The 140512-nt window shown below is 51.6% G+C and overlaps 4 protein-coding genes and 1 pseudogene across 4 annotated transcripts; all 5 read right to left on the reverse strand.

The window, feature by feature from the left end:
• Window positions 1–8069: 8069 nt before the first annotated feature.
• Window positions 8070–32173, reverse strand: POLA2 (DNA polymerase alpha 2, accessory subunit). The gene is made up of 18 exons (XM_060176094.1): window positions 31999–32173; window positions 31508–31632; window positions 30241–30338; window positions 28267–28324; window positions 24609–24715; window positions 22440–22633; window positions 21642–21730; window positions 19558–19713; window positions 19130–19192; window positions 18648–18696; window positions 18111–18235; window positions 17695–17733; window positions 15848–15921; window positions 12860–12968; window positions 12646–12752; window positions 11624–11683; window positions 11390–11516; window positions 8070–10659 (listed from the first exon to the last, which is right to left on the reverse strand). The coding sequence occupies exons 1-18, from the start codon at window positions 32075–32077 to the stop codon at window positions 10513–10515; spliced, it is 1806 nt and encodes a 601-aa protein (XP_060032077.1). The 5' UTR covers window positions 32078–32173; the 3' UTR covers window positions 8070–10512.
• Window positions 32174–47547: 15374 nt separating this feature from the next.
• Window positions 47548–70490, reverse strand: LOC103109513 (solute carrier family 22 member 20). Its single transcript, XM_007518595.2, has 10 exons — window positions 70102–70490; window positions 69901–70004; window positions 67984–68138; window positions 66653–66821; window positions 65815–65938; window positions 65571–65686; window positions 60258–60472; window positions 55933–56041; window positions 55601–55804; window positions 47548–47708 (listed from the first exon to the last, which is right to left on the reverse strand). Exons 1-10 carry the CDS (start codon window positions 70477–70479, stop codon window positions 47612–47614), a joined length of 1671 nt encoding a protein of 556 aa, XP_007518657.1. The 5' UTR covers window positions 70480–70490; the 3' UTR covers window positions 47548–47611.
• A 2480-nt stretch (window positions 70491–72970) lies between these two features.
• On the reverse strand, window positions 72971–103473 carry CAPN1 (calpain 1). Its single transcript, XM_007518593.3, has 22 exons — window positions 102724–103473; window positions 101809–102076; window positions 101575–101644; window positions 101199–101317; window positions 99995–100128; window positions 99551–99719; window positions 97963–98046; window positions 97568–97653; window positions 97222–97296; window positions 96987–97147; window positions 80798–80976; window positions 79169–79180; window positions 78604–78815; window positions 78469–78508; window positions 77962–78027; window positions 77827–77884; window positions 76916–76980; window positions 75849–75917; window positions 75689–75767; window positions 75220–75336; window positions 73867–73925; window positions 72971–73616 (listed from the first exon to the last, which is right to left on the reverse strand). Exons 2-22 carry the CDS (start codon window positions 102073–102075, stop codon window positions 73590–73592), a joined length of 2148 nt encoding a protein of 715 aa, XP_007518655.2. The 5' UTR covers window position 102076; window positions 102724–103473; the 3' UTR covers window positions 72971–73589.
• A 10857-nt stretch (window positions 103474–114330) lies between these two features.
• Window positions 114331–114955, reverse strand: LOC103109511 (alpha-ketoglutarate dehydrogenase component 4-like; annotated as a pseudogene).
• A 10984-nt stretch (window positions 114956–125939) lies between these two features.
• On the reverse strand, window positions 125940–131459 carry SPDYC (speedy/RINGO cell cycle regulator family member C). Its single transcript, XM_016186203.2, has 8 exons — window positions 131019–131459; window positions 130748–130822; window positions 129724–129913; window positions 129443–129501; window positions 126925–127010; window positions 126655–126826; window positions 126239–126578; window positions 125940–126118 (listed from the first exon to the last, which is right to left on the reverse strand). The coding sequence occupies exons 2-8, from the start codon at window positions 130757–130759 to the stop codon at window positions 126090–126092; spliced, it is 888 nt and encodes a 295-aa protein (XP_016041689.2). The 5' UTR covers window positions 130760–130822; window positions 131019–131459; the 3' UTR covers window positions 125940–126089.
• Window positions 131460–140512: the final 9053 nt, after the last annotated feature.

Raw genomic sequence — 140512 nt, forward strand, 5'->3', positions numbered from 1 at the left:
TCCTTCCTTCCTTCCTTCCTTCCTTCCTTCTCCTTTCCCTTCCCTTCCCTTCCCTTCCCTTCCCTTCCTTTCTTTCTTCCTAATGCAACGCTAGGGGATAAACTCAGGGCCTCCCTCACACACGATCAGTACTGCAGAACAGCCTCTATGGCTCATGCCTGGGTAGGAGAACCTTAGCCAGATGCTAAGATCCTGAGGTCTGAAGCTTTTCAGGGTTGAGAGAAAATACCTCCAGTCACTTCATAATTAATCTGAAGAGTCTGGAGAGACAGTACCTAGACACCTGGAGATGGAAGAACATCAGGTGTGTCCTGATCCGAACTCTGGGCAGAATATTCACTGATAAAAAGCACACCACATCAAAAGGAACATGAAGATCAAAGATGCTTTCAGGAGGTGGGGGGTAGATAACATAATGGTAATGCAAATAGACTCCAAAGTCCCAGGTTCAGTCTCCCATACCACCATAAGCCAGAGCTGAGCAGCGCTCTGGTACAGAGGGAAAAAAAAATGCTTTTAGGTGCAAGGACCAGCATAAGGATCCCAGTTCCAGCCCTGGCTCCCCACCTGCAGGGGAGTCGCTTCACAGCCAGTGAAGCAGGTCTGCAGGTGTCTATCTTTCCCCCTCTCTGTCTTCTTCCCCTCCTTTCTCCATTTCTGTCTGTCCTATCCAACAATGATGACAACAATAATAATAACTACAATAAAACAACAAGGGCAACAAAAGGGAATACATAAATAAATATTTAAAAAATCCTTTCTTAAAAAATGCTTTTAGGTAAAAACAATCCAATCAAAGCACAAATGGCTTTCAAGGTGTGAGAGACATCAAAAATGTGTTAGACTGGGGAGTCAGGCGGTAGCGTAACAGGTTAAGCACATGTGGTGCAAAGCGCAAGGACGGGCATAAGGATCCCGGTTCGAGCCCCCGGCTCCCCACCTGCAGTGGAGTCGCTTCACAGGCGGTGAAGCAGGTCTGCAGGTGTCTGTCTGTCTCTCCTCCTCTCTGTCTTCCCCTCCTCTCTCCATTTCTCTCTGTCCTATCCAACAAGGACATCAATAACAACAATAGAACAAGGGCAGCAAAAGGGGATAAATAAATATTTTAAAAAATTTTAAATAAAAAAAAGAATGTGTTAGACCTTGATGACAATGGTTTTTGTCTGAATGTCATTAGTCAGGTGCAATGTTCTGAGGCCTCAAGAAATATTCAGGTCACTCTACTGTGCACAAACACCAAGCCCTGCAGGGAAGGAGCCAGAGGTCCAGAGGTGGGAGTAACAGAGATGCATTTCACATAATCTCCAGGCCTGTGGCTGCCATTCTAACTCTCTGACACTCTTCATCCTTCTGCTTGAAGGGGGAGGGAGCTGTGACAAGGAGCCTGGAGCCTGACTCACTGGGCACCTGTGGACAATCAGCCAGGTGTGTTTTGTAAACATGGAGACTTTAGGGGAAATCAACAGAATTTCTAACAACAAATAAGAAGAGATATGGGATCAGAAAACTACAACAGACCTCCCCAGGCCAACTGCTCCTTCCTTCCTTCCTTCCTTCCTTCCTTCCTTCCTTCCTTCCTTCCTTTTCTACCAATGATACCACTCGGTCTTAGTACCTGCACAATAAATCCTTCACTCCCAATGGCCATTTTTCCTTTTCTTTTCTTTTCTTTTTTTTTTGCCTCCAGGGTTATCGCTGGGGCTCAGTGCCTGCCTTATGAATGCACTGTTCCTGGAGGCCGGTCTCTTTTCCCATTGTTGTTGTTGGATAGGACAAAGAAACTGAGGAGGGGAAGACAGACAGAGGGATAGAAAGACACCTGAAGGTGGTGGTGCAGTGGGTTAAGCGCACGTGGTGCAAAGTGCAAGGACCCGCGTAAGGATCCCGGTTCAAGCCCCCGGCTCCCCACCTGCAGGGGAGTCGCTTCACAGGCGGTGAAGCAGGTCTGCAGGTGTCTTTCTCCCCACCCCCGTCTTCCCCTCCTCTCTCCATTTCTCTCTGTCCTATCCAACAACAACGACATCACTAACAATAATAATAATAATAACTAAAACAGTAAAACAAGGGCAACAAAAGGGAATACATAAATAAATATTTTTTAAAAAGCAAGACACCTACAGACCTGCTTCACTGCTTGTGAATCGACCCCCTGCCAGTGGGGAGCCGGGGACCTGAACCAGGATCCTTGAGCCAGTCCTTGAGCTTCACACTGTGTGCCCTTAACTGGTACACTACTGCTCACCCCTTCCCTTTTTTTTTTTTTTTCTTAGTTTTTATTTGGTAGGACAGATAGAAATTGAGAGGGGAGGAGAAGACTGGAGGGAGAGAGACAGAGAGACACCTGCAGACTTGCTTCACGAATGTGTAGCTTCCCCCCTGCAGATGGGGACCAGGGGCTCGAACCTAGGTCCTCACACATGGTAATGTGTGCTTAACTGGGAGGCCAACTGCATGGCCCCCAACTATTTCGCATTTTATTTTGTTTTATCAGAGACAGAGGGCTGGATTTGAACCTGGGTCATACACACGGCAAAGCAGTGCGCTCTCTAAGTGAACTATTTTGCCAACATATATTGCATATATATATATGTATATATATATATATATATATATATTAAAGATTTTATTTATTCATGAGAAATGATAGGAGAGAGAAAGAACCAGACATCCCTCTGATACATGTGCTGCCGGGAATTGAACTCGGGACCTCATGCTTGAGAGTCCAGTGCCTTAGCCACTGTGCCACCTCCCAGACCACTGTATTATTTAAAAATATATTTTATTTGCTTTATTTTAATGAGAGAGATATAGAGAAAAAGACACAAAGAAAGAGACCAGAACACAAGCTCACCTCTGGTTTAAAGTGGTGCTGGGGACTTTGAAGCCTCAGGCATAAAAGTATTTTTTTAAATTTTTTTTTCTTTTTCTTTATTTATTTTCCCTTTTCTTGCCCTTGTTTTTTTTTTAATGTTGTTGTAGTTATTGATGTAGTCATTGTTAGATAGGACAGAGACGAATGGAGAGAGGAGGAGAGCAACTCCCCTGCAGGTGGGGAGCCGGGGGCTCGAACCCCTACCCTGGTCTTTGCACTTTGTGCCATGTGCCCTTAACCTGCTGCGATACCACCCAACTCCTGGCATAGAAGTCTTTTGCAGAACCATTACAGCACGTATTATTTCACACACACACACACACACACACACACACACACACACACACACACACACACACACACTCGCTGTCACCCCAGCACGGCTCCACCATTTATGACCCGCCCCCAATACTGTCCCTGGTGCTCTTGTGTGGAGCTGGGTCAAGTATGTGCTTCTGGCCCCCACCCCCACCTTCCTCCCCCAGCCTGTACCCCCAGCTTCTCAGTCTGAAGGCTCAGCCAGGCCTGGGCTGTCCTCACTGGGAGGACCAGGACACAGCACCCACGAGGGCGGCCTCTCCCCAGCTCTGAGAGATGAGCCTGCTGGGGTCCGTGCCCCCACCCCCCTCAGCCTCACAGCTGCTCCCCCCAACAGGGACTTGTAATCAGCTCACAGGGACTGACTCAGCCCTTCCTTCCTGTCCTGGTGCTTCTTCCTGGAAACTGCCCTCATCACATCCCTCCCCCAGGGCCCTGGGGATGGAGTGGGAAGCCCCTCCTCCCAGGGTGGCTGGGGAGGGTGTGGGGGTCAGTAGGTGGACCCCCGGGGCTGGAACCAGCTCTTCACAGCCCCACCACCTGGAGAAAGAGGGTCTCAGGGGCCTGGGGGTGCAGATCTGGGAGCAGCAGGGCACAGGGAAGGTGGTGGACCTCTCTGTGTGTGGGGGGAATGGGGGGTGGCAGTAGGTTAGAGGAGGTCTCCTCCGGAGGGCTCCAGCTCCTGTTCTGGGCTTCAGGCTGCAGGTTTGGGAGAGCACCATTTGCCTCTCCGGAGCCTCCTCCTCCAGCCCCTCCACGCCGCCGCCGCCCTGGGATCAGCCTGCCTGGGATCAGCCTGCCTGGCCCCAGCCAACCCAGGGTAGATATTTCCTTCATTGTTTCTGGTTTCCTTCCTCCTCTGAGCTCTTGCCAACTCCAGCTCCGCCCTCCTACTTTCCTTGGCCTGGGGGCTGACCCAAGGTTGGCAGGAGCTGCCTGCTTGTCTCCCACAGACCTGGGAGCCTGGAGGCAAGGCCTGGCCCAGGGACTTTTCTCCAGGGCTGGATTTTGGCTCCAGACCCAGGGCCCTGGGGGTTTCCAGGGTGGTGACAGCCCTGGGAACTCAGAGTCATCCTGGCCCAGCCCTGCAGGGCACACCCTTCAGCTTGAAAACTTAATACAGGGCGGGGCGGGGGCATGCACCAGGTTGAGCACAGGTTACATTGTGCAAGGACCTGAGTTCAAGTCCCCAGTTTCCACCTGCTGGGGGAAGCTTTGCAAGTGGTGAAGCAGGTCTGCAGATGTCTGTCTTTCTCTCCCCCCTCTGTCTACCCCTCTCCTCTCCATTTCTCTCTGTCCTATGTAACAAGGACGACATTAATAACTACAGCAACAAACAACCAGGGCAACAAAAGGGAAAATAAATAAAAGAACAGAAAGAAAGAACATACACGCAGACACATTCTGATGCATGTGGCTCAAAAGTCAGGAGTCACAGAGGTGAATGTCTCCCTTTCACCCAGTTCCTGGGTGCCCCCCACCCTCATGAGTTCCTAGGTGACACATAAATCTCTCCAGACTGAGTGCAGTCAGCCCCTGCCCCTCGGGATTGACACACAGGGCAATGTTTACACAGAGGACCCTGGAGTCCTGCAGGCCTGGTGGGGTGGGTGGGGGCGGCTCTTCGGGCCTTGGCCATGTCAGAGGCCAAGTATCTTACGGGCTTTTCCGGTTAGGATTGATCACGTTACAGCTTGGGGGCCCTGGAGCCAGGCTGGCCTCGGTGTCCCTCAGGCTTGGAGGGGTTTCAACCCCGGGCTGGCCACAGCTCCCTGAAGCGTGTCAGCTGGGGTACACCCACAGGCTTTGTCCCCAACTGCAGGGGTCGCCTATTCCTTCTTCCCATGATGGGCTTGGCTGGCCATCTGTGGACAAGGTTAAGGGCCGTGGCTATTTGCGTTTTTTTTTTTTTTTTTGGGGGGGAGGTGAATTGATGTCTATGGCCCCCAGCTTGTCTGGGGAGGGGGCCCAGGAGGAGAGTGACGGGTGGGGCACTCTGGCGGCATGGGTCAGAGAAGAGAGAGAAACACTTAAGTTGGCCCTGAGTAGGACCGAAGAAATGCAAGAGTTGGGGTTTAGCGACAAATTTGGGCTCAGGGGTCTGGAGACCTCTTGCCTCTGGGGCGGTGGTGGAGGGGCTGGAGGGCCGATCTGTGGCTTTCCCTCCTCTCCAGGGTGATGGGACTCAGCACAAGATAGCTCGGACCCCAGGAAGACTGGGACCCCAGGAAGACTGGGACCCCGGGAAGATTGGGAGGAGTGGGCAGAAGAGCTAGCTGGGCTGACCCTGCCCTGTCTGGGGGGTCAGTGAGGTCACGGCAGCAGCTGTCCCTGAGCTGCCCAGGGCCCAAAGCAGGGCAGCTGCAGGCTCTCAGCTATCAGCAGGCTCTGGGCAGAGGAGTCTGGGGGAAGGAGGGGAGGAGGGGGAAAGAGGGGCATTTCTAGGCCAGACAGGCCTAGCCCCAGCACCACCTGGGAGCACCATGATGACACTGGAGCAGCTCTGTGGATGGCAGAGTAGTGCTGTGCTGTTTCCCCCTTTCTCCAAAATAAAAGAAGTGGGGCATGCAAAATAGTCCGGCTGGATGTGGGACACCCAAATAGTTCTGCTGGGCAGCGTGTTGCAGTGTCTTTCACTCTCTAAAATGAAACAACAAAATGAACCAGTGATTGGGGAAATGGCTCCACTGGTAGTCCAGCCAGGTTCCTGGTTCAGTCCTCAGCAGAGCATGTACTAGGGTAGTTCTCTGGCTTCTCTCCTATGAGATTCTCTCTCTCTCTCTCACATTAGGAAGTAGAGGGGGAGTGGGGGCAGATAGCATCATGGTTCTGCAGAGACTCTCATGCCTGAGGCACCAAAGTCCCAGGTCCAATCACCCGCACCACCATAAACCAGAGCTGAGCAGTGCTCTGGTAAATTAAAAAAAGAGGGGGCCAGGTGGTGATGCACCTGGTTAAATGCACACATTACAGTGCACCCAGGTTCAAGCCTCCAGTCCCCACCTGTAGGGGAAAAATCTTCACAAGCGGAGCAGCAGGGCTGCAGGAGTCTCTCTCCCTCTCTATCTCCCCCGCCCCTCCCAACTTCTGTCTCTAATAAAGAACATTTGAAAAATAAGATGACTGGGAGTCAGGTGGTAGCGCAGCGGGTTAGGCGCACGTGGCGCAAAGCGCAAGGACCGGCATAAGGATCCCAGTTCGAGCCCCGGCTCCCCACCTGCAGGGGAGTCGCTTCACAGGCTGCAAAGCAGGTCTGCAGGTGTCTGTCTCTCTCCCCCCCCCATTTCTCTGTCCTATTCAACAACGACGACATCAATAACAACAACAACAAAACAAGGGCAACAAAAGGGAAAATAAATAAATATACAAAAATAAGAAGACATGGAGCTGGGTGGGTCACATGCGTAGAACTCTCCAGGTGAGCTCTCGTCTGTCTCAAAAAAAAATCTGTTTTAGATACTTTTGGTTTGTGGGGGGTTGGAGGTACATGGCTGGAGGGCCAGAGTATACCTCTCGCATCTGTGACGCTGGAGAGCAGACTCAGGACCTCACGCTGGAGAACCCGCAGTTTCTTTGCCTCCAGGGTTACTGCTGGGGCTCAGTGCCTGCACTGCTCCTGGCAGTCATCTTTGCCCTATTGTTGCTGTTGTTGGATAGGACAGAGAGAAACGGAGAGAGGCGGGGAAGACAGAGTCAGACACCTGCTTCACCGCATCGACGCCCCTGCAGGTGGGGAGCTGGGACCCTTGTGCTGTGCGTGCGATTAACTGGGTGTGCCACTGCCCCCGCCCCCAGAACCCAAGGCTTTATCCGCTGGCTGCGCCACCACCTGGGTTGCCCTAAGATAAATATTTATTTTATTGCCACCAGGGCTATGGCTGGAGCTCAGCGGCAGCACTAGGAATCCACCGCCCCTGGAGGCCTTTTGTTTTTCTGTTTGTTTTCTTTTCTTTCAAGAGGACAGAGAAATTGAGAGGGGAGGGCGAGATAGACACCTGCAGACCCTGCAGGTGGGGAGTGAGGGCTCAAACCTGGGCCCTCACGCTTATCCTTGCACGCGGTACCAGGTGGGCTTCACCCAGAGCACCACCTCCCAGCCCCGGGCAATCTTTTAGACAAACAGCAAAGGCCAAGAAGTGGGAAACACAGGGTGAGCTGGCCTGGGTGGAGTGTGTTCCAGCCAAGCGCAGAATTTGGGACTCTGGGGGAGACTGGGTGTGTGTGGGGGATGGTGCTGGGAACCCAGTGCAAACCAGTGCAGAGGGACTTGGGTTTGCAGTGGGGGTGCTGGGGGGACACCGAGGACAGAGATGAGGCTGTTCATGTCTCACTGGCACCCCTCTCCCCATTATTTGGGTAATAAACTCAAAACAAAATAATCTGGAATTAAGTGGTGTTTGCACATTGTAAGTTAACTAAGATCCATGGAACTACACACATTATTAAAGATCTTTTTAAATATTTATTCATTCCCTTTTGTTGCCCTTGTTGTTTTACTGTAGTTATTCTTATTGTTGTCATTGTTGGATAGGACAGACAGAAATGGAGAGGAGGTGAAGACAGAGACGGGGAGAGAGAAAGACATCTGCAGACCTGCTTCACCATTTGTGAAGCAACTCCCCTGTAGGTGGGGAGCCGGGATCGTGCCACCTGTGCTTAACCTGCTGTGCTACTACCTGAATCCCGCCCCCCCACCCTTTAAAAAAAAAAAGACTGTATGTATTTATTAATGAGAAAGATAGGAGAAGGAACCAGACATGACTCTGGTACATGTGCTGTCAGGAATTGAACTCGGCACCTCATGCTTGAGAGTACAATGCTTTATCCACTGCACCACCTCCTGGACCACTATCTTTTTTTAAACTGGTCAAACTTAAAAAAAAATTATCTTTATTTATTTATTGGATAGAGACAGCCGGAAATTGAGAGGAGGGGAGATAGACAGGTAGAGAGACACCTGCAGCACTGCTTCACCACTCGCAAAGCTTTCCCCCTGCAGGTGGGGACTATGGGCTCGAACCGGGGTCCTTGTGCACTGTAATATGTGTGCTCAACCAGGTGCACCACCACCTGGGCCTCAAACTTTTTTTTTTATAAATGAGAGAGATAGGAGGGAAAGAGAACCAGAGAATTACTCTGGTACATGTGCTGCTGGGGATCAAACTCTGGACCTCATGCTTAGAGTCTAATGCTTTACCCACTGTGCCACCTTCCAGACCACCCATCTGTTTCTTTATGAGAAAGACATTCAGAGAACCAGAATATCTTTCTGGCATGTGAGACATCAGGGATGGAACTTGGAGCTCCATGCCCGTGAGTCCAACGCCTCGCCCACTGTACTGCCTCCCCAGCACAGGCTAGATGGCGAAGTCGTACGTCGTAGCTCAATAACCCTGCTTCTAGGGCTGGTTGGGAGGTAGCTCACCTGGCAGAGCACACGCCTTCATGCCAGAGGGCCTGGGATTGAGTCCCTGGCACCCACCGGGGAAGCTTCATGAACAGGGAAGCTGTGCTGTCACATGGTGACCCAGGGCAGGGGACAGGAAATTCCAAGCAGGGAGGTGTCAAAGGACACTAGGAGGCCGGAGGCCTCTCCCAGCACCCCTCCTTTTTTTTTTTTTTTTTGATAAATATCTGTGTGAGAGAACCAGAGCATCACACTGGCACTTGGTGCCAGGGACCGACTTCGGGGCTGCATGCCTCTTCCTACTAGTTCCAGCACTCTGGGGTCTGCGGCCCTTCCCAGGCCGGCCTGAGGCTGGGGTCCTGGAGGCTGCTGCAGCTGAGGACAGGCTGGTGACACCGAGGAGTGGAAGGGGACCCCACTGAGCCTTCAGCTTCGTCCTGGGGCTGGAGTCTCAAGGGCATGCGGCCAGACCAGGAGTCATGGAGATGCTACCAAGGGTGGCAGGAGGGTCCCAGGGTTCTGGGCCCAGACCAGATGGTTGACACTTCAAGAAACTGTGACCCCACTGAAGAGGGGTTAGGGACTGGCAGCTGGCAGCCTGGGAGCCGACTTCCATCCCAGAGCAGAGGGGCAGTTTGTGGCAGACTGTGCTTCGGGGCTCATGTCCCACCTCCTTTCTGTTGGGTTCCAGGTGCCTGCCCGTCTCCTGGGTGCTCCCATTTCCACGCTGCGAGTTCCTTGATTTGCACCTGGGTAACAGGCTTCAGGTTCTGTTCAAGGCCAGGGCGCCAGCTCTTCCCCCACCCTTGGTTGTCCCTGCCGAGTGGGGAGCGGGAGAGAACCACCCCCCACCCAAGGCCTCTGCAGCAAAACCTTGGGAGGCAGCAGCTCCCCGGCGATAGGGCTTAGGGCCTGGGAGTTATCAAGGCCACCCTGGGCTAATCTCCGGGCACGGCTTCCTCAGGCGGAGCCCCCCCCCCCCTCAGCTGACAGCTGGCGATGGTGGAAGCAGGAGCGGGGCTCAGAAACTGGGCCAACTGTATCCAGTTGTGGAAGCAGGGCACAAAGTTCCCAAAGTCACAAGTGGAGGGGACCAGCTCTGGAAGAGAGCTTTCCTGTAAACCGGCGAGACATGGGGCTAGGCACCTCGTCTTATGTGTGTAGGATCCTGGGTTCAATTCCTGGCACTATGTGGCTTTTTTTGGGGCACTGTATTTTAAGATAACAAAATTAACCAAAACAAGAACCACCAAAATCAAACTCCAAAGAGATCGTCGTAACAGCAAGAGTGGTGCTGTGGCCTCTTGAAAACAAGACAAAAGCATCAGCACCTGAATGGAGAACCAGCCATCTCAGGCTCGACCCACCCCGCTGTCCCCAAGCTCAGTGACAGCCCCCCCCCATTCCAGGACACTTGTGGGGGTGTGTCAAGGACCTGGGAGGCCTGGCTTTGTCCAAAGGCCTCAGCACTCGGGGGAGCAGCACAGAGCAGCCAGTGCTGGCCCAGGAACGGGCCACCTTCTCCAGGTGGGGGTCAGGTCGGGCCTCACAGGGAGGAGGGAGAATGCAGCCGGCTGCTTGCTGAGGCCCCGCAGAGGCCATGGGGGCCACACGGTCACCCTCGTCACACCCGCATTTCCTGGATGCAGGTCAAGGCAAGGCCAGCTTAGTCCATTCCCCAGAACAGGGAAGTCACTGAGATTAGATTTTAATTTTCCTAAAAGTTGTTTCCGTGTCTGGCTCATGTGGAAAGTCACCCGGTCAGGTCACCTTTGCCGAGGCCGCGCCCACAGCTGGGCCCCCGGAGCCTGTGTCCACAGGGAAATGAAGCCTGGGTCCGAGCCGGCGTCCCCATTATCCTGCCGCTGCCGCTGCCTCCTCTTCCAGTCAGACCGGACTGCGAGAGGCCTGGGGCTCAGATCCTGACCACCTGGGCCGCCACGCACGGGCTGCGCCTGCTGGCCGAGGCCGCCTGCCTGCGCAGGGACAAGCGCCCGAAGGTGCCGCCCACCTGCCCTTTGGTGAGGCGTCCGGGGTTCACGCAGACACAGCCCAGCACGTCCTGGGGAGGCAGAGGGGAGGCGGTGGGTCCGGTGCGGCAGACGCGGGCCACCTCGGGGCTGCACCCAAGGGTGTTTCAGGAGGCGATCCCACATGGCCTTGGCCAGGCGCTGCTGGGGAGACAGCCAGCTAGCTCATGGGAGAGGTGTCTGTCTGCGTGGGCACCTGTGTGGTCAGGGAGGAAGCCCCGACACTGTGTTTCTCATGCCCCCTGTCCTCTGCCTCAGAAAAAGAAAAATCCCAGAGCAGTGAATCTGCGCGGTGGTGAACCCGGTCGGATGCACATGTTACGATGTGCTCGAGCCCCTAGTCCACCCGAAGGGGGAGCTTCATGAGCAGTGAAGCAAGTCTGTAGGTGTCTGTCTCCCCATCCCTCTTGATTTCTGGCTGCCTCTATCAAATAAATAAAGAGTAAAAATTAAAAAAAAAAAAAAGGATGGCAGTAACCCTCCCTGCCCCCACCCCGAGGCCTCGGACAAGGCTGAGCCGAGCCACCGGCTGCTCTCCACGGGGCATAGTCCGCCCTTGCAGGATGGGGTGGCGGTGGTGACCCCCCTAGGATGGGTGGGTGAGGGAGACCAGGTGCCTTCCAAGAGCCCAGAGGTCAGAAGGGGACCGGCCGGTGCATGTGGGAAGAGCTACGGTCACGGTCGTCGCCGGCGGCCCTCTCCGGTCACACGGGCATCGAGGGGAAGCGACACATCATTCCTGCCCCCGGAGCTCACACCCACCTTCACAAAGTACTTGAGCTCCGAGGGGACCACGAGCACGTCGGGGGTGACAGGCAGCTGAGCGTAGGCGTAGAAGTGCTCGTAGTCGATGGCCACGTCCTCCTGCGGCGGGTACAGCGGGTAGTAGCTGCGGACAGAGAGCGTCAGCGGCCACCCGTACACCCCCGCCACCTCCTCTTCCCATGTTGGGGGACGGTGGTGTCAGGTCTGAATTTGGGGGAGGCCCCCGCTCACCTCCTCTGGGTCAGGATGTGCTTGAGGATACGGCTGAACCTGTCAGAGGGTCCTGAGGAGCTGCGGAGAGAGGGGACAGGCCTGGCTGGGGAGGGTGAGCGCTACCTGGTAGCCTGGGGTGACCCGGGGAAGCTCCAAGCACCCCTCCACCACGTCCCAATCTGTCCCCATGTGGGGCGATCAGGGAAGGGGACACACGCATTGGCCCAGGGTGAACGCTAGGCCAGTCAGCAACATCATACAAGCACGCCGGCCACGTTCTTCCCAGACCTCCCCAGCCCCTGCCTGGGACCCAGGAAGCCAAGCCCACACCCCACTGGGGCCCGGCTGCCCGTGGTTCTCGGGCAGGGACAGACAATGCGGTGCAGAGACAGGATCTCTCAGATCTCTTGGAGTTCAGAGATGCACCCAGCCAGGACCCCCCCCCCCCCCCCCCGCAGAGGCTTGAGTCCACAGCTTCTGGGCTGCTTTCCACTCAGAGACAGAGAGACATCACAGCCCTGGAGCTTTGCCCAGGGTGCCAGCACCTCCCACATTGTGCTGGGAATCAGCCTCCAGCTACACACGTGGCAGGTGTGCACTCTACCGGGTGAGCCTCCCTTTGGGGACAGAGAGGTGAGAACAGCCGAGGCACCTGGGGCGAGGTGTCCTTTTAAACAAGACTTCCTGACTGACTGCACGGCAGGGACCAGAGCTCGAACCTGGGACCCCAGCTTTGCAAAGCCTGCATTCTGCCCATGGGCCACCTTCCTGGCACCTGAAGCGCCATTTTACGGCGCTGCCTGGTTAGGTGGGGCCAGGAGAGAACTCACTCGGCTACAGAATGCACACCCGGCTGTGAGGGAGGCTCTAAGCTTGAGCCCGGGCATGGTGGGTGGCACTGGAGGGGTGCTGTGCTCTCCCTATCTAAAATAAACCATGAAGACACGGGGGGGGGGGGGCAGCTTTGAGGCAGTCTAGCACACGCACGCCCCTGGAAGCTTTATTCAGCAGCCCGAGTGGCCATCGTGGACACCCCTCACCTGCTGATCTCCTCGGCACCCATGTGGAACAGCAGGTCGGTGGATGTAAGGCCAAACACGACGCCGTTGACCATGAGGCTGCAGGGCTCGGACACGAACTGCACGCGCTGAGAGAGGTGACACCATCTGGCTGGGAGGCTGCTTCTCTGGGGGAGGGGGAGGGGACGGGAAGGGGGGCAGGCGGGTGGGGAGAATTCGGGGAGATGGGCCCTACCTTCCTGTCCTCGGGGGGCAGCTCAGGGCAGGAGAAGGGCGGCTGCGGGTAGGTGGGCTCGTGGTGCACGTCTCGCAGGGACGGGATGAAGACGAGGTTGGAGCCAGAGCTGCAGCGTGAGGAGCAGGAGGGTGAGAATCGGGGTGCAGTCAGGACAGCCGGGGGTGCTGCCCAGGCTGGCTGAGTCCAGAGCCAGACGGTGCACACAGGCTTGGGAGCCACTGGAAGGAAGGGGCCTTGGGCAGAGGACTCTGCAGTGTCCGTCCACAGGACACGGTCTGTTTCCTGGGGACCCTGCACAGAGCCAGGGCTTCGTGTCCTCTGGTCCTGGGCTGTCTTTTCATTCAGAGACAGACAGACCCCAGCACTGCCAAAACACTTTCCTGCGATCTCTCTCTCTCTCTGGCCTGGAGACATCACATGAGGGGTCCCAGGTCTGATCCCCGGCATCACCAAGAGTCAGAGTTGAACAATGCCAAAGAAAGAGGAGGGGAGGAGAGATCTAGAGGAGCTAGACGGACGAGGATGTGAGCAGAGGACCAGAACCTCGGAGTCTGGCCCCTACCAGCGTGGGAAAACACACGGCTCCTGGGACCCTTTCCTCAGGGGCAGGCCAGGGGGCCTCCACATTCCGATCAACCTGGAGCCTCCCAACACTCGGGGCACCAGTGGGGCAGAGCAGGACAGCGTCTATTCCCAGCCCTGCCTGGGGACACAGTGCCCTGCTATTTCCCGGTGAGATCCACCAGCAGATCGAAGGATGACGTCACGGAGCCAGTAAGGGCAGAGGCGACAGCTGCTCCCGGTGACAGAGGAGGCCCTCAGGGGGACGGCCGGGGAGGAGAAACCCTGAGCTCCAGGGCTTAATGGTCTGCCCACTCTAGTCTCACAGAAAGAGGCGGGGAAACCCACCACCTTGGCTTCCTCGCTGGCCTAAGCAGACGGCCCATCACAAACCTAAACTAAGAGGCAGCATCTCCCCTCAAGCGGTTCCGACCCCTTGACAGGGGCGGGGCGGTGGCACACCTGGTAGAGCGCACATATCCTAGCACTAAAGGGCCCGGGTTCAATCCTGCCCCCCACCTGCTATATAAGCAATGAAGCAGAGTCACAGGTGTCTATCTCCCCCCACCTCCGATTCCCCTGTCTCTAACCAAAAACAAAGTATTTAAAAAAATGCCTCCACAAGGGACCCGGGAGGTGTCACAATGGCTAGAGTGTTGGGATTATCAAGCACGAGGTTCTGGGCGTCAGGAGTGGCGCTCTTTTCTCACCCTCTTCTGGGTTGAGCTGGGCCCAGTGCCGGCGTGAGGAATCCAGAGCTCCCAACAGCCTTCCATCTTTTGTATTTGATAGGACAGAGAGAAATTGAGAGGGAGGAGGAGATAGAGAGGGAGAAAGACACCTGCAGCCCTGCTTCACCGCTTGTGATGTGACCCCCCTGTAGGTGGGGAGCCGGGGCTTGAACTCACTAGAGTCCCTGTGCGTGGAAATGTGCGTGCTTAACCAGGCGTGCTATACTGCCTGGCCTCTGAGAGTGATGTTCTGGTTCTGATTCTCATTAATAAAGAAGTAAATCGAAAGAAAAAAAAAAAAAGAAAAAGAAAGAAAAGAATTCCACACTGGCTCCCACTTCCAGCTCCCAGTCAGCGGTCAGTGACTCTTAGAAAAGCGAGAGTTAAGGAGGAAACAGCCCCCTTCTCTGCTCGTGGTCATCCGCAGGGAGGCCCCGGCAGAGAATTCCAGCTATGCTGAGCAATTGCACAACCGACTACGTCATGGAGGGAGGGCCCCAGGCCGCGCCCTCAAGCGGGACTCAGGGGGCTCTCATAACCCCGCACCTTGGCAGAATAAGGCACCCTCCTCCCACGAGGTGGGGCTTATCCCGGCCTGGTGGGGTAGGGCTGCCCAGCTGCGGATCAAAGTGCCAGGCGGTGCCGGCCCCGAGGACACCAACAAAGCCCGGCTTGTTCTCTGTGGCACCGTTGTCCACACCATGTGTGGACAGATGCCGAAAACAAGCCTGCCCCAGACCCGAAAGGGGGAGCTCCCAGCTGACACAGACTGGGGCACAACCCCCTCCCCCATGAGGCGCTGAAACAGGGACACAGGCCAGTTCCTATTTTGGGGGGCTGATCCCCAAGGAGACCCGGCCACTCTCCAGACCCAATGGTCTTGCTCAGGGGTGACCAGCTGGGAGGCCAGAAGGTGGGTAGGCCCAGCAGGCTGGCACTGGGGTGACCTGGTGGGAGGGTGGTCCCCACGCTGCAAGCCACCACTGCAGGGACCCACTAATGGATTCTGGATCCTGGACACAGAAGACTCTAGATCTTGTCTGAAAAGCCACCCTTGTCACAGATGTGCTTTGGGAAGCGTCACCTCAGGAGGGCATTGGGCATGTAGCTCCCCGCGGGCCCACACCTCACCAGGTCGCCCGCCCCCAGACCCTAGGAGCAAGGGCAGGAAGGAAGCAGGTCAGCTTCCCGAGGGACTTTCTACCCAGGGCTCAGGAGTTCCTGGAATCGACTCTGATTGCTCAGATGAGAGCTGCACCCGGCCTCCTAGTTCCTGGCCTGCTTGGTGGCAGCGATTCAAGATCCCCACCCGAGCGAGTCATTGGCGGGGCCCTTAAAATGGGGGGTGGGTGGATTGGAGGGGGAACTTGGGTTCCCCCCAATCTCTCCCACAACGGAATGCTTGGGGCCCTCGGGGACCCGCTGTGTAAGCCGTCCCACACGGCTCAGATTCCCACGGAGCGAGCCTGGGGCAGAGGGAGCCGAGGAGGAAGCGGAGGAGGAGCCGGATGTCAGCGAGTCCCCCCCCAGAGACGCCCTCAGAGTGGGTGTCCCTGCACGCGATGTCCGAGTCCTGTCTGATCTAAGGAGAGCCCCTAGCACGACCCCTGGCCGGCTCTAGCTCCTTAAGATCAGTGGTAGAAGTGCCAGCACCAGGAAGCAGCACAGGCCCTGCCCAGCAGCGAGTCCCGACCTTTGCGTCCCTTCGATGATCGTCCGGAGACACTGCTTGAAGACATCTTCGAACGGGCTTGTCAAGAGACAGCTCTGTGAGGACAGGAAGCAGGCAGGGTGGGGTCAGGTGCTGGGCAGCAGACCCCTAGGTGTGCCGGCTGAGTCCAGTGAGGGCAGGAGGCACAGGGTGTGAGGCCCGAAGACGAGCCAAGCTGCCTTGTTTCTCTCATCAGTGAGCAAATAAATGAATAAACCTTAAAAAGCTCCACCTTGTGGTCCGGGAGGTGGTGCAGCGGATAAGGCAATGGACTCTCAAGCACGAGGTACTGGGTTCAATCCCTGGCAGCACATGTACCAGAGTGATGTCTGGTTCTTTCTCTATCTCCTTCTATCTTTCTCATGAATAAAGAAATGAAATCTTGGGAGTCGGGCGGTAGCACAGCGGGTTAAGCGCACGTGGCACAAAGTGCAAGGGCCGGCATAAGGAGTCCAGTTCGAGCCCCTGGCTCCCCACCTGTACGGAAGTCGCTTCACAAGTGGTGAAGCAGGTCTGCAGGTGTCTGTCTTTCTCTCCCCGTCTTCTCCTCCTCTCTCCATTTCTCTCTGTCCTGTCCTGTTTGGATAGGATGACATCAATAACAACAACAATATTAACTACAACAATAAAACAAGGGCAACAAAAGGGAATAAATAAATATTATAAAATAAAAAGTTCCACCCTGTTCTCTGGAAAGTAAGTTGAAAGGTGGAGTGTTCTGGAATCTTTTTTTGGCAACACTAGGGTCTCATGCGTTTGTGATTTCAGAGAGAGAGAGAGAGAGAGAGGGAGAGAGAGGCTGAAACACAGAAGCCTCTTCTCCTAGGCCCACTGTGCTGTGTGGAGCACAGGGGGCTTGAACCTGGGTCACGTGTATGGAAAAGGCAGGTGCCCTTCCACGTGAGCTATCACTCTGGTCCCTAGAGTTTTTTTTTTTTTTTTTTTTTTTAAATTAATGTCTGCCAGGAGCGGCAGATTAAAAAAAAAAATTTTTATTTATTCCCATTTGTTGCCCTTATTGTTTTATTGTAGTTATTATTGTTGTTGTTGATGTCGTCATTGTTGGGTAGAATAGAGAGAAATGGAAAGAGGAAAGGGAGACAAAGACGGGGAGAGAAAGACAGACACCTGCAGACCTGCTTCACTGCCTGTGAAGCGACTCCCCTGCAGGTGGGGGAGCCGGGGGCTTGAACCGGGATCCTTACGCCGGTCCTTGCACTTTGCGCCACGTGCGTTTAATCCGCTGTGCTACTGCCCGACTCCCCCTAGAGTTGTTTCTTCTCCCTCTCTTTCAATATTTATTTTTGAAATATTTTATTATATATTTAATTTTTTTTAATTATCTTTACAACTAGATGCATTACCACCTGACCCCCATTTATCTACTTGGGGGTGGGTGGTGGTTAGAGAGAGAAAAGCCAGCACAGCATCTCTCTGGAACAGGCGATGCCAGGGACTGAACTTGGAACCTTACGCTCACACTTGAGAGTTGAGCACTTCATCACAGAACTGCCTCTGCTCACTCCAGGGTCTTTGCTGGGGAAGGTAACACCCCTAGTCGGGAGGTGGCAGCCTTGGCTATGGAGATGCCCCGCTCGGGGCGCCGTGCTCTGGTGTCAGAGGACAGCGGGACAAGGCCAGGAGCTGAGGGCAGCCACAGGGAAGCCTCCTGCATCTGCACTGGCCCTTGTCGAGTGTCACCAACAGAAGGGCCCCAGGACTCACACATGCACACATCACAGGGCACACTGGAGAACAGTGCCGGGGACACCGTCTGCTGGGATGATCCCGCCAGTAGCAAAAGGGCCCCTGGGGCAGGACGCACTCACCTCCACCTGCTCGTGCTTCGCATCCAGGAATGGTCCAAACTGCCAGCCGGTGGGCGGGAGAGAGGGGCCAGGGGAGGGGTCAGAACCTCATGAGTCTGGGGCAGCCTGCCCATACCCTCTGCTAGTGGCTCTGTCCCTCCCCACCACCGTGGAGCCTGGGAAGTCAGCAGATGGGCGGGGACATTGGCGCCATGTCGGCGCAGGAGATGGGAGCCCTGGATGACAGGAGGCCGTGGGGCTCATACCCGTGGCCGCCACCGAGCTCTGAGGAGACTCGTGCACGAGGTGGAAGGGCGAAGAGTGGCCACAGCCTGTGCCGCCTGCCTAGACGCAGACAAGAGCCACCAGCGATCGCAGTGCAGGGGGCTGTGGGGTGGGGACAGGCCTTCTCCAGGGCTGCCCCCAGAGCTGCCTACCAGGATGCAGACGTCTGGCCGGTCACGGTTGATGACGGCGATCAGGTCCAGCAGGGGGTCGTAGGTGATGCTGTCAGACGTGGTGAATGGCCCACAGGCCAGAAGGACCATGGTCTGCTCTGAACCTGAGGGAAGGAAGGGTGGTTGGAAGATACGGGGGAGCCCGGGGCACCTCTCCGGGCAGAGCACGTGCTGCACACAAAGGGCTCTGGGTCCAATCACGTGTGCCACAGAGCAGCCCCATGGATGAAGGAGCAGTGACGCGCCTCTCCCTTTCCCCGACACACAACGTGACCAGAATGGCCACTTGCTGGTGCTGTGCACAAGGCCTGGGTTCACGCCCTGGTGCTGCATTCAGCCCGCCGGTCAGCAAGCAAGACACAGAGGTCGAGGACAGAAAGAACAAGCTGGGGAAGTGAGTAGAGAGAAGGGGTTCAGGGCCCAGGGGAGACTGGCCCCTGCCAAGAATGAGCTCAAGCAATGTTCCCGTGGGCCAGTCCCAGACACAACACAGCGAGCGAGCAGACCCAAACTCACCTCCATCCTCCTCTTCCTCAGAGGGCTGGTAGAAAGGAAGCAGCAGGCCCTTCAGGAGAGGAGAGGGGAGGAGAGGAGAGCTCAGCCTGGGGCTCCGGCTGGCGGTGCCTTCCCTGAGCAGGGGGGTGGATGCGGGAGGGGGTGGGAAGGGCTGAGACGAGAAGTCCTGCTCCGAGGGGCTGAAGGCTCACAGAATGGACGTAGGACCTTTTTTCGGATGGCCACTAGGCCTTCGCCACTCCAGGTCAACTTTCAGACAGAGACAGAGAGACAGAGGGAGATATCACAGCACTGAAGCTGGCAGGTGCGCTACCCAGGTGAGCTATCTCGCTGGCCTTTTCCAGAACATTCTGCCAGACCCTGGCCTGGGCGGAGGGTGAGAAAGTACACAACAGCCCGTCCAGGGGACCGGTGCCTAGGAGACTCTGAGCTGCCGGCGGGGGCCACAGCGAACCCGGGGGAGGGCGGGGGCTCCGTGGCACCTCGTAGAGTTTGGTGGCGACAAACTTTCTGCCCGTGGTGTTGGTCCCCTCCATAAGCACAATCTGAAAGAGAATGCACAGAGCAGGTGGTCAAATGGGAGGTCAGGACACGCTGCTTCAAAGTCATGAAGAGTCTGTCCAGCTGCTCCCTCACTGCAAACTCGAGGGCATTTTTCTGGAAAACCCAGTCAAGGAGGCTGCGATAGTAACAGCAATCACACTCCACGCGGGTGATTTTATTTCCATGACGATCCGATGCGGTAAGGCCCACCCATGCCATTTTTCAAGGCGGGATGCCGGCTCGGGGACCGGTTACGCCCCTCGCGGGTGGGGCTGGGACTTGACCCTGGGCGCCCAGCTCAGGGCCTCGCTCTGGCCACGCTGCAGGGTGTCGGAGGAGGTGGGACCCGAGGAGGCGTCCGCCTCACCTGCCCGGGAAACAGCGAATATTCCTCGAGCTCGGAGAGGTCCACCGGGATCTGCGCGCCCGAGGAGTGCTCCCGGTCCCCCTCCAGGATCACAGACTTGCTGTTGAGCTTCCCGTTGCTGTCACAGCCGATCTGGCCCAGCAGAGTGACCGGCTCCTGCAGGAGGGAGATGACAGTGCTGTGACCACACCTCTGACGCCTTGGCTGAAAGAGTTCTTTTTCAGGAGTCGGGCGGTAGCGCAGCGGGTTAAGCGCACGTGTTGCAAAGTGCAAGGACCATCATACGGATCCCGGTTCCAGCTCCGGGTTCCCCACCTGCAGGGGAGTCGCTTCACAGGCGGTGAAGCAGATCTACAGGTGTCTGTCTTTCTCTCCCCGTCTGTCTTCCCCTCCTCTCTCCATTTCTCTCTGTCCTATCCAACAACGATGACATCAGTAACAACAACAATAATTACAACAACAATGAAAAACAAGGGCAACAAAAGGGAAAGTAAATATGAAAAAAAAAAAAGATTGACAACATTTCCTTTCTACTCAGCAGAGCTACCTCCGGGGCCCTGGAAGAACTCAACTCTCAAAAGAGTGGCCAGTCGGGGGTCGGGTGGTGGCACAGTGGGTTAGGCACATGTGGCGCAAAGCGCAGGGACCGGCGTGAGGATCCCGGTTCAAGCCCCCAGCTCCCCACCTGCAGGGGAGTCGCTTCACAGGCAGTGAGGCAGGTCTGCAGGTGTCTGTCTGTCTTTCTCTCCCCCTCTGTCTTCCCCTCCTCTCTCCATTTCTCTCTGTCCTAGCCAACAGCGAAGAGTATCAACAATGGCAATGATAATAGCCACAACGGGGCTACAACAGCAAGGGCAACAAAAAGGGGGAGAGGGTGGCCTCCTGGAGCGGTGGATTCATGGTGCTGGCACCGAGCCCAGCAATAACCCTGGAGGAAAAAAAGGGGGAAAAAAAAAAGAGTGGCTAGTCCGCCCACTCAGCCACCACTCCAGGGATTTGAACCTCGATGGTGAAGGTGGACTTGCCCCGCCCCCACCCATCTTCGGAGCATAGTAACTGCCAGGGACTCTCGTAGACTGTTTCCCAGATACCAGGAATACCCTGAAGGCTCACATGTGTCAGCTCATCTAATCTCTGCCACCACCCACCACCTACCACTGATGGCTAAAAAGAATGAGAACAAAAACAAGGGTAATAAAAGGGAATAAATAAATAAGTAAATAAATATTAAAAAAAGAAAAAGTGAGACTCGCTAGTCTGGGTCAAATAGCGGGAGAAGCCCGGGTTTCCCAGAAGTCATCTCCTCAGCCGCACGCCACACACAGTCCTCAGCAGAGGCATCTTCACTGGACTGAGCGAAGCTCTTCCTGCCCCCTCCCCGGGGCAAAACCAGGAGGTCCCCCTAACCTTTCCCCACAAGATGCTGCACACAGCCTCCAGGCCACTACTTCCTCCCCAATCCTCTGAAGTCACGTGGTCTCATACAGCTCCCCCAAACGGCTATTCTGCTCTGGGTGCAGACGCATGACAGAATGCTTGTTTTTATATTTATTTCCCCCTTTGTTGCCTTTTCCCCCTCTTATTGTTGTTGTAGTTATTATAGTTGTTGTTACTGATGTCGTTGTTGTTGGACAGGACAGAGAGAAATGGAGAGAGGAGGGGAAGACAGAGAGGGGGAGAGAAAGACAGACACCTGCAGACCTGCTTCACCACCTGTGAAGTGACTCCCCTGCAGGTGGGGAGCCGGGGACTGGAACTGGGATCCCTACGCCGATCCTTGCACTTCGCGCCACATGCGCTGAACCCGCTGCGCTACCACCCGACTCCCAGAATTCTTTTTTCTTTTAATATGTTAGTCATTTATTTACTTGACAGAAACAGAGAAATTGAGTGGAAAGGAAGGGGGAAACAGAGGGCAAGAGAAAGACAGACACTGAAAGGAAACGTGAAACCGTGCAGGCATAAGGTCCAGTGACAGTAAGTAAGTAAAGGAAAGAGGAAGCAGGCTGCCTGATCCTCACCTTTTCCTCTGAGGTAAAAAGCCCAGAATTAACTAGCAAGAAGCAGCGGGCAGGCCGGCTCACCTGTGCTGGGGCCAGGACAGGGGCGAAGGCCTCGATCCTGTAGTGCTCCTTCAGTTCGCTGCCAAGCTCCTCTATCCTGCAGGTCAAGACTGAAACCCAGAGGGGAGAAGCTAAGACTCGCCGTTGCCAGGGGAGGAAGCACAGCCCGCCACCCGTGCTCAGTCAGCCTGAAGTGGGGGCAGTGGTGTCCTGGGACACACCGGCTACAGCCCCAGCCCCCTCCCTTCCCTTTGGCTGGGAGGGTACCATCCCAGGATCGCCGGGGAGCCCCCTCTCACTGGGAGGCCATCAGTGAGGGGCCAGGGAGGCAGGTCCAGCCCAGAGGACCTTCCGGCCTTCACGAGAAGCCGAGCTGGTTTACCAACTAGTAGTTTGAGAGGCTGCACCTGAGAAACAGCCACGAGCTTGTCTACGGAGCCACGCGCTGTGGCCTGGCCTGATGACACCGTGTCCCCATGTGTCACCACACTGATACACTATGGGCACCAGGTGGCCTGGCGGAAGAGCACGGGGCTAGCAAACACGAGGCATGTGCTAGAGAGATGCGCTGGCTCTCTTATGATTAGTCAAACAGGCTGGGTAGACAGCATAGTGGTTACGCAGAGAGACTCGCTTGCCCGAGGCTCCAAAGACCCAGGTTCGATCCCCCAAACCCTGTCAGCTGTAGCTGAGCAGAGCTCTGGGAAACACACACGCGCGCGCACACACACACACACACACACACACACACCCCACCCTAGGAGCCCTTCCTCTAGCTGGTTCTTTGCTCTCCTGCTTTTCAAAGGGGAACACGATCACCTTCTCGAATGTCTGGGAGCTTCTGAAACATGGACTTGTAGCTCCCGGTCAGCGGCTCTGGGCAGCCCAGCACCTTCACACTGACGTTGCCAGCGCCCCGGCTTCCGGACCAAGACACTCCCTGGGCTGAGCCGAAGGACACGACCACTTCCCCTCGGTTATTTCTTGAGGCGTATTTCTGAGACGGGGTGGCACTGAAGGGAAGCGAAACAGGTTGCTTTGTGTTGCCCAGAGGGAGGGGAGTTGGAGGAGGCCTTCTTCCGACAGCGGGAACTGGAGAGACCCCGGGCTGGCCTCACATGTTATAAATCCATTCGGTGTGATGGGGCTGGACAGACCAGAGCCTGGAGGAATCTCAGGAATGAGGGCTGAGAAGTTTGGAACAGCTTGGAAACAGAGATGCGTTTTAAAAGGTCACCCTTCCGAGGGCTTAGAAACTAAGCAAAGTGAAAGAATTTTTGCAAACAAACCCCAAGTCAAACAACCCCAGGCTCCGAGCTGATTAAAGTTGGTTTAAAAACGCAGGCTTTGTCGTGTCATTTGTCAGAGCTTTCTTAGCATGAATTAGAACAGCTTCAGATCCTGGAACCGGGGGGAGCCAAAACTCTGAGTGTGACAGGGCCCAACACTACTGGAGACAGAAACAACAGAACCACTGAAAGGCAATGTGTTAACTTTCCCTGGAGCCAGAGGCGCTGGTTCAGTCAGTGAATCAGCGCTCCCTCTCAGGGCTCCGATTTCCACCCCTTCTGGCAGGACCACAGCTCCCAGGACGCCATGGTGCTGATCTGCTCAGATGAGACAACATCCTGGCCCGTGGCTGACAGAGCCACGTCCAAGGCACAGAAACTAGTTTCTCCAGGCTCCACTTGGCTGCCACCCCCTAGCCCGACTGCTGAAGATGAGCGCAATTATTATTTCTCTCGGTGCCGCCTCCACCCGGGTGATTCCAAAGTTAAAGTTTGTAAACTCCTGAGCCCACTTCCGACGCCAGCAGGCCTAGCCCGCATTCGAAATGCCTCTGCTACAGCCCGGGGCCCCTCGAGGTCTGCTGACGAGAGCCACAGGCCTCTTGTTAGTGACCAGGGTGTTTGCTGTTTTCATTTCATTTCTTTCTTTGGCGGGATTTTAGTCTTGCAAGATTACACTGCTCCCAAGGGGGGAAAAAATTTTTTTTTGGACAGGAAAAAGGTGGAGGAAGACAGGAGGAGAGACACCACTGCACTGTTCCATTGCTCATGAAGCTTCCTCTTTGCAGGCGCTCCCTTGTGGCAGCCGGGGCCTTGAACCCGGGGCCTCATGCATATTAAAGTGTGTGCTCTATGAGGCAAGTCATCTCCCAGTCCCTGGGGTTGTAGGTTTCAGAGGAATGGCTTATGGGGAAGGCTTGCTTCTGAGAAGCCCCCCAAAGGAGCCGCGGGCTACCCTGAGCCACACTGTCCCTCCCTCGGGACCAGTGACTGCAGTGCTCCTATCAACTCCCCGCAGTGAGAGAGGCTCCTGGCAATCAGCGTGTCCCCAAAGGGTTCACACCACCCTGACTTCTGGGGACCCCTCGCATGTCCCCCCCCCCCGGGCTCAGCAGGGGCCCCCTGTCCCTCTGTGGAACTCTCCACATTAGCTATATTATTTGCAGCTTTCAACAGGCCGCGAGTGGCCTCTGTGGCTTTTCAGGGAGAGGTGGCAGTGGGGACAGAGCAGCTCAGATTCACGGGGACAACAAAGCCAGAGCTCAGAAACTAGTCGTAACCTGAGCGAGGGACAGCAGGTTACGCAACGCTGTCAACAAGGATCTCTGCTTTTCTTGTTGAAGAAAAGAACTACTTTCGATAAGAGACAGCCAACAGCACTCAGACCAACTGAGCAGGCGCGGCCCCGGCCCCCAGCACCCAGCACCCGAATGGACCGGCTGTCTGCCACAGGAGCCATGGCAACCCATCTGGGAGCCAGCCCCAGAAAAATGGGTGGGAAGCGAGTCTCCTTAATCTCTGCGAGAAGCGGTAATTTTCCACCCGCGAGAAGGCACTGAGCGAGGGCTGTCGGGACACTGCACCCAGGACCCGTGCACCCTCCCACCCACCGGGCATCAGTCAGGCTGCAGGTGGCAAGGGCAGGGCAGGCTGGTGGGGCACCAGGAGCCAGGGGGCGGGGTGGAGGGTGGGGTCGTACCTGGGCGAGAAGCTGGATGGTGAGAGGAGCTGGTGGGGACTGCGAGTGGAGACTCTCCTCTTTGTTAGGGGGGTCTCGGGGGTGGTGACAGCACGCTTCTGAGAGCCCTGGACACAAAAGGGGGAGACAAAAGCCTGGCTGAGCCCAAGTAGCTCATCAAGCCGTCGAGGGTTGGGAGAAAAGGAGGGGGGGCCAGGGAGGCGGCGGCGGCTGCCTCTGTTCCAGGTCCCCCGACTTTCTCTCCCCGCACATTCTCGTGGGAAACGTGACAGTCAGTACAGCTCTCGGCCCATTTAAAAAAATATTTATTTATTCCCTTTTGTTGCCCTTGTTGTTTTTTATTGTTGTCATTATTATTGATGTCATTGTTGTTGGATAGGACAGAGAGAAATGGAGAGGGGAAGACAGAGAGGGGGAGAGAAAGACAGACACCTGCAGACCTGCTTCACCGCCTGTGAAGCGACTCCCCTGCAGGTGGGGAGCCAGGGGCTCGAACTGGGATCCTTACGCCGGTCCTTGCGCTTTGCGCCACATGCGCTTAACCTGCTGTGCTACTGCCCAACTCCCCCTCGGCCCATTTTTAACTTTCTTCCTAGAACCTCGAGTTTATTTAGTAAGAGAGAACCCCAGTTCAGCACAGGTGGTGCTGGAGACTGAAGCCATGTTGGTCTGTGCTCTGCCCACTGAACCGCCTCGCTGGCTACTGCCCCCGTGTGGAAGGCACCTGAGGGTGATGAAGCAGAAAGGAGCCCGACCAGAGCGCCCCTGTATTCAAACTGTGTCCCACCTCTTGGCTTTGGGGTAGACGGCTCTGACCCACTTGGGAAACATGGGGTAGAGGTCACTGTTCTTTTTTTTAATTATCTTTATTTATTGGGTAGCAACAGCCAGAAACCTAGAGGGAAGGGGGAGATAGAGAGAGAGACAGACAGACACCTGCAGCACTGCTTCACTACTCTCAAAGCTTTTCTTCTCTGCAGGTGGGGACCCAGGGCTTGAACCCGGGTCCCTGTGCATTGTAATGTGTGTTCAACCTGGTGCGCCACCACCCAGTCCTGCTACTGCTTAAATTTTTTTTTTTTTTGCCTCCAGGGTTATCTCTGGGGCTCAGTACCTGCACTATGAATCCACCGCTCCTGGAAGCCATTTTCCCCATTTTGTTGCTCTTGTTGTTGTTGTTATTGTTGTCAAGCTGTTGTTGGATAGGACAGAGAGAGTTTGAGAGAGGAGGGGAAGACAGAGAGGAGGAAAGACAGACACCTGCAGACCTGCTTCACCGCTTGCAAAGCAACCCCCTGCAGGTGGGGAGCTGGGGGCTCGAACTGGGATCCTTACGCCGGCCCTTGCACTTTGTGCCATTGTGCTTAATCCACTGCGCTACCGCCCAGCCCCCTGCCACTGTTTATTTAGGCAAAGTCTGTCACACTAAAAAAAAAAAAAATTGCAACCAGCGTTATTGCTGAGACTTGGTGCTGGCACTACCAACACCCTGTGCCCAGTGGCCATTTTTTTCTATTTTGTTTGGTAGGACAGAGAGCAACTGACGGGAAAGGGAGACAGAGAAAGATAGATACCTGGAGACCTGCTTCACTGCTCATGAATCATGCCTCTCCCTGCAGATGGGAAGCAGGGGCTCGAACCCAGGCCCTTGCGCATGGGGGGGGGGTGCGTTTAACTGGACGCACCACCACCTGAGCCCCCACCACACGCTTCCTTCCTTTTTTCATTTCTCCATTTACAGGAGAGAGAGAGGAAAGTACAGCACTGTTCCGCCACCCTTGGAGCTCCCCTGGTGCCACCTGTGATGCCTACACACAGGGCAGGGCTTGAACCCGGGGCCTCACAGGTGGCAGGGGGTGTGCCCGGCCAGCTGAGTACAGGGGGAGCGGTTGCAGGCAGGAGGCAGTCAGCCACCCGGCAGCAAACAGCTTACTGTCGGCTGACGGTCTCGGCCCATAAAGGAGCGTCCAGAGACGCCCAGAAGAGGGCGCCACGCAGACTCAGAGCCCACGGCTCCCCGAGTCTAGGGTCACTGCTGGGCACAGCAGAGGCAGGAAGCCTTGGCGAAGGCAGAGGCGGGCAGAGGCGGACAGAGGCGGACAGGGGGCCGAGGTCCTGCCACCTTCCCTCCTCTGTCCTTGGGCTCCTCCTGGCTGCCTGCCACAGTCCTGCACCAGCACTGGAAGATAGCTCCATGTGCAAGGCCCTGGGTTCGAGCCCCAGCACTACAAGAAGCACCATGGAACAGAGGGATGTCCCGCCGACGTGGGACGGTGTGGCGGCATTTCTTCATCTCCACGAAGTGAGCAAGCTGAATCAGTAACAGGCAGTGTCCGAGAGGAGAAAGCGCCCTGACCTCTCACACCTAGAGAGTCTGTCCATCTCTCAAGTCTCAGACATGAGACTTCACTTGACTGACTCCCGTCAAGACATCCTACTTGGTACTTCCATGGTAGGGACAGGCTACTGCCCACTGGTCACCTGGCCCCTGGAAAGGTCTAGACTACAGAGTAAACTGAGTCAAGTAGCACTTGACTCTGGCATCAGTGCTGAGAGCTGGCAGCCCAGGGGTCCAGCCGGTGCTAAGAGGCCTAAGATGGAGACCAGAGCAGTACAGGCGTGGGTCAGATCAACCCGGTGGGGTCCCGCCTGGTACTGCAATTGCAGGAGAACCCAGACCCCAAAAGGAGGGTGGATAAGGGTTCAGGGAGGTCTCCAGGGCCCCTTTCACTGAGTTGGGGAGAGCACTGTATTGGGGGGAGGTCAAGTGGGAGGCGTAATCTCTCAGGAACGTGTCACCAGCTCTTTCAGGTGAGCGGTGCTGGGCGGCTCTGCAGCCATCTGGCCCTCGGCAGGCACACCGAGGCCGCTTCACACAGTGCAATTCACCGAGAAAAAGAGGTCGCGTCTGCGATTATGACCTCCCCACATTAATTCTGCATGGGGAGTGACCACTATTGCAAAGGGGGGAAATAACTCTGCTGGTAGGGCACCGGACTTGCACATCGGAGGCCTCCAGTTTGATTCCCGGTGTTCCACGGCCTGGAGAGTTGCCTGGTTTGGTCTTTAAGCCTTCAGGGGTGAGGCTCTTATCCATTAGCCTGTAGGGCAGACTGCACCCTGACCGTTCAGTCCCAGCACAGAGTAACGGCTCAGGAAGTGATACGTGGGTGCTGACCACAGGCAAGCGGCCTGCAGGGTGGAGAGAAAGCCAGTCCCATGGTGAGCTTGGCCTCCTGACTAAGGCCTTGAGGGCAGGGCAGGACACCACACCACACCACACCACACCACACCACACCACACCACACCACACCCACACAGGTCTAACAGCAGAACTCAACTGCCCGCTCAGTCACAGTACCTCCACTTGACACACAGCTACAATCAACCACTAGTCAGTATGGCGGCCTGGAGGTGGCCCAGTGGCTGAAGCAACAGACTGGCAAGGAGGAGGCTCAGAACTCAACCCTCAGCATCGCAGGCATCACAGTGATCCTGAGTCTCTCTCACTAGTGGATCGTAAATGCTGCGCTCACAACACTGCTGTGTTATCTGCAGATCCGGTAAGAGCAGAGTGACTTCACGCTCCTGGGAAGGGATATCGCACAAAAGCACCCATGTGACGGCCGGGGAGAGGCGGGAGTGGGACCAGGCTCACCTTCGAGGGTGTGGTGTAGGCGTTCAAGAGGTTCTCCTCTTCTTCTTCCACTTCGATTCTGCAAACACTGGTTCAGAAACATGATCTGCATATGTGGTCTCAGGTTCCATCCCCAGCACCGCTTATGCTGAGCTCTGGTCTCTTACGAACTCATAGGTCAGATGAGACCAGCCTGGGCTGGAGAGCTAGCTCACAGGGTAGGGGGCCTGCAGTCAGGCACCCACACCAGGTCTGTGCACCAGCATGAGAGACCATGTGCTGGGGTCTGTTTCCCAGCGTTCTGAAGCAGTGGGACTGTGTGTGCCTGAGGGTCTGACTCCACAAAAATAGATCTCTTAAATTAAACGACTCTCCGGGGGCCACGTGGTGGCACAGCGGGTTAAGCACAAGGACCGGCATAAAGATTCCGGTTCGAGCCCTCAGCTTCCCACCTGCGGGGGGGGGGGGGGGGGGGTGTCACGTCACAGGCAGTGAAGTAGGTATGCAAGTGTCTGTCTTTCTCTCCCTCCCCCATCTCTCTTGACTTCTCTGTCCTATCCAACAACAACAACAATAACAACAAGGGTGACAAAGGCAACAAAAATGGGAAAAAATGGCCTCCAGAAGCAGTGGATTCATAGTGCAGGCGCTGGGCCCCAGCGATAACCCTGGAGGCAAAAATAAATAAATCAGTAAGTAAATGACTCTCCATGACCAAGGAGGCAGCTTGAAGGGTAGAGTGCAGGCCTTGCACGCTTGAGGCCCCAGGTGTTGAGGTTTCTTCTCTCAGAACATTTAGCTCACCTAGGAGGCTGCCTGCTTTACCACATGCGAGGCCCAGGTTCGAGCCCCTGACACACCGTGACATGAGAACAGCACTGCACCAGGGGAGCAGGACTCCACGCTGTGAGGTCTCTCCCTCTTTTTATCTGAAGAAACTCAGCCCAGAGCAGTGCTTTTCACTACAGAATGTGAAAAATTTGCAAATCAGAATGGCTTGGGAGGTGGAGTGGCAAAGAGCATTCCAGGCACCACAGGTGCCAGAATGATGCTCTTTCCTCGCCTACTTTCACAGAGCAAACAAAACTGGAGACTGCTCCCAGAATGATGCTCTTTCCTCGCTCACATTCACAAAGCAAACAAAACAACTAGAGACTGTTCCCAGCCGCAGCGAGGAAGCTGCATGAGCTGTAAAGCAGAGCTGCAGGGTCTCTCTTTCTCACCCTCTCACTCCCCTCTTGATTTCTTTCTCTCTCTTTAAAAAATATTTTTCTTTTTTTTAAACTTTATTCCCTTTTGTTGCCCTTGTTGTTTTATTGTTGTAGTTATTGTTGTTGTTATTGATGTCGTTGTTGGATAGGACAAAGAGAAATGGAGAGAGGAGGGGAAGACAGAGAGGGGGAAAGAGAAAGACAGACACCTGCTGACCTGCTTCACCAAATGTGAAGAATGTGAAGCGACCCCTCCCTGCAGGTGGGGAGCTGGGGGCTCGAACTAGGATCCGTAGGCCGGTTCTTAAGCTTTGAGTCACATGCGCTCAACCCACTGCGCTATCGCCCGACACCCCATTTTCTCCATTCTTATTGCCCTTGTTGTTATTACTGTTGGATAGGACCTGTGGACGTGCTTCACTGCTTGTGAAGTGACCCCTTGCAGGTGGGGAGCCGGGGGCTCGAACCAGGATCCTTATGCCGGTCCTTGTGCTTTGTGCCACGTGCGCTTAACGTGGTGCACTATCGCTTGGCCCCCATTATTTTATTTTTAATCAGAGCACTAATCAGCTCTGGCTTATGGTCGTGCAGGGGGACTGAACCTGGGACTTTGGAGCCTCAGGCATTGTCGGTTTGCATAACCATTAAACTATCTACCCCCTTACCCATACAAGCCTTTAACTCTAAGGCACCAAGCCACCTGCTGCGCCCTTCGTCATTCTGTAAATTATACCCACAGTTGCAAGTATGTTAAATTCAGCTGACCCCCAGCAGAAAAGGATACAGCTCCTGGATGGAGACAATGTCTCTGGCTCCTGCGTGCCCGCCATCCCTGCTGGCACCGTGCCCAGCCTTGGTTCTCGATGTTCTTTTGCTCAGCAACTGAGGGAGGAAAGATGAGGAGTCTATCATTTCAGAGTGGGGAAGAGGAAGGAACACCAGACATGTGAATGGAGGTACAGCATTTCTCAAAGGAAGAATTAAGTAAAGAAGCGGCCAGGGCAGTAATGCAATGGCTAGAGTGTGGGACTTGTGAGCATGAGGTCCTGAGTTTGATTCCCTGCATCGCATGTGCCAGAGACATTCTTTTTCTATTTTAAAAAAATATTTATTTATTTATTTCCTTTCATTGCCCTTGTTTTATTGTTGTAGTTATTATTAATGTCGTTGTTGTTAGGACAGAGAGAAATGGAGAGAGGAGGGGAAGACAGAGAGGGCGAGAGAAAGATAGACACCTGCAGACCTGCTTCACCACCTGCGAAGCAACTCCCCTGCAGGTGGGGAGCCGGGGGCTCGAACTGGGATCCTTACACCGGTCCTTGCGATTCAAGCCATGTGCGCTTACCCTGCTGCGCTACCACCCGACTCCCTTCTTTTTCTATTTTTAAAAATAATATTTATTTATTGGATCGAGACAGTCAAAAATTGAGAAGGGAGGAGGTGGAGACAGAGAGACACCTGCAGCACTGCTTCACCCTTGAAAAGCTTCCCCCCTGCAGGTGGGGACTGCGGCTTGAACCTGGGTTCTTGTGCACTGTGACATGTGCACTCAACCAGGGCGCCACCACCCCAGAGAAACATTCTGGTCCTCTCTCACTGTTAGTGAATAAATAAAAATCTCTGAAAAAAAAAAAAAAACCCTGAATAAAGAGGATGCAGAATGAACTGAAAACCAAAGACTCACCTTGTGATTGTTTTTTTTTCTTCTTCTTAGATTTTATTTATTGAATCATGAGAAATGATAGGAGAGAAAGAACCAGGCATCACTCTGGTACGTGTGCTGCCGGGGGATTGAACTCAGGACCTCATGTTTGAGAGTCCAATGCCTTATCCACTGTGCCACCTCCCGGACCACGTGATTGTTTCTTTACAACAAAACAACCCCCCCCCCCCCGTGAGCCCCAGTTTTTTGTAGCTGCATTCACACCCACACCCTTTCCAGGGTCACAGACAGTAAGGGCGATGAGGAACCACGACAGAGGCGCAGGCTCGGCCACGCCCACTCTCGCTGAGGCCTGGCACCTGGGTCCCCGCGCCTGCTTTGCTCTTACCTCGTACTCAAAGGAGCCCAGGATCTCGGCGGTCAGGGACACCTTCTGTTTGCTGGTGCAGAAGGCCACCAGCTCGCTCACCAGCCCCTCCTCGTCCTGCCCGGACAGCGCGCACAGCTCCACCACTGATGGGGGTCAAGGCAGGAAGGCGGGTGTGGCCGGGGGTGCAGCAGGCCCGCCCTCCCGGAGCACGTCCGGCCCGACTGACAGCAGAGACCCCGACCGGGGCCTCCGTGTCCGTCCGTCCGTCCATCTGTAAACGTCCAGCAGCTTCCCAGTGCTCAGCCCGGACTGCAGGGAGCTGTCCCCGGGGGTCGGACCCACTCCACTGCCCACACCTGGAGGTGCCGAGGGTGCACCCCCATCCCAGCCGGGCTCAGCCCCAGGCCCACCTCCCCGAAGCCGACTGCAGGTCGCGATTGCGACCCCGGTTTGGGGCGGGGGACCCCGCCGGCACCCCAAAGCCACCCGCCGGGGGGCGCGGGACTCACGCTTCTCACTCAGGGCTTCCTCGCAGTCCAGCCCGAAGATCTGCAGCTCCTCCAGCAGGCGCTCGGCGGACACGGCCATGGTGGCCTGGAGGCCGCCCAGAATCCCGGCAGCGGTCCCAGGTCCGGAGCGGTGGGAACCCAGAGCCGGGACCCGCGAAAATCCCGCCAAAGGGCGGTGGGGGCGTGCGCATGCGCCAGGCGCGACCCCGCCCCCTCCACGCCCCACCCCCTTGGCGCCGCTTCCGCCTCCCGAGTCTCAGCGCGCGTACGCGCCTACCGGGGCGCATGCGCACACCTGCGGGCAGGTTCGCGGGCGCGCGCCCGCCCCAGCGCGGCTGCGCAGTGGCTTTTTGTCGGGCGGACCGGGAGCTCGGTCTCCGGGTTGACCCCGGGGGCGGGTGTCTCCGCGTCGCCCGGACGCCACCTTTTGGCCGTGAGTCTTGGTCCGCATGCGCACGCGTGTCCAACATGTCAGCGTCCAGCGTTAACTTTCCCTCCCCTTGTCCCCTCTGCACCCGGGGCGCTCGCCTTCTTCAATGGGTGGCCTCCCAGGGACCCTTGCGGTCGTGGTCACCGAATGGGGGGCGCCCAGGGACGCTGGCGGGTGTCATGGTCACCGCCGTGCTTGGTCTGCTTTGGGGGTCCGGCGCACTTAGCTGGTAGAAGTGACTGAGCCCAGGCTACCCCCCGCAAGGACCCGGGTTCAGGTCCCCACCCCCCCTGCAGGGGGAAGCTTCCTGAGCCGTGGAGCAGTGCTGCGGTGTTTCCCCTCCTCTCTCCCCTTTCCCTCTTGGTTTCTGCCTCTATGCAATACAAATAACACAATTAAAAAATATCTATTCCCTTTTGTTGCCCTTGTTTTATTGTAGTTATTGTTGTTGTTACTGATGTCGTCGTTGTTGGAGAGGACAGAGAGAAATGGAGAGAGGAGGGCAAGACAGAGAGGGGGAGAGAAAGACAGACACCTGCAGACCTGCTTCACCGCCTGGGAAGCGACTCCCCTGCAGGTGGGGAGCCGGGGGCTCGAACCGGGATCCTTAGGCCGGTCCTTGCGCTTTGCGCCACCTGCGCTTAACCCGCTGCGCTACCGCCCGACTCCCGACAGATCTTTTTAGTCTAATAACACATTAATGCAAACCTAAATTGCTTCCATGTCTTGGCTATTGTGGATAATGCTGCTGATGTGTCCTATTTTCATTTCCTTGTAATATAGTTTAAGCACTGGGGTTACCGCAGTCCGGGAGATGGCGCTTTATCTGGTGCTGGGACTCAAACTTGGTGTTTATAAGTGCTAAGATGTCAGCTTCCCCTTTTGGTTTTAACCAAAGCAGTGACTTCTGAAACTGCAAAAAGGCCAGGCGGGGGGGGGGGGGGGGGGGGCAGGCGGTAGCGCCCCAGGTTAAGCACACATAGTTTGAAGTGCAAGAAGCAGCACAAGGATCTGGGTTCGAGCCCCCGGCTCCCCATCTGCAGGGGGTCGCTTCACAGGTGGTGAAGCAGGTCTGCAGGTATCTGTCTTTCTCTCCCCCTCTCTGTCTTCCCCTCCTCTCTCCATTTCTCTTTATCCTATCCAGCAACAACGACATCAATAACAACAACAATAATAACTATAACAATAAAAACAAGGGCAACAAAAGGGAATAAATAAATAACTAAATAAAAAATAATAAAAAACGATTTCTTTTAAACTTTTATTATATTTGTTTATTTATTTATTTATTTATTGGATAGAGATAGTCAGAAATCAAGAGGGAAGGGGTGATAGAGAGGGAGAGAGACAAAATGATACCTGCCGCCCTGCTTCACCACTTGCAAAGCTTTCCCCCTGCAGGTGGGGACCGAGGTTCAAACCTGGGTCCTTGTGCACTGTAACATGCGCACTCTACCAGGTGCGCCACCACCCGGCCCCTTTCTCTCCCTCTCTGTCACCCCCTTCCCTCTTGATTTATGGCTGTCTATATCCAATAAATAATGATAATAAAAGTAAATAAGTCTTTTTAAAAAATCGAACACAAAATGGGCCACCTTCGCAGTTTTCCCGTGCTGGGTCCTTGGCTGTTTTTGCCCTGGTTTTCCTGCCTGGGGTTTGTGCTGCATGCAGGGTGCTGCCAGCAGGTGGCAGCAGTGTGGCGTGCCCTGGGGACAGAGGCCCTTGGGCTTGTCATGGAAACTCGTCCCTGACCACTGTGGTCAGACGGTGTCACTCTGCTGCCTGGGTCCATGGGGAGAAGGTGAGGTCCTTCCAGAAACAGTGAATCCTGGTAGCCGAGGGGCCCCTAGACAGGATACCAGTAGTGGCGACCCCACACTCTCACCCTGTGTGCGCTTCCTCTCCCTTATTACTTTTTTTTTTTTTTTTTTTGCCTCCAGGGTTATTGCTGGGGCTGTGTCTGCACCACGAAGCCACTGCTCCTGGAGGCCATTTTTTCCCTTTTGTTGCCCTTGTAGTTTATCGTTATTGTGTTTGTTATTGTTGTTATTGATGTCATTGTTGTTGGATAGGACAGAGAGAAATGGAGAGAGGAGGGGAAGACAGAGACGGGGAGAGAAAGACAGACACCTGCAGACCCGCTTCACCGCCTGTGAAGCGACTCCCCTGCAGATGGGGAGCCGGGGGCTCAAACCGGGATATTTAAGCCGGTCGTTGCACTTCATGCCATGTACGCTTAACCTGCTGCGCTACCGCGTGACCCCACTTTTTTTTTGCCTCCAGGGTTATTGCTGGGGCACCACAAATCCACTGCTCCTGGAGTCTATTTTATTCCCTTTTTTTGCCCTTGTTTTATTGTTGTTGTGGTTATTATTGTTGTTATTGATCCTTATGCCGGTGCCTTGCACTTTGTGCCACCACGTGCACTTAACCTGCTGCGCTACTGCCCGACCCCCCCCTTTTTTTGTTAAATAGGACCCGGAGTCTCATAGACTCCCTGCCCCACACGTGCTGCTCCTGTTGTGGTCGGGCCATCTGTCACTGTGGTGCCCACAGTCAATGTGGTGTCAGCCCCACCCCTGTCTAGAGTGGGAGCCCCCGGCTTTGCTCGTCTTTGTTCTCCTGGTCCATCTGCCCAGGGCCTTTCGTGACGGGTGGTTCTCAGCTGGAGGACTCGGGCTCCCCCTCACCCAGCTGCCTCCAGTTTATGGTTCATCTCTCCTGACCTCCCAGGGCATCCAACCTCCCCTTTGCCTCCCTCTCTCTCCCACTCCCTACCCCCTCCCTCTCACAGACAGACAGACACACACACACACACACACACACACACACACACACACACACACACCTACCTTGAATTGCATGGCCACTCCTGGCCGCTCTGCATGCTGTCAGATCTACTCCAGAAAGGCTGGATGGTGACCAGAGCTGTTTGTGATCTGAACCCAGCCTGCCTGAGTAAAATCATTTCACAGGGGGCCAAGGAGGCTTTCCTATCGTGGAGACTGAGAGAAAAAATGGCTTAAATGCCTGAGGTCCACGGCCCCGGGCTCAGCCCCTGCCACCATCAACAGCCAGAGATGAAGGTGTTCTGGTAAAAAAAACAACAAACTATATACTGTACATTGAGCTTTTCTTGGTGGCCAGATGGTGGCGCCCCTGGTACGCACACACATCATCACGCACAAGGACCAGGGTTTGCACCCAGGCTCCCCACCTGCAGGGGACCCTTCACAAACAGTAAAGCAGGTCTGCAGGTGACTGTCTTTCTCTCTCCCTTTCTCCCTCCCCGTCTCTTCTCAGTTTCTCTCTGTCCTATCCAACAACAGCATCAACAATGACAACAACAAATGGGAAAAAATAGCCTCCAGGAGCAGTGGATTTGTAGTGCAGGCACCGAGCCCCATTAATAACCCTGAAGGCAAAAAAAAAATACAATAGCAACAAAAACCACAGTGATAGGGGAGCTGAGTGGTGGCATGGGGGGTGAGCGCACACATCACAGTGTACAGGGGCACGGGTTCAAGTCCCCAGTGCTCCTACGGCGGAGTGGGGGTGGGGGGGAGAGTGTTATGAGTGGTGAAGCAGTGCTACAGGTTTCTCTCCCTTTTTATCTCTCCTTTCCCTCATAACTTCTCTTTTCCAGTCAAGCAAGCAATCAAATTAAGAAACAAAACAAAACAAAACACAATGATGTAAGCTGTCTTTTTAAAAGTTTATTTATATTTTTATTTATTTCCTTTTGTTGCCCTTGTTGTTTTATTGTTGTAGTTATTATTGTTGTTATTGTTGGATAGGACAGAGAGAAATGGAGAGAGGAGGGGAAGACAGAGAGGGGGAGAGAAAGATAAGACACCTGCAGACCTGCTTCACCACTTATGAAGCGAGTCCCCTGCAGGTGGGGAGCTCAGGCTCAAACTGGGATCCTTGCGCGAGTCCTTGTGCTTAACCCGCTGCGCTATCGCCTGACTCCCTTAAGCTGTCTTTCTAAAACCAAGGCTGGGCCCTGATTTGGTCTGTTCCTCTCATCCGCTTGCTGGTCGCTGATTGGTACCCACATCTTATCTGTTAGATAGAATGAGAAGTGCTGGATGACTTGGCCTTTCAGACACTTAAACTTCTGTTTCAGCTGCTCATAGAGAAGTCTGCCAGTTCTCAGTTTTCACACGATTACATAAAGTCAGGCAAAAGTTTAGGAAGAGAGTAACTGTCAGCATTGTGGCGAAACCAAGTTACAACACAGAAACCTTTGTTTTGTGTCCTCAGAGTCTCTCTCATTAATCATATTTCTGCAGCAAACCAGAAGCTGTCCCCAAATGCCTTCACCCCAAGACCCCCGGTTGATGCTGGCCTCTGGGGCTGTTGAATTTTCTTCTGTTTTCCCCTACCCACATTCCTAACTTTTTCTGTCTCCTGTTCATAGAAAAATATCTTCCAGGGGAAAGGCCTGGCTCTCTGCAGGCAGGACTAGCTCTATAGTTCGGATGGTCTAGCGCGAAATGAAAAGGCACAGCTCTGGACTCCAAGATGGCGGAGAATTTCAAGATGGGGCAGCAGAGCATTAAGTCAAAAGTGGAAGCTTCTGCTTAGCTCCAAGAAGTCGGTTGCGATCGCACTTATTCCTGACTTATGGCAGAGGGTGCAGGCCGGGATTGTCCTAGATCAACTGTCTGCATGATGGGTCCCTGTCGCAATCCTCAGTGAGGTTTGTGGCCTGGGAGAGGAGGGATGAGCTTGGGCCAGTCCCGACTGGCTTCCCTTGTGGGGTGGGGCTGGATATGGGCTGGGCTATGGCAGCTGACCTTGAGGGAGCTCTGCTGCAGACAGAAGTGACTCAGGGATCTGAGAACCCAGGGAATTCTGCCTGAAGAGAGAGCAATAACAGCTTTATCTGAGTCTTTTTATTTTATTTTAATTTTTTATATTTATTTTCCTTTTTTGTTGCCCTTGTTTTTCATTGTTGTTGTAATTATTATTGTTGTTATTGATGTCGTCGTTGTTGGATAGGACAGAGAGAAATGGAGAGAGGAGGGGAAGACAGAGAGGGGGAGAGAAAGACAGACACCTGCAGACCTGGTCCACCGTCCATGAAGCGACTGCCCTGCAGTTGGGGAGCCGCCATCCCTTGCGCTTTGCGCCACATGCACTTAACCCTCTGTACTACTGCCCGTCTCCCCTGAGTCTTTTTCTTTATTCATTTGCATGGTCATCATTTCTTGCACAGAATGTTGGAAAGTTCCACCTAGAAGTAGCAGGAAACTACTCAGTAAAGTTCCATTCTTCGTGGATTTCCTACTGGTTAAGAGAAATCTGCATTCATCAGGAGAGGCGTCCCCTCACATAGGAGGGACTTCCTGCCCAGGGCCTCTCCAACATCTGGATTCCCCATGCTCACAAGCAGCTGGAGGGGAGTAGGCAGCACAGGGACATGGAAATGCCCCTGATCTGTGCTGCCCGGGGCAGTAACTGCTGATCCCATGTGTCACGGAACATCAGGAATGTGATTGTTTCACCAAGGAAGAGTTTTTTGTCCTTGCCTGAGCACTACTCAGCTGTAGCTGTTGGCAGTGCTGGGATGGAAGCTGAGACCTCTTGCACAAAGGTCCTGTGTGCTACCACTGTGCATCTCTCCAGTCCTGGAATTTTAGCCTTGTTCGATGCTAGTTTCCAGAAGGTGGGAAGGAGTCGTGGCAGGTGAAGGCGGGATCTGGCGATGTACAGGGGTCTGGGCTTGACTCCTGGGCTGTGTGACCTGGAGCAGTGCTCCAGCATTGGCTTGTGTAAGTGCATATGTGTCCAGGTGAGCTGCTTCCCAGCCCCTCACCCCTCACCTTCTCTCTCTTTTTAAATATTTTTTTAAATTTATTTATGAGAAAGATAAGAGGAGAGAGAGAAAGAATCAGACATCACTCACTACATGTGCTGCGGGAGATTAAACTCAGGACCTCATGCTTGAGTCCAGTGCCCTATCCACTGTGCCATCTCCTGGACCACCTCACTTTCTCAATTTATCTCTGTTTCATCAAATGAAATGAATAAATATTTAAAGATAAATAAGAGATTTATGAGAGGGAGGAGGAAAGAAAGGTTGACTTTAGCAGGTCCAGAGATGATAGCTCATCCAGCAGAGTGGACAAGTCAAGTCAGTTTTTAAAATTTTTAAAAATTTTTTATTGTTGTTATTGATGTCGTCATTGTTGGATAGGACAGAGAGAAATGGAGAGAGGGGGAAGACTCTGGGGGGGGGAGAGAAAGACAGACACCTGCAGACCTGCTTCACCGCCTGTGAAGCGACTCCCCTGCAGGTGGGGTCAAGTCAGTTTTTATCTCCTCCCTTCCTTCCTTCCTTCCTTCCTTCCTTCCTTCCTTCCTTCCTTCCTTTCTTTCCTTCCTTCTTTATTTCTGCCACCAGGCCTTCAATGGGGCTTTGCACATATATAAGATGAGATTTCACTGTTCCTGATGATCTTTCTCTCTCTCTCTCTTTTCAAAGGAAAGAGAGAGAGAGAGATCTCCCCAGACAATAACTGTATCCATCTGCATATTAGATATTGGGCACAAGCAAAAACTAGTAGGGTCATGGACCCCTTGAAATATACCTAAAACAGACCTACTAGCTTTTTACAAAACAGAGGCCCCAAATTTTCATCTACAATATTCTTGCCTTTAGGTTCATTGCCGGGGACCAGCTCTGGCGAAAGTTACTCCAGGTCCTCTGAAGGGAAGGGGAGTTGGCGATGAGGAAATGAGAGATTGCTTTAGGTGCAGGAGAGAAGCACCTCTGCCCCGTCTGCAGAGGTTTAACTTAAACACTTTGTGCCTGGATATAGTTGCCATCATGTAAGATTGTTTTCATTAAGATCAAAGATACATGCCAGGAAATTGTGAGGATGTGATAGAGCCTGGCAGGGCTTGACCTGAGGAGTGTGTCTATCCTGTCAGTCTCTCTCTCTACCGAGAGGTTGAGCAAGGAGGGACAGGAGTAACCCCAAAGGTTTGCCCCGTCTTATCAGACTCCCTGCCTCACAAAGCAACTTGCGTTCCTGATACTAAGGCCATTAGATAAAAAGAAAGGGGGAGATGTCGAGAAATTGTGAGGATGTGGTTGAGCTTGGCAGGGCTTGACTTGAGGGGACATCCATCCTCTCATCTTATCAGACTTAATATCTACATAATCATCGTTTTGCCTGAAAGATCCCCTCCCAGTCCATTCCTTGGATCTATCTTCTTTCTACCCTCAAGACCCTCCCTGCCTGCAGGGTATTATTAATCCCACCAGTTAAACCCTCACAACAGTTGCTAAGGAAGTTCCAACTTTTCCAGCCCTTTTGCCTTTCTCTGCCCCTTTCCTAGCCATTTCTGTTTCCAACTTGCCACTTCTGGGTCCAACCTTTAAAGGCCTTGGCTTTCTGATCAATAAAAAATTGAATTGTCTCGCCACCATGAGTCTGTTCCTGAGTCAAACCCCTTGTGTCGCTGAGTGAGTAGAAGACCAGGCTGGCTCCGGTCAAGTTCTCTCCAACCCAGAGAGTACGTGCCTGGGAAGAGGCACCCCCATGCTAGCCCAGCAGATACAGATGACATCATGCAGGATTGTTTTCATTAACACCGAGAATAACCTTAGGGAGTTGGGCGGCAGCACAGCGGGTTAAGCGCATGTGGCATGAAGCGCAAGGACCGCACAAGGATCCTGGGTTGAGCCCCCGGCTCCCCACCTGCAAGGGTGTCACTTCACAGGCTGTGAAGCAGGTCTGCAGGTGTCTGTCTTTCTCTTCCCCTCTCTGTCTTACCCTCCTCTCTCCATTTCTCTCTGTCCTGTCTAACAATGATAACAACAATAATAACTACAATAATAATAAAAAACAAGGGCAACAAAAGGGAAAATAAATTAAAAAAAAATAAAAAAATAACTTTAAACAACATTATTATTATTATAGGTATGTTTTCCTTAGAAAGTTCCCTAGGTCTGGGGTATCCTGATCACCCCTTGAAAGTTTCTTGGGTCTGGGGTAGTCTAAATCTACCCTTGAAAGTTTCCTTGGTCTGAAGTAGTCTAAATTTTCCCTCGAAAGTTCTCTTGAAATGACCATCTGTGTTTCGACCATCTCCCTGTTATGACCTTCTGTGTGAATAAACATTTCTCCCTGGAGCTAAATCTCATAGCTTTTCTTCTTACCCCATTCTTGGGTGGGTCTAAACCAAGTCTTTTGTAATATCTAGTAAGCTGTCTAGCTAAAGAAATCCTCTGCTGTAAAGTAAGCACACACCATGGGGGCTCTCTTCCGGCTGACCTTTGTATGTAAGAAAGTTTACTAACTTCTACCCATGTGCCCTAACGTTAGCTATTAACTACACAACCTTTGTATGCATCATAGATACCTGTAAGTGGAAGCAGGGGGTCTGTGGGTGAGGGTCAGCAATAAAGCCTCTCCGTATTTAGATGGAGACCACAGTCTGCCACTCGTGCTACAAGCCACCCATGGTTCTGGCTTTTGGTCTGAGTCCAGCTGACTGAGAAGCTGTAGTGGTGATAAGTAGCTCCTTTTCTGAAAGCCTCCCAATGAGTACAGCAGCTTCTGCTCCTGGGCCATTTTTGGTCTTGTCACACCCACTGCCATGATTGTTGTCACTATGTGCTTCCCCTGGGGCTCTCTCTTTCATAGTCCCAGGCATATTTGTGCATACCCAATATCACCAACGAGTCTTTAAATGATCAATGTAAGGAAAAATAGCTTCAGTGTAGTCTCAGGACTCCCTGCTCTGCAGTTAGCCCTGGCCCGCGGGAGCTGTGCCATCCAGCAGGCCTGACCACACCTCTGCCATGTCTGTTGTCCTCAGGTAATATCTGTGGCTTTCCAATATTGCCAGTGTCTTTAATTTATCAATGTAGTTGGAAACAAGAGGTTGAATAGCTTCAGTTTAGTCCAGGACTTTCCACTTTGCAGTCAGTCCTGGCCCGCGGAGGCTGTGCCATCTAGCAGGCCTGACATTGCCTCTGGAGTTCATGACTCATCGACAACGTACTCTGCTTTCTAGCTTAGCTCTTTTCAGCCAACAGGTTCCACATGCTACCATGATACCAACCTGACTTCCCTGGGTAGACGACCCCACCAACGTGTCCTGAAGCCCCATTTCCCCAGAGCCTCACCCCACTGGGGAAAGAGAGAGACAGGCTGGGAGTATGGATCGACCTGCCAACATCCATGTTCAGTGTGGAAGCAGTTACAGAAGCCAGACCTTCCACCTTCTGCATCCCATAATGTCCCTGGGTCCATACTCCCAGAGGGATGGAGAATGGGAAGCTGGGGGCCGGGTGGTAGTGCAGCGGGTTAAGCGCACATGGTTAGGTGCACATGGCGTGAAGCACATGGACTAATGGTTTGAGCCCCCAGCTCCCCACCTGCAGGGGGGGGCCACTTCACAGGCGGTGAAGCAGGTCTGCAGGTGTCTGTCTTTCTCTCCCCCTCTCTGTCTTCCCCTCCTCTCTCCATTTCTCTCTGTCGTATCCAATAACAAAAATAACAATAGTAATAACAACATGGGCAACCAAAATGGGGGAAATAGCCTCCAGGAGCAGTGGATTCGAGCAGGCATCGAGCCCCAGCGAAAACCCTAGAGGCAAAAGAGAGAGAAAGAGAGAGAGAGAGAGAGGAGCTATCACAGCTTGTTTCACCATTTACGAAGCTTCCCCTTTGCATGGTGCTCCGATGTGTTGGCAAGGGTCTTGAACCTGGGTCCCTGTCCACTCTGCTGGATGAGCTATCTGCTGGCCTGCTGAAGTCAACCTTTCTTTTCTTTTCTTCTCTTTTCTTTTCTTTTCTTTTCTTTTCTTTTCTTTTCTTTTCTTTTCTTTTCTTTTCTTTTCTTTCTTTCCTCCTCCTCCTCCTTCTTCATAAATCTTACTTATTTTTTAAATATTTATTCATTTCATTTGATAAGACAGAGAAATTGGGAGGAGAGGGGAGGGAGTTAAAGAGGGATAGAGAGGCATCTGCAGGCTTGCTTCACTACTCTGGAAGCTTCCTCCCCATACAGCTGGGGACAGGGGGCTTGAACCAGGGTCCTTGTATATAGTAACCTGTGAGTTCCACTGGGGCGCCATCACCCTAAAGTTGACCCTTCAATGGCATCTGCTCTCTGGTAGCACAACAGGTGTGTTGCTGTCACAGATGTCACTCTCGGGCTCAGGATGGAGGTGTGCTGTCCCCGTCCTCCCACAGCCAGGCACCTGGTCACTCTGTCCAGGGGTCAAGGAACACGCAACCCCGAACATCAGGGAGCTGCTTTCAGAGCTTAACTGTTAGGCAGAGCTTTCTTCACACTGCAGCTCATGTGCCTTTAGCTGATGCTATTTTTTCTTCCTCCCTCCCTCCCTCCCTCCCTCCCTTCCTTCCTTCCTTCCTTCCTTCCTTCCTTCCTTCCCTTTCTTTCTTTTTTCTTCTTCTTCTTCTTCTTTTTACCAGAGCACTACTCAGCTCTGGCTTTTGATGTGTGTGTGTGCAGAACCATTAAGCTGTCTCCCCTGCCAGAGGAATTAGTTTATGCTATCTCCCTTGCCCCAGCTGAGAGCTATGGATGTACTAGAGAGCTGGAGAACCAGGGCATCACTGTGACACTCTCGGTATTAGGGATCAAACTCTGGGATCTCGGGCCTGCGAGTCTGGTGCTCTACCCAGAAGCCCCTGGTCACCTCCACAGCAAGGCCCAGTGATATGAGAACCTCTAAAACTCCAGGAAGACTGTCATCCAAGGCTCTTGAAAAAGAACACACAGGCTGATCAGCACCTGGGCTTGCAGGGGAAGCGGTCTGAAGGCTTTCTGCCAACACCATCAATGTATCAGAAGGATCCTAGGGAACCAAACCCACCCATCCAAAAAGATCTGTGTCCACTGATGTTCACAGCAGCACAGTCTGCAATAGCCAAAACCTGGAAGCAAAAACCCGCTGCCCCCAAATAGATGAGTGGCTGAGCAAGTTGTGATCTGTATACACAATGGAATACTACTCACCTCCCCTTGGATGGAGCTTGAAGGAATATTGATCAGTGAGATCAGCCAGAAAGAGAAGGATGGATATGGGATGATTCCACTCAGGCAGAAGTTGAGAAATAAGAGCAGAAGGGGAAACGCAGATCAGAACTTGGACTGGGTTTGGTGTGTTGCACCAAGGTAAAGGGCTCAGGATGTGTGTGTGGGGGTGTTCAGGTTCTGAAACACGATGGAGGAGGACCAAGGAGGGGCTAGAGTGTTATGTGGAAAACTGAGAAATGTTACACATGTACCAACTACTGTATTTTACTGTTGACTGTAAACCATTAATCCCCCAATAAAGAAAAAAAAAATTATCAGAAGGGACAGCAGTTAGGCGGAGTCCTGTTTAAACAGTTCAGTCTCCAGGTCTCTGCCATGAACTTGTCTTCACTTACTCATTGTCTCTGACCAGCGGGTTTTTATTTGCCCCAAAGGACAAGAGTCATCAAAGGCTTTGTTGTTTTACCCCATGGACTCTGACCTGTTAGCTTGTCGCAGGAATGTCTGTTATGGAGAATCAGGTTTGCTCACTCCAAGATCTAGATGACCTTTGTCCTGGGAGGCCAGACTAGCCCGCCCACCCGGACTCCACAGTCAGCCTGCAGCGAACCCTGGCTGCTGGCTTAGGTTGTGTGAATTCTCTTGCTGATTGAGAAAACTAGGTAGAACCAGTGGTTCTCAGTCTGGGCTCCAACTCCAACCAATGATGCCAGAATCCCAGAGAGTGGCATTTTTATTGATTAGATAGTTTTGTGAGAGAGGAGATGGGGTGGGGAGGGTGGGCAACACAGCACTGTCCCCACCACTCATGGAGCTACCCTAGTGCCATCCGTCCACAGTGGGCCCATGCGGTGCTGGCACAACCCCAGGGTCTCATTCATAAGGTGTGCTCTCTACCCAGTAAGCCACTTACTGGGCCGTTGGACCACATTTTGTTTATTTTTTTAAAAAAATTAATTATTTATTTTCCCATTTGTTGCCCTTATTTTTTTAATTGTTGTAGTTATTATTGTTGCTGTTATTGGTTAGGACAGAGAGAAATGGAGAGAGGAGGGGGAGACAGAGAGGGGGAGAGAAAGACACACACCTGCAGACCTGCTTCACCACCTGTGAAGCGACTCCCCTGCAGGTGGGGAGCTGGGGGGCTCGAACCAGGATCTTTTTGCTGGTCCTTGTGCTTCCCGCCACATGTGTTTAACCCGTTGCGCGACCACTTGAACTTCTCTTTGTGGTTATTTAACTCTACCCAATAATGTGCGCAATGTGCAGGCCATAAAGCCAGGCAAAGATGTCTTTCAGGAACCACTGTGAAGGCCCAGCATGTGACTGAGTCCACTAGTGCACACTGAAGAAGAGTTGAAGAGGGCATCATGAGAGCCCAGGAGGCAGGCAATGGGGAATCTGGGAGGACTGCCTGGAGGTGGTAACTCCCAAGGTGAATCATAATGCACAACTAGGCACAGTTAGCCTAAAAGTTTCTAGTTTTCTGGCCTGCTGAGGGTATGGGTTGAGAACAATTCAAAATAGGAAAGCAATCAACAAATGACTAGCAGACACTAAGTCTACAAAAAGGTCTGAGGACTGGGTGCACCAACACTGGGGGTGCAGATTCTGGGGTCTTTCAAGCTGCACTCCAGGGGCTAAGCTGCACAAAGTCCAGCCTTGGAGAAAAGGCAGGGACAGTCATTCCTGCCCAAGCGGTGACAACCCTTTTCTTAAAAATTATTTATTTTCCTTTTTATCTTTTATTTATTTACTATTGAACAGAGATAGAAATTGAGAGGGCAAAAGGAGATAGAGAGGAACAGAGACAGAGAGACACCTGCAGTCCTGCTCTACTGCTCATGAAACTTTGCCCCTGCAGGTAGGGACCAGGGGCTTGAACCCTGGTCCCAGTGCATTGTAATGTGAGTGCTTGACCAGGTGTACCACCACCTGGCCCCGCAATGGCATTCCTACCTCTTGAGCTGGAAGAGGTGGAGACTGACCTTTCCACACTCACTGACCTCATTAGAGGGAATTGGCCCAAGCCACCCAGCAACCTCCCTCTAGACTGTGATCAGAAAGCCTCCTTCGGGGAGGGTCTGGGCAGAGAAGCAGAAGCCGGCACAGCAGCCCGGCTGAAAACAGGCCTCGGGTCAGAGGTCGGCAGTGGCTCTTCTCTGTAAGACGTCTGGGGACTCAGCTGTGGCTCCTTTCAGCAAAGTGGCAAAACTGTGATGCCCAAAGGCACAGGGCTGTCTGGCCTGGCCCCGGGGGACAGGTCCCCTGAGACTGATGGATTGGAGGAGGCAGAGATCACTCTCTGCTTACAGAGAAGAGTTCATATGCTACAAGAATGGTAGCGCATATGGGTATGTTCAAACTGAATTTGGAAAACAACAGGATGCTTGTCAGAGACAGCCCCTCCTTGCTTCGGTCCCTTAGAATGACAGGAGTTGTAAAGAAGAACCAGGACTTGTTATGGAGGAGCCAGGCAGTGGCACCCCTAGTTGAGTGAGCCTTCCCATGTATAAGACCAGGGTTCGAGCCCCCACCTCACACCTGCAGGGGGATGCTTCATGAGTGGCGAAGCAGGTCTGCAGGTGTTTCTCTGTCTCTCCTTGTCTATCTCCCCTCCTCTTCCAATTTTTCTCTGCCCTGTCAAAGAAAGGAAGGAAGAAAAAAGGAAAAAATGGTCTCTGTGAGCAGTGGATTCGTTGTCCAAGCATTGCTCAGTGGCAATAAAATATATAAGTAAACGAATAAATACTAAAAGACCTGTCACAGGGCAGGAAACAGCTCACCTGGTTAGTGCAGCTGCTGTGCCGTATTCTACACTTGGACTGGCGCCCACCCCGTCAGCCGTGCCGTATTCTACACTTAGACTGGAGCCAACCCGTCAGCTGTGCCGTATTCTACACCTAGACTGGAGCCCACCCATCAGCTGTGCCGTATTCTACACTTAGGCTGGAGCCCACCCCGTCAGCTGTGCCGTATTCTACACTTAGACTGGAGCCCTCCCGTCAGCCGTGCCGTATTCTACACTTAGACTGGAGCCCACCCCGTCAGCTGTGCCGTATTTTACACCTAGACTGGAGCCCACCCCATCACACTGAAGGAAGAGTCAGTGCAGGGGAGTGGGGCCTTTTCCTCTCTCCATCTCTTTATCTCTCTCTCTCTTTCTAAGGTCTTTTTAATTTTTTTTGAACTTTATTTATCTTATTAGGACAGACAGAAATTTAGAGGGAAGAGGGAGATAGGAAGGGAGAGAGACAGAGAGACACCTGCAGATCACTTGTGCATCTTCTCCCCCTGTAGATGGGGACCAGAGGCTTGAACCTAGGTCCTTGCACACTATAATGTGTGTGTTTAACCAGGTGGACCACCACCCCTCCCCTAGCAATGAAACAAACAAATAAACAACTATTATAGCATTGTCTTAGGACACAGATCCTGGGGACCAGATGACTGAAGACCTCAGGTCCCCGATTCTATTTGCCTGAGGACGCATTTCTTGCTTTGCCAGCTCCCTCAGCTCCCAGCCCCTTAGACAGAGTTGGAGGCTGTCTGCTCATTTGCATGGCCGTTGAGGCCTCTCCCTTCCCGGGAAGGCTGGTGGGTGTGGAGAAAGTTGTCTTTCAGTAGCACCAGACAGGGGCCCACTTCTAGCCTGGGGTGTGTGTGGGGTCTTGCCGGGCAGCTCAGTGACCGGAGGCCTCAGCGTTTGTTCACCAACCGTTTATTGAGCACGTACCCTCATCAAGGCCACAGCAGGGCCAAGAAGGCTGGGTGGGTGGCATTGCCAGTTATTCACTGGGGGACGGGCCCTCAGTGGCTAAACACTGAGTGAGGGGAGCAGAAGGAGCCCTGGATGGGCATCGTGGACCCTCAGGGCAGCAATGCCACCCTCGCTCAGCAGGCACAGCATTCTTAGGCAGGACAGGACAGGAAGGAGGAGGCCATATTTAAGGAACAGACTCAGGGAGGGGAAGGAAAACACAGCCACCTGGTCCCCAGCAGGCCTGCTCCGGCCCTTCCCCACCTGGGCTTCTGTGGAGTCCCCCCACCCCGGCTGCCACCGAGTCTCCTCAGTGTGAGCCAGCAGAACTCCCCCACCCAGGGTCTCGGGTGCAGGAGGGGCTGGAGCCACACTTTGAAGCCCCCTGAGGCTCAGATGGTCTCTTTGAGGGGAGAGGCGCCCAGCTGCTGGAGAGAGATCTCTTCACTCTTGTCCTCGGCCTCCTTGGTGGAAAGGCCTTCTCTGGCTCTGTTGAAATGATAAGGGGAGTGAAAGATGGCGTGCAAAGGTGGCGGGCAGGCGGCAAGGGCAGAGGATGGGAGTGTGACAGCCTGGGGTGTTGAGGCCCCGCCTGAGAGGTGTCCCCACTGTCCCACAGCCCAAGGAAGGCCCAGCCCTCCGCTGTCCCTTTGATTCCCCTTTGCTCCATTTCCAAAGCCTCACAGCCTTGGAAGACTTGGCTGGTAAAACCTGGAAAGGCCAGGCTTGGATGGGCACATATCACCAGGTGCTAGGATCTGGGTTCAAGCCCCTGCTGCGCACAGGTCGGTGGTAGCTTCATGAGCAGTGAAGCAGTGCTAGGTGTCTCTTTCTCTCCCTTTCTCTCCTTCCCTCTCTTCCTCTCTATTTTTCTTAGTCTCTATAAATAAAAAATAAATAAATATGGCGCAAAGTACAAGGACCGGCGTAAGGATCCCTGGCTCCCCACCTGCAGGGGAGTCGCTTCACAGGCGGTGAAGCAGGTCTGCAGGTGTCTATCTTTCTCTCCCACTCTCTGTCTTCCCCTCCTCTCTCCATTTCTCTCTGTTCTATCCAACAACGACGTTAATAACAACAATAACCACAACAACAATGAAAAAACAACAAGGGCAACAAAAGGGAAAATAAATAAATAAACATTCAAACAAACAAACAGACAACCACCAAAACAGAAAGCTTCCTTTAGTGCAGCGAAGGCCGGGCTCAAAGCCGGGTCGTGCACATGGCATAGCAGCTCATCATTCCAGTGAGCTATTTTGCTCGACCGCGGAAAGTCTGTTCTTACATGAAAGGATCCTGTAGAAGCAGGCTAGCTGCTTGCTCCTTGACTGCGCCACTCCAGCCAACTAGGGCATGGGTCCAGCTTGGCCACCGGAGCCACCCATGAGGTCACCCCAGTGCTCAGGCCCTTCTGAAGAAACCGTATCTGGCCTCTGATTAATGGGGGATTTGGCACTTTACACAGAAAGAACACTTTTACAAATGGGCTTTTGTTGTCGCGTGAAATAGATCTGGCGGTGGCCCATTCGTATCTCTACCCCAGGATTCAGAGCTGAGGTGCCACGGGGCCAGACCCACGGAGCCTGCCGCCACCTTGGGGACAGGTAACTTGAACCATCCTAGCCGTGAAGAAGAGTCCAGTCACTGTCACCTCAAGTCTGGCTGGGCAAGAGCTGTCAAGAAAGGGCCAGAGAGGTGGCTCAGTGGGTAGAGCTCAAGACTTGCATGTGTGAGACCCTGGGTTTAATCCCTGGAATCCAATATGCTGGGCCTGGTCTGGTCTCTCACAGACATAACTTAATAAATAATAAATCTGAAAGAGAACGTAAACACAGAGCAGGGGAGACAGCATGATGGTTGCGAAATGAGATCCTCATGCCTGAGACTCCAAAGTCCCAGGTTCAATCCCCCACACCACCATGAGCCAGAGCTGAGCAGTGGTCAGGAAAAAAAAAAAAAGAAAGAGAGAAAGGAAAAGACAAGAAGGAGAAGGGCTGGGTGGTGGCGCACCTGGTTGGATGCACATATTACTGTGCGCAAGGACCTTGGTTCAAGCCCCTGGTCCCCACTTGCAGGGAGGAAGCTTCCTGATAGTAAACCAAGGCTACAGGTGTCTCTCTCTTGCTCTCCCTCTCTGGCTCTCCCTTCTCTTGAAATTTCGCTCTGCCTGTCTCCAAATAAATAATGTCACGTCCCCATGTTCCCCTTCCAAGTTCATACCAGACGGTCACTTATCTCCCTCCAGCTCTCTGGGGCCTCAGGGCACCTGCAGAGGGTGTCCCCTCCTCCAGGCACACACGTGTCCTCTCTCCGCCTGGTTGACACCCTCCTCCTCCTCCTCCAAGTCTGGTTCATGTTGAGAATGCATCTCTCCCTCTGTCTCGCTCTTTCTTCAGTGGCTTTAATGATTAGCTACTTAATATTGATTTATAAAATTATAAGATAATAGGGGTATATTTCCATTTGGTTCCCACTACCAGAATTCTGTGTCCCCATCCCCTCCATTGGAAACTGCAGTGTTTCTCCCAAAGTCACAGATATGGGCTGATTCTTTTTTTTGGATGCATTTTTTTCTTTAAATTTTTATTTATTCCCTTTTGTTGCCCTTGTTGTTTTTATTGTTGTTGTTGTTGGATAGGACAGAGAAATGGAGAGAGGAGGGGAAGACAGAGGGGGAGAGAAAGACAGACACCTGCAGACCTGCTTCACCGCCTGTGAAGCGACTCCCCTGCAGGTGGGGAGCCGGGGGCTTGAACCGGGATCCTTACACAGGTCCTTGCTTCACGCCACGTGCACGGAGGGGAAGACAGAGAAGGGGAGAGAAAGACAGACACCTGCAGACCTGCTTCACTGCCTGTGAAGCGACTCCCCTGCAGGTGGGGAGCCGGGGGCTTGAACCAGGATCCTTACACGGGTCCTTGCTTCACGCCACGTGCACTTAACCCGCTGCGCTACCGCCCGCCTCCCAATATGGGCTGATTCTGTATCTATCTCTATCTGTCTATATTCATTGCATGCATCTCTCTCTCTTTCTTTTTCTCTCTCACCAGGGCTCCACTCCTTCAGGCTGACTTTTTCAGACAGAAAGGCAGACACAGTAACAGAGAGGGGAAGTCTCCACAGCTCTGAAGCTTCCTCCAGTGTGGTGGGGGCCGGGCTCGAACCCGGGTCATGCACATGGCATAGCAGCGCACTATCTAGGCGAGCTGCTATCCTGCCAGCCCCAGCTACCCTGCCTCAGTCCCACACCGCGTGCATTCCCCCTCTGTCTCTTACCCCAGGGACCCTAGCAGGGCTGTGGTCACGTGCTCCACTCAGCAGACCCTCCCTTTGCCCCACGTGCAGCACACAACACAGCACCATGGACAGTCGCTGAATGCGGATTTGGTTTTTAAAAACCCTACGTGAAGCTCAGGGTCACCCCCTTGGGCTGCCGAGCTCTGGGAAGTCTCCCCACCCGGGGCTCAGCCATGCTCCCGGCTCACCCACGCATGGCCCCTCCATCTGGGCCTGCACCTGCTGGCGTCCACACAGAATGGGCTTTGTTCTGCGAAGACGCCAGGCCGCCCGCCTTGGTGAATGAGCGCCCTGTCTGCTTCGCTCCTAAGCAACCGTGGGCTTGGACTCCTACTATAGAACCTTGCAGGAGGCATACTCGGGCTTTGGGCATGGCTGGCCTGCGCCCATGACTCAATCTCAAATCCTCTGTATCAGGGCCAGGGAGATAGCACAGTGGTGGTGCACCAGACCTGCCTGCCTGAGGCTCCAGGTTCAAGCCCCAGTCACAGCTGAGTGGTGCTCTGGTCTCTCTCACAAAAATCAATCAAGAAATTCTTTTTTTTTTTCCTGCCTCCATGGGGCCTTGGTGCCTGCACTGAGAATCCACTGCTCCTGGAGGCCATTTTTTTCCCCTTTTGTTGCCTTTGTTGCCTTTGTTGCTCTTATTATTATTGTTGTCATTGCTATTATTGTAGTTGGATAGGGCAGAGAGAAATGGAGAGAGGAGGGGAAGACAGAGAGGGGGAGAGAAAGACAGACACCTGCAGACCTGCTTCACCACCTGTGAAGCGACTCCCCTGCAGGTGGGGAGCTGGGGGCTTGAACTCGGATCCTTATGCCAGTCCTTGCGCTTTGTGCCATGTGTGCTTAACCCACTGCGTTACCGGCTGGCTCCTCACCACCCCCATTTTTTGTTTGTTTGTTTTTTTAACCAGCGCCCTACTCAGCTCTGGCTGGTGGTGCGTTTCATTGAAGCTGGGACTTTGAAGCCTCAGGCATGAGAGTCTCTGTGCATCACCATTATGTTACCTACCCACTCCCCTAAATTCTCTATTATAAATTCTGGCCCCCCTTTATTTTTAATTAGAGGGAGAGAGACAGAGAGGGAGAGAGACACCGAGAGAGGGAGAGATGCCACGGCACCACTCCACTGCTCAGGAAGCTTCTTCCCTGTGCACAGTGCTCCCATGTGGGGCTGGGAAGCTCAGACATGATGAAGTGTGTGTTCTAGTCCATAACCTGTCTTCTAGTCCCTATGAATTCTACTTTTAAAAAGACTTCCTGGGAGTCAGACAGTAGTGCAGCGGGTTAAGCGCAGGTGACGCAAAGCACAAGGATGGGTGTAAGGATCCCAGTTTGAGCCCCGGCTCCTCACATGCAGGGGGTTCACTTCACAGGCGGTGAAGCAGGTCTGCAGGTGTCTATCCTTCTCTCCCCCTCTCTGTCTCCCCTCCTCTCTCCATTTCTCTCTGTTCTACCCAACAACGACGACATCAACAATTACAACAACACTAAGAAAAACAACAAGGGCAACAAAAGGGAAAATAAATAAATAAACAAACAAATAAATATTTTTAAAAAAAGATTTCCTTACTTTTGTGAGAGAGGCCTGAGTACCACACATTTCTGGCATTATGCAATGCCCAGAATTGAACCCAGGCCTTGTCACGTCTCCTGAGTCCTGGTCGACTTTCTGGCATTTCCTGCCACATTGGCTGTTCTCCCAAGGAGGGAACCTAGAGGGGTGGCTCAGAGGAGGGGGTCCAGGGAATTGTTCCTTATCTGCTTTGCTTTTCTTTTTGATAGAGGGAGAGGGGGAGAGTAGGAGAGAGATAGAGAGATGGGAGAGACACCTGCAGCACGGCTCCACCACTCAAGAAGCTCCCCACACAGCACCCGACTGAACACACGTTACCATGTGCAAGGACCCAGGTTCAAGCCCCTGGTCCCACCTGTGTGTGGGGTGGGGATTGCGTCATGAGTGGTAAAGCAGTACCACAGGCTTCTCTTTTTCTCTCCCTTTCTCCCTATCTCTGTATCTTACTCTCTCCCTTTTTAAAATATTTATTTATTCCCTTTTGTTGTCCTTGTTGTTTCATTGTTGTAGTTATTATTGTTGTCATCGTTGTTGGATAGGACAGAGAGAAATGGAGAGAGGAGGGGAAGACAGAGAGGGGGAGAGAAAGACAGACACCTGCAGACCTGCTTCACCGCCTGTGAAGCGACTCCACTGCAGGTGGGGAGCTGGGGGCTGGAACCGGGACCCTCACACAGGTCCTTGCGCTTTGTGCCACCTGAGCTTAACCCGCTGTGCTACCACCCGACTCCCCACTCTCTCTCTTTTTTAAAAATTTTATTTATTTATTTATTTATTTATTGGGGAATTAATGTTTTACATTCAACAGTAAATACAATAGTTTGTACATGCATAACATTCCCCAGTTTCCCATTTAACAATACAACTCCCACTATGTCATTTATCATCCTTCATGGACCTGTATTTGCCCCACCCACCCACCCCAGGGTCTTTTACTTTGGTGCAATACGCCAATTCCATTTCAAGTTCTACTTGTGTTTTCGTTTCTGATCTTGTTTTTCAACTTCTGCCTGTCACTCTCTCTCTTTTAAAAAATATTTTATTAATGAGAAAGACAGGAGGAGAGAGAAAGAATCAGACGTCACTCTGATACATGTGCTGCCAAGATTGAACCAGGGACCTCACGCCTGAGAATCCGGTGCTTCATCTACTGCGCCACCTCCCAGACCACTCTTAACCTCTCTCTCTTTCTCAGCAAAGGAAAGGAAAGATGCCAGGAATGGGGGAGCCATGCAGGCACTAAGCCCCGTGACAACCCTGGTGTCAAAAACAAAAAACAAACGGAAGCGATGTCTTCTTTGTGACTAGCAGTTCTGGCCACATGTGAAGCCACATGCAGCCACAGAGCCTGTCTTTCTTGTCTTTTATTATTATTATGGGATGCATTGGATCGACCTTCTCGTGGTGCATCCCGTGAGTACCCATTTATTGGGGAAACTGACGATCCTTCCTAGCCGACTGAATCCACATGGATCCCAGTCACTTTCAAAGCCAGCAACAAGCAGACATCAGGCTCAACCTGACGCTGTTGACTGGCTATGGAAGAAGGGCAAACGCTAGAAGAAGAAGAAGATTATTATTATTTTAAAATATATATATTTAATTTGATAGGACAGAGAGAAGTTGAGAGGGAAGGGGAATAGAGAGGGAGAGAGCGAGACTCCTGCATCCCTGCTTCATCACTTAAGAAATTTCCTGAGGGTCGGGCAGTAGCGCAGCGGGTTAAGCGCACATGGCACCAAGCGCAATGATCAGAGTAAGGATCCCGGTTCGAGCCCCTGGCTCCCCACCTGCAGAGGGGTTGCTTCACAGGTAGTGAAGCAGGTCTGCAGGTGTCTGTCTTCCCCTCCTCTCTCTCCATTGCTTTGTCCAATCCAACAACAACAACAACGACAACAATAACAAAAACAACAAGGGCAACAAAATAGGAAAAAATGGCCTCCAGGAGCAGTGGACTTGTGGTGGAGGCACCGAGCCTCAGCAATAACCTTGGAGGCAAAAAAAAAAAAAAAGTGAAGAAGAAAAAATTTCCCTCCTGCAGGGGGGAGCAGGGGCTTGAACCCTGGCCCTTGTGCATGATAGTACGTGCACTTAACCAGTTGCACCACCACCCAACCCCATCTTTCTTCTCTTTAATTCAGTGTAGGGAATGCATTCACGAAACCACTGAGCAGCCCTGTCCAGCTTTATATTCCCTCTTTTTTAAAAAAATATATATATAGGTGGGGGTCGGGCGGTGGCACAGTGGGTTGGGTGCAGGTGGCGCAAAGTGCAGGGACTGGCATAAGGATCCTGTTTTGAGCCCCCGACTCCCCACCTGCAGGGGAGTCGCTTCACAGGCGGTGAAGCAGGTCTGCAGGTGTCTGTCTTTCTCTCCCCCTCTCTGTCTTCCCCTCCTCTCTCCATTTCTCTCTGTCCTGTCCAACAATGAACAACATCAACGATGGCAATAATGATAGCCACAACGAGGCTACAGCAACAAGGGCAACAAAAAGAGGGAAGGAATGGCCTCCAGGAGCGGTGGATTTGTGCTGCAGGCACCGAGCCCAGCAATAACCCTGGAGGGAAAAAAAAAGAATATATATATATATATGGAGCCAGGCGGTAGCGCAGCCGGTTAAGCGCAGGTGGCGCAAAGCACAAGGACCGGTGTTGAGGATCCCGGTTCGAGCCCCCGGCTCCCCACCTGCAGGCGGTGAAGCAGGTCTGCAAGTGTCTGTCTTTCTCTCCCCCTTTGTCTTCCCTCCTTTCTCCATTTATCTCTGTCCTATCCAACAACAACAACAACAACAATAATAACTACAACAATAAAAAAACAAGGGCAACAAAAGAGAATAAATAAATAAATATTTAAATATATATTTAACTTTTTTATTTTATTTTCTTTTATTTTCCAGAGCACTATTCAGCTCTAACTTATGGACGTGCGGGGACTTGAACCCAGGACTTTGGACTCTCAGGCTTGAGAAGCTGTTTGCATAGCCATTATGCTATTTATCCTTTGCCCTTAACTTTATTTATTTGATTTTATAGGACAGAGAGAAACTGAGAGGGAAAGGGTGGTGGAGAAGGAAAGAGAGACACAGAGACATCTGCAGCCCTGCTTTACCACTTGTGAAGCTTCCTCCCTGCATATGGGGACCAGGGGCTTGAACCTAGGTCCTGTGTACTATAACGTGTGCTCAACCAGGTGCGATGTCACCTGGTCTCCAGTTTTTTTATTCTCTATCGAGAGAGGAAAGAGAGAGAGGAGAGACATCTCAGCACCATCCATGGGGCCTCCACGCGGTGTGGAGCCCGAGCCCAGGGCCGTCTTCCTGTGAGAGCTCCCTTCACCCAGCGCTGGCCCCAGCCCCATGTGGGAAGCTGAACCTCTACAGCTGGGATTGGTGGGCACGCTGCCCTTCCCTGAGCAGCTGCGACTCGCCTGGCCCTGTCATTCCCAGAACTGGCAGCCCCCACCCGTTCACGGAGCCCACACCCTGCCCCCGAGCCTATGCCTCACCTCCTCTCCATCGCCTCGATGGTCTCTACCAGGGGCATGTTGAGGGTCTCCGTCAGGAAGCAGATGGCCAGGCCGGCCAGGATGGAGGTGGCCCCAAAACCCACGGGCGGCAGGATGGCGTTGAACTCCCCAAGCGTGCTGAGCAGGGGTGCCGCTAGCCCCCCGAGGCGGGCATTGACGGAGGTGAAGCCCATCCCCATCTGCCTGTCCAGGAGTGTGGACAGGGGAGAGTGCCAGGGAGTGGGGGCAGAGTGGTGGGAAGAGGGGGTTCTGCTTCACCAGCCTCTGTCCCCCATGCCCTCCCCCGGTCCTTCTGCCTCCCTGGTACCCACCTGATCTCCGTGGGGTACAGCTCCCCCGTGAACAGGTACACAGAAATGAAGGAGCTGGCCAGGCAGCCTTTGCCCAGAGCTGCCTGGGCCGTGCGCAGGGTTTGCATGTCTGGGGAAAGGGGAGACAGAGCTCGTGTGGAGAGCAGGGGAAAACTGTGTGCAGAGCACAGAGAGGAAATGTCCCTAGGGATTTCTGGCGCTCAGTAATGCTGCCCAGAATTTGTTTGCTGTTGTTTCTTTAGGTCCCAATTCTATCTTGAATTTGATTTGACCAGTTTAGCCGACAAGACTGAGTGCCCTCAGCCCTCATGTCAGAGATGACCGTTGACCATTGTCAGAGACTGGCCCCATTGTCCTCTCCACCCTGTTCTCCAGTTCCCATTCCCTTCCTAGTCCCATAGGAGCCCTGAACCCGTGGTCTGGGACAACTCTCAAGCATGAGGTCCTGAGTTCAAGCCCCAGCAGCACATGTACCAGTGATGTCTGGTTCTTTCTCTCCTCCTATCTTTCTCATTAATAAACAAATAAAATCTTAAGAAAAAGCCATATTAAAAAAAAAAAGATCCCTGAACTCCAGCTTGAGAGCAAGCTGTTCCCCCCCCCCCCCCCCCCCAGAGCACTGCTCAACTCTGGTTTATGGTGGTGTTTGAGATTGAACCTGGGACTTTGGGGCCTCAAGCATGATTGTCTGTTGCATAACCATTCTGCTGTCTCTCCTGCCCAGCAAGTTGGATTTTAGAGAGCTGAGTCTGCCGTCTTCTTGGGTTGCTACCCCCCAAATAAACCTGCCTCCCCTCACCAATCCCAGTCTCTGAGTACCGGCTTTCAGTGAGGAGCGGTTTGGTAAGAAACTCACACTCGGGGCCAGGCGGTGGCGCACATGCAGCAGCACACAAGGACCCGGGTTCAAGCTCCTGGTACCCGCTTGCAGTGGGAAAGCTTCACAAGTGGTGAAACAGGGCTGCAAGTGACTCTTTTTCTCTCTCTATGACTCTCTCTACTCTTTCCTCATCTCTCTGTTTCTAATCAATCAATCACTCAATCAATCAATACATTCCCAGAAGTCCCCACACCGTCCTCCTCTGGTCTCTGCCTCTTTCTCCTTTGTTTCATCTGCAGGACCGGCTTCGGCGTCAGATGTGGCTGGACTCCAGCCCTGATACAGCTGTGCCACCTCAGACACAGTTGCCGCCCCTCTCTGAACCTCCTCTCCTCGTGTGTAAACTGAGGAAGCCAGCAGCACCGGCCTCATGGGGCCGCCACAGCCAGACAAGAAGCCTGCTGTTGCCACAGTGCCAGAGATGTGGTCTCACTGTCGGTTAGAAGGGGCAGAGCCCCTGAAACCAACACCCAGCACTGGGGACAGCCAGGGGAGTGAGGCTGCCTTCCTGGCCACTGGGGGCAGGGAGAAGGGAGATTCGGGGAAGCCCAGGGCCCACCCAGCTCCAAGAGACACCGCCTCCTGGGAGTGAGCTTTAGTGTGTTAGTATTTTTTAAAAATTTTTTGAGCAATGCTTCCTTCTCCTCCTCCTGCTTCTCCTCCTTTTTTATTGCCACCAGTGTTATTCCTCAAATCCACTGCTCCTGGCCGCGAGCTTCTTTTTTAAACTTTAAAAAAATTGTTTATTTATCTTTATTTTATCATTATTTTACCAGAGCACTCACTGCTCATCTCTGGTTTATGGTGGTTGGTGCTGGGGACTGAGCCTGGGCCCTCAGAGCCTCAGGCTTGAAAGTCATTTGCCGAGCTATTATGCTGTTTCCCCAGCCCTTGCTTACTTTTTATTTGGTCGAACAGAGAGAAACCAAGAGGGGTGGGGGAGATCGAGAGGGAGAGAGAGACATGCAGACCTGCTTCACCCTGAGAGGGGGAGTAATGTGAGTGCTTAGCCCGGTGCACTATGGCCTGGCCGCCTCCACTGACATCTTTATTCATGATTGAACGGGAGAGCTCCACTCTGCTAGCTGTGGTGCCAGGGATCAAACTGTGACCTCTTGCGAGTCCCACCCCTGAGCCACTGCCTGGCACAGTGGCAGGTTTTTGTTTGTTTTTTTCCAGAGGCCCCCAGAAGAATCTAACATATAGCCAGAGCTGAAAGGTACCAGTCTACATGGAATTAGAAAAGAAAATTTAGGGTCTGGAAACCTTTGTAGTAGCATAGGAAAGCGGATTTATATTCTAAGCTAAAGTGAGAAAGAGCATCTGCTAGTGCAGGGGAGGTGCCTCGGTGAGGACCACCACGACCCCGCGTGCCTGCGACCCCAGCTGGACACCCAGCACAGAGAAGCACAGACACACGGCCGAGGAAGGGGCTTACAAGTCCAAGTACTTGGTGCTTCACACACTGCAGTGGTGCTCTGCCCCTCCCTTCCTCCCTCCCTCTCTCTCTCTCTCTCTCTCTCTTCCTCCCTCTTTCTCTCCCTCTTTCTCGTTCATAGGAAATCATATTATATGAAATAAATATTTTTAAATGAAAAAAACAAATTGAACATCTTAAATGGTAGAATGATGCTGATCTCTCTCTCTCTCTCATTATAAATAATCTCAAAATAATCATTGCCTGGCTGGGGAGTCAGCATAATGGTTCTTCAAAAACCTTTCATGCCTGAGGCTCTGAGGTCCCAGGTTCAGTCCCCAGTACCACCATAAGTCAGAGCTGTGTTCTAGTCTCTCTCTCAATATATTTTCTTCTGTATCTACTCTTTCTTCTTATTATAATTTTTTCTTTTTTTAAATATTTATTTATTCCCTTTTGTTGCCCTTGTTGTTTTGTTGTTGTTATTGATGTCGTCATTGTTGGATAGGACAGAGAGCAACGGAGAGAGGAGGGGAAGACAGAGGGGGAGAGAAAGACCGACACCTGCAGACCTGCCTCACTGCTTGTGAAGCGACTCCTCTGCAGGTGGGGAGCCGGGGGCTCGAACCAGGATCCTTATGCCGGTCCTTGAACTTTGCACCACATGTGTTTAACCCACTGCGCTACCTACCGCCCAACTCCCTATTATAATTTTTTAAGACTTTATTTATTGGGGGCTGGGCGGTGGCACAGGCAGTCAAGTACACATAGTACAAAGTGCATGAATCCAAGCAAAGACCCTGGTTTGAGCCCCCAGCTCCCCGCCTGCAGGGGGGGGACACTTCAGTGGTGAAGCGAGTTTCTCTCTCTCTCACTCTCTCTTTCTCTCTTTCCCCTCCTCTCTCAATTTCTCTGTGTCCTACTCACGAGAAAAAAAAAAAAAAGGAAAAAATGGCCACCAGGAGCAGTAGATTCATAGTGCTGGCACCAAGCCCCAGCAATAACCCTGGAGCCAAAAAAGAAAAAAAGAAAGAAAAATATTTTATGTATTTATTAATGAGAAAGGTAGGAGGAGAGAGAGAAAGGAAAGACATCACTCTGGTACATGTGCTGCTGGGGATCAAACTCGGGATCTCATGCTTGAAAGTCCAGTGCTTTATCCACTGTGCCACCTACTCTTTCTCGTTAAAACAAATAAAATATTGTCTTTTTTTTTAACTTTTTATATTTTATTTATTTATTTTCCCTTTTGTTGTCCTTTTTGTTTTTGCATTGTTTTGTAGTTATTGTTGTTGTTGTTGATGTCGTCGTCATTGGACAGGACAGAGAGAAATGGAGAGAGACAGAAAGGAGGAGAGAAAGACAGACACCTGCAGACCTGCTTCACTGCTTGTGAAGCGACTCCCCTGCAGGTGGGGAGCTGGGGGCTCGAACCGGGATCCTTACACCGGTCCTTGTGCTTTGCGCCACGTGCGCTTAACCCGCTGCGCTACCACCCAACTCCCATAAATAAAATATTTTTAAAAAAACCAGTGCCAAAAGATAGTTCACCTGGTAGTTTAGCAGGTGTGTAAGGGTAGCTTCAGATGTGGGGAAGCTGTGCTGTGGTGTTTCTCCTTTTCTTTTTCCCTCTGTTTCTCTCTGAGAATGAAAGAGAGAAAAAAGAGAGAGAAAGAGAGAAAGCTGGGGAGATAAGCATAATGGTTATGTAAAGAGACTTTCTTGGCTGAGGCTCTAATAGCCCAGGTTCAATCTCCAGTACCACCATAAGCCAGAGAGAAGCAGTGCTCTGGTGAAAAAACGAATCAAATAGACAACAGAGAGAGAGAGAGAGAGAGAGAGAGACGTCTGTAAGTGGGGGAAATTGTCCAGTCAAAGTCCTGACAGCAAAGCAAACTAATCAAGGCTTTATGTCCTCTGTGAATTGTCACGAGGACACAGAGCACCAAGTCAACCTCGCCGTCTAGGTGGGACACGCAGCCCCTCACCCACCCCCTGCCCTACCCTGGGCAGATGTGAGGGGCTTACCCTCGGGCACGAACATATTGGAGATGACCATGAGACCGGCCAGGATGAGGAAGGAGGCCACCGTGGCACGGCGGCCCACGTAGATCATGGTGAAGGTGGCCACCAGCATGGCCGGGATGTCTATCGCCCCGAACAGCACCTGCACCAGGTAGATGCTAAAGCCAAACTTCTGCAGGTCCATGGCCAGCCCATAGTACGCCAGGGAGTTGGAGAACCTGGCGGGGCAGCAGAGGCCGCGTCACTCTCGGGCTGGTGGGGAGGGGAAGGCAGAACTCAGCCCCCTGCCCCGGAGAGGGAAGAGCCCCTGACTCTGAGGTCCGAGGGGCTGCCTGTGGGTGTGAACCCAGAACTGGGTGCAGGGGGTACACCCTCGCATCCAGCAGAGGGACGATCTGCCTCTCCCTCTCTCTCTCTCTCTCTCTCTCACTAGTGACTAAACATTTTTTAAAAGATTAATTTATTTATTGTTTATGAAGCAGAGCACCACTCTGGCACATGCGACCCCAGGACTCAAACTCAGGACTTTGTGCTTGAGAGTCCAAAGCTTTATCCACTGCACCCCTCCTGGGACCACTAAATAATAAAAAAAATCTCAGAGACAAACAAACGTGCCGTGTTGAACCCAGTGGAGCTGACATGTTAACCGTGTGCAAGACCTCAGCCTGCTCCCTCTGCAGGGGTGCAGAGATGCTTTAGGAAGAAAGAAGCAGGGATGCAGGGGTCTTTCTTTCTCTCTATCTCCCACTCCCTTTGCAATTTCTCTCTGTTCTATGAAACAAAAATTAAAATATTAAATAAGTAAATAAAGGAATAAATGGCTACTGGGAGTGGTTTATTCATAGTGCTGGCACCAAGTCTGGTGGCAAGCAACACTAAGGAAGAGAGAAAGAAAAAAAAAAAACAAAGAAAGAAAGGAAGGAAGGAAGAAGGGATGCATTGCACCAAAGCAAAGGGCTTTGGGGAGGGAGAACACAGAATGAAACATGGGCTGAACATGGTGTATGGCACCAAAGCCAAGAACTCTGGGGAGGGAAGGAGAGGGCAGTTAGGAAGAAAATTCTGGGGGCCTATTGTATAATGAAGTTATGTGCATATATCAGTGATTGCTCTGTAAAGCATTAACTCCCTCAATAAAAAATATGAGAGAGAGAGAGAGAAATAATAGGAGAAAGGAGACAAGAGGGCTCTGAACCCCAGCTTCATCAGCACCCAGAGAGAGAGAAGGAAAGGGAGAGGGCCATACGGAGGTAGTAAAGTCATGAGTGGCTTGGAGGGGAAGAGAGGATTGGATCAGGGGCAACCATGTTTAAATGTGGACAGAGAGTTGCAGAGATGACAGCTGGCCCATGTGCTGGCTTGCCGTGCGGTGACTGAAGATCCAGGACCCTGGTGGTGGGAATGAATGGATTTATACCCCTGTTGACATGTAATTTTGTAAATCACAAATAAAAATTGTAAAGAAAGAAAAGAAGTCCTCTGACCTTCACCACAGCCCTCCCAGGCCTCCCAAGTCCCTGGCTTTGACCTTGGCACCCTGCGCCTCCTTCTGCCCCAGCCTGCTCCGAGCATCACAGTTAAGCCTGGAAGGAGAAATCTTCCAACAAAGGTCAAGGCTCCATGGGTCCCTCCCTGCACACCCAGGGTCTACTGAGAGGTCTGTACCCCAAACAGTGGCTCTTCCTCAGGGGCCCATGGTCACCCAGACCACAAAAGCCTGGAATTCATACTTGGGGTGCCCACAGAAATATCAAGGTCGTCCCTACCCCCTCAGCCCCCAAAGGCAGTTTCTCAAATGATGGCCGAGTTCAGAGTAGCTTTGTTCTCACAGAGCGTGGGGCTGTGCTCTGGCTGTCCCATGTGGTGCCAGGGCTCGGACCTGGGCTGTGTATGGCAGACAGCAAAGCCTGACCCTCCCATCACTGTGTATAAGAACCCATCTCAACTTTTTCTCAGGGCAGGGGTAGATAGTATAATGGTTATGCAAACAGATTGTTAAACCTGGGGCTCCGAATTCCCAGGTTCAATCCCCCACACCAGCACCACCATAAGCCAGAGCTGATCAGTGCTCAGGTAAAGAAAAGAAAAAAAAAAAACTATTCTCTTGGAACCTTTATTTATTTTTTCATTTTTCTCTCTTTTTATATTTATTTATTCCCTTTAGTTGCCCTTGTTGTTTTATTGTTGTTATTATTGATGTTGTTGTTGCATAGGACAGAGAGAAATGGAGAGAGGAAGGGAAGACAGAGAGGGAGAGAGAAAGACAGACACCTGCAGACCTGCTTCACCGCCTGTGAAGCGACTCCCTTTCAGGTGGGGAGCTGGGGGCTCGAACCGGGATCTTTACACCAGTCCTTGCGCTTTGTGCCACCTGCGCTTAACCTGCTGCGCTACTGCCCGACTCCCGGAACCTTTATTTTTAAAGCTCCAGCCCCCACGCCCCTATTTTTATTGTCACTAGGGTCATCGCTGGGGCTCAGCGCCTGCATCACCAATCCACTGATCCTAGTGGCCATTCCCCCCATTTTCTTTCATTGATTTGACAGGACAGAGAGAAATTGAGAGGGAAGGGGAGCTACAGAGGGAGAGAGAAGGAGAGACACCTGGAGCCCTGCTTCCTGGTTTCTAAAGGGTCCTTGCTGCAGGTGGGGAGTGGGGTGGGGGGTTGAACCCGAGTCCTTGCACATGTAACGCGTGTGCTCTGCTGGCGCGCCACCAATTGGCCTCTAACCCTTTTATCTATTTACTTTACTTGGGGGGCGCGGGCAAAAGACAAACATCACCCACCCATCACCTTACACGGTGTTGAGGAGTGAACTGGGCTTTACATACGTGTAATGCCAAGATGCTCCCTGGCCCAAATTTCCAGTCTCTATTTATTTATTTAGTTAGTTAGTTTTATTTGAATCCACATGGATCCCAGTCACTTTCAAAGCCATTAACTGGCTACAGAAGAAGGGCAAACGCTAGAAGAAGAAGATTTGAATAGAGGCAAATAAATTGACAGAGGAGCGGGAGGTAGAGAGGGAGAGAGTTGGCAAGGCAGACAGCATAATGGTTCTGCAAAGAGGCTCTCATGCCTGAGGCTCTGAAGTTCCAGGTTCAATCCTCCACACCGTCATGAGCCAGAGCTGAGCAGTGCTCTGGTGAGAGAGAGAAAAAGAGAGGGAAGAGAGAGAAAGAGAGAGAGAGAGAACTGCAACCCTGCTTCACTGCTCCTGAAGCTTTCTCCCTGCAGGTGGAAATGGAGGCTTGAATTCCGGGGTCCTTGTGTATTATTATTACATTTGTACTCAGGAGGGTGAACCACCACCTGGCCCCATCTCTGTTTTCTTAAGAAAAAGTGACAGGAGGGTGGGGGTAGATAACATAATGGTTATGCAAAGATATTCTCATATCTGAGGCTCCAAAGTCCCAGGTTCAATCCCCTGCACCACCATAAGCCAGAGCTAAGGAGTGCTCTGGTAAAAAAATAAATTAATTAAATAAATACAAAGAGAAAAGAAACATTGGCAGAAATCTTGAATAGACACGTCATAGAAATTAGCCCAATTACCAGTAAACATATAAAAAGTTTCACACCTCTATCAGACACCAGAAAAGTTCACATTAAACAATATCACAACACCCCCTCCCTTTTTTCTTTTTTCTTTTTCTTTTTTTGGTTGCAGTTAGTGAAATCCCCCAGTTCCCAGCACTTCCTCTAGAATTCCAGGAAGGCCTGCCCCACCACACCCCAGACTGAGGGGATAAGCTCACTATCCTTGCCCAACACACACCTCCCATCACGATGATGTTGCAGTTGGGCCCTGGCTGGTCAGGCTCCCGGCCTGCAGAGAAACGAGGCTCCCTTTTTGCTGGGTCTACAGCCCCAGCGTTCATCACCACTAGGATGGACGGTCACCTGCAGCCCGAGACCCCCCCAGACCCCCCCTCCACCCAGTGACCAGCTGCTGTGCTGCTGAATCACTTCTTGGCACCGAAACAGGCCTCAGCCTGCTCTTTCCAGAAGGATCCAACTGTTGACTCTACACCTGGGTTGTTCTCCTGCTAGGCTTCTTCGCTGTGGGCGTGGGGGGAATGCCTGGGCCAGGGGGCCCCACAGTGGGACACCCCGCAGTACAGATCACCCTCCACGGAGCCCCCTAGGAAGCCCACTCCTGGGCTCCTCCAGTCTGGGGTGCTTTGCTGCTCTGTGCTCACAGGCCATACTGTTCTCTCTCTAAGGCCCAGAGCAGGGGCAGCCCCAGGCACAGGGGACACAGCCCCAAGCGTCAGTCCCAGACAGCCTCTGCTGGGAGCATTCCTGGGCCTGTCTGGGGTTCCCTGTTGGCCTTTCCTCCTCTTGGGTGCAGAAGAGGGAAACTGAGGCTCAAAGCACACAGGCAGTCAGACTTGTCAGAGCCCACAGGTCACCCTGAAACAAGAGTGGCGTTTCAGGGGACAGATAACTACAGCTGTGGTGTCTGTTCCACGAACAGTGACTTTTGTTCTTTCCACGCCCAGGAAGCAGAGTAAATTAGGCCCCAGTTTTAGGACCTCACAAGCATGGTGGAAACTGCTGACAAGCTTTGACCTTATCTTTGTTTCTTTTCTTTTTTAAACATATTTTATTTATTTTTGAATAGAAACAGAGAGAGAGAGATGGTGGTAGGGAAGGAGAAAGAGAGACACCTGCAGCACTGCTTCCCCACTCGTGAAGCTTCCCCCTTGCAGGTAGAGACCAAGGGCTTGAACCCAGGTCCTTGTGCACTGCAGTGTGTGTGCTCAACCGTGTGCACCACTGCCCAGCCCTGTGTTTGACCCATTTCACACCTTCCCACCCACCTGTGGCGCTGGCAGCCGTCTATTGCTCATCCTGGGGCAAACTCCACTCACCGTCTCTCCAGGCCCCACTGGAGGCCACGTCCTGCCCCCAGGACACTCAGTACAGCGCCCAGAACTCTCCTTCCCCTGTCTGTCCCCTTAGGGACTCAGCGCTTTCTTCCAGGCTGCGACTCTGGCCAGACTCCAGGCAGAGCTCCGAGGCCCAACCAAGACTGGTACTGGTCTAGAACCGCCTGTGTGATTCCAACACAGCCCCTCAAACCCCACCTCAGTGGGCACCACTGCCCGGACGCTGGGTCGCTAGGCCAGCTCTACCGGCTCAGTCAAGGGCACAGCCTGGCACCCGGCAGAGGCCAGAGGTGGCTGGGAAAAGGTTGGAACATGACAGGGGGCCCTGCTTGGGGCATCGACGGGGGCGGCTGACCGGGGGGGGGGGGACAAAGGGAACGCTGCCTCAGATCTAAGAACTGGGGTCGAGCCCCCACGTACCAGACCACCATAAGGCAGCACGTGACCTTGCGGATGGCAGGGGTCCGGAAGAGATCCCACAGCGAGCTGGAGGTACGCACGCTGGTGAATTCACTCTGGATGTAGGAGCGTACCACCTGGGCAGGGCGGGTTTGGGGGGGGGTCAGGCCCTAGTCCCGGGGAGCTCGAGGAGCCCCTCCCAAGGCTGCTGGCCAGACTGCCAAGGGCTTCTCCCCCACCTCCCCGTGGCCGGCCTCCCCACTACCTCCGTTGTCAGCCGCTCGCCCTCCTCCTTCCTCCCATTCATGGCGGCCACCTTCCGAAGGTTCTGTAGCGCCAGCTGCGACTTGCCCTGAAGGAGGAGCCACCGGGAGGATTCGGGCAGCCACCTGGCAAGGAGAGGAGGACAGAGAGCTGGCCTGGGCAAGAGACGCCCTCCCTCTCCCAAACCCCAGTCCGCCTCAGTTCATCTTCTGCCAGACTCTATAAATGGCGAAATGTCATTCTGTTCACAGAAGGAGAAAGACAGGGAAATACACCGATGCCCCCTCTCTGTGGCACACCGTACAGGGAACCCTGAGGGCCACTCAGAGGTCGTCCTCCCCCCGGCTGTGCCTCGGTGCCCCCTAAAATGCCACGTGCTTATAGCAACGTGCAGAGGAATGGACAAACATGGGAGTCCAGAGATTGTTCTGGCACGGATGGAAAGAATTTCTTTTTAAATTTTTTTTGTAATAATCTTTATTTATGGGATACAGACAGCCAGAAATTGAAGGGATAGGGGAGATGAGAGAGAGAGAGGGGAGAGGGGAGAGAGAGGGGATAGGGGAGATGAGAGAGAGAGAGAGAGAGAGACCTGCAGCCCTGCTTCACCACCTGCAAAGCTTAACCCCTGCAGGTGGGGACCAGGGGCTCGAATCAGCATCCTTGAGCCCTGTAACTTGTGCGATCAACAAGTTGCACCATCAACTGACCCCTGGGATTTCTCTCTGGAGCATAACCAGAGCAGTGAGAACTCCTGGTCCCTGGGAGAACCCCCGACCCTACTGCAGGCCCCAACTGCTGATACCCCAAGCCCCTCCTGGGGCTCCCCACACACATACCACGAGTAGAGAAAAAAGACGAGGAAGGGGACGGAGACGGCGAACTGCAGCCAGCGCCAGGGCCGGATCAGGTAGGCCAGGCCCGCCAGGACCAGCTGCCCCAGCGTGAAGGAGTAGCCCAGCAGGATGCCCGCCACCGTGCGGCCCCGTGTGGGCATCCACTCCACCACTGCGAGACAGGCACATGGGCAGGGAGGAGAGGCACCACTGTCACTTCACCCGGCCACCCTCTGCAGGGCCCTCACCCTGCTTTCCCGGCTGCAGCTGACCTGGGGAGAGCGAGGTGAGTATGATGCCAGAGAAAGGTGTGCCCACGGGAAGAAAGGCTTTCAGTGTGTGTGTGTGTGTGTGTGTGTGTGTGTGTGTGTGAGAGAGAGAGAGAGAGAGAGAGAGAGAGAGGGAGAGAGAGGGAGAAGTTGAGACTGAGGGAGAGGGGAGTAGCTGCAGGGAGAATGTGGCAACCTGGCCTGGGAGGTGGCGCACAGTGCATAAAGCACTGGGCTTTCAGGTGTGAGGTCATGAGTTCCATCCCTCGCATCTCTCTTTCTGTCCCCTCCTTTCTCATAAATAAATCTTTAAACAAACAAACAAAGGATGTGGCTAACAGATAAGAAATGTCCTGCAGGGGAAAGTAGCAGTGAAGCAGGGCTACAGGTGTCTCTCTGTCTCTCTCCCTCTCTGTCTCCTCCTCCCCTCTCGATTTCTCTCTGTCTCTATTCAGTAATAAGTAAATAAATAAATAAATAAAATTTAAAAAAAGAGAGAGAAAGAAATGCCCCTTGAGGAGATTTCTGATAGGGCAGGTAGAGAGACTCTCACGCCTGAGGTGCCAAAGTCCCTGGTTCAATCCTCCATGCCACCATAAACCAAGCTGAACAGTGAGAAAGAAAGAAAAAAAAGAAAAAAGAAAGAAAGAAAGAAAGAAAGAAAGGAGGAAAGAGAAAGAAAGAAAAGAAAAGAAACTTCCAGATGCACACCAGGCACAAGGAGCCCTCCTCTGGGGTCCTCAAGGCAAGTTCCCCTCGGAACCCTGGTCTGGAATGTGCTTCCCCCCCCCAGACCACCTCAGGGTGTGCACCCCTTATGCCCTTTCAGGTGTGCTCTGTGACCTCGCCCAGTGAACCTTAACCCCTGACCCCTGGGCCATCTTTCTTAGGCCCTGTCTGAGCTTGAGCTGGAGGAGGGGAGGGAAATCTCACAAGATCGGCTAATCTGCTTCAACTGTCTGTCCTTCAGAGACCACAGACTGAGAGGGGAGGCCAAGCCCCCTCACTGCTCACTGTGTCCGTGTGACAGGAGGCGCCCCCGTCCCCCGGCCCCAGCTGACTCACCCAGGGAGAGTGAGTTGAGGATGATGCCAGAGAACGTCATGCCCATGAGGAAGCGGCAGGCACAGTAGGCGGCGAAGGAGCTCAAGTAGGCCGCGGCCACCCCAGACACCGCCAGCTGCAGGTACGACCACACCAGCGGCGCCTTGCGGCCCAGCCTGAGCCAGGAAAGGGGGCAAGGGTAGGGCTGGGGTGGGGGGCAGGTCCACCCCGTAGGGAGTGGGAGGGTGCCTGAGCCTTCTCTTCTGGTCCCCAGAGAAGGGGAAGGGAGGGGACCCCCACCCACAACAAGCCCCTTCCAAAATATAAAGCCCTGGGCTCAGATGTGGGCAGTGGCGACTGGGGGGGGGGGGCAAAGAGAGATGAAGATGGGAACTGAACCTTCATGCTTTTACTTGGGGAGAAACCTTGCCCCCACCCCCACCGCCGCTCCACCAAGGGTCGGGAAGAAGAAGGGGTTCAGCAAGGGCAGATGAAGGGCTGATTGACATGTCCACCACCCCCCCCCCAACCTCAATTCAGAGTGGAGAGGCTCAGGTCTCCTCGGTCAGTGGCTCCGGGATGCTGGGTGGGCGGGGCATGGCCCCCATGAGGGGACTGGCTGTCTGGCTGTTTGTCCCTCTCTGGCCTTGATTCCTTGGCAAATGGAGGTCCAGGTCCGGAGCTCCAGCTTGGCCAGGATGGCAGCAGGTTAAGTAGGAGAGAGACTTGAGTTTCTTATTCATTCATTCATTCATTCATTCATTCATCCTGTTTAACTGATGTTCACTAATCACCTCTGCGTGACAGATCTGAGCCTAGGGACGGGGGATGTACAAGACACTGTATCTGGGATTCAAGCTCACAAGGACATGCTGTGATGGGGTGACATAAGGATTATGACAGCCACCCTGAAGGGTGCCAACAGGGAACAGTCTGCCCAGAGTTCAGGGGCAAAGCTGAGCTGGGCTCTCAGCAAAGATCAATACAAGCTTTAAGTAAAAAGTTGAGAAGAGGGCCAGGTGGTGGCATACTCAGTAGAGAGTGCACATCTCGCCAGGCACAGGGACCCAAGTTCCAGCCCCCAGGGCCCCTGCAGTGGGAAGCTTCATGAGCAGTGAAGCAGTGCTGTAGGTCCGTCTCTCTCGCTCTCTCCTCCTCAATTCTTGTCTCCATCCAATAAATGACTAAATAAATTTGGGGAGGGAGATAGCATAGTTGTGATGCAAAAAGGCTTTCCTGTCTGAGGCTCTGAGGTCCTAGGTTCAATCCCAGCACCACCATAAGCCAGAGCTGAACAATGGTCTAGGGGAAAAGAAAAAAAGAAAGAAAGAGGGAGTCGGGCTGTAGCACAGCGGGTTAAGCACAGGTGGCGCAAAGCACAAGGACCGGCATAAGGATCCTGGTTTGAACCCCGGCTCCCCACCTGCCGGGGAGTCGCTTCACAGGCGGTGAAGCTGGTCTGCAGGTGTCTGTCTTTCTCTCCTCCTCTCTGTCTCCCCCTCCTCTCTCCATTTCTCTCTGTCCTATCCAACAATGACAACAACAATAATAACTACAACAATAAAACAACAAGGGCAACAAAAGGGAATAAATAAAATAACATATTAACAAAAAAAAAAAAAAGAAAGAAAGAAAGAAAGGAAAAGATGTTTAGATTTTGGGTGGTGGCACACTCGATCAAGTGCACACATTACCATGTGTAAGGACCTGGGTTCAAGTCCCTGGTCCCCACCTGCAGGGAGGAAGCTTCATGAACCTGAAGCAGTGCGCTCTCTCTCTCTCTCCCTCCCTCCCTCTCTCCCCTTCCCTCTCAACTTCGCTGTCTCTATCCAATAAATGAATAAATCAGTGGGAAAGAATGATTAATTTTTTTCTTTGAAAAGAACAGAACCGGGAAGCGGTGAAGCGACCTCCCCCCCACCTGCCCCCCAAACTCACCTGTCGGCCAGGCCCCCGAACACGGCGGCGCCCAGCAGCACCCCGGCCATGTAGACGGACTGCGCCAGGTCGCGGAGGCTGCGGGCCTCGCACACCAGGTCCCACTGCGGGGCGACAGCCAGCTGCAGCCCCCGCGCCCCGCACCCCGCACCCCGCAGCCCGCAGCCCGCAGCCCGCAGCCCGCACCCGGCGCCCGCTGACCTCGGTGACGATGGTGGACGGGAACTCGCGGCGCTCGTGCACCCAGCCGTCCCCGCAGGGCTCGGTGGGCGCCCCGGGCGCAGAGGCGTTGGGGTGCAGCAGCAGCGCCCACTGGGGCTCCGTGTAGCGCCGGCAGGGCTCGGGCGCCCCCCGCGCGTCCAGGGGCACCGTGGCCCGCAGCCAGGCCCCCGACAGGTTGGCGGGGGGCGCCGTGAGGTTGGGGGCGGCCCGGCAGTGGTGGGGCGCGCCCGCCGCCGTGAAGGTCTGCAGGAAGGTGTGGCAGGCCAGCAGCCCGCAGGGCAGCAGCAGCGCGGCCGTGAACAGCCGCTGGAAGCGCCCCACGCCGCCCAGCGCGTCCAGCAGCTCCGCGAAGGCCATGGCCCAGCCGCCCGCCGCGCCTCCCGCCTCCCGCCTCCCGCCGCCTTATGTGCCGGGCCGGGGCCCGCGGGTCCGGCTACGCCCCCGGGGAGCCTGTCCCCACCCAGGGCTCCCAGGGCTCCCGCCTCTCCAGCTCCCCCCCACCCCCCGGGCCCAGCAGTGAGGGGGCACCACCGCCCCGGCCCCTCTCCCTGGGGATGGGGGTCTCGCTCTCCGGGGTCACTGGGGGAGGGGCTTTTTCTCTCTGGGGCATTGGGGAGGCCCTTTCCGGGCATATTGGGGGCCGCCCATTTCTCCCTAGGGTCGTGGGGGTCCTCTTTCTCCCCGGGGCATTGGGAGGCCCTTTCTCTCAGGGCATATTGGGGGGCGCCCATTTCTCCCTAGGGTCATGGGGGTCCTCTTTCCCCCCGGGGCATTGGGGAGGTCCTTTCTCTCTGGGCATATTGGGGGGCGCCCATTTCTCCCTAGGGTCATGGGGGTCCTCTTTCCCCCCGGGGCATTGGGGAGGCCCTTTCTCTCCGAGCATATTGGGTGGGCGCCCTCGTGGGGGTCCTCTTTCTCTCTGGGGTCATGGGGGCTCTTTCTCTCTGGGGTCATGGGGGCTCTTTCTCTCTGAGGTCATGGGGGTTTTCTTTCTGGGGTCATGGGGGGCTCTTTCTCTCTGCAGCCTGCAGAGGTGGCTGAGTAGGCGAGCACAGGATTTGAAAGTGTGAGGTTTCTGTTTCCATCCCCCACTCCACATATGCCAGGTGTTCCTGTTCTCTCTTGTGAAATAAATCTCAATATATATATATATATATATATATATATATATATATAGTTATCTCATGGGGTGGGGCATATACCTTGTCATGGGCACAAGCTTGAACTCACCCCAGAACCATGAGGGAGATGCCAGGGCACTGGGGGAATCCCCATGCAGTGGTGTCTCTCCTGCCCCCCATATATATCAACAGAAAAGCAGCCCCAAGTGGCAAAACTGCACATTAAGAGGCACTACCTCTGGAAAATAGCTAAGTGCCTGAGCAGACCGATCATTCCCAAGAGGGCTGGGGAGCTGGCTCAGGACTGCAGTACCTGCCCCCTGCGTGAAGCCTTGGGTTCGATCCCTGGCATGCCAGCTGGCCTGGTGCTCTGCTCTCTCTCATAAAAGGGGATGAAGGTGGATGGACAGAGAAAGGATCAACAACATGGAGAATTAAAACAAAAAGTTATATATATTTATTTTCCCTTTTGTTGCCCTGGTTTTTTTTATTGTTGTTGTAGTCATTATTGTTGTTATTGATGTCGTTGTCAGATAGGACAGAGAGAAATGGGGAGAGGAGGGGAAGACAGAGAGGAGGAAAGAGAGACACCTGCAGACCTGCTTCACCGCCTGGGAAGCGACTCCCCTGCGGGTGGGGAGCCGGGGGCTTGAACCGGGATCCTTAAGCTGGTCCTTGTGCTTTGTGCCACCTGCGCTTAACCCACTGCACTACTGCCCAACTCCCAACACTGAGAGTTTATTTATTTATTTGTTTATCTTTAAGAAGCCCACACAGGGGCTGGGGATGTAACAGTTCACACAACAGACTTTCATGCCTGAGGCCCCAGGTTCAATCGCTGACATCACTATGAATGAGCCAGAGCTGAGCAGCACAACCGAGAGGAAGGGGGTTCTTACTGCCCCCTCCCCAGGTACTCAGCTTCAGACTGGGGGTCTGCAGGGACAGGGGATCACCCAGGCGCGTGGGGTACCTCCTGGCCAACAGTGGGGTCTTTGGCGTGCTCCTCCTGGCCACATAGCCAGCTCCAGGAAGTGACGTGCTTGGGACTCAGAGTGACTCTGTAGCTGGGTCCCCATCACTCCCCTGATGAAGACCCCAAGTCAGGCTGGACCCAGGGGCTTCCTAATGCAGGCTCTGGGTGGTCTCCAGCGAGGAGGGCCCCCATCTGGCTCATACTGCCCTCGTCTGGACTTCCCCACCACTGCAGCCCCTCCTGAAGCCCCTTCACCATTCTGGTCTCTAGTAAAGGTGGGTAGGGGGTAGGAGCCAGGAGCCGTTACATAAACTGCAGGTGTCTGGGTCACAGGGGACACCCTCCCACCCCGGGGCCTGAAGGAGCCTCTGTGCTCTGGGGAGCTTCCTGGGGGGCCGGTTTTGTGCTAAGTAGGGTTCAGGTTTCAGCCAGAGCCACACTGGCCTGAGGGCATAGGGCAGATAGAGGTCAGGCCTGGGGCTGTGGTGGTGGGGAGGGGTGGGGCGGAAGGGATGTGGGGGGCAGGCGAGTTGTAGCTGTGTGCAGGGTCCGAGGGGTACATGGGACTCAGAGTGAGGCCCTGACTCTGCAGCTGGGTCCCTGGACTCCGGCCTCCCAAATCCCTGCCCTCCAGCAGGGGCGCACGTCTCCAGGATGATGCAGGAGATGGGGGGCCCTGCAGCTTTGGGGAGTGACCCATGGTCTCCCTGCACCAATGAGCAAGTGTGCACAGAGACACTCCAGAGGCTGATGCGGGGGCACCTCTTTATTGTTTGTGGTTCCTCGCCATGGGAACACGAGACCCCCCCACCATGTTCAGGTGCCTCTGGCTCCCCCATCCTGGGAATGCCAGTTCCCGCCCGAAGAGTCCCCATTAAAATGACTGACATACAAAAGGAGGTGCAGGGGAGGGGAGGACCTGCCCCCTGCGTGGGGCACGGAGGGTGGGGTGTGGGGGCCGGAAAGGGTGCTCTGAGCCCCCCAGGGGGTCCAGCTGGGTGGGGCTCTGCAGTCAGGACTGAAGGGTGAAGACGGGCAGAGCTAGTGGTTCTGTTTAAGGTCTGCGGTGAGACCGGTGGGGACGCAGCCCTGGAGTGAGGCCGGGGGACAGTGGGGATACCCCCCCATCCTAAGGTTGACAAGCAGAAGCTGCCCCTCCATGGAAGGCTGGGGGAGTCCGTTGGAGCCCATGGAGAGGGGCCACGCAGCTCCTCCCAGAGCTGTGGTATGGCGTAACTGGGAGATGCAGGGAGAGCGTGGGGGGGCTCGGTTGCCCCCACTCCTGGGAAGGCACTTGCAGCTGGTGGGGGGGCTGGCAGGAAGGCTGGGCAGACAGGAATGGGGGAGAGCAGCCAGGGACCGGGCCCTCCTCATGCAAACATGGTCAGCTGTAACCACTGGTGGAGAGAGAGTGTCAGTGGCGGATGGGGGACAGGCTTCCCAAGTCCAACTCCCAGCCCTGCCCATCCCTCAGCTCAGCTGCTGCCTTGTTCAGGACTCCAGAGCAGGACAGAGAGGGTCCTCTCGGGGTGCTGGGGGGCCTTCTCCCTCCTGCCCTGGGAGACCAGACTGCAGCTTCCTGTGCCTCCCTTCCCAGATACCCCAATGCCCACCCTGCACCTGCAGGCCCCCAAGGGGCGCACCTACCTTAAACAGGTCGAAGGTCACCACCCCATCCAGGTCTGTGTCCAGAGCTTTGAAGAACCCTAATGGCCCAGGAAAAGAAGGAAGAGGGGCTGAGGTGGACACCCTCACTCCACAGCACCCCAAGCTCACTCACCCACCCAGCCCCAAGCAGCTCTCCTGCTGTCCCCTCCTCCATCCTCTATTGCCAATACTATGGCCTATTTACATAATCATTGTTTTGCCTGAGACCCGCCCTGCCTGCAGGGTATTAATCAATCCCACCAGGAATGTCAATTGGTCCAACCTCTGTGGAGAACAGTCTGGAGAACTCTCAGAAGGCTAGAAATGGACCTACCCTATGACCCTGCAATTCCTCTCCTGGGGATAGATCCTAAGGAACCCAACACACCCATCCAAAAAGATCTGTGTACACATATGTTCTTGGCAGCACAATTGGTAATAGCCAAAACCTGGAAGCAACCCAGGTGTCCAACAACAGATGAGTGGCTGAGCAAGTTGTGGTCTATATACACAATGGAATACTACTCAGCTATAAAAAATAGTGACTTCACCGTTTTCAGCTGATCTTGGATGGACCTTGAAAAAATCATGTTGAGTAAAATAAGTCAGAAACAGAAGGATGAATATGGGATGATCTCACTCTCAGGCCGAAGTTGAAAAACAAGATCAGAAACGAAAACACAAGTAGAACCTGAACTGGAATTGGCGTATTGCACCAAAGTAAAAGACTCTGGGGTGGGTGGGTGGGTGGGTGGGGAGAATACAGGTCCATGAAGGATGATCAATGACATAGTGGGGGTTGTATTGTTAAATGGGAAACTGGGGAATGCTATGCATGTACAAACTATTGTATTTACTGTTGAATATAAAACATTAATTCCTCAATAAAGAAATAAATTTAAAAAAATTAATCCCACCAGTTAAACCCCTAGCAACCATTGCTACGGAGGCTTTCTACCTAGCCTGCTCTTTTCCTCTCTCCACCCCCTTTCCTAGCCATTTCCTTTTCCAACTTGCTACTTCCGGTTCAAAATAGATAAAAGCAGTTGTCTCTGATCAATAAAGACACATGGTGTTCCCACTCCGCCACGAGTTCCTGGTCTCTCTCCCGAGTCGCTGAGTAAGCAGCAGCCCAGGTTGGCTCCGGTCGAGTTCTCTCCAACCCAGAGAGCACGTGCCCGGGAAGAAACACCCTCACGCTAGCCCGGCACCCTGCTGCCCAGCAGACCCCGAGTCCTGTCTCTGCCCACCCCCTCCCCCAGTCTTCCCAGGGCCAAGCCCATCTGCTGCCCCCATCCCCCAGCCTGCCTGCGAGTGGCTCCAGCAGTGTGGGGGTGGGGACGGGGCACTCACGGAACATGGTCTCCAGCCGCACCAGGCAGCACACGAAGTTGTCGAAGTCCACGGCCAGGTCGGGCTCCGAGTAGCGGGTGATGATCAGCTCGTACAACTTCTTGTTGAGCTTGAAGCCTGGGAGGTTGGGGGAGGCAGCTGAGGCCAGGGACAGGGAGGCACATGGAGGGGGGGGGGGGGGCTAGGGCAGGTGGGGGCCAGGCAGGGGCACAAGGACCTTCTGGGACACAGAGGACCAGGACCAGCACTGGATCTGAGGGCCCTGGTCCCCCACCCACTTGCAGCAGAGTCCTGCCCCTCTCCTTGGAGGCCCTCCCTCCCCAGAGGCTCCGCTCCACCGTGGCTATGTGGCCTGAAGCCACTGTTTTTCCCTCTCTGATCTGGTCCCTGGCAGAGGAGGGCAGATTGCTCAGCTCAGTAACCAGAGGCCGGAGGCCAGGCACGCGGCGGCGTCAGCCCTGCGGGTCACCTGCAGACTCTATGGCCATCCGCATCTCGTAGGCGCTCATGCTGCCCGACTTGTCCAGGTCAAGCTGCCGGAAGATGGCCTGGGGGGAGGGGGACAGAGGGTGAGGCGGGGTGAGGGACCATGGAGGGAGGCAGGGGTGCGAGGGGAGGGGAGCACGCACCAGGTAGTTCCGGATGCGGTTCCACAGGATGTTGAATTCCACCAGGCCGAGCTTCCCGTTGCCGTCACGCTGAGCCTCGGTTAAGGAGGCAGCAGGGCCTGAGAGACAGCCTGCCCTGCACTCAGAACCACAAGGGGTCGCCGTGGGCACAGCTAGGAGAGCTCTGTGGGCGGGGGGCAGGGTCCTGGTGTCTCGCCCTCTCTCCTGGATCTCTCTCAAAAGTATGCAGGCCCTGGGCTCAGTAATAAAAAAAAAACAGCAGGAGGGGGCAGGCAGTGGTGCACCTGGTTAAGTGCTCACATTACAGTGCACAAGGACCCCGGTTCAAGCCCCTGTTCCCCACCTGCAGGGGGGAAAGCTTCAAGAGTGGTGAAGCAGGGCTGCAGCTGTCTCTGTCTCTTTCCCTCTCTATCTCTTTAAAAATAAATGAATAAGGGAGTCGGGTGGTAGCACAGTGGGCTAAGCACAGGTGGTGCTAAGTGCAAAGACCGGCATAAAGATCCCGGTTTGAGCCCCTGGCTCCCCACCCGCAGGGGAGTCACTTCACAAGCGGTAAAGCAGGTCTGCAGGTGTCTATCTTTCTCTCCCCCTCTCTGTCTTCCCCTCCTCTCTCCATTTCACACTGTCCTAACAAGGACATCAACAACAACAACTACTACAACAATGATAAAAAACAACAAGGGCAACAAAAGGGTAAATAAATAAACATGAGAATTTAAATAAATAAATAAATAGCAGCAGGAAACTGGAGCCTCAGGAAGGCTTAGGGTGGAGGGAGCCACAGGGAGGGGCAGACAGTGCAGAGAGGGGTGAAGGGTAGCGGGTGTGGAGTCACCGGGGCCCCAGGCCTTGCTCCACCCCAAGCTCGGCGCAGGGCCAGTGTCCTAGTTTCCCCACCCACAGGAAGAGGCCCAGGAAAGCGTCTGAAGTTAGGGGGGTGCCTGCTCTGCACTGTCCTGGGAGAGGTCACCTGGGCCTGCACTCCAGCTCTGTACCCCCAGCCTTGTGTCTCTGGCCCTGCACCCCACTGCCTGTACCCCCAGGCTGCACCCCAGGTGGAAGGATACATCCATGAGGTTGACCATGCTGCGACAGGACTCCAGGCTGAAGCCGTTGGTGCGCAGGTCTTTGTCTGCGAGAGATGCCACTCTCAGCACCCCGGACAGCTCCTCACCCCTGCCCAGGGGTCCCCGGGGGGCTGGGAAGTGGGGGGTTGTCCTGACTCTGGGGGCTTTGGAAAGCCCAGCAGGATGTGCTGGGACAGGAAGGGGAGACAGAGAGACACCAGCAGCACCACTTCACCGCTTACAGAGCTCTCGCCCTGCAGGTGGGGATCAGCGGCTTGAACCCGGGTCCTTAAGCATTATAAAATGAGCGCTCACTCAGGTACGCCACTGCCTGGCCCCTGGGTTTGCTTTCAGCCTCAGAGAAATAATTCCAAGTCTCCCAACCCTCAGTGACAAGGGATACGCTTCACTTGTGTGAAGCCCTGGGTTCAAGCCCCACCACCCCCAAAACAAGCGTCCAGCAATCAAAGCAGTGTGGAAACAGTTATGCCAGCACCACTGTTAGACAGAGTGGGGGCTGGTGGCAGGGGGAACATGCTGTCAGAGGAGGGGGGAAGGGGGTGGGGGCTGGGGAAAATGGCGATTAGCAAGACATGTGGGGCGTCTGGGAGGAAATCAGGGGTGAGTCGGCTCAGGAGGGCAATGGAGAGTCAACCATACCCCTGCACCCCCCCCCCCCCCCCCGCCACCGCAGGAAGGCCAAGCAGAGGGCTCAGCGCCATATGTGGGCAGAAGCCTGGGCTCTGGAGTTTGGAGGAAATTGGGATGAGCACATGCTGCTGGGGGACGCTCTGGGTAGGGACCCTCAGGGCCAGGGTGGGGCACAGGTCTGAGGTGCTGGGGAGGGCTTACATCTGGGGTTGGGGTGCTCAGGGTGGGGGTGTGGCGCTCAGGGTGTGGGGTTTGCTCACGTTTGCTGATGATCCGGTTGAGGATGGTTCGCAGCTCCCGGACACTGATCTCCATGTCCTGAACAGAGGGGGCAATGGTACCCTGTCTGGGGAAGAGTGGCCCCCAGAGCCCCCGCCCCACCACACCCCACCTACCGCCCCAGCCAGCTGTCTGAAGAGCGTCTTGAAGTTCTCATCAATCTCTTCCTCTGAGAGCACGCGCTGGACAAGGAGGACAGAGGCCCGGCCGTGAGCCATGTGCCCGCCCCCGAGAGCCTCATCCTTCTCTTCTGCAAAATGGGAACTTCAACTGTCCCCTGTGCCCCCCACCCCGCCCCTTCTCCTGCCGGGAGGGACATGGGCGGCCCAGCTATGCAACCTTGGGCAGGCTCCTGGACCTCTCTGAACTCAAGTTCCCCTGGAGAGCAGAGGCGGCTGGTGACAGCCCCCCACTTGCCAGAGGCACTGTGCAGGAAACGGGGGGGTGACCCAGATAAAGAGCTCAGCACAGAGCAGGCAGAGCCGGGGAGCTCAGGGACAGAGCTGTCACCCTGGGTCACTTGGTCACGGGGCAGAGGTGGGATTACGGCTCCTGCCAGCAGGGGGCGCCGCCAGCCAGCAGCAGAACACCCGGGTCCCCTGTTGCCCGGGGTGGGCACCCACCTCGTCCGGGAGGTTGGCCTGGACCTGGTCATCTAGCTCCCTGCAGGGTAGGGGGAGAAGGGCTGGTGAGTGGGGGGCCCTGTGAGGCTGAAGGGGGGCCTGGGGGCGGCGGGCACACGGGCGGCCCCCACTCACTCGGTGCCCGCTCTCTTCTCCGAGAAGAAGCGCAGCACGAAGTCGCCCTCCTTGTTGGGCTCGAAGGTGGAGGGCACCACCACATACTCCCCGGGCGGCAGGCGGAAGCGGGTGCTGACCTCCCGCAGGTTGATGAACTGCTCCGAGCGCGCCCGCGACGAGTTGGCCAGGAAGAAGTCCCTCTTGAGGTGCACGGCCGGCCGGCCCACCAGCTGCGGGGGGCACAGGCTACCCACGAGGCCAGGGACTCAGGGCATCCCCCCCCCCGCATCCAGCCCACGCCCAGGGGCCATGGGACACCCCTAAACGAGGTGCCAACTTCAGACTCTTGCAGCAAGGGCCTCAGCGACTTGTTAAGGGGACGGGACAGCCCCACCGCCCTGGCCCTGACCAGCGCCCGGAGCCCAGAGCCCCAGCCTGCCTGTGGTCAGCTCGGCCGGGGCTCTGCAGGCCTGGGGCTCACATCCAGCCTCTGGGGGAGCAGCTGTGCCCACTGAGAGGGCAGCACCAGGCGACGGCCCAGCATGGCAGCAGGTGCACCCAGGTGAGTCAGCACCACACCTACCTCCGGAGGGACCTGGAAGAGAGACAGACGGGAGAGTGAGGGTGGGGTGTGCTGGGCAAGGCCCCTGCCTACTTACTTACTTATTTGTTTGTTTGTTTATTTATTTATGTGAGAGAGAAGCAGAACATCACTCTGGCACTTGAGATGCTGAGGATGGAACTCAGACCTTGAACTTTGAGCACTTCCCAGGCTTTGAATTCTTTTTCTAAGTAAATAAATATTTTCATTTTATTTATTTATACCACAGCACTGCTCTGGTTTATGATGGTGCTGGGGACTGAACCTGACACCTGTAGTTATTATTGTTGTCATCGTTGTTGGATAGGACAGAGAGAAATGGAGAGAGGAGGGGAAGACAGAGAGGGGGAGAGAAAGACAGACACCTGCAGACCTGCTTCACCGCCTGTGAAGCGACTCCCCTGCAGGTGGGGAGCCAGGGGCTCGAACCGGGATCTTTACGTTGGTCCTTGTGCTTTGTGCCACCTGCGCTTAACCCACTGCATGACCGCCCGACTCCCTGTTTCTTTCTTCTATCTCTCTCTCCCTCTCTCTCTCTCTCTCTCTCTCTCTCTCTCTCTATATATATATATATATATATATATATATACTTATTTATAGGACAAGGAGAAATTGAGAAACAGAAAACACCTGCAGTCCTGCTTCACCGCCCAGGAAACTTCCCCCCCTCCCCAAAGTGGGGAGTGAGGACTTGAACCCAGGTTCTTGTGCACAGTAACGTGAGAACTCAACTGGGTAGGCCACCACCTGGCCCCCAGTCGCTAGTTCTTACGATGAGAATGGGGGTGGCCTGGGAGGTGGCACAGTGGGTAGAGTGTTGGGTTCTCAAAGGCCTCATTCCAAATCCTGGTATTACATGTGCCTGAGCAAGGCTCTGTTACTATCTCTCCCTCTCTCTCTTTCAAATAAATAAAAAAGATGAAAATGACAGGACTAGGATGAGAAGTCAGGACGTCCTCATTTGGGACTGCCCTGAGCCAGAGCCCCCCAACCCCCAATCCTTTCAAAGTCCAGGGACAGCAAAGTTCACACTGGTGTCCTGCTGGGGACTCTGTGCCGAGGCTCTGGGCACCCCCACCAGGGAGATCTTGAAGTCTTGCCTCATCTTTGACCCTCCTGAGCTCACATTCTATTATATTATTATTATTATTATTATTATTATTATTATTATTATTATTATTATTATTAAAACCAGAGCACTGCTCAGCTCTTGTTTATGGTAAAGCCTGGGATTGAACCTGAGACCTTTGGTGCCTCAGGCATGGAAGGCTTTTTTGCATGACCAATATGCTATTTACCCATCCCTGAGTTCACTTTCCATGAGCAGGTCGGGTTCATTGAAAGAACCAAGCCAGAGAATAAGTGAGTGGGAGGGGGTCAGGGGAGGCTGCTTGGAGGAGGTGGCCAGAGCAGAGACTTGCAGAGGGAGCCCTGGGAAGCAGGAACCAGGCAGAGAGCCCAGGAACCGCCCCCTCTCCAGGACAAACATCTGCGCAGGGTGGACTTTCGTCCCTGGCTACCCCCAGGGTGCGGCTCGCCCTCGGGCGCCCCCTGGCGGAACACGCGTGCAGTGCCAGCAGCCGCAGTCCCGACGGGGCGGGCGCCGCTCACCTCGTAGACGGCGAAGCCGATGGTCTCCATGTCGCGGCCGAAGCGGCGCTCCCTGCGGCGGTGCTTCTGCATGAGGGCCAGCACGAAGCTGCAGCCCGACTCGTGGCCCCCGTAGTCGTCGTCGGGGTCGTCCACTTCGTCCAGCCGGATCTTGAACTGGGGGTTCACCCAGAAAGTAGCTGCGGGTGGGGGGGGAGCGGTCAGAGAGGTGTCCCCCCAGCATCCCTTCCTTCCTCCATCCATCTGTCCATCCACTCATTCATTCATGCATGCGTTGGACAACTATGAGTAAGTGGCCTCCTGTTCGGTGGCAGAGGGCAGAGGTCCCAGAACGCACCCCAGCCCAGCCCTCCTGGGCTCACATTCCAGAAGCATGAACAAGTCGGGTTTGCGAACAGAAGTTTGCTAAGGAGTGAGAGAGACGACCTTACCAGTGTGCCCCAGAACCTCCTCTCCCCAGAGCCCTGCCCCAGCAGGGAAAGACAGAAACAGGCTGGAGGTGTGGATCCACCTGCCAACACCCGTGTCCAGCAGAGAAGCAGTTACGGAAGCCAGAACTCCCACCTTCTGCTCCGCAAAAAGAATTTTGGCCCATACTCCCAGAGGGGGAGAAATTATAGGGGGAAGATGACCAGAGGGTTCTGAACTCCCAACTCCACGGGGACCCAGAAAGAGAAGAAGAAAAAGGAGAAGCAATTGGAAATAGTAATAGGTGTAGGTATGACTTAGAAAGCAAGAGGAGGCAGGACCACAGAAAAAAGCCTGGGGCCAGGTAGTGGTGCACCTGGTTGAGCGCACATGTTACAGTGCACAAGGACCAGGGTTCAAGCCCCTGGTCCCCACCTGCAGGGGGAAAGCTTTGTGAGTGGTGAAGCAGTGCTGCAGGTGTCTCTCTGTCTCTCTCCCTAACTCCTCTTCCCTCTCAATTTCTGGCTATCCAATAGATAAATAAATATGATACAGTTTTTAAAATAATAAAAAAAGAAAAATGAACAAAAATATAGATAGATAGACAGACAGACAGACAGATCATTATAGAAATAATGGTCAGGGAGTTGGGCAGTAGAGCAGCGGGTTAAGCGCATGTGGCGCAAAGCGCAAAGACCAGTGTAAGGATCCCAGTTCAAGCCCCAGGCTCCCCAACCTGCAGGGAAGTCGCTTCACAGGCGGTGAAGCAGGTCTGCAGGTGTCTGTCTTTCTCTCCCCCCTCTGTCTTCCCCTCCTCTCTCCATCTCTCTCTGTCCTAACAACAATGACATCAATAACAACAATAATAAAACAAGGGCAACAAGAGGGAAAATAAATAAATAAATAAAATATTTAAAAAAATTAAAAAATAAAAGAAATAATGGTCAATCTGTGTCTGTGCCCTTGGGAGAACCACTGCAGTTTCCAGTGGAGGGAAAGGGGATACAGAACTCTGGTGGTGGGAACAGTGTGCAATTGTCCCCGTTATCTTGTAATTTTGTAAACCAATATTAAATCTCACACAAGTGAGAGCTGGAGGTAGTCAGGGGAGGTTTCTTGGAGGAGGTTGCATTGGCTGAGATCTGAAGAAGCCCTGGGAAGCAGCAGGAGTCAGGCAGAGGGAGAAGTAAGAGACTCAAACATCTGAGGGGCCAGTCAGCCAGGTGGCTGTGAGACTTGGGGGCCAGGGAGCCAGGAATCCTGGGAAGTGGCAGAAGCTGGCAGGAGCAGGGTGAGTGGTCAGGAGTTAAAGAGGAAGAGAGAGAGAGCTCCTGCCAAGCTTGAGGGAGTGGGGAGTGGTCTTGGGTATTTAAAGGCAGCTGTGCTGAGCCTCAGGGCCAGAGAAAGTGGGCTGGAGGTTACACAGCTGCAAGGGTGACTCAGACACCCGTTTCTGGCAGGCTGGCCAGGCAGCTGCACCAACAACCCTCTTACCCGAAACCACCAAGTGCATGACAGACTAAGCTCGACGTCTAGCTTTTTATCGGGGCTTTGCTCAGCTCCCGCTTAGCGTGAGATGGGGGATTGAACCTGGGGCCTGAGAGACTCACGCACGGAAGTCTTTTGCTAGCCAAGCAGTAGACATCCCTGGGAGGTCAGCTCAGACCAGACAACCTTCCAGCTTCTTCACAGCCTGGGATGATTTCATCCGAGCAGCGCTTGCTTCCACAGCTTCCCAGCTGCTTCCCCCCCCCCCCCCCCAGCTGAGCTCCAGCTCGGCAAGTCTCGGTGATAGGTGTAGGTATGACTTCGAAAGGAAGGGGAGGTGGGACCACAGAAAAAAAAGCTGGGACCAGGTAGTGGTGCACCTGGTTGAGCACACACATTACAACGCACAGGGACCGGGGTTCAAGCCTCCAGGCCCCACCCGTAGGGGGGAAGCTTCACAAGGGGTAAAGCAGGGCTACAGATATCTCTCCTCTTTTTCACTTCCTGTCTCTCACCCTCTATCAATAAATAAATAAATATGAAGGGAGAGAAGAGGGAGAGAGCCAGAGCATCACTCTGACCCACGGGACGCTGGAGACCAAGCCCAGGACCACATGCTTGAGAGTCAATGCCTCCCCCACTGCCAGCTCTGGGCTCATCACTGGGGCTCGTTACCTGTTCAAACCCACCACTCAGTCACCATTTTTTTTCTGTTTCTTTCTGCTTGACAGAGCATGAGAGACTGCACCCCACTCCTGGCCTTTCCCCTTGCAGGTGGGGGCTGAGTGCTTGCAGCTGGGCCCTTGCACGGTGATGTGTGCGCTCTACTGGGTACACCAACACCTGGTCCCGGAGGGGAAATAAATGAAAAAATAAACTAGCGTGATCCGGGAGGTGGCGCAGTGCATAAAGCACTAGACTCTCAAGAATGAGGTCCTGAGTTCCATCCCCGGCAGCACATGGACCAGAGTGATGTCTGGCTTGTTTTCCCTCTCTCTCTCTCTCTCTCCTCCTATCTTTCTCATTACTAAATAAATAAAATATTTAAAAATAAATAAGTAAAGTGAACTAGCTGTGTCAGATTTAGTAGACAGATTCCTGAGCCACCCGCAGTGATGGAAGCAGGATAATGAGCAGTGCTATCTTCAATGGACCGGAAGGAGTTTCCATTTAATTCACTTGTTATTGTGTATGTGTGGAAGAGAGAGAGAGAGAGAGAGAGAGAAAAGAGAGACACTGCTCCACCACTGATGGTGGCCTAGTTGTTCCTGCCCTCGCTGTTGTCACGTGGTGCCAGGGATCAATCCCAGGGTGTCTCACATGCAAGGATGGGCTTTACCACTGAACATCACCTGCCTGACTCATATTTAATCTTTTTTTTTTTTTTAAGATTTTATTTATTTAACCATGAGAAAGATAGGAGGACAGAAAGAAAGAACCAGACATGTGCTGGTACATGTGCTGCTGGGGATTGAACTCAGGACCTTACGACTGAGAGTCCAACACTTTATCCACTGCGCCACCTCCCGGGCCACTCATGTCCGTAGCTTCCCGCTGTCTGCTTGCTTTGGCTCTAGTGCACCCTTCTCCACTTCTTTTCCCACTCAGGTTGTCGCGGAGGCTCAGTGCCTCCATGAACTCCACCACTCCTGCAAGCCTTTTTTTCTTTTCTTTCTTTTTTTCTTTATTTATTATTGGATAGAGACAGAGGGAAATTGAGAGGGGTGGGGAAGGTAGAGAGGGAGAGACACCTGCAGCCCTGCTTCACCACTCATAGAGCTTTCCCCTGCAGGTGGGGACTAGGGCCTTGAACCCGGGTCCTCGTGCACTTTAACAGGAGCACTTAATCAGGTGTGCCACCGCTTGCCCTCCCTTTAGTCTTCCATTGAGGGTGAGAGACAGAGAAAGAGGGAGACAGATTAAAAAGAGAGACGCTTGTGGCGCTGCCGCACTGCTCATGGAGCTCCTCGCACCCTGCAGTGAGGCGGGGCAGGAAGCCGGCCCATCACACAGAGTAATGTGCGCCCCATGGGTTCACCGCCACCCAGCCCCCCTTTGTCTGTTTTCGTAAGGTAAACGACGGGGCTCCTGATCTAGCATCTTCTGTAAGACAGTACACAGCGTTCCAGTTACCACCCTGCACTTTTTACTCACATCATTGCTTCTTCTAGAGAAAGTAACGATCCGAGGCCTGCACTATGCTGGTGGCAACCAAGCCAGAGAAACACGTCGCAAGGAAAGAAAACTACAGACCAATATCAACTCTGAGTAGAAAGGCAAACAGCCTCAAACCAAATCCAACTGGACAATAAGAGGACAACCAGGGTCGGGAAATGGCTCACCCAAGAAATGGCTCACCAGGCCCTGGGCTAGAGCCCCAGCACCGCATGGGAGTACCACAACACTAAGGGAAGTCCCCGGAGGGTGGAGGTGTGCTCTGGTGTCTCCCCTCCCTGCCTCTCTGTATCTTCTTTCTCCCTCTCGCTATTTAACAAATATTTTTATTTATTTATTTTGCATAGAGACAGCAATAGAGAGGGAAGAGGGGGAGAGAGCACTGTTTCACCACTCGTGAAGCGTGTGCTCAATCAGATGCGGCACCGCCCAGCCCACCGCCCAGCCCACCGCCCAGCCCCCCTCCCTCTCTTCATATAAAAACCAAAGGACGAGCCAGGGAGGCAGCACAGTGATTCTGCAAAGACTTTCATTCCCGTGGCTCTGAGGCCCCAGGACCAATTCTCAGCGCCACACACCATAGCTGAGCAGGGCTTTGGTGAAAATCAAAAGCAGAAACAAAAAAAAAAAAAAAAGGAAAGAAAGAAAAGAAAACCAGTGTAACTTAAATTAATAGAACAAAAGGAAAAAACTCATAGTCATCTGAATTGGTGCAGAAAGGTATCTGAGAAAAACCCAACAATTAAAAAAAAAAGAAAAAATCAGGAGATCAGGCGGTAGCACAGCGGGTTAAGCGCATGTGGTGCAAACTGCAGGGACTGGCCTAAGGATCCGGGTTCGAGCCCCTGGCTCCCCACCTGCAGAGGAGTCGCTTCGCAGGCGGTGAAGCAGGTCTGCAGGTGTCTCTCCCTCTCTGTCTTCCCCTCCCCTCTCCATTTCTCTCTGTCCTATCCAACAACAACAACAGCTATACCAACAACAAAAATAACTACAACAACAATAAAAAACAACAAAGGCAACAAAAGGGAAAATAAATATAAAAAATAAAAAATAAACAGTCAGAAGATTAGGAATCAGAAGGAACTTCCTCAACATGGTAAAAGGTGTGTGTGGAAAATGCACAGTTGACATCACACGCAACGGTGACAGAGTGAAACTTTCCCCCCCGAGATCAGGAACAAGATCTCTGCTCAAACCATCGCCACCCAGCACTGGGCAGGAAGTGGCAGCGAGAACCATTAGTCAGACAAAGGAGAAACGAAGGATATCGGACTGGGGAGGAAGCGGAGAGGCAGCACATTTGTGAGTGATCCCCACCCACCAAACAAAACACACAACAAACACCCAAACAAGCCACTGGGAAGTTACTAGGGGGCCAGGCAGTAGCACACCTGGTTAAGCACACACATTACAGTGAACCAGGACCCAGGTTCAATAATATAAATAAATACTCAGGTCCTGGAACACGATGGCAGAGGAGGACCTAGTGGGGGTTGAATTGTTATGTGGAAAACTGAGAAATGTTACACATGTACAAACTAGTGTATTTGTGATCTGGAAGGTGGCGCAGTGGATAAAGGATTGGACTCTCAGCCATGAGGTCCTGAGTTCAATCCCTGACAGCACATGTACCAGAGTGATGTCTGGTTCTTTCTCTCTCTCTCTCCTCCTATCTCTCTCATGAATAAATAAATTCTTTAAATAAACAAAAAACTAGTGTATTTTACTGTTGACTGTAAACCATTAATCCCCTAATAAAGAAATTCAAAATAAATAAATAAACAATCCTTTTTGAAAGAAGAAAGTTACCAGAGTAAAAAATCAATTCACAGCTGGGGAGACAGCACAGTGGTTCTGCAAAAGACTGTCCTGCCTGAGGCTCAAGTTGGATCCCCAGCACCAACGTCAGCTAGAGCTGAGCAGGGCTCTGGGCTCTCTCTCTGTCTCTCTCTCACTAGAGTAAAATTAATAAGCTATTACTAGGGAAGCAGATTCGATAGACTTGAAGGTTAGAAAATCAAACGCAAAGGGAGTCGGGGGGTAGCACAGCGGGTTAAGTGCACGACATCAATAATAACTGCCGCAATAAAACAACAAGGGCAACAAAAAGGAATAAATAAATAAATACTTTTTTAAAAAGTTGAAAGTGTCTGTCTGGGAGTCGGGTGGTAGCGCAGTGGGTTAAGCACATGTGGCCTCCCCACCTGCAGGGGAGTCCCTTAACAGGTGGTGAAGCAGGTCTGCAGGTGTCTCTCTTTCTCTCCCCCTCTCTGTCTTCCCCTCCCCTCTCCATTTCTCTCTGTTCTATCCAACAACAATGACATCAAGAACAACAACAATGATAACTACAACAACAACAAAAAAAAACAACAATAAAACAAGGGCAATAAAAGGGGGGAAAAAAAACTTCTCTCATAGAAGTAGAAAAACGTGTACTTGGACCTAGAAACCAAAAGTAGAGAATCGAGCACAAAAAGGCCACAGATCACATCACTTCAGTAATATCACGTATCCAGGGCCGGGGACATAGCACAGCGGGTTATGCAACAGACGTTCATGTCCAAGGTTCTGAGGTCCCAGGTTCAGTCCCCAGCACCACCATAAGCCAGACCTGAGAATTGCTCTGTTTTTTTTGTTTGTTTGTTTGTTTTCCTCTCTCACTCACGAGAATAACACAACTGGGTGGGGGTAGATAGCATAATGGTTAGGCAAAGAGACTCTTGCCAGACAGCCCCACTCCCCAGCTGCAGAGAGATGCTTCATGATTAGCAAAGCAGGTGTCTATCTTTCCTTCTCTCTACCTCCTCCTCCCCTCTTAATTTCTCTCCGTGTTGCCAAATAAAAATAGAAAGGAAAAAAAAAGCCATGGAGAGCGGTGGCTTCCTAGTGCTGGCACCAACCCCCAATGATAACTTTGGTGGCGAAAAAGCAAAATTCCTTGAATTCCAAGAAGTGGCAGGAGATAATGAACAGAAAAACAGCTGCCAGGCAGTGGCACAGCTGGTTCAGCTCATGTGTTGCAACATTCAAGGATCTGGGTTCAAGTCCCCAATCCCCACTTACAGTGGGGGGAGCTTCACCAGCGGTGAAGCAGTGCTGCAAGTCTCTCTCTTCTCCCTCTCTCTCTCCCCCTCCCTACTTATTTTCTCTGTCTCTGTCCTAAGTAAATGAAATAAAATGAATACAGAAAAGACTGATGACATCAGCTGTTATACAAGGGATCATTTCTTTGTAAAGAGGAATAAATACTAGCAAGACTGAAGAGATCACTGAAAAATAAAGGAAGCACTGCCAACAGGCAACAGGCTGAAAGATTGTTCCAGGTGAGGGATCAGGCTATGCCCAGGATAACTTCACACGAATAATTTTGAAAACCTAAACTCCTAGAAAATGCGAATCATCAAAACAGGCCCAGCGGTGATCAAGGATGTGGATCACCCAACACCCAGCTAATCCTCGGGTGAAGCAAAGAGTAGGGCTGACTGGCAACTGCACCAACCAGTTCCTCCAAACAGTCAAGGCAGAAGCCACTCCCTTTGATGCAAATCCTTCTAGAAAAAAGACGGAAGACACTCACCAATTCTATTTACAAGAGTGAAATGAAAGTGCCAGTACCAACACCAACAGAGCCGGCGCGAGAAGGGAATTACAGGCAAATGGACTTGGGAATGAGAAGCAAAATTAAAAAGCGACACATGTAAAATATTGTTTCAGCAGATCAGAGAAAAAAATGTATAGAGAACGCCCGGGGGGGGGGGGTTGGGGGGTTGGGGGGTTGGGGGGTTGGGGGGTTGGGTGAGGTAATGCACCAGGTTAAGCGCACATGATACAAAGCACAGGGATCCCGGTTCGAGTCCCTGGCTCCCCACCTGCAGGGGAGTCACTTCACAAGCGGTGAAGCAGGTCTGAAGGTGTTTTTCTCCCTCTCTGTCTTCTCTGCTCTCAATGCCTCTCTGTCCTATCCAATAAAACAAAAACAGAGAGAAAGAGAGAGAGAGAGTGTCCAGTGGAATTGTGCAAGCCTGGAGCCCAAGTGATAACCCTGCTGGCAAAAGCAAAATAAAAGTCCACACGGGGCAGCCAGGGCACAGTTCCCAACTTGCAGGTGTCGGAATAAGGCTCTAATTCTCTCCCTCACCCTCCTTCTCATTAATACATAAACAGATCTTTCTCGTATTTTATTATTATTTTTAAATTAATTTATTCATTCCTGTTATTTTTTATTGTTTTTATAGTTAATATTGTTGTTATTGATGTCATTGTTGTTAGATAGGACAGAGAGAAATGGAGAGAGGAGGGGAAGACAGAGAGGGGGAGAGAAAGACAGACACCTGCAGACCTGCTTCACCGCCTGTGAAGCGACTCCCCTGCAGGTGGGGAGCCGGGGGCTCGAACCCGGATTCTTGCCTGTCCTTGCACTTTGCGCCACCTGCACTTAACCCGCTGCACTACCGCCCGACTCCCGTATATTATTATTTTATGTTTTATTTTATTTGATAAGACAGAGACAAAGAGACACCTGCAGTCCTACTTCATTACTTGGGAGGCTGCCTCTCCACAGATGGGGACCAGGGACTTGAACTCAGAGCCTTACACATGGTGATATATGCATTCAGCCAGATGCACCACCCCGGCCCCCTTTTTTGTTTATTTGTATCTTATGGATTAATTAATTAGTTGATTTTGGATAGAGACAGAGAGTAATTGAGAAAGAAGGAAGAGGTAGAGAGGGAGAAAGAGAGAGACCTGCAGACCTGCTTCACTGGCCATGAAGCTTCCCCCATGCAGGTGGGGGGCGAGGGCTCAAACCCAGGTCCTTGCGCACAGTAACATCAATCATGACAGTGTGCACAGTGGGCAGGGAGGAAAGGGCGGGCTCCTCAGGAAATAGCACCGGGCACCTGGGCGCAATCACGGAGGAGAAAAGTGAAGTTGGAGCCCCCTGAGCCCACTGAGCTGAGCAGTGACAGAGGGAGCTGGAAACGGGAGCAGCAGTGGCACGAGCCAGAGACACCAGACCGTCACCGCAAGGGACTGGTAGGCGGCGGGTACAGCAGGCTTGGCCGGGGTGAGGTCCTGGCACTGTGTGACTAATCGGGCTGTGGTTTTCTCCCACATTAAGTAAATCATTCTTCATTTGAAGGTGGCATTTTTTTTTGTTTCCTTTTCCCTTTCCTTTCCCACCATGGTTATCTTTGATTCTCAGGGCCATAGTTCTAATTTTAATTTTTGATAGAGGGTGGTAAGACAGAGATAAAGAGGGAGAAAGAGAGGGAAGGGAGCACTACCCCAGCACTTCCTGAAGTCTCTCTCCCTGCAGGTGGGTCCAAGGACTTAAACCCGGCTCAGTGGGCGTGGCAGTGGGCGTGGCCTGCAGGGCGTGTCACCACCCAGCCCCAGCTATCTCTCAACTCACACATCTGTTGAAGAAACATGGTGGTTTCAGGCTGGATTCTTTGACAGCTCATGGTTCCTTTAACAACATTTAGGTGGCTTTCCACTCTCTTAAATTTTAATCACACCACTGCTCATCTCTGGCTTTTGGTGGTCTTGGGAACTGAACCTGCAACTTTGGGACCACAGGCACGCAATCTTTTCTGCATGACCACAACACTATCTTCCTGTCCTCACCATCTTCATTGTGATGGACATATATATTCTGTCTGCCAAGATCACTATTATCTCTTCAGTCATTTTATTTTATTTTATTTTATTTTATTTTATTTTTTGCCTCCAGGGTTATTGCTGGGGCTCAGTGCCTGCACCATGAATCCACTGTTCCTGAAGGCCATGTTTTTGGTTTTTTTTTTTTCCTTTTGTTGCCCTTGCTGTTGTAGCCTTGTTATGGTTATTACTGTTGTTGATGATGTCGCTCGTTGTTGGATAGGACAGAGACAAATGGAGAGAGGAGGGGAAGACAGAGAGGAGGAGAGAAAGAGAGACACCTGCAAACCTGCTTCACCACTTATGAAGCGACTCCTCTGCAGGTGGGGAGCCGGGGGCTTGAACCAGGATCCTTGCGCGGGTCCTTGTGCTTTGCGCCACATGCACTTAACCCGCTGCGCTACCACCCGACTCCCTTATTTTATTTTTAATTCATGCAAGAACTAAAAGAGAGAGAGAGAACCAGATATCACTCTGGTACATGGGCTTCTGGGGATTGAACTAGGGACCTCATGGTTGAGAGTCTGATGCTTTATCCACTGCACCTCCTAGACCACTACTCTTTTTTTTAAAAAAAAAAGATTCCCTCAGGCCGAGTGGTGGCTCACCTGGTAGAGAGCATATACAATGTGCCAGGGCCTGGCGGCAAGCCCGCCTACAGAGAGGAAGCTTCATGAGTGGGGAGGCAGTGCTGCAGGCGTCTTTCCCTCTCTATCTTCCCCACCTCCTCACTTTTATTTTATAAGATTCTTTTTTTCTAATCTTTATTTATTTATTGGATACAGACAGCCAGAAATCGAAGGGAGTCGGGCAGTGGCGCAGTGGGTTAAGCGCACGTGGCGCAAATCGCCAGGACCTGCGTAAGGATCCCGGTTCGAGCCCCCGGCTCCCCACCTGCAGGGGAGTCGCTTCACAGGCGGTGAAGCAGGTCTGCAGGTGTCTGTCTTTCTCTCCCCCTCTCTGTCTTCCCTTCCTCTCTCCATTTCTCTCTGTCCTATCCAACAACGACATTAATAACCACAACAATATTAAACAACAATGGCAACAAAAAGGAAAATAAATAAATAAATAAATAAATAAATAAACTTAATTTATATATAAAAAAAAGAAATCGAAGGGGAAGGGGGGAATAGAGAGGAAGAGAGACAGAGAGACACCTGCAACACTGCTCCACCACTCATGAAGCTTTCTCCCTGCAGGTGAGGACGGGGATCCAACCTGGGTCCTTGCGCACTGTAAAATGTGCGCTCAACCAGGTGCGCCACCACCTGGCCCCCTCCTCACTCTTTATCAATATTTTTCTTTATTTTTTTTTTAAATTTTGCTTCTTTTCCCTCTTCTGTTATCCTTGTTGTAATTATTGTTGTTGCTATTGATGTCATTGTTGTTGGATAGGACAGAGAGAAATAGAGAGAGGAGGGGAAGACAGAGAGTGAAAGAGAAAGACACCTGCAGACCTGCTTCAACCACCTGTGAAGTGACTCCCCTCAGGTGGGGAGCCGGGGGCTTGAACCAGTATCCTTACACAAGTGCTTTGCATCAGGTGCACTTAACTTGCTGTGCTACCCCAACCGACACCCATCAAATATTTTCCTATAAAGAGCTGGGTGGTTACAGGTCCAAGAAGGATGGCAGAGGACCTAGTGGGGGTTATATTGTTAAATGGGAAACTGGGGAATGTTATGCATGTACATACTATTGTATTTACTGTTGAATGTAAAACATTTAATTCAATAAATAAATAAATTTAAAAAAAGAATAAAATTTAAAAGCTACAAAAAAATTTTAAAAAATAAAAATAAAGATACACTTAAATATAAATATAGAGATAAAATAAAATATGGACCTGTAAATCAATGAAATGAGGGAGTCCAGATATAGAACCTTATATATATGATCAATTCATATTTAGAAGAGTTGGCAAGCATTTCCATGGGAGAAAAATAAATATTAACAAGCATTCCTGGAAAAACTGGACATTCACTAGAGGAAAAAAAAAAAAGAGCTGGGTGGTGGCACACCTGGTTGAGTGCACATGTAACCAAGTGCAAGTACCTGGTTCAAGCCCCCGTCTCCGTCTCTACCTGCAGGGGGAAGCTTCACAAGCAGTAAAGCAATGATGCAGCGCTCTCTCTCTCTCTCTCTCTCTTCCTTTCCCTCTCAACTTCTCTCTGTCTCTATCCAAAATAAATTTGAAATTTTTTTTTGCCTCCAGATTTCTTTCTTTTTTAAAAATTATTTTTACTATCTTTTTAAAAAAATATTTTATTTGTTTGTTATTGGATAGAGACAGAGAGAAATTGAGGGAGGGGACAGAGAGGGAGAGAGACAGAGAGACACCTGCAGGCCTGCTGCATCACTTGTGAAGCTTTCCCTCTGAAGGTGGGGACCAGGGGCTTGAACCTGGGTCCTTGTGCACGGTAATGAGTATGCTTAACCAGGTCTGCTACCACCTGGCCCCCTCCAGGTTTATTTCTGGAGCTCAGTGCCAGCACTGTGAATCCGATGCTCCTGGAGGTTTTTTTTTTTTTTTCCATTTTATTGGATAGGACAGAGAGAAATTGAGAGGAGGGGAGATAGAGGGAAAGAACGACAGACAGGACAGACAGCTGCAAATCTGCTTCACTGCTTATGAAGTGACGCCACTGCAAGTCGGGAGCCGAGGGCTCAAACCCGGATCCTCGTGCAGGTGCTCGTGCTTTGTACTATGTGCACTTAACTGAATGCAGCCTGAACCCCTGAAGAATATTTTTTAGAAGTTTTTTTATATAGCCACTATGTTATCTCTCCAACCCTTGAACAATCACCTAAAGAAAGAATGAGAGATCAAAGTGGAAGCAGAAAGGAAACAGGGACACAGGGGTTCCCAAGAAATTAGGCTTTGAAGGGGAGCAGAGAAGTAGGATGGGGAGAGGGCAGGAACAGAGAAGACTCAGGCTTCTCACTGATGACACAGAAGAGAGGCGAGGGGGAGGCCAGGCAGTAGCGCACCAGGTTAAGTGCACATGGTGTGCAGCGCAAGGACCCGTGCAAAGATCTCAGTTCAAGGCCACAGGCGGTGAAGCAGGTCTGCAGGTGTCTTTTTCTCCCCTTCTCTGTCTTCCCCTCTTCTCTCCATTTCTCTCTGTCTTATCCAACAACAAAGGCAACAAAATGGGGACAAGGTCTCCGGGAGCAGTGGATTCGTAGTGTAGGCACCAAGTACCAGCAAAAAAGCTGGCAGGAAAAAAAAAAAAAAAGGCGGGGGCTGGGCAGTGGCGCAGTGGCTTAAACACACACGGCGCCAAGCAAGAAACAGCATAAGGACCCCAGTTCGAGCCCCCAGCTCCCCGTCCACAGGGGGGTTGCTTCACAAGCAGGTCTGCAGGTGTCTATCATTCTCTCCCCCTCTGTGTCTTCCCCTCCTCTCTCTATTTCTCTTTGTCCTATCCAACAAAGGCAGCAATAACAACAACAATGATGAACAACAAGGGCAACAAAAGTGGGGGAAGCCTCCAGGAGCAGTGGATTCGTAGTGGAGGCACGGAGTCCCAGCGATAACACTGGAGGGAAAAAAAAAGGGGGGGAAGGATCTGGAACATAGGTGGGGGGGTCCCTGACCAGGGACAGTGGTGAGGCAGCAGGAAAGACAGATTCTGAAGAGCTGGGGGTTGGGGGGTTGTGAGGAGATGGGGGGATCCTTGGTGCTGATGTCTAGCACCCTCGAAGTGTGAGACCAAGCCAAGGAGCAGCGGAATACCACTAACCGGCAATGGAGCCACTGAGGGCCCTGAACGTGGTCATTTGAGGTTTGTAGCTTCGAGTTTAGAGGCAAAATGCTGGCAGCCACGCTCTGTGGTGCCACCCCAATGGGGACAGTTCAGCTGGGGCTGGCCCTGAGCCAGAGAAGCAACAGCCGCAGAGAAGCTGGCAGCTGGGAAGGGGGGAGAGAGCAGAAGTGGTTCAACAGGTCAGTCAGCTGAGGACTGCAGGGCACTGAAAGGGTCAAAGGTGAAGGTCAAGGACTGGGAGATCACTGGGTGAGTAGAGTGTACCCCTTGCCTGAGGCCCTGGCTGGCAGTACCAAGTGAATTCCTGGGGTGCTGGGCAGTGCTGCGTTGTCTCTCACCCTTTGTTCACTTTCTCCACTCTCTCTCTTTAAAGGCTATTATTATCTGTACAGTCCGGCAGGTGGTGCAGTGGGTAAGGCATGGGACTGACTCTCAAGAGTGGGCCATGCTCAATCCCTGGCATCACATGTGCCAGAGTGATGCTCTGGTTCCCTCTCTCTACGCCCAACTTGCTCCCAATTTATTTATGTATCCAGTGAAGAGTGAGCCAGAGCACTACTCTGGCATAACTGATGCCAAGGATCAAACTCGGAATCTCATTCATGAAAGGCCAGTGCTGCAGCCACTGGGCCACCTCCTTGTCCACTCCTCACTCTCTCCCACAGGGAGGGAGACAGCATAATAGTTGTGCAGCGAGATGCTCATGCCTGAGGCTCCAAAGTCTCAGGTTCAATCCCTTGTATCATCATAAATCAGAGCTGGCCAGTGCTCTGGTAAAGAGAGAGAGAGATTATTATTATTATTGGGCCTTCAAATAGGGCAGACAGCTGAGCTGGCAGGACACAGGGCTTTCATGATGAGGCTTCTGGTCCAGTCCCTGGTGTCCACATGTGGCAGAACGGGACTCCAGCTTCTCTTGCCCCCATACCTCTCTGACAAGATAAACAAAATAAATCTGCAAAAAGAGATGGATGGAGAAGGTGACTCAGCACAATCTCGCATGGCCAAGCCTTGGCACAACATGGGAAAAGAGAAAAAACAAAACAATGAGTCAGGCTGGACAATAACATAGTTGCTAAGAGTGCTGGACTCTCAGGCTTGAGGTCTCAAGTCCTATTCCTCAGTGGTACATGTGTCAGGGTGATGTCCTCTCTCTCTCTCTCTCTCTCTCTCTCTTTCTCATGAAGCCATTTATGCAGAAGATTCTCATGCCTGACACTCCAAAGCCCCTCCAAAGCCCCAGGTTCGATCCCACACAGCACCATAAGCCAGAGCTGAGCAGTGCAGACAGAAAGAAAAAGCATAGGGAGTCGGGTGGTGGTGCAGTGGGTTAAGCGCATGTGGCACAAAGTGCAAGGACCAGCATAAGGATCCCGGTTTGAGCCTTCGGCTCCCTACCTGCAGGGGAATCGCTTCACAAGCAGTGAAGCAGGTCTGCAGGTGTCTGTCTTCCTCTCCCCCTCTCTGTCTTTCCCTCCTCTCTCCATTTCTCTCTGTTCTATCCAACAACGACGACAATAATAACTACAACAATAAAACAACAAGGGCAACAAAAGGGAAAAATAAAAAAATAAATATTCAACCCCCCCAAAAAAAAAAAAAAAAAACGAAAAAGCATGGATCCAGGCAGTGGCACACCCAGTTGAGTGTACACACTACAGTGCCCTAGGACGTGGGTTCAAACGTCCAGTCCCCAACTGCAGGCACGAAGCTCTGGGAGCAGTGAAGCTGGTCTGCAGGTGCCTCTCTTTCTCTCTCCCTCTCTATCTCCCCCTTCCCTCTCAATTTCTTTCTGTCCTACCAACATAAATAACTTTCTTTAAAAATCATACACAAGGCAGTCAGGCGGTAACTCAGTGGGTTAAGTGCACGTGGCGCAAAGCACAAGGACCACCTTAAGGATCTCAGTTCGAGCCCCCGGCTCCCCACCTGCAGGGGAGTCGCTTCATAGGCGGTGACGCAAATCTGCAGGTGTCTGTCTTTCTCTCCCCCTCTCTGTCTTGCCCTCCTCTCTCCATTTCTCTCTGTCCTATCCAACAACAACGACATCAACACAACAATAATAATAACTACAACAACAATAAAAAAACAAGGGCAACAAAAGTGAATAAATAAATATTTAAACAAAAATCACACGCAAGGGGGTCGGACAGTAGTGCAGCAGGTTAAGTGCATGTGTCACAAAGCGCAAGGACCTGCGTAAGGATCTTGGTTCAAGCCCCGGGCTCCCCACCTACAGGGGAGTCGCTTCACAGGTGGTGAAGCAGGTCTGCAGGTGTCTAACTTTCTCTCCCCCTCTCTTTCTCCCCTCCTCTCTCCATTTCTCTCTGTCCTATCCAACAACAACAACATCAATGGCAACAATAACAATAGAGACAACAAGGGCAACAAAATGGGGGGTGAGAATGGCCTCCAGGAGCAGTGAATTCATAGTGCAGGCACCGAGCCCCAGCAATAACCCTGGAGGCAAAAAATATCACACACACACACACACACACACAGTTTTCTAAGACAGAGCAAAAGACCTGAAGAGGACGAGCCCCCTGCGGGGTGCAGTAGCCGGGGGAGGCAGAGTGCTGGAGGAAGGTCTCAGGATAACACGGACTAGCAGCGAACCCCAGGGCAGCACACCTCCCCCGCCGCACCAGGCCGGCCAGGCTGGCACCCGTTGGCCGCGGGCTCACCCGGGTAGTTACGGCAGCCCCCGGCCGTGCTGCCCCTCCGCCAGGTGCCCTCGTACAGCGTGGTGTTCCAGCTGCGCACCGCGCGGCTCTTGAGCGCGTCGGGGGTCAGGTTGCAGATTTCCAGGCGTGTGAATTCGCGCATGAAGTCCCGGAAGGACATCCTGGGGGACAGGGCGAGCGTGAGTGGGCAGCTGGGCTGCAGGCCCCCTGCCTGGGGCGCAGGGCGGCCACTCACCAGAACTCCCCGTCTTCCATCTTGATGCGGAGCTGCTCGCGTTCATAAGGGTCCACGTTGTTCCACTCCGTGGAGCTGGGGGGGACAGTAGCACAGCCAGGGCTGTTGGGCACCCGCCTCCCTGCACCCCTGCTCACCGTGCCCCCCCCCCCAGCTCAGCTCTGGAGCCCCAAGATCCCAGCTTTGGGGAATGGCTTTTCCCAGCCAGTTAAGTGCCCTGACAAGGCCCACACATTGGCACAGGGACCAAGTGACCTGGGCTTTGTCTCACCTAATCCCCCAAACAGGCGGCCCTCCAAGCAGGAAAGGCAACTGAGACCACCCCCAAGTGTCCCCGGCCCCTCACCCGTCACTCCAGGCTCCAGTCCACTCCACCTCGCCCCAGGGGTTCCGCATTCGGATCAGGTTGACCATCTGGCCCAGGTAGTTCACCTGTCCCCCAGAGTACCCCTCAGGACCTGCTCTGGGCACCCACCTTAGTACCCCTTCCCTGCCCCCACACCCTTCCCAAGCCAAGCCGAGCACCCACCCAGCAAATACAGCTGCAGAGAACCATCCAGAAATCTAGCCCCTCAAGAGGAACCTGAGACTTTGAGATGGTCAGGGAGGGCAAGAAAGCTCTGGGGATGAGATGAAGGGCTGGGGGAGGGGTGCGGGGACAGCCAGCCCTTCCCGTGGGCCTGGCTACCCGCCAAGGATGTGTCAGGGGCAGAGCCAGCCCTGAGTGGCCCTGAGTCTCACCTGCTTGGCCCCGGTCACAGAGTAGGCATGGCCCTTCACGAGCTTCTTGAAGGTTACGGCTTCCATGTCCAGGACACTGGAGATCTGCAGGGAGATGAGCCGGGCGGGGGTGGGGCCTCCCTCTGACCCAGGAAGAGCACCCCGCAGCTCCTGGGTCCTGACTCTACCCTCGGAGCTCCTGGAGCGACAAGTAGGGACCCTGAGCCCAGATCATCTATCCCCCCCACAGAGACTGGGGGGGGGCTGCTTGGGGCCCCACCAATGCCACTGGCAGGGGGGTGGTCCAGGGACTTCACAGACACTGTATTTTAAATTAGTGATTTTTAAAATTTTATTTATTTGCTTTTGTTGTTTTTTTTTATTGTTGTTATTGATGTCATTGTTGGATAGGACAGAGAGAAATGGAGAGAGGAGGGGAAGACAGAGAAGGGGAGAGAAAGATAGACACCTGCAGACCTGCTTCACCGCTTGTGAAGCGACTCCCCTGCAGGTGGGGAGCCAGGGGCTTGAACCGGGATCCTTATGCTGGTCATTGTGCTTTGCACCACTTGCGCTTAACCCACTGCGCTATGACCGACTCCCAAATTATTGATTTTTAATATGGCATCAGGGAAGTGATTCCCTGACCCAACGTTTCTTTATTCCATATGCCGAGAGAGAAAAAGAGAGAGAGAGGGAAGGGGGGGGGGCAGAGACACAAAAACAGCCCTCCACCACCCACAGAGTGTTCCTGCAGCTGTTCAAGGTTCAACCGGGGCCTCCCATTCGAACCATGAATTGTCTCACTGAGCCACTTCCCCGGTCCAGTGTTTATGACTCTGTGAGATGGAAAGATAAGTGAGAGAACAAAGCACCATCTACCACCTGTGGAATTTTGTCCACATTTCACCACTGGAACTCCCATGGTGCCAAGGCTTGAACCCTGGCTCTCATAAGGCATGTGCTCTACCCACTGAACTACCTCCCCAACCCACTGGATGCTTCAGATCAGAACTGTCCAAATCCTGGGTAGAGTGGAGGCTGAGGTCAAGGGGGAGGTGGGTCTGGGGGGAGTGAGTGGACCCATGGGCGCTGGGACCAGAGCAGAGCTGGGGTCCAAGGCTGGTGGACATGGTGTCAGAGGATAGACACCAGGAGAAGACGGAGTGGAAGGTGGGGTGGCCTGGATTGGGGAGAAGCTGAGGCCTGAGGTTTGGGAAAGAAGAAGGGGGCATGGTAGAAGTGAGGGAGGTGGAGCTGAGGGGGAGAGAAGTGCTGGATGGGGCCTTGGGAACAAGACTGGGGTGCACGGGTGAGAGGTTCAGGGGTGCTGGGTTCAGCTGCAGGGGTGTGAGGTGAGGAGCAAAGGTACGAGGTTGAGGCACGCAAGGGCCAAAGGGTGTGACACTGGAGTGTAAGTTGTGAGGCTCAGGGTTGGAGGGCTGGAGTTGGGGAGGTGAGGGCTAGGGGAGTGAGGCTGGTGTGCAGGCAGGTGACACTCGGGTGTGGGGTGCAGGGCCATAAATCTGAGGTTCAGAGATGCGGGGTTGGGACATAGGGTGTGGGGTGTGGGGTGCAGGATGGTCTGGGGCAGCCCCTGAGCACTCACGTCAATGGAGCAGCCGAGCAGTGAACCTCTTTCCAGCGCCTTGAGGATGATCTGGTAGAGATCGCTGGGCGCCTTGCGCAGCTCGTACCACTCAGTGACCCCGCCTGTGAAGTCCTCAAAGCCCTCGGAGGTGCTGCCCCCCGACAGGGCCTCGTAGCTGCCATTCACCCTGTAGAGGCCGTTCAGTGCTAGGTCCCAGGCTGGACCCCAACCCCGCCTGGCCAGGTGCTGTCCAGGGGCTCAGGCCCTGTCCCCATTCACATGGTGTAGGCCTTCAACCTAGCCATCCCTGCCCCCAACCCCAGCCCAGGCAGGCATTGTCCCTGCCTCCTCACCCCTCCCTCCCCACTCAGTTGCTGTGAGCCTTCTCCCTAACCGCCCCCTCTTCCCCACTCACTTGGCATAAGCCTTCTCCCTAACCACCGCCCCCCCTTCCCCACTCACTTGGCGTAAGCCTTCTCCAGCAGCGCGCTCCAGAACTCGTTGCCTTGGGCCGAGTGCACGAACACCAGCTTCCCGTCCTTGGTGGGGAGCAGGTCGTCCACCACCACGTCCACCCATTCCCCGAACTGCCACAGCTGTGGAGGGGACATAACAGGGCGTGCCTTGGTGAGCCCCCCAACCCCCAGAGCTCAAGCCTCAGCGCCGCCCCCAGCAGACGCCAGATCCTAAGTCATGTGGCCTGGAGCCTAGGGCCTCAGTTTCCCTGAAACTGGCCCATGTGACCGAGGCAAAGCTGCTGGTGTTCACAAGGGGCGGGCTGCTTCCTCCGGGAAGCCCGGGCTCTCCCTGAACCAGCCCCCCTTTGCACCCCGCTTCCTCATCTAATCCAGAAGTCGGGGGGGGGGGGGAGGGAGGACACAGATGCGAATTGACATTGTGGCGTCCAGACCCTTCACCCCAAGACTGATGGGGTTCTGCAACCTGAGGGTTTGAGGGTAGCCTGGGACCCGCCACCCAGTGCTCTAGGGGTGGGGTGTGCAGAGCAAAGCGGATTGGAGGAGGGGGCGGAGGGGCGGGGCAAGACGTGGAGGTCACGCCCCCCGGGGACCTGCGGGAGACAGGTGTGAGCAGAGGGGCCTGGGGCCCAGCTGCAGGTCGCCTCCTCCCCCAGAGGGGGCTCGGTAAAGGAAGGGGCTCCCTGACTGGGCAGAAAGGGGGGACACCCAGGAACCCCCAGGGTCACCCAGGAGGGCTGGAGTGCATAACCCCAGCAGAGATCACCGAGGAGTCATCAGTGTTTAACAAAAGGAGCGCAGCACCAACAGGAGTTGGGGGCAAGCCTGTCAAAAGAGCCCCCTACTCCCTGGCCCCCACCCAGCCTTTCTTTCCCACAGGGCTGTGGGGGAGGAGTTTGGGGGAGGGAGGGGAGAGGGCGGCCCACGCGCTCGTCTGACGTCCCTGGGAACCCTCCCTGGGAGCCAGCCCGGGGCCAGGAGTAGGACGTGTCCCTCAGGATCCAGAACACAGAGCTCTTTCAGCCCCTGCAGGTACTTTTGCCCCAAACCCACTGGCACCCAGGAAGGACGCCAGCCGGGGGACCTGCCCAACCGAGAAGCCAAATACTTTCCACAGAGAGATAGGGTGTGGCCTGGGGCCACTCAGCCTCCAAGGTGTCCCCTCCTCCAGGGCCCTCTGGGGTCCTCACCTGGAAGTGGAAGATTCCCGCATAGCCATCCTGGAAGCTCTGGCCATGAGGCACCACACGGTGCAGGAGGGTGTCGTTGAGGGTGAGGGAGGCGATGGCGGCCAGGAGCCAGCAGTCCCCTGGGGTGGGAGGGGACATGCATCAGGGTCATGGCCGCTCTAACGGAGGACCTGGGGTTCCCTGGGCGGGGTTTTCTTCGACTGACAAGCCCCAGGAATCTGGGCAAACCAGCCTCCACACTGATAGCTGCATCATGCCAGGGCTTGCAAGAGGGTGGGGCTGGGACAGAGCCCAAGGAACGGGCCTGGGACTGGAGAGCCACCATGCAGAAAACACCCCAGGACACCCCAGACACTCCCCCACACCCGAGGCCTACCCAGCGCTCCCTGGCAGATGTCAGTGCGTGTGGCCCCATCCACAATGAACTGGGGGTTTGACAGAAGCTCCTGCAAGAGACCCATAGCCCTGTCCTAGGATGTTCCCCACTACCCCCAGACCAGCCCCCAGCCACCCCAGACCCCATTCTCCATGGGGACCCCTGAGCGGCCTCAACCCCACCCCCTCGGGCAGGGTCTGGGGTACGTGGAACCCCATGGGGCGTCCCTCTCACCGTGGGCCGCTTCCACTTAATGCCATAGGTTTTAGAGGAGTTGGGACCCAGGTCCTTGAAGCCCAGGCTCTGGGGGATGGGGGGGAAGGCTTCGTCCCGGAAGAGCGCCCCACTCTGCAGACAGCATGCCCGCAGCTGGTCATAGTCCTGGCCCAGGTACTTGATGGCATTCTCGTGCCGGCCCAGCCCCAGCTCCTTGGCACGCTGCTTCTGCACTTGGGCCGACACCCCGGTGCAGTACACCGGGGTGATGAATTCCTCTGCCATCCTGCGGGAACAGCCCCCTCAGGGCCCAGAACTGGAGCCCCTGCCTGCCTGACCCTGCCGTCAGCCCCGACAACCCTCCTACCCCAAAGCAGGGTCCCCCCACAGCTCCCCAGATCTCAGAACTCTTTGCCCTCCCAGAATCCACAAGAGAGACTCCCCAGCCCACTGGCCTGTAGGCCAACAGCCCCTTCCTCCACCACTTTCTTACCAGACTCCATTGTCCCCAGCCTACAGGCCCATGGCCAGGCACCAGGCAATGGGACAGGGCGGAGCCCCAGATCAAGACTGCAGAGCTGGGAAGGTGGGACCCCCCAACACACACACGCACACACACACCAGGGGAGGCCTCACACTGCCTGCCTGGAACCCCTTCGCCTGACTAACGAGCCCCCCCCCCCCCCCATGGTCCTGGGCCCTTTCTGAGACTTGGGAGCTGAGAACCTAGGCAGCCGGGATCCCCAGCGCCCGAGACAGACTGGGAGGTCAGGGCGCCTGGGCTTAGTCCCTTCGCGGACACAGAGGAGTGGCCCACAGGGCGGGCCTTGGGCTGTGGAGCCCCCCCCCCCAACCAGGCCCTAGACCTGGGGGATGGGGGACTGCGGCTGCCCTTCCCAAGGGCCGGTGGCCCGGGTCCACCCCGTTCCTTACCTGGGGGAGCGGTGTCTGGGGGGATCGCTGTGGTCCTGCGGCTGGCCTCCTTGGTGGCAGCTGAGGGCAGGGCCCAACCAGGAAGAGCGCAGCTCCCGCCCTCCTCCACCCGTCCGCCCCTCCGCCCTCCTCCTCCTGCGCCCCGGCCCGCTTCCTCCGGGTCCCTATCCCGGCGCCCCGCAGCTATCTGCCGCCTCCCGGGTCCCCGCTCGCCCTGCGCAGCAGCCGGCGGACACCCCAGCCTAGGCGGCGGGTCCGGGGGGAGGGGGTGCGGGCGGGCGGGAGGGCCCCGGGGGAGGGGCCGGGCAGCTCAGGGGGTATTTTTAACCCGGTGCAGCAGCTCGGGTTGCAGGCCGGACAGCCCCACCCCAGGCGGCGCCCCCGGGGACACTCGCGGTCCGGGGACGCGCGACGGGCCACCTCCGGGCCGGGCGGCCCCACCCCGCGTCGCAGCTGCCCCCCAACCCCCAGCCCCCAAAACCAGCCGGGGCGCCTGGGACAGCCGCAGCTGCGGGGAGCCGGGGCGGGACCTCAGACTCCGGGGCCCCTCACCTCCACCCCGCTCCCCGCGGCACCCCACCCCACCCGGGTGCTGGGGCGCAGACCGGGGTGCCCTTGGGTGAGCCGCTGCCTCGCCTGGCCTCCGGCGCGGGGTTTGCCGGGCAATGCGGTGGAGATGAGTGACTGGGGGAGCCCATCGCGCGGGCTGGGACTACTGGACCCGGAATCTGGAAGCGGTGCAGTCCAGGCCTCCCTCCCAGCCCCAGCCCCAGCCCCACGCCTCACGGGAGGGGGGGGCGCAGAGCATGCCCGGGACCCAGCCCAAAAGGGGACCCTGAGATTCTGCCTCTCATGCAGCTAGAAGCTGGAGAGGCGTGGGGGGGGGGGCTTGGAGGGGCACACAGGGCCACCCTTGGGGACACCACCCTTGGGGATGCCAACCCTCCAATTGATACAACTAGAAGGTGCCTGGAGCCAATTTTGTTGGGGGAAACCAGTGTGTGGCTCTTCTAAGTGTTAGGACCATCACCTCCCCACCCCCAACAAAAACTAACTAAATAGGGATGGGGGTATAGCAAAGAGACTATGCAAAGAGACTTTCATGCCTGAGGCTCTCAAGTCCCAGGTTCAATCCCCCACACCACCATAAGCCAGAGCTGAGCAGTGCTGTGGTTAAAACAAACAAACAAACAAACAAAAAACTAAATAAATAAAACCGGGACTAGTCTGACCCCATGCTGCTGGGGCTGCTGAGTCACTGTTCAGCATGTCTGTCTCTCTCTCTCTCTCTCTCTCTCTCTCTCTCTTCTCTTTAGGTTATTTATTTATTTATTTGCCTTCAGGGGGTATCGCTGGGGATCGGTGCCTGAACCATGAAGCCACTGCTCCTGAAGGCCATTTTTTCCCCATTTTTGTTGCCTTTGTTATTGTTGTTATTGCTACTGTTGTTGGATAAGAAAGAGAAATCAAGAGGGGAGGAGAATGTCGGGAAGTTGTGAGGCTCCTCAAAATTTCCCGACATCTCTCCCTTTCTTTTTATCTAATGGCCGTAGTATCAGGAATGCGGGGGTGCTTTGTGAGGCAGGGAGTCTGATAAGACGAGGCAAACCTTTGGGGTTACTCCTGTCCCTCCTTGTTCAACCTCTCAGTAGAGAGAGACTAACGGGATAGACGCACTCCTCAGGTCGAGCCCTGCCAGGCTCAACCACATCCTCACAATTTCCCAACAGGGGAAGACAGAGAGGGGGAGAGAGAGACAGACGCCTGCAGACCTGCTTCACCGCTTGTGAAGGGACCCCGTGCAGGTGGGGAGCCGGGAGCTCAAACTGGGATCCTTACGCTTGGTCCTTGTGCTTTGCGTCACGTGTGCTTAACCCACTGTGCTACTGCCCAGCTCCCAGTATTTATCTTTTAAAAAGATTTATTTAGGGACTTCCGGAGGCGGAGCTACGAGCAGCAGATCGCTTTCTCTCCTCTCCTCTCCTCTCCTCTCCCGGATCAACTAGGAATACCAGAGGAGACCACCCGGACCAAAACAGGACAGGACTAGAATGACCACAGGAACCCAGTAAATCACCCGTGAGTACAAACACGCGTGGCTGGTGACAGAGAGGAGAGAGGGGCCTAAGGAGAGATTAAGTGGCTGCTTAGTTCGACAGTTTGTCAGTGGAGACACCACCTCCAGTCTGCTCCACAACAAGGGGACAGCTGAAGGGAGGAGGAGGCTCCCCAGAGACTCACCAAGTACAACTCTGAGTCTCCATTGCTACTGCCCTCAGAGTCTGGAGCAGAAACAGGGAGGGACACCAGGGTACAGAGATCTGACCGGGAAACTCAGGAGAAGACCTATGCCTCTCGGTGGCATAGCTGAGGGGCTGTGAAAGTCTCTTTGCATAACCACTGGAGTATCTCTGCCACACCCTGCTTTATCTCTTGGTCAGGAGTCAGTGATTAAGCCAAGAAGCCTATTGATAGTTTAAAAGCCCTCAGGCTCCCATAGCATACAGGGGGAAAAAAAAAAGGCTTTTACACCACTGAACTCCAACTCAGGGATTGAAAAAACTGTTAACTTATATAAAATGGTTAAAACAACAAGAAAAAATATTGGAGACTCGAACCAGGACAAGAGTCCAGCTAAAAGTCCTCCAGAGGGTGAAGCACAAAACAACGAGTTCAACATCCAAACATTAGCTAAGGAAATAATAACAGGAGTGAGTAAAGAATTTGAAAAAATTGTAATCAGAAATGCAGGAACAACAAATGAGAATATGGAAGAAAATTCTAATAATCTCATGGTTATTAGAGAGCTGAAAGCTGAAATCGCTGAGCTAAGAAGGCAACTAACTGAACAAGCTAAAACAGTATCAGAGCAGGGCAACAAAATAGATGAACTCCAGAAAGCAGTAGAGGGCAGAGAGAATAGAATCAATGAGGCTGAAGACAGAATTAGCAAGATTGAGGATGAATTAGAGACAACTAAAAAAGAAGTAAGAGATCTCAAAAAGAGATTAAGAGATGCTGAAAACAACAACAGAGTCCTATGGGATGACTTCAAAAGAAACAATATACGCATTATTGGCTTACCAGAGGAAGAAAGAGAAGGGGAGGAAGAAAGCATTCTCCAGGCCATAATAGCTGAAAATTTCTCTAGTCTAGACAACACCAAAGACATAAAGATTCAAGAAGCCCAGAGGGTCCCAAACAGAATTAACCCAGACCTAAAGACACCAAGACATGTCATACTTAGATTGGAAAGGAATAAGGATAAAGAAAGGATCCTCAAGGCTGCAAGAGAAAAACAAAGAGTCACCTACAAAGGAAAACCCATAAGATTAGCAGCAGACTTCTCCATACAAACACTACAGGCCAGAAGAGAATGGCAAGATATCTATCGAGTGCTCAATGAGAAAGGCTTTCAGCCAAGAATACTATATCCTGCTAGATTGTCATTCAGACTAGATGGAAGCATCAAAACCTTCTCAGACAAGCAACAGTTGAAGGAAGCAACCATCACCAAGCCTGCCTTGAAAGAATTTCTGAAAGGTCTCCTATAAACAACCAGACCACCACAAATAGAACATATATCAAAACACTCTAAAACTCTACAAGAATGGCGTTAAAATATCTTCAATCTTTGATATCAATAAATGTCAATGGACTGAATTCACCTATTAAAAGACACAGAGTAGGAAGATGGATCAGAAAACACAACCCAACAATATGTTGTCTACAGGAAACTCACCTAACGCAACAAGACAAACACAGACTTAAAGTGAAAGGATGGAAAACTATCATTCAAGCCAATGGCCCACAAAAAAGGGCAGGAACAGCTATTCTCATATCTGACATTATAGACTTTAAAATAGATAAGATTAAAAAAGATAGGAATGGACACTACTTACTGCTCAGAGGATCAGTCAATCAAGAGGACTTAACAATTATTAATATCTATGCACCCAATGAGAAGCCATCTAAATACATCAAACTTCTACTGAAAGAGCTACAGCAATATTTCAACAGTAACACAATCATAGTAGGGGACTTCAACACCCCTCTATCTCAACTTGACAGATCATCCAGGCAGAAAATCAATAAAGACATAAGGGAGCTAAATGAAGAGATAGATAAACTAGAACTATTGGACATTTTCAGAGTCATTCATCCCAAGAAACTGGAATACACATTTTACTCAAATCCACATGGATCATTCTCAAGGATAGACCATATGTTAGGCCACAAAGACAGCATCAGCCTATTCAAGAGCACTGAAATCATCCCAAGCATCTTCTCAGACCACAGTGGAATTAAACTAACACTTAACAATCAACAAAAGATTAGAAACAGTGCGAAAATGTGGAAGCTCAACAGTACACTTCTTAACAACTTCTGGGTCAAAGAGGAAATCAAGGAAGAAATCAAAATGTTTCGAGAGTTCAATGAAAATGAAGACACAAGCTATCAAAATATTTGGGACACAGCTAAAGCAGTCCTAAGAGGGAAGTTCATAGCTATACAAGCACACATTAGGAAACAAGAAAAGGCACAAATAAACAGCCTGATTGCACATCTTAAAGACCTAGAAGAAGAACAACAAAGGAATCCTAAAGCAACCAGAAGGACAGAAATTACTAAAGTTAGGGCAGAAATAAATAACATTGAGAATAGGAAAACCATACAAAAGATCAATGAAAGTAAATGTTGGTTCTTCGAAAGAGTAAACAAAATCGACAAACCTTTAGCCAGACTCACAAAACAAAAAAAGGAGAAGACCCAAATAAATCGGATAGTAAATAAAAGAGGAGAAATCACAACAGACACTGCAGAAATTCAACATATCATGCGAGGCTTCTATGAACAACTATATGCCACCAAGCTAGAGAACCTGCAAGAAATGAATGATTTCCTAGATACCTACCAACTTCCAAAACTAAGTAAAGAGGAAGTGGATAACATGAACAGGCCCATCACAGCTAATGAAATTGAAACAGTTATCAAAAATCTTCCCAAAAATAAAAGTCCTGGACCAGATGGTTTTACAAATGAATTCTACAAAACCTTCAAAGAAGAACTAATACCTCTACTTTTAAAAGTCTTCCAGAAGATTGAAGACACTGGAATACTCCCTGCCAGCTTCTATGAAGCCAACATCACCCTGATACCAAAAGCAGACAGGGACACAACCAAAAAAGAAAACTACAGACCAATATCTCTAATGAACATAGATGCGAAAATATTGAACAAAATTCTAGCCAACCGGATACAGCAGTATATCAAAAAAATTGTTCATCATGACCAAGTGGGGTTTATCCCAGGCATGCAAGGTTGGTTTAATATACGTAAATCAATCAATGTGATCCACCACATCAACAAAAGCAAGACCAAAAACCACATGGTCATATCAATAGATGCAGAGAAAGCCTTTGACAAAATACAACATCCCTTTATGATCAAAACACTACAAAAAATAGGAATAGATGGAAAATTCCTGAAGATAGTGGAGTCTATATATAGCAAACCTACAGCCAACATCATACTCAATGGTGAAAAACTGGAAGCATTTCCCCTCAGATCAGGTACTAGACAGGGCTGCCCACTATCACCATTACTATTCAACATAGTGTTGGAAGTTCTTGCCATAGCAATCAGGCAGGAGCAAGGAATTAAAGGCATACAGATTGGAAGAGAAGAAGTCAAACTCTCCTTATTTGCAGATGACATGATAGTATACATGGAAAAACCTAAGGAATCTAGCAAGAAGCTTTTGGAAATCATCAGGCAATACAGTAATGTGTCAGGCTATAAAATTAACATTCAAAAGTCAGTGGCATTCCTGTATGCAAACACTAAGTTAGAAGAAATTGAAATCCAGAAATCAGTTCCTTTTTCTATAGCAACAAAAACAATAAAATATCTAGGAATAAACCTAACCAAAGAAGTGAAAGACTTGTATACTGAAAATTATGAGTCACTACTCAAAGAAATTGAAAAAGACACAAAGAAGTGGAAAGATATTCCATGCTCATGGGTTGGAAGAATTAACATCATCAAAATGAATATATTACCCAGAGCCATCTACAAATTTAATGCTATCCCCATCAAGATCCCAAGCACATTTTTTAGGAGAATAGAACAAATGCTACAAATGTTTATCTGGAACCAGAAAAGACCTAGAATTGCCAAAACAATCTTGAGAAAAAAGAACAGAACCGGAGGCATCACACTGCCAGATCTCAAACTATACTATAGGGCCATTGTCATCAAAACTGTTTGGTACTGGAACATGAACAGACACACTGACCAGTGGAATAGAATTGAGAGCCCAGAAATGAGGCCCCACACCTATGGACATCTAATCTTTGACAAAGGGGCCCAGACTATTACATGGGGAAAGCAGAGTCTCTTCAACAAATGGTGTTGGAAACAATGGGTTGAAACATGCAGAAGAATGAAGCTGAATCACTGTATTTCACCAAATACAAAAGTAAATTCCAAGTGGATCAAGGACTTGGATGTTAGACCAGAAACTATCAGATACTTAGAGGAAAATATTGGAAGAACTTTTTTCCGCATAAATTTTAAAGACATTTTCAATGAAACGAATCCAATTACAAGGAAGACTAAGGCAAGTATAAACCTATGGGACTACATCAAATTAAAAAGCTTCTTCACAGCAAAAGAAACCACTACCCAAATCAAGAGACCCCTCACAGAATGGGAGAAGATCTTTACATGCCATACATCAGATAAGAGTTTAATAACCAACATATATAAAGAGCTTACCAGACTCAACAACAAGACAACAAATAACCCCATCCAAAAATGGGGGGAGGAATTGGACAGAATATTCACCACAGAAGAGATCCAAAAGGCCAAGAAACACATGAAAAAATGCTCCAAGTCTCTGATTGTCAGAGAAATGCAAATCAAGACAACAATGAGATATCACTTCACTCCTGTGAGAATGTCACACATCAGAAAAGGTAACAGCAGCAAATGCTGGAGAGGGTGTGGGGTCAAAGGAACCCTCCTGCACTGCTGGTGGGAATGTCAATTGGTCCAACCTCTGTGGAGAACAGTCTGGAGAACTCTCAGAAGGCTAGAAATGGACCTACCCTATGACCCTGCAATTCCCCTCCTGGGGATATATCCTAAGGAACCCAACACATCCATCCAAAAAGATCTGTGTACACATATGTTCTTGGCAGCACAATTTGTAATAGCCAAAACCTGGAAGCAACCCAGGTGTCCAACAACAGATGAGTGGCTGAGCAAGTTGTGGTATATATACACAATGGAATACTACTCAGCTGTAAAAAATGGTGACTTCACCGTTTTCAGCCGATCTTGGATGGACCTTGAAAAAATCATGTTGAGTGAAATAAGTCAGAAACAGAAGGATGAATATGGGATGATCTCACTCTCAGGCCGTAGTTGAAAAACAAGATTAGAAAAGAAAACACAAGTCGAACCTGAAATGGAATTGGAGTATTACACCAAAGTAAAAGACTCTGGGGTGGGTGGGTGGGTGGGGAGAATACAGGTCCATGAAAAATGATGAATGAAATAGTGGGGGTTGTATTACTAAATGGGAATCTGGGGAATGTTATGCATGTAAAAAAAAAAAAGAAGTAGAAACGCAAAGCAGAAATTGACTGAGTTTGGAGTATGGCACCAAAGTAAGAAAGCAGAAGTATACTAGAGTTTGCAGTGAGTACCTCCCTAATACTTCCTCTCCACTTTTCCAAGCTTTGGGTCCATGATTGCTCAACAATTTGTTTGGCTTTGTATGTTAACTCTCTTTTCAGTCACCAGGTTCCAGGTGTCATCAGGATGCCATCCAGACTTCCCTGGATTGAAGACACCACCAATGTGTCCTGGAGCTCAGCTTCCCCAGAGACCCATCCTACTAGGGAAAGAGAGAGGCAGACTGGGAGTGTGGACCGACCAGTCAACGCCCATGTTCATCGAGGAAGCAATTACAGAAGCCAGACCTTCTACCTTCTGCAACCCTCAATGACCCTGGGTCCATGCTCCCAGAGGGATAGAGAATGGGAAAGCTATCGGGGGAGGGGGTGGGATATGGAGATTGGGCGGTGGGAATTGTGTGGAGTTGTACCCCTCCTACCCTATGGTTTTGTTAATTAATAAAAAAAAAAAAAAAAGAAAAAAAAAAAAAAAGATTTATTTATTTATTTCCATTTATTTGTTACTGTGAGAGAGAAGCAGAGCTTCAACCTGGCATATGTTATGCCAAGGACCAAACTCTGGACTCTATACAAGAGAATCCAATCCTTTATCCATTGGGCCAGCTCCTGGGCATGATTTATTTCCTTTTTTTTTTTTTTTTTGCCTCCAGGATTATCACTGGGGCTCAGTGCCTGCACTGCGAATCCACTGCTCCTGGAGGCCATTTTTTTCCATTTGTTGTTGTTGTTGGATAGGACAGAAAGAAACTGAGAGGGGAGGGAAGACAGAGAGGGGGAAAGAGAAAGACACCTGCAGACCTGCTTCACCGCCTGTGAAGGGACTTCCCTGCAGGTGGGGAGCCAGGGCTCCAACTAGGATCCTTGTGCTGCTCCCTGAACAGCCCCCCCCCTTCATTTATTAACAAGAGAAAGAGAACCAGAGCGTCACTGTGGCGGCTGTGATGCCGCGGGACTTGGAACCTCACACTCACAGGTACTGTGTCCTACCCACAGCACCGCCTCCTGGACCACATCATTCAACATCTCCATGTTCAGCCCGGACTAAACCTTGTCCTTTGGGAGGAGGGCATCCTGGAGGAAGGGCTCCCTAGTGTCCACTGAAGGGGAGTGGGTTCAGGCAGTTAAGTCTGCATAGACTAGTAGGTGTTCACTAGGCCTGAGGGGTGGAGGAGGGGATTCCTAGCAGGAAGAACAGCATATGCAAAGGTCCTGTGGCTGGAGGAACAGTGCCAGGAGGGGAGTTGCAGGTGTCTTTCCTGGCCACCTCATGGAAGCAGGGCCCTGGATAGCAAAAGGCTCCGGAGTGCTGGCCAAGGCCACACCTCTGCTCAAATCTCGGTGGCTCAACCCAGGTGGCCCTCACTGTCCCAACCACTTCAACAAGCCAGTCAACTCCTAGTGTGTGTGTTACTGTCCGTGTTAATCTGTTCATCGAGTGGGACCTGACCACCTGGCATATACACTGGACACCATGCCCTCCTGGGCATAAGACAGTAGAGCCAGACCTGGGGACATAGCACAAGTGGCATCACACCAGTTACTCATGCCTGAGGCATCAGCTTCCCAGGTGCAATACCCAGCGCCACCAGATACCAGAGCTGAGAGAGCTTTCCATCTCCCCTTCCCTCTCAGTTTCTCTCTGGCCTGTCAAAAAATAAAATAGAGGGGGCTCAGCAGTAGAGCAGCAGGTTAAGCATACATGGTGCAAAGCACAAAGGCCGGCAGTCAGGATCCCATTTGAGCCCCCGGCTCCCCATCTGCAGGGGTTTAGCTCCACACGCAGTAAAGCAGGTCTGCAGGTGTCTATCTTTCTCTCCTCTTCTCTGTCTTCCCCATCTCTCTCTCTCTCAATTTCTCTCTGTCCTAGCCAACAACAACAATAGCTATAACAACAGTAACAACTACAACAAGGGCAACAAAATGGAAAAACTGGCCTCCAGGAGCAGTGGACTTGTAGTGCAAGCACCGAGGCCCAGCGATAACCCTGGAGGCAAAAGCTAAATAAATAAAAATTAATTAATTAATTAAATAAAATAAAAAGAAAAAATGACTACCAGAAACCAGTGATTTGTAGTTTCTGCACTGAGCCCCAGCTGATAACCCTGGTGTTAATAAAAAATAAAATAAAATAACCACCATAATTCTCATGAGTCTTAGAAATAGTTTGCAGGAGAGATAGCAAAGTGGTTATGCAGAGACTCTCATGCCTGAGGCTCCGAAATCCCAGATTTAATTCCCAGCACCATAAACCAGGGATGAGCAGGGCTCTGGTGAAAGAAAGAAAGGAAGGAAGGAAGGAAAGAAGGGAGAGAGAGAGAGAAAAAAAAAAAGAGAGAGAAAGAGTGGTCTGGGAGGTGGCGTAGTGGATAAGGCTTTGGACTCTCAAACATGAGGTCCCAAGTTCAATCCCTGGCAGCACATGTATCAGAGTGATGTCTGGTTCTTTCTCTCTCTCCTATTGTTTCTCATGAATAAATAAATAAAACTTTTTTAAAAAAGAAAGAAAAGAAAAGAAAGGGAGAAAGAAAGAAAAAATGGCCTCCAGGAGTAGTGGGTTGGTAGTGCAGGCACTGAGCCCCAGTAATAACCCTGGAGGCAAAAATAATAATAATAATACTTAATTAATTAATTTAACAGGAAAAACTAAAGGCTACCAGGAGCCACTGAGTTGTAGTTCCTGCACTGAGCCCCAGCTGATAACCCTGGTGTCAATAAAAAATAAAATAAAATAAAATAAAACACAAAGACAAAAGATTTGAACAGAAAGGAGACAGCCCCAGCCTCAAGGGCAGACTACTTCATAATGTATCATTCTGGGTCATGGTTGTAACCAATGAATCCCACTGAGACAACACCAGGTAGCACTTAGATAGTGTGTTGCTGTTTTTGAACCTGGGTTCAACCCAGGTTCCAGCCCAACCCCACCCCACTGAAGGAAATTTCTCTGCTGTGGCCTCTTTCACTCTCCCTTTGCCTCTGTCTCAATGATGCTGGTGGTGATGACAGAAAACTCTAACCACTGCACCCCTACTGGGCCACTGATAGATAAATCTTTGAAAACAATAAACTGGTGGGAGTCGGGTGGTAGCGCAGCGGGTTAAGCGCACGTGGCACAAAGCACAAGGACCGGCCTAAGGATCCCGGTTCAAACCCCGGCTCCCTACCTGCAGGGGAGTCGCTTCACAGGCAGTGAAGCAGGTCTGCAGGTGTCTGTCTTTCTCTCCCCATCTTCCCCTCCTCTCTCCATTTCTCTGTCCTATCCAACAACAATGACGTCAATAACAACAACAATAATAACTACAACAATAAAATGACAGGGCAACAAAAGGAAATAAATAAATATAAAAAAACCTTTTATTTTTTTTAATACCACAAAGTCATTTATTTTACTTTGGCTATATATTTTTTATTGCTTGTAGTAAGATCCACTTATCAGTTATACTTTGTAAATGAAAAAAATTTGTTGAGAAAATTATGAACAACTTCAATGATCCTCACTAAATTCTAAGAAAATCACTTTCCCAAAATAGTGATAATTACAAGATAAACCTCATAAATGTTGAAATAGAAACTGAAAGAAAAGCGGGAAATCTATGCTAGGCATTGGGTGCTCTTCATAGAGCCACATAGGTAATACTTGATAATCAAAAGCCAATGAATAGGCTAACATTTATAAATGCACACTTTAATAAGTAGGAAGTACATAAACAATTAGGTAAGCTTGTGGATAAGCTGAGCAAGATGCATAAATTAGAGGTGCAAGTGCCCTTCTCAATTTCCTATGTTTCCTTTTTACAGAATATTTATTAAAGCTGCTTAATGTACAATTTGTCATTTTGGAAGTCCTTTATGATAGACTGTTCTTTTGTCTGATGACAAACAGCGGCCACAGTGTCACTGATTATTGTGGGCCTCCACATTGGATATAATCCATTTCTTCTTGAGACACAAGTTTCCTTCTGTATTTCTGAGCTCATGTTTTTAGTATTTCTGCGGTGTCTGGTGGGCCCTGATGCATCAACCAGTCACATGTTTTACTTCCCTTAGATGCTGTGAAACTGAAGAGTGAGCTGGCAGTCCCGCTGCTCCTAAAACTTCTGACACGTTGGGTTTAGGATTGTCTCTTCTATCAGGAAACCTTATTAATGGAGTACGTGGCTTGACTACCTGAACGACCCGGCTGGCAGACGCAATCTTGCTGCCTATCATGACCCCCTGAAAAGGGGCAGCTTCCAGCGCTCGCAAGGGCGGCAGTGATAACCAAAAACCTTTTAAAATAATAATAATAATAAACTGGTGACTTAACAAGCAAGTGACACAGAGGGCTCCATCACATGCAGCACCAGGGGTCAAACTCACGGCCTCAGCCATCAAATCTGGTGCTCTACCACTGAGCCACACCCCTGGCCCCAGGACAAAAGCATTTCTGGCAATGGCGTGAGAGGGATGTTATGTTAATCAACTTGCTATTTAACCAACCTTGTGTGGCGGCTCCTCACCACACTGCCCCTCAAAGATAAGACAGATTCGCCCAGGGCTCAGATGATAGATGGCATATTTTGTTATCAAGAAAGTCGTGAGTGTGTGTGTGTATGTGTGTGTGTGTGTGTGTGTGTGTGTGTGTTAATGACTATCCATCTTTTGGACATAGTGTGATTGTACACTGACTAAATTACATGTGTACTGGCGAACCAACAGGTCTCTGTGACTCACTAGACCGCCACCGTGGCTTCCTGGTGGTGCTCTGGTGTGGAAGCCATACTCTCTCCGAGGTGCGTCCGTGAGCATGCAAGTCACTGTGCTGAGCTGCCTGACGAACGCTTCGCTGACTGAGCAATGGCTCCTGGATTTCTTTGGGGGTGGAGGAGTTAGAGGAGCTGTTTTTGTTTTCTTGGCTGCCAGGGCAAACTGTTTCATCACCATCATCATCACTATCATTATTATATCTCTGATTAATAGTGGGTTACAGACTGTGAAATTACAGGGTATAGTGCCAACCACACTCATCACTAAAATCCTGTGTCCTCACCCTCCCACCTCCTAAAGATGACCACCAGAGTTCTCACAAGTCTTAGAAATAGTTTGCAGGAGAGATAGCATAGTGGTTATGCAGAGACTCTCATGCCTGAGGCTCCAAAATCCCAGATTTAATTCCCAGCACCATAAACCAGGGATGAGCAGGGCTCTGGTGAAAGAAAGAAAGAGGGAGTCGGGCTGTAGCGCAGCGGGTTAAGCGCAGGTGGCGCAAAGCACAAGGACTGACATAAGGATCCCGGTTTGAACCCCGGCTCCCCACCTGCAGGGGAGTCGCTTCACAGGCGGTGAAGCAGATCTGCAGGTGTCTGTCTTTCTCTCCTCCTCTCTGTCTTCCCCTCCCTCTCTCCATTTCTCTCTGTCCTGTCCAACAACAACAATAATAATAACTACAACAATAAAACAACAAGGGCAACAAAAGGGATTAAAGAAATAAAATAAATAAATATTTTTTAAAAATTTTTAAAAAAAGAGAGAAAGAAAGACAGAAAGAAAAAAAGAAAGGAAGGAAAGAAGGAAAGAAAAGGAAGGAAGGAAGAGAGAGAGAGGGAGTCGGGGGTAGCGCAGCGGGTTAAGCGCAGGTGGCGCAAAGCACAAGGACCGGCGTAAGGATCCCAGTTCGAGCCCCCGGCTCCCCACCTTCGCTTCACAGGCGGTGAAGCAGGTCTGCAGGTGTCTGTCTTTCTCTCCCCCTCTCTGTCTTCCCCTCCTCTCACCATTTCTCTCTGTCCTGTCCAACAAAACAAAATCATCAACAAGTAACTACAACAACAATAAAACAACAAGGGCAACAAAAGGGAATAAATAAATAAATAAATGAGAGAGAGAAAGAAAGAGGGAGTCGGGTGGTAGCGCAGCAGGTTAAGCACACGTGGCACGAAGTACAAGGACTGGCATGAGGATCCCGGTTCGAGCCCCCAGCTCCCCACCTGCAGGGGAGTCGCTTCACAGGCGGTGAAGCAGGTCTGCAGGTGTCTGTCTTTCTCTTCCCCTGTCTTCCCTTCCTCTCTCCATTTCTCTCTGTCCTATCTAACAACATTAATAACAACAACAATAATAACTACAACAATAAAAAACAAGGGCAACAGAAGGGAAAAGAAATAAATATAAAAAAAGGAAGGAAGGAAGGAAGGAAGGTTTGCTGTTTCTTCTTCTTTCTTCCTCCTGCTACTCCTTCGTCTCCCTCATCTTCTGGGAGTCCGTGTGTACCGGTACCTACAGATGATTCTACAGATTCTACAGAGGAGTCAAGCCATCCGGTAGTTGTCCTTCCTCTCTTTACTTCTTTTGCTAAGCATATTATTATTGTTTCTTTTTCTTTACTAAGAGAGAGAGAGAGAGAGAGAAAGGGGGGAGCAAGAACACTTCTTGCCCCCCCCTTATGCAGTGTGGGGTTCAAAGCTGGGATCCCACAAATGCAGTCAAACTGCAGAGTCACCTCTCCACTGTAGAGGGTTTTTCTGTTTTGTTCTGTTTGATTTTTTGTTTGTTTTTCCAGAGCACTGCTCAACTGTGGCTTATGATGGTGATGGGAACTGAACTTGACATCTTGGGACCTTGCAGGAGGTTATTATTATTGTTGATTAGAGAGAGAACGAATTACAACTTCTCTCTGGAACATATGATGTCAGGAATCGAACTCAAGAGCTCATGCTTGTAAGTCCAGTGCTCTAGCCACTGTGCCAGCAGCCAGGCCACTGTACGAAAAAGAAGCAAGAATAGTCAGAAATGGGAAATGGCACAGTGGATAAATGTTGTCCTCTCCAGCATGAAATCTTGAGGTCAGCTCCAGCACCTAGAGTGGTACTCTGACTCTCTCTTTCTCACTAATAAATAAATAAATGAATAAATACTCCCTCCTCTTTAAAAAGAAAAGAAAAGAAACAGAAACAGAAACAGATAAAGGGGGAGGGAGACACCACAGCATTGAAACTTCCTTCAATACATTGGGGGCCAGCCTTGAACCTGGGCCATGCACATGGCAAAGCTGTTTACTGTCCACATGAGCTATTTCTCTGGCCCAAGTGATTTTTCTTTTAAAGAAACGAATAGCCAGGGAGCTTGTGAAAACCAAGAGTAAAAAATGGGCACTAATGTTACCGGATATTAAAAACAAGAATCTACAGTAATTAGGAGTAGTAGTAAGAGAGAGGTACTGGCACACAGACGTCACTGGGAGACAAACACCTAGCGACAGAGCTGACAGCACAAGGAATGTGCTGTGTGATCAGAGGAACATTTCAAGTCTGTTGCAAAAGGGGGAATTTCTCAACAAAAGGCACTAAGAAAATGGGAGAGTATTTGCTATGTAATAAATTCCAGATGGACACAAGATGTGAATGTGAAAAAACGGAAAACAAAACTACAGCCAGGAATAGAGTTGCCTTTTGCTCATCTCTCTGGGAAGACAGGATAACGGTTCTACAAAAGACTTTCATGCCTGAGGCTCTGACATCCCAGGTTCAGTCCCTAGCAACGCTGTCAGCCAGAGCTGAGCAAGGCTCTGGTCTTTCTCTGTCTCATTAAAATAAATTAAATAAAAAATATTTTTTAAAAAGTCCAGGCTGGGGAGACAGCATAATGGTTATGCAAAATGCCTTTCATGCCTGAAACACCAAAGATTTCAGCAACACTATAAGCCGGAGCTGAGCTGTGCTCTGGTTAAAAAAAAAAAAAAAAAAAGAATCCTTCTCTCTTCTCTGACTGGCAAATAGCTCACTCAGGTTCAAGGCCAGCAACCCACTGCATTAAAGGAAGCTTCAGTACTGTGCTTTCTCTCTCCCTCTCTCCCTCTCTTATCTCTTCTAAAATAAGTAAATAATAGCGGAGGTTGTGCTGTTATGTGAAAAACTGAAAAATGGTATGCATAAACAAACTACTGTATTTACTGTTGACTATAAAACATTAATCCCCCAATAAAGAAAATTTTAAAAATAAAATAACACAAAATCTGAAGTCACATGAACTTTGTCTCTACTGAAAAACCTGTAAGGCAAAATCAAGTGATAACCTGAGAGTACTAATAATTTACATCTTTCAGGGCAGTTTTCTTCTATTGATAGAAAAAAAAATCCATATATGTCAACCAGAAACCAAAGAACAGTAGAGAGAAGGTGTTGCCCAGGAGGTAGCACAGTGGATAAAGCACTGGACTCTCAAGCATGAGGTCCTGAGTTCCATCCCTGGCAGCACATGTACCAGAGTGATGTCTGGTGCTTTACCTCTTCTCCTATATAAAATATTTTTTTAATTATTTGTAGAGGGGAGCCGGGTGGTAGCGCAGTGGGTTAAGCGCAGGTGGCGCAAAGCGCAAGGACCAGCGTAAGGATTCAGGTTTGAGCCCCCAGCTCCCCACCTGCAGGGGAGTCGCTTCACAGGCGCTGAAGCAGGTCTACAGGTGTCTGTCTTTCTCTCCCCCTCTGTCTTCCCCATCTCTCTCTGTCCTATCCAACAACAACAATAATAACTGCAAAAAAAAAAAAAAAAGGTTCAATCCCCAACACCACCATAAACCAGAGCTAAGCAGTATTCTGGAAACAAACACCATGCAACCAACAAAACAACAACAACAACAACAAATTATTTGTAGAGAACAGGACAAAAGACAAAGTGGTTTACAGAGAAGAAAGCAAACAGCTCGTAATGGCCGGGTGGTGGCGCAGCCGGTTGAACACAGATATTACAATGTGCAGTGCTCCCTGGTTCTCTCTTCTTTCATAAATAAGTAAAGATTTTTTTATAGTAAAGATTTTATTTCCTAAAAGAGAGAGTAAGAAAGGGAAGTTGGAGCACCACTCTGGTACATGCCCCTGGGGATCCAGCGAGGAACCTCGGGTGTGTGGCCTCCCCTCTCACTCGACTGTGTTTCCAAGAATACCCTCTCTCCCTTTCCAAGAATACCCTCTCTCCCTTTCCAAGAATACCCTCTCTCCCTCTCACCCTTTCCTTCCCTTGGGCACACTGGCAGGACTCAAGGCCCAGCTCAAACCCCTTCCTTGCTCCCTCACCAACAAAAAAGCATACACTTCTGGGTTCTCATGACACATTATTTTTTATTGGCGGGTTTATGATTTGCAGTGCAGCTGTTGACAGATGGGTACAATCTCTCATCTCCCGGTGACTGGCATCTATAAAACACTCTCACCCCCAGCTTCGGGCCTTTCCCCCTCTGTGCACCAGCACCCCAAAGCCCTCCCACCCTATCTCTTCCCCTTCCTTTCCAGAGTCTTTTGCTTTGTGTAATACACTGATATTTTATACATATACATTTTTTTTCTGGCAGTCAAGAAAAGGACAAACAGACATCTCTGTTTAGAAATGGACAGAGCTCCCTGCAGGCACATCAGACAGGAGCAGAGCTGGGTGTCATTTGAGCTGTATTTGTCAAGGATGTTCCCACCCTCTGCTCCTTTGATCCTGTCTACCCTGTGTCTCTCATCTTTACACATAACATCCGTGATGCCAAAGAGGAGAAACTGAGGCCCAGGACCAATGGGAAAGGAAGGCTATGCCCACAGCCTCAACCTGGACTCCACAGCCACCTGGACCTGGCAGGCGCTGGGACGGTGGCTCAGTGTGTGAGTACTGGACTTGCACGTGTGAGTACGGGACTTGCTGGGACGGTGGCTCAGTGTGTGAGTATGAGACTTGCACGTGTGAGCCGGAGCTCTGTCCCCCAGCACTGCATACTCTGGAGTTGGTGCTCTGGTCCTCGACCTCTCTTTAATAAGCGGGCCTTTACTAGATTACACATACATTTTTGGTATTACCAGGATGTCGCTGATCCAGACTGACTTTTTCAGATATAAAGAACCTGGAAGGTCTTTTTCATAACCAATACACTATCTCCCCAGCCCCTGAGAATTTCGTAAGCTTACCCTGAACCAACTCTCCAGCTTTTTATTATTTATTTCTATGGATAGAGTGAAATAGACCACAGCACTGAAGCTTCCTCTAGTGTGGTGGGGCCAGGCTGGAACCAGGATCTTGTGTGTAATAAAGTGGCATCAGTCAGGTGAACTATTTTGCTGGCCCTGTTTGATGCTTACATCCCTCAACAGGTTATTTATACTACTGAGTTACATGAGTTCAATGTTTTATATGTTTTAGATTTCAACCCATTATTCAATATGTGTTCTAAAAACCTTTTTTCTCTAGGGAGTCGGGCGGTAGCGCAGCGGGTTAAGCACACATGGTGCAAAACGCAAGGACCAGAGTAAGGATCCTGGTTCGAGCCCCTGGCTCCCCACCTGTAGGGAAGTCGCTTCACAGGCGGTGAAGCAGGTCTGCAGGTGTCTGTCTCTCTCTCTCCCTCTCTGTCTTCTCCTCCTCTCTCCATTTCTCTGTCTTATCCACCAATGACATCAATAACAACAACAACAATAACTACAATAATAAAAACAACAAGGGCAACAAAAGGGGAAATAAGTAAATATTTTTTTAAAAAAACCTTTTCTCTCATTTCATGGATTGGCTTTTCATTTGATTGAGGCTTCCTTTGTTAATCAGAAGGGTTTTTTGTTTGTTGTAGTCCCTACTGCTTTCTTTTCAATGTAAACACCTAACTTAATGCTTAGTATGCATAGGTTTCTTCACTTTTAAATATTTTAGGGAGTTGGGCAGTAGCGCAGTGGGTTAAGCACACGTGGCGTAAAGCACAAGGACCAATACAAGGATCCTGGTTCGAGCCCCTGGCTCCCTATCTGCAGGGGAGTCGCTTCACAGGCAGTGAAGCAGGTCGACAGGTGTCTTATCTTTCTCTCCCGCTCTCTGTCTTGCCCTCCTCCCTCCATTTCTCTCTGTCCTATCCAACAATGACGACATCAATAACAACAATAATAAATACAACAATAAGACAACAAGGGCAACAAAAGGGAACAAATAAATATTTTTTAAAAGACTGTGTGTTTAGACTGAGTCTTTTTAATACATAGGCTGAGTCTTTGATATGTTGACTCCCTCAAAAGCCTAGACCAGGGAGAACAGAAGCAACCGGTGGCACAGCTATATACAAGATGCTAGAACCCCCACACCTATGGACATCTAATCTTTGACAAAGGGGCCCAGACAATTAAATGGGGAAAGCAGAGTCTCTTCAACAAATGGTGTTGGAAACAATGGGTTGAAACATGCAGAAGAATGAAACTGAACCAATGTATTTCACCAAATACAAAAGTAAATTCCAAGTGGATCAAGGACTTGGATGTTAGACCAGAAACTATCAGATACTTAGAGGAAAATATTGGCAGAACTCTTTTCCCCACATATTTTAAAGACATCTTCAATGAAACGAATCCAATTACAAGAAAGACTAAGGCAAGTATAAACCTATGGGACTACATCAAATTAAAAAGCTTCTTCACAGCAAAAGAAACCACTACCCAAACCAAGAGACCCCTCACAGAATGGGAGAAGATCTTTACATGCCATACATCAGACAAGAATTTAATAACCAACATATATAAAGAGCTTGCCAGACTCAACAAGGCAACAAATAACCCCATCCAAAAATGGGGAGAGGACATGGACAGAATATTCACCACAGAAGAGATCCAAAAGGCTGAGAAACACATGAAAAAAATGCTCCAAGTCTCTGACTGTCAGAGAAATGCAAATCAAGACAACAACAAGATACCACTTCACTCACAATGTCATACATCAGAAAAGGTAACTGCAGCAAATGCTGGAGAGGGTGCGGGGTCAAAGGAACCCTCCTGCACTGCTGGTGGGAATGTCAATTGGTCCAGCCTCTGTGGAAAACAGTCTGGAGAACTCTCCGAAGGCTAGAAATGGACCTACCTTATGATCCTGCAATTCCTCTCCTGGGGATAGATTCTAAGGAACCCAACATATCCATCCAAAAAGATCTGTGTACACATATGTTCTTGGCAGCACAATTTGTAATAGCCAAAACCTGGAAGCAACCCAGGTGTCCAACAACAGATGAGTGGCTGAGCAACTTGTGGTCTATATACACAATGGAAAACTACTCAGCTGTAAAAAATGGTGACTTCACCATTTTCAGCCGATCTTGGATGGACCTTGAAAAATTCATGTTAAGTGAAATAAGTCAGAAACAGAAGGATGAATATGGGATGATCTCACTCTTGGGCAGTAGTTGAAAAACAAGATCAGAAAAGAAAACACAAGTAGAACCTGAACTGGAATTGGCATATTGCACCAAAGTAAAAGACTCTGGGGTGGGGGTGGGTGGGTGGGGAGAATACAGGTCCAAGAAGGATGACAGAGGACCTAGTGGGGGTTGTATTGTTATATGGGGAACTGGAGAATGTTATGCATGTACAAACTATTGTACTTACTGTTGAGTGTAAAACATTAATTCCCCAATAATAATAAAAAGAAAAAAAGAAAAACAAGATGCTGGGTTTTGTACAGCAAATACTAACATAGGGACATTTCAAAGTTAACCCAATTACCAAATAATGTGATGATAACAATAACTATCCATTGTCTTCTTGAACCCTAAGACAGCAGGAACCTCACATTTCCACTATAGAGCCTATACTTACCCCAGTGCTGGAACCTTAGGGTGGGGTGCTCTTTCCTGCATGCTTCTCTCAATTCATATCAAATAATATTACATCTGCCAATCACAACCTAATCAACGCAACGAGTGCCACCTCAGCATGCTTCACTTCAGACTGTGTCCAGAGACTTCAGGTGTGGAATGACAACACTTCAGCTTCATTACACGAACATCTCATAAAAACTGCAGCAAAGGTGGGCGCGAGGAATCACATCATTGCAAGACTGGCCAGCTCCTCATGGGGCACGAGCACTTCCACACTATGATCATCCTCTCTGGCATTATGCTATTCCACTGCAGAATACTGTGCCCCAGGATGGCTCCGTAGCCCCCATGTCCACTTGGTCGATTCCAAATTATATTCCTCCATGAGGATAATTTCTGGAACCATCCGTTCCACCCCGGTTCCATGGCTGCCAGTTCTTAGCAACATCGCCCCGCCAGATATTCGTCGGGATGCGGCATCATCTAAGTTCATTGCCCACGTCTACGCTCAACCGGACCTGCCAATATACGCGGATATCTTCGCCCACCCTGTCCAATGCTTGACGTCTCGTCATCCAATCTGGTCCCCTACGCCTACACTGAAATTCTCTGTTCCAGACTCTTGGAAACAGAGTTGGCAGTCAGCTGAGGTAAAGAACAAACACCTCATCACAGACCCCTGCAAGCGTCAACCCGGCTTTGACCTAGCACGTTATGATTGGGTCCTCCTCAATCGCTATCGAACAGGCCATGGCCGGTGCGCCGCTATGTTCCATCGCTGGGGAGCCAGAGACGACCCGAACTGCCCCTGCGGCTCCAGACAGACTATGACCCACACAGTCAACGACTGCCACCTCTCCAGATTCAAAGGAGGTCTCGAAACTTTACATCAGGCTCAACCTGACGCTGTTGACTGGCTACGGAAGAAGGGCAAATGCTAGAAGAAGAAGCTTCATTACTCGGGTGAGACCTTTCTTTTCATAGGATTCTCTAATCCCATTCCAGGTGGTTCACTTCCTAACAAAGTCCCAAAACCTAGATATAGTCCAGGTACCCTGAGATAGAGCATATGTTCACACGTATCCATAAACTAGGGCAAAATATATACCTGAAAGCAAAAGTACACAATAGTCTGCAGTGAGTCCCCCCCAAGACTTCATCTGTTCTATTCCAGCCTTTAGGCCCATAATTGTTCAACAATTTGTTTGGCTTTGTATGTTAACTCTCTTCTCAGCCACCAGGTTCCAGATGCCAGCAGGATGCCGACCAGACTTCCCTGGACAGAGGACCCCACCAATGTGCCCTGGAGCTGCACTTCCCCAGAGACCCACCCTACTAGGGAAAGAGAGAGGCAGACTGGGAGTATGGATCGACCTGTCAACGTCCACGTTCAGCGGGGAAGCAATTACAGAAGCCAGACCCTCCACCTTCTGCAACCCACAATGACCTTGGGTCCATGCTCCCAGAGGGATAAAGAATAGGAAAGCTATCAGGGGAGGGGAAGGGATACAGAGATCTGGTGGTGGGAACTGTGTGGAGTTGTACCCCTCTTATCCTATGGTTTTTTTAATGTCTCCTTAAAAAAAAAAAAAAAACAACTGTGTTTAGTTCTTTGGCCCATGTTTTTATTGGGTTATTTTCCTTATTTTGTAGATCTGTATCAATTCTGTATAGATGTCTGATATCAGTTGCTTGTTGGATGATTTCCAAAGTTTGCTGAGAGAAAATGGGGAGTGGGGGGGAGAAGAGACACCTGCAGCGCCACTCCCTCTTCTGTGATGCTACCTACCTGCTGGTGGAGACTGGGGGCTTGAACCCGGATCTCTGGATGCTCTCCTGGGTACACTGCAGCGCAGCACCGTTATTACTTTTTATTGCAGCACCAGGGAATGAGCTCAGGGGGCTCAAACGTGCACAATCAGGTTGTCATGTCCTCCCAGGCCCAATCTTTTTTTTTTGTTTTAAGATTTTATTTATTTATGAGAAAGATAGGAGGAGAGAGAAAGAACCAGACATCACTTTGGCACATGTGCTGCTGGGGGTCGAACTCGGGACCTCGTGCTTGAGAGTCCAAAGCTTTATCACTACACCACCTACCAGACCACCCCATCTTTTTTTCTTTTCTTTTCTTCTTTTTACTTAGATACTGGGCATTTGATTGTTTTTTACCAGAACCCTGATTCATGATGGTGCTGGGGATTGAACCTGTGATCTCAGAGACTCAGGCATTAGAGTCTGTTTACATAACCACTGTGCTATCTCCCCTGCCCTATTTAGAGACTGTGACACAAAGAGATGAGACTTAGTGACAGAGCCCAAGCCCCACCATCCATAGAGCGCCCCCTGGTGCTTGCTGTCCAAGATGCTCCATGTGATGCCAGAACCTCACACACCGAGAGCCACCTCCTGACCCCTAAGTAAATATTAAGAAAATAAATAGGGAGCCGGGCGGTAGCGCAGCGGCTTAAGGGTGCATGGCGCAAAGAGCAAGGACCAGCTTAAAGATCCAGCTTGAAGCCTCCGGCTTCACAGACGGTGAGGCAGGTCTGCAGGTGTCTGTCTTTCTCTCCCCCTCTATCACCCTCCTCTCTCCATTTCTCTCTGTCCTATACAACAATAACTACAACAATAAAACAACAAGGGCACCAAAAGGGAATAAGTAAATAAATAAAAATTCTTTAAAAATCTTTTACAGAAAAGAAATAAATAAAAAGGGCTGGGGAGACAGTATAATAGTTATGCAAAGAGTCTTTCATGCCTGAGGCACCCAAGGTCCCAGGTTCAACTCCAGCACTACCATAAACTAGAGCTGAGCAGTGCTCTGGTAAAACAAACAAACAAAAGAGATAAACCTTGGTAGAGCCCCTCCCCGCAACCTCCTTCTTACCCCCACCCTGGGTCAAGAAACCAGGCCAATGCACAGCTGATGCCCTGTGGACACAGTTTATTGGATGAGGCCAGGGACCATGTGGGGACAAGCAGGGAGCAGGGGACAGAGGGCATGGGAGCACAGCCAGCCCAAGACCAGTAAGACAGGAGGCCAGAGGGCCATGGTGGGAAGCACTGGGTGGGCAGGCGTTCTCTTCACCCAAGTGTCAGGGCCTGGGATGCTGCTCTGGGAGGACTGGGGGGACGAGAGAGAGGGGCTCAGAGTGGACGTGCCTGCCCAGCCCCTGTTCTGCACTGGGGAGCTTCACCTCTGGCCCCTCCCCAGGCCCCCACGCCCAGCCCAGCCCACACTCACCATACAGGGTGTAGGTGCCCGGCTCCAGACACAGCTGGGGGGGCAGGATGAGCACCAAGCCATCACCCCGCTCTTCAGTCGCTGAGAGCAAGGCCGGCGAGGGAGGGCTGGGCCACGTGGGCTCAGGAGACAGGCGCTTGGACCAGGCAGGCAAAGGGTGGGCCTGGTGCCAGCTGTGGCTGGAGCACGGGGGCATCCTGCAGAGGGCACAGTGGGGTGGCGAGAGCCCAGGGCCCCTCGGGAGGGGGGTCTGAACCTTGGACCAGCCCCTCTGGGCCCCGCCATGGTGGGGGCGTCGTATACGAGTCCAGGCCCAGTGGGACGGCTGTCTGCCCATGACCTGGAGAGAGAGGCCAGGCTGGTGAGGCAGGTGTGGAGGCCGGCCCAGCCCGGACCCCAGGGTCCCCCCGCCTCACCTCCTCACAGCACTGGCGGCTGACCACGGCACGGAAGTCCATCCTCGCCCATAGTTCCTCCCTCTGGCGCAAAAAGACCCCCACACGCGGCAGCCAGTCTGTACCCAGTGCCCAAGAGAAGATCACACACTTGGGGTCCTCCAGGTCCTCCTCCATGTCATTTGCCAGGTACCTGCCCAGCGGGGGAGGCGGGAAGCAGAGGTCTGCGAGACTGCCCCGCCAGGGCCCAGGCCAACCCCCCAAGCGCCCCTCCACCCCCAACCCACTCACAAGGCCAGGAACAGGTTGCCAAGGGTATACTCGCTGAGCTGCAGCTTGGCGCGCCAGAAGTAGACCAGTGCCATGGCCAGGAGGTACTGCGGACAGAGAGCAGTCAGAGCCTGGCCCTCTGGCACCCAGATAGCAGAGAAAGCCTGGGGCCCTCAAGCATGGGGTCCTGAGTTCCATCCCCAGCATGGCATGTTCTAGAGGGATGCACTGGTTCTCTCCTCAGCCCACCTCCTTTAGTAAATAAATAAGGCTCGAAAAAGAAAAGAATTGGTTCACCTGTGCCCAGGATGCTATTCCATTACACAGACACAGTGGCACTCTTAGCAAACGGCAGGGGGGAGATAGCATAATGGCTGTGCAAACAGACCCTCTTGCCTGAGGCTCTGGGATCACAGTTTCAACCCCCCACACCAGCATATACCACCATAAGCCCAAGCTGAGCAGTGCTCTGGTGTACAAGCAACAAATTAACTCAAGGGAATTACATGGAGCAAGTCAGAAAAGACAAGCATTCACCCCTGTGTGTGATGGAAACAGACCAGCAGAACAAAGAGAAAGGGCCCAGGTAACAGCTCACTCTGTAGAGTGTACACTTTTTCAAGTGCAAAGACCTGGGTTCAAGCCCCTGGCCAAATCAGAGCACCCAGGGGAGGGGTGGGAGGCTTCATGAGTGGTGAAGTGGTGGTCTGAGGTCATTCCCACATTCTCTCTCCCACTCTGTCTCTCACCCACTGTCTAAAAGAAATAAGTAAAGATTCTACCAGGAATCTTACAGGCACAAAGCCCCAGTGAAGACCCTAGCAACAGGAAAAAAATGTTTGTTTGTTTGTTTGCCTCTGGCGTTATCACTGGGGCTCAGTGCCTGCACCACTAATTCACTGCTCCTGGAGGCTTTTTGTTTCCTTTTTGTTGCCCTTGTTTATCATTATTGTTATTATTGTTGTTGTCATCACTGTCATTGTTGTTGGCTAGGACAGAGAAATGGAGAGAGGAGGGGAAGACAGAGAGGGGGAGAGAAAGACACCTGCAGACCTGCTTCACCACTTGTGAAGTTGAGACCCCTGCAGGTGGCTCAAACTGAGATCCTTAAGATGGTCCTTGCACTTTGCACCACGTGCGCTTAACCGGCTAAGCTACCTCCCGCCCCCCCATTATTTTATTAAATTAGAATAAACAAAACAGGCTGGAGAGGTGGCCTAGTGGGTAAAGCATTAGACTTTCAAGCATGAAGTTCTGAGTTTGATCCCTGCCAGAGTGATATCTGGTTCTCTCTATTCTTATCTCTCTCATAAATAAATTTTAAAATCTATCTAAATTTTTTTTAAAAAAAAAAGTGAAACAGGGGAGTCAGGCTGTAGCACAGGGGTTAAGCGCAGGTGGTGCAAAGCGAAAGGACCGGAGTAAGGATCCCGGTTTGAGCCCTGGCTCCCCACCTGCAGAAGAGTCACTTCACAGGCGGTGAAGCAGGTCTGCAGGTGTCTATCTTTCAATCCCCCTCTCTGTCTTCCCCTCCTCTCTCCATTTCTCTCTGTCCTATCCAACAACGACGACAACAATAATAATAACCACAACAATGAAACAAGGGCAACAAAAGGGAATAAATAAATAAATAAATATTTTTTAAAAAAGTGAAACAGGGGTGGCGGTAGATAGCGTAATGGTAATGCAAACAGACTCTCATGCCTGAGGCTTTGTCAAGTTCCAGGTTCAATCCCCCGTACCACCATAAGCCAGAGCTGAGTAGTGGTCTGGTAAAAAAAAAAAAGAGTATTAAAAAAAAAGTGAAACAGGGGGAGTCAGGCGGTAGCACAGCGGCTTAAGCGCATGTGGTGCAAAGCTCAAGGACCAGTGTTAGGATCTCGGTTCGATCCCCCAGCTCCCCACCTGCAGGGGAGTCGCTTCACAAGCGGTGAAGCAGGTCTGTAGGTGTCTCTCTTTCTCTCCCCCTCTCTGTCTTCCCCTCCTCTCTCCATTTCTCTCTGTCCTATCCAACAACAACAACAATAATAACTACAACAATAAAACAAGGGCAACAAAAAGGAAAAAAGTTTCTCTCTGTCCTGTCCAACAATGACAACATCAATAACAATAATAACTATAACAACGACAAAAACAAGGGCAACGAAAAGGAAATAAATAAATATTTAACAACAAAAAAGTGAAACAGGATAGGATCTGGCAAAATCGCCCACTTGGACGGTGTGTTGTCTTGCCATGGGTGTAGCCCAGGTTCGAGTCTGGCCCCCACTACACTGAAGGAGATTTGGGTGCTGTTCTATCTGTCTGAGAAAAAAAAAGTCAGTTTGAAGCAGTGAAACCCAGTGATGACCAAAAACAAAAGCAAAACAAAAACATGATAAATGGTGAGGACTTGGCATGGTCAGATTTTGGGGTATCTAGAGGCGCCCCTTCCACTAGGCATGGGGACCCAGTCAATTCACAGAACTTAGCAGCCATGAATTCAACCCTACCCAGGGGACACCCCCAGCCTGTCCTCCTCCCCCCATATGTCCCTCACCTTGTCAGAAATCTGGAAACAGGGGTCATTGGAGAGGAATTCCTGGAAAAGCTTGTGCTCTGGAGACAGAGAGGAGAAACTATTGACCGGGGCTCCCACCTGCCTCTGCCCAAGAGAAGAGGGCATCAGAGGCTCCAAAGGCCTCCACTGAGCCCGCTTCCTAACATGCCACCCACAACACTGGGTCCTCTGGGTGGATCAGGATGGCTGATCCCAGAGGCCTGCAGAGGCCACAGCTATCACCGGCCTTCCCCCTCCAGCCAGCTCCCCAGTGAACTCACCCAGAAGGCTGAGGAAGGCCTGGAGCTCCTGGTGCTGGAGGGAAAGGGGACCCGGGCTGCCCCCACCTGGGTGGTTCCAGTCCCCCAGCTCCCCCTGAGTGGCCACCACAGGGACCATGGCAGGGTCTTGGGTGCCACTCATCTCACCAGAGGTGGGGGTGGGAGGGGGGACAGGGTGGGGTAGGGTGACCTGCAGAGAAAGCAGTTCCAGGACTCAGCACCTACCCATTGGCCCCCACCCCAAAAAAATGTCTAAGGAGTTGGTGAACCTTCAGATTTGGGGACCTACGACAAGAAGAAACTGGAGTGTGGAATGGGGGAACAGAGGGGAAACATTTCCTGGACATTCTATCTAGCACAGCAGGCCAGGCGGCCAGGGGGGTGGATGAACCACAGTGATCACAGGCACTCCAAGAACTCCCCAAGTGCCTGGATTGGGGCACGGGGTGGGGGGAGGGCTCCCACAGCAAACAAGGAATAAGCCACCGCACTGAACCCCCAGGGTTCAGCTGTCTACTACCCCCACACCCACAGCAAAGCAGCAAACGTTAAGGACCACCAGTCCCTTATGTCAGACGGGAAGCTGAGGCCCAGAGAAAAAAATGCTATTTGAACCAAAAAAAAAAAAAAAAAAAAAGCTAAGTTTAGAGTAAGCTGAGGTGGGGACGCATGTAGAATGACACACCCCAGCTAAGGGGTACAGCCGAAGATGCCACTCCACCCTCCGGACCACTTTGGGGTGCCCAGCTAGACTCCCAACAGCCCAGCCTACCCCCCCAAACCTCACCCCCAACGAGGAAGCCCTACCTGTGCTTGGGGATTACCTACAACTTAGAGACCTGCCTGCAGGTGAGAGCCTTTATACACTCCAGCCCTGCCCCGCCCACCGTGGGCCCTCACCAATCATAACTCTCCGTGGGCCGGGGGGCGTGGCTTCGCTCCATCACCTCTCACCTAGGTCTTCCTCCATCTCGCCTCCCAGCTGTGGCTTCACAAGGGAACCAGTAAATTATAACTTACCCACCTTGACTCTCATGCCTGAGGCTTCAAAGTCCCAGGTTCAATCCCCTGCACCATCATAAGACAGAGCTGAGCAGTGCTCTGGTAAAAAATAAAATAAAATAAAATAAAATATGATAACTTACCCACTTTATTTCCCGGGCTTGTATTTTTTTTATTTATAAAAAGGAAACACTGACTAAACCATAGGATAAGAGGGGTACAACTCCACACAATTCCCACCACCAGAACTCCATATCCCATCCTCTCCCCTGATAGCTTCCCTATTCTTTAACCCTCTCTGGGAGTATGGACCCAAGGTCATTGTGGATGCAGAAGGTGGAAGGTCTGGCTTCTGTAATTTCTTCCCTGATGAACATGGGTGTTGACAGGTCGATCCGTACTCCCAGCCTGTCTCTCTCTTTCCCTAGTTGGGAAGGGCTCTGGGGAAGCGGAGCTCCAGGACACATTGGTGGGGTTGTCTGTCCAGGGAAGTCTGGTCGGCATCCTGCTGTCATCTGGAACCTGGTGGCTGAAAAGAGAGTTAACATACAAAGGCAAACAAATTGCTGATCAGGCTTGTATTCTAAAGACGGTGCCCTGATGCCTTCCAGGCCTGGGTGCAGCTGGCCTGCCTTTACCTCTTGTATTTCAGGTGCCAGGATCTCCAAACCTGGGAGCCAGGAACTTTTGTTGATATATTATTGAGAATGGAGGGGAGAGAGAACCACCTCCTGGGACATTTTGCTATCTGATCACTAGCACTACCACCTTGCAGACTTTTTACCTTGTAAAACTGTCTTTCTCTCTCTGTTTTTTAACTTTTATTATTGTCTTTGTTTATTGTATAGAGACAGTCAGAAATCGAGAGGGAGAGGGGAGATAGGAAGGAAGAGAGACAGAGAGACACTTGCAGCCCTGCTTTACCACTTGCAAAGCTTTTCCTCTGAAGATGGGAACCAGGGGCTCGAACCTAGGTCCTTGTGCTTTGTAACATGTGCACTCTACCAGGTGCACCACCACCTGGCCCCTAAAATAGTATCTCTATACTCGTTAAACCATGATTCCAGGAGTCGGGCTGTAGCGCAGCAGGTTAAGCGCAGGTGGCGCAAAGCGCAAGGACCGGCATAAGGATCCCGGTTCGAACCCCGGCTCCCCACCTGCAGGGGAGTTGCTTCACAGGCAGTGAAGCAGGTCTGCAGGTGTCTGTCTTTCTCTCCCCCTCTCTGTCTTCCCCTCCTCTCTCCACTTCTCTCTGTCCTAGCCAACAACAACAACAATAATAACTACAACAATAAAACAACAAGGGCAACAAAAGGGAATAAATAAATAAAATAAATATTAAAAAAAAAAAAACATAATTCCAGGTAGGCATGATAGCATAATGGTTATGCAAAACCTCACGCCTGAGATTTCGTGTTTAATCCCCAGTACCACCACAAGTCAGAGCTGAGCAGTGCTCTTGTGAATGCTGCTGCTGCTGCTAATATAGAAAAAATAAAACAGGGTGGGAGTAGATAGCATAACAAGTGCACAAAGAGACTCTCATGCCTGAGGCTCCAAAGTCCCAGGTTCACTCTCCACACCACCTTAAGCCAGAGCTGAGCAGTGCTCTGGTTAAAAAAATAATAAGGACACACACACACACACACACACACACCCTCACACACACATACACACACACACACACACAAATAATAATAAGGGGGTCAGGCAGTAGCATGGTGGGTTAAACACACGTGGCACAAAGCGCAAGGACCGGCATAAGGATCCCGGTTCGAGCCTCCAGCTCCCCACCTGCAGGGGAGTCGCTTCACAGGCGGTAAAGCAGGTCTGCAGGTGTCTATCTTTCTCTCCCCCTCTCTATCTTCCCCTCCTCTCTCCATTTCTCTCTGTCCTATCCAACAACTAAGGGCATCAACAACAACAATAATAACCACAACAAGGCTACAACAACAAGGGCAACAAAAGGGGGAAAAAATGGCCTCCAGGAGCAGTGGATTCATGGTGCAGGCACTGAGCCCCAGCAATAATCCTGGAGGCAAAAATAATAATAATAATAGGTCTGGGAGGTGACGCAGTGAATGGGGCATTGGACTCTCAAGCATGAGGTTCCGAGTTCAATCTCCAGCAGCACATGTACCATAGTGATGCCTGGTTCTTTCTCTCTCTCCTCCTATCTTTCTCATTAATAAATAAATAAAATCATTAAAATAATAATAATAAATAAATAAAACAAAAATTCTCCAGGCCCTGGCTCTCACTGTTCACTTTCTCTGTAATGTGATGACTCAGTACCTCACGCAGACTTGCCTTTCTGGGCGGAGTGTAGACAGCATAATGGTTATGCAAACAGACTCTCATGCCTGAGGCTCCAAAGTCCCAGGTTCAATCCCCTCATGCTACCATAAGCCAGAGCTGAAGAGTGCTCTGGTAAAAAAAAAAATAATAATAATAAAAAGACTTGTCTTTCTGTGCCTGTTCTATTTCACTCAGGTGTCCTCAACACTTTAACCACATTATAGCTCCGAGGGAGCTCTGTGATTGGTGGAGCAGTGCTGTAGTCTCTCCCTAAAATAAAGAGGTGAAGACTAATCCGGGGCCTTGGCTCGGAGGCCTTGTACATGTGTGAGGCAGGAGTGCATTCCCTCGCAGCCACACACACACACACACACACACACACATTCTCAGTAAGTAGTCCTTGGCCCTGCTGGTTTTATCATGTGCAGAGACGGATGGTCGACCATCTGGTCGACCAGATAGCCCTATCAGCTCAAAGTGTTATCCCTTCTGGAGCATGTTTGCAGCAACCTGTAGTCTGTTCTCCAGCTGTGCCGTTTTGACACTTTAAAAATATTAGAGGGAAAAAAATATATATATATTAGAGGGATGGGGGGTATAGCATAATGGTTATGCAAAGAGACTTTTACGCCTGAGGCTCTCAAGTCCCAGGTTCAATCCCCCACACTGCCATAAGCCAGAGCCTAGCAGTGGTCTGGATTTTTTATTTTTTTATTTTTATTTTTATGGGGGATTGAACCTGGGACTTTGGAGCCTCAGGCATGAGAGTCTGTTTGCATAACCATTATGCTATTTCCCCCACCCGGGACAATTTTTTTTAATTTTTTTTTTTCTCCAGGGTTATTGCTGGGCTCAGTGCCTGCACCATGACTCCGAGCAGTGGTCTGGTTTAAAAAAAAAAAAAAGAATATTAGGGGCTGTGCGGTGACTAACTACACTGAGCATATAAATTACCCTGTGCAAGGGCCCAGGTTCAAACCCCCACTGCCCCTCTGGAAAGGATGGGGGAACTTTCATGAGCAGTGAAGTGGGTTTGCAGGTGTCTATCTTCCTACCCCCAATCTCCATCTCTCCTCTCAATTTCTCTCTGTCTTGTCTAATAAAAAAAAAAAATTTAAAGGAGGGGGATGGGCAGTGGTACACCTAGTTATTCATACATAGTACTAGGCACAAGGACCCACGCAAGGATCCGGGTTTGAGCCCTGACTCCCCAACTGCAAGGACATGCTTTACAAGAGGTAGGTATCTATCTTTCTCTCTCCCTTTCTCTCTCCCTCTCCCCTCTCAATTTCTCTCTGTCCTATCAAATAAAAAAATAGATAGGGAGTCGGGCAGTAGCACAGTGGGTTAAGCGCGTAAGAATCCCGGTTCGAGCCCCCGGCTCCCCACCTGCAGGGAGTCGCTTCACAGGCGGTGAAGCAGGTCTGCAGGTGTCTGTCTTTCTCTCCCCCTCTCTGTCTTCCCCTCCTCTCTCTATTTCTCTCTGTCCTATCTAATGACGACATCAATAACAACAACGATAACTACTACAACAATGAAAAAGCAGCAAGGGCAACAAAAGGGAAAATACATAAATTTAAAAAAAGTAGATAAAACAAAAAGAAAAAGGGGGGATAGCCGGCAGGAGCAGTGGGTCCGTAGTGCTGGCACCAAGCTCCAGTGATAACCCTGGTGGAAAGAAAGAAAAATTTAAATTAATAAACATTTTTTTAAAAGAATATTATACAAATGGCAAGGACACTTCCACAGTGAATGAGGTGCTGGACTCTCCGGCATGGTGTGACTCTCTGGGTGTGAGCCTTGCCGTCACACGTGCCAGTGTGATGTATTTGTTCTCTCTTTCACCACCTCTCATTAATATATAAATAATTATCTATTTTTTTAAGATTTCATTTATATATAAAAAAAGATTTCATTTATTTATTAATGAGAAATATAGGAGAGAGAGAAAGAACCAGACATCACTGGTACATGTGCTACCGGGGACTGAACTCAGGGACCTCATGCTTGGGAGCCTAGTGCTTTCTCCACTGTGCCACCCCCTGGACCACTTAACTTTATCTTTTAATATTTATTTATTTACTATTTATTGATGAGCATAAAGGAGAACCAGAGCACCACTGTGGCACATGTGATGCAGGGAACTGGCCTTATGCTTATAAGTTAACTATCCTCTGCACCACCTCCCCAGCCACAAATAATTTTTTGTTCTTGGTTTTATTTTTATTTTTTATATTTATTTTGCCTCCAGGGTTATTGCTGGGGCTCAGTGCCTGCACCACGAATCCACTGCTCCTGGAGGCTTTTTTTTTTTTTTTTTAACAGAGCACTGCTCAGCTCTGGCTTATGGTGGTGTGGGGGCTTGAACCTGGGACTTGAAAGCCTCAGGCAGGAAAGTCTCTTTGCATAACCATTATGCTACATCCCCACCTGAGGGAAGCTTTTTTTTCCCTTTTATTCCCTTTTGTTGCCTTTGTTGTTTTATCATTGTTGTGGTTGTTACTATTATTGTTATTATTGATGCCATTGCTGTTGGATAGGACAGAAAAAAATGGAGAGATGGGGAAGACAGAGAGGGGGACAGAAAGACAGATACCCACAGACCTGCTTCACCACTTGTGAAGCAACCCTCCTGCAGGTGGGGAGGCGGGGGCTCAAACCAAGATCCTAACACTGGTCCTTGCGCTTTGTGCCATGTGCGCTTAACCAGCTGCACTAGTGCCTGACTCCCTTTTTTATTAGTTTTAATTATTTTTTAATTTTTTAAATTATACCATTTATTTATTTATTTATTCCCTTTTGTTGCCCTTGTTTTATTGTTGTTGTAGTTAGTGTTGTTATTGATGTTGTTGTTGTTGGATAAGACAGAGAGAAATGGAGAGAGGAGGGGAAGACAGAGAGGGGGAGAGAAAGACAGACACCTGCAGACCTGCTTCATTGCTTGTGAAGCAACTCCCCTGCAGGTGGGGAGCCGGGGCCTCAAACCAAGATTCTTAGGCCGGTCCTTGCACTTTGTGCCACTATTTTTTATTTTTTAAAGATTTTATTTAGTGGTCCGGGAGGTGGCGCAGTGGATAAAGCACTGGACTCTCAAGCATGAGGTCCTGAGTTCAATCCCCAGCAGCACATGGACCAGAGTGATGTCTGGTTCTTTCTCTCTCCTATCATTTCTCATGAATAAGTAAATAAATAAATTTTTAAAAAATATTTTATTTACTAATGAGAAAGGGAGAGAGAAATAACCAGCCATCATAAATAAATGAAGTCTTTCTTTTAATATTTTATTTACTAATGAGAAAGGAAGAGAGAGAAAGAACCAGACATCACTCTAGTAACATGTGCTGCTGGGGATTGAACTCAGGACCTCATGCTTGAGAGTCCAATGCTTTATCCACTGCGCCACCTCCCAGACCACATTCTTGGTTTGTCTTACTAAAGTACTGCTCAGCTCTGGCCTATGGTGGGTGGTCTATGGGACTGAACCTAGAACTTTGCAGCCTCAGGCTTAAGAGTCTTTTTGCATACCATTATGCTATCTACACACCCCATCCATAAATGGAGACTCAGGAAGTGGTGGGCAAACCCCAACAGGCATTTAAAGATATGGGAAAGACATGCCTGGGGCCAGAGATGGCAATCTCTTGAACTAGAATCTCTGTAACCAGCTGCAGTTTGAAGTCCCTGGAGAAAGTGTGTGCCCAAGAGATCAGAGGTGCAAAGGAAGAGAACTTGAAGGTGACAGGGCTGGTGGGAGCAGTGCCCAGACTCTCAGAGTCACCACAATAAAGTTCCCTGTGGTGAAAGCTCTGAGACTTGGGATCTCTTCCAGGGGAACACCCATGCGTGACCCACTGATACACACAGTTCTTCTGAGATTGTTAAACACTGTTTTCATCAATATTGAGCCAGGAGTAGAGGCTGATGTCTGTCTCTACTACAGATGCGTAAGTCAACCTTTTTAATAAATTGGCAATTTGTCTTAAAAAATACAGGCACACACACACACACACACAAGCCTGGGCGGTGGCTCAGTGTGCACAAGGTTCAAGCCCCCAGGTCCCACCTGAGCTGAGAAGCTTCATGAGCAGTGAAGCAGTGCTGTAGATGTCTCTCTCTTCTCTCTCACTTCTGTCTCTGTCCTAAGTAATAATATATATATATATATATATATATATATATATATATATATATATATATGTATATATGAGAAGGGGGGTAGCAGGGCAGTGGCACACCTGGCAGAGTGCACAGATTACCATGTGAAAGGACTCAGGTTCAAGCTCCTAGTCTCCACCTGCAGGGGAAAAGCTTCACAAATGGTGAAGGAATGCTATAATTCTCTCTCTCTCTCTCTCCCCCTCTCTCTTTTCTACTGCCCCTTCCCCTCTTAATTTCTCTGTCCTATCAAATAAACAAATAATAAAAAAAGTGAATAATAAGAGAACTTTAAAGAAATTAAAGAGAAGAGGTCGCATGTTAACACCGCAGGTTAAGCACATACGGCGCTAAGTACAAGGACCGGTGTAAGGATCCTGGTTCAAGCCCAACATTAATGGCAATAATAATAGCAACAACAAGGACAACAAAATGAGAAAAAATGGCCTCCAGGAGCAGTGGATTCGTAGCGCAAGCACCGAGCAGGAGGCAAAGGGAAAAAAAAAGAAGAAATTAAAAGAAAAGCAAATCATCAGTGTGAGAGAGGGCCCCAGAAGGAAGTCCCTGCTCTCCAGGACAAAGGAGTATTGGTTCTAGATGTGCTGGGACAGAGAGGAAAGCTAGGCCCTTCCCCCACATTCCAGAGAGTAAGCCCCTGGCAGGTAGTATAAAGAATTCCTCTTTAACCTGTGAGGAGGGAAGGCTTTTTAAACTCTGGTTCAAAACCCAGACACAACAAAAGATTTATTTATTTATTTTTCTTATAAGACAAAGATGCCTGAGGCAAGCTGTGGTAACTGTCCTGGTATCCTGTGGGGATAGGTCAGGAGACAAAACCAACACTCTGAGAAGGTCTCAGAAGGCAGATAAGTTCTGGGGCCTTGGAGTCACTTAACTATCCCAAGAATCCAACACCTGCTTGAACTTCTTGTTCTATGAAGCAATAAACCTTCTTTGTTCTAAAGCCTTTAGAAGAGAGAGCTGCGCTAGGGAACAGCTTAATTATTATGCAAAAAAGACTTTCTTGAGGGTCAGGCAGTAGCACAGCAGGTTAAGGTTAAGCGCACATGGCAAGAAGCACAAGGACCTGCATAAGGATCCTGGTTTGAGCCCCCAGCTCCCCACCTGCAGGGGTGTGGCTTCACAAGCAGTGAAGCAGGTCTGCAGGTATCCCCCACACACACACACACACCCGTCTTCCCCTCCTCTCTTGATTTCTCTCTGTCCTATCCAACAAGGGCAACAAAATGGGAAAAATGGCCTCCAGGAGCAGTGGATTCGTAGTGCAGGCATTGAGCCCCAGCAATAACCCTGGAGAGGAAAAAAAGAGAAAAAGACTTTCTTTCTCTATCAATATAAAGAAAGAAGAAGAAGAAATGGATAAAGACCACTGGGAGTAGTGGATTTGTTGTGCAGGCACCAAGCCCCAGCAACAGCCCTGAGGGGCAATGGGGAGATAAAAAAAAAATGTGCCTTCTCCCACAAAGCCTTAGGTCATCTCTGCTGCGATCACATTTTTGGTTCTGTTTAATCTGATTTCTGAGCATTACATGATAGAATCTGTCCACTGACTCAAGCAATTCAAGCCTAATAGTAGTTGTAAAAAAAGAAAAAAACTATGTAAGATCCATTGTAGACAGCTCAGTAGGTAGAGTGCACACTTTATCTTGGGTAAGGCCAGGTTTGAGCCCCAGTACCACATGGGAGTACCATGCAGCACTAAGGGAGCTCTGTGGATGGTGGTTGGGTGCTCCATCTCTCCGACTCTATTTAACTTAACAAACAAACAAACAAACAAACACCAGTTCTGGTAGAACCCTGAAGCCCCAAAGCTCCAGAGGTAATTGTAGTGGCAAAAAATAAACGGGAACTAATCCCATATCTGAATGTCCCAAGTCAGTTCCCCGAGAAGCTTCTGTCCACCTGAGAACTACTGGGTTTCTCTCAAGTCACCTTTCCTTTGTCCTGTAACAAATCCCTTTATGCTTTCAAAGTTCAAGTCATGCTTTTAGTTCAGAGCTCCACACACCCACCTGCCCACCGCCACCCACCTACCCCCTTTTCTTTTTACCAGAGCACTGCTCAGCTCTGGCTGCTGGTGGTGCGGGGCACTAAATCTGGGATCTTGGAACCTCAGGCTAGAGAGTCTTTTTGCATAACCATTATGCTATCTACCTCTACCCTCAGAAAATTTCTTATCTTTTGTTTTATTTTATTTGATTATTTTCTAAAGTTTTATTTTTAAAGTTATTTATTATTGGATAGAGTCCAAGGGAAATTGAGAGGGGGTGGAGGAGATAGAGAGAAAAAGAGACAGAGAGAGACCTGCAGCCCTGCTTCACCACTCATGAAGCTTCACCCTGCAGGTGGAGACTAGGAGTTTGAACCCAGGTCCTTGCCCACTGTAGTGTGTGCACTTAACCAGGGGCACATTCGCCTGGCTCCAAAAACTCCTCTGCGCAAAGCGTCCCTTCTGCACAGAGAAACCTGTAAACGGATCTCAAGGTCATTTGGAAACAGGGCTGTGCTTCTTCAGTTCTGTGCTGATCACTTCAAGTTTCGGAAACAGCCTTTGAGATTCCGCCCTCCCAGGGAAGTGACCCAAGTGGTCAGCTATCTATCTGCTCATTTCCTCAGTCCCTTTGTTGTGTGCCTTGCCAGTTCTCGCTGTTTCTAGCGCCTTCGTAGCCAGGTGTGCCGCGTGCATGTGTTCTTGTTCATATTTTCCCAGCGCTCCAATAATTCCAACTTCTAATTGTCCGTATCGCCCTGTGGACAAGAACAGTATCTCCTGCTGTCTCCCCTCGGCACATCAGCTCCCACTAGTGTTCGCCCAAGTCTCGGCACGAGTAACAATACCCTCTGAAGTTGATTTCCTTCCTCAACTGATGGCTTTCCCTCTACAGGGGATGGATCTGACCATCCCACACCTCTCGTCTCGGATCTTCCAGCCGCAGCTGAGAATGCAAATCAGGCCCCACTTCTGCTTTCACTGCGGCTGGTGCAGAAGTGGGGCCTGATTGCACCATAGTCTGCACACCTGCTCAGTTCAGAGAACAAACGTCACCACTATCTGGTCCCGAATTAGAGACAGAGAGCAGCTGAGAGGGAAAGGGGAGGGAGAGAGGGAGAGGGAGAGGGAGAGGGAGAGGGAGAGGGAGAGGGAGAGGGAGAGGGAGAGGGAGAGGGAGAGGGAGAGGGAGGGAGAGGGGGAGGGGGAGGGGGAGGGGGAGGGAGAGGGAGAGGGGGAGGGGGAGGGGGAGGGGGAGGGAGAGGGAGAGGGAGGGAGAGGGAGAGGGAGAGGGAGAGGGAGAGGGAGAGGGAGGGAGAGGGA

The sequence above is a fragment of the Erinaceus europaeus genome, chromosome 17, assembly GCF_950295315.1.
Source record: "Erinaceus europaeus chromosome 17, mEriEur2.1, whole genome shotgun sequence".
NCBI lineage: Eukaryota > Metazoa > Chordata > Mammalia > Eulipotyphla > Erinaceidae > Erinaceus > Erinaceus europaeus.

Coding starts and splice junctions, on each gene's coding strand:
- POLA2 (XM_060176094.1), bottom strand. CDS start 32,077: ATGGCCGTGTCCGCCGAGCGCCTGCTGGAGGAGCTGCAGATCTTCGGG. Junction 19,193..19,557: donor ATTCGCTGTTTCCCGGGCAG/GTGAGGCGGACG, acceptor ATTCTCTTTCAG/ATTGTGCTTATGGAGGGGAC. Junction 12,753..12,859: donor TGCCCCCCGAGGACAGGAAG/GTAGGGCCCATC, acceptor CACCTCTCTCAG/CGCGTGCAGTTCGTGTCCGA.
- LOC103109513 (XM_007518595.2), bottom strand. CDS start 70,479: ATGGCCTTCGCGGAGCTGCTGGACGCGCTGGGCGGCGTGGGGCGCTTC. Junction 68,139..69,900: donor TTCGGGGGCCTGGCCGACAG/GTGAGTTTGGGG, acceptor TTCCTGGCTCAG/GCTGGGCCGCAAGGCGCCGC. Junction 60,473..65,570: donor TGCTGCCTTATGGTGGTCTG/GTACGTGGGGGC, acceptor CTGCCCCGCCAG/GTTCTCCAACTCCCTGGCGT.
- CAPN1 (XM_007518593.3), bottom strand. CDS start 102,075: ATGGCAGAGGAATTCATCACCCCGGTGTACTGCACCGGGGTGTCGGCC. Junction 101,645..101,808: donor TTAAGTGGAAGCGGCCCACG/GTGAGAGGGACG, acceptor GGTCTCTTGCAG/GAGCTTCTGTCAAACCCCCA. Junction 98,047..99,550: donor TGCTCGGCTGCTCCATTGAC/GTGAGTGCTCAG, acceptor ATCTCCCTGCAG/ATCTCCAGTGTCCTGGACAT.
- SPDYC (XM_016186203.2), bottom strand. Junction 129,502..129,723: donor GGCCTTCCTCAGCCTTCTGG/GTGAGTTCACTG, acceptor CTCTGTCTCCAG/AGCACAAGCTTTTCCAGGAA. Junction 126,827..126,924: donor GGCAACCTGTTCCTGGCCTT/GTGAGTGGGTTG, acceptor CCCGCTGGGCAG/GTACCTGGCAAATGACATGG.